The 140,072-nt window shown below is 41.8% G+C and overlaps 2 protein-coding genes across 4 annotated transcripts; both read left to right on the top strand.

The window, feature by feature from the left end:
• The first annotated feature begins 51,419 nt into the window (after positions 1 to 51,419).
• Positions 51,420 to 90,496, top strand: tfpia (tissue factor pathway inhibitor a). 2 transcript variants are annotated; one of them, XM_041950728.1, is made up of 7 exons: positions 51,420 to 51,653; positions 74,088 to 74,288; positions 84,276 to 84,452; positions 85,405 to 85,479; positions 86,432 to 86,491; positions 89,363 to 89,551; positions 89,717 to 90,496. In XM_041950728.1, exons 1-7 carry the CDS (start codon positions 51,566 to 51,568, stop codon positions 89,782 to 89,784), a joined length of 858 nt encoding a protein of 285 aa, XP_041806662.1. In that variant the 5' UTR covers positions 51,420 to 51,565; the 3' UTR covers positions 89,785 to 90,496. The 2 variants fall into 2 exon arrangements, with proteins under 2 accessions (XP_041806662.1, XP_041806661.1); XM_041950727.1 differs by having other exon boundaries at positions 51,421 to 51,653; positions 74,085 to 74,288.
• Positions 90,497 to 92,781: 2,285 nt separating this feature from the next.
• calcrla (calcitonin receptor-like a) lies at positions 92,782 to 120,451 on the top strand. Of its 2 annotated transcripts, none has more exons than XM_041950397.1 (13): positions 92,782 to 92,914; positions 108,720 to 108,828; positions 109,529 to 109,682; positions 109,838 to 109,948; positions 110,634 to 110,746; positions 111,496 to 111,587; positions 111,694 to 111,820; positions 112,070 to 112,223; positions 112,745 to 112,805; positions 113,147 to 113,213; positions 113,992 to 114,210; positions 114,824 to 114,865; positions 116,637 to 120,451. In XM_041950397.1, exons 2-13 carry the CDS (start codon positions 108,754 to 108,756, stop codon positions 116,856 to 116,858), a joined length of 1,437 nt encoding a protein of 478 aa, XP_041806331.1. In that variant the 5' UTR covers positions 92,782 to 92,914; positions 108,720 to 108,753; the 3' UTR covers positions 116,859 to 120,451. The 2 variants fall into 2 exon arrangements, with proteins under 2 accessions (XP_041806331.1, XP_041806330.1); XM_041950396.1 differs by having other exon boundaries at positions 109,529 to 109,685.
• Positions 120,452 to 140,072: the final 19,621 nt, after the last annotated feature.

Genomic DNA, 140,072 nt, shown 5'->3' with positions numbered 1-140,072 from the left:
CGAATGCAGTTGCAAACTTGTTGTGCAGTTTGTCTGTTTGTCAATAAGCTGTCCCTCCTACTCTCCGTCAACACTTACTACTTACTTACATACTGTGTTTTCATGAATACAGTCAAACTAACAATACACGTGCGCTTATTTTCTGTTGCCAGATAACGGAACAAATATATGAATACTACATGTTTAAGACACAGTCATCGCCGACTGGTGATGCAATCAGTGTCATTTTGCATAAGTTCCTCAAATGCACCAAAACGTCAACTCAGAAAATCTTTTCGTGATTGGGGAACAAAATGGAGAAAAAAAAAAAAGAAAATGTTATGTAGCCAGGTTAGGAGATTAGGCACTGATACTGCTAACAGTGGAGCAGTCAGTATCAGTAAATAGACCAGTCCCCTGCAGCTTTATAATGGTCATATACTGCTGTAGTTTCATGTTTTTGACATCATTTTAACAAATGTGTTGAAGGAGTTTTTGGAGTGCTCGAGTACCAAAACGCTGCAACTGAAGAGGGAGCAGAATCACTGCATCTCTGTGCTCGGTCCACATCTGCAAATGCCACTAAAATTAAACAGCAGTGGTATAAATAAATCTAATAATATATAATAGTTGTGAATAAATAATATTTTAAGAAATACTTGTGCTTTAGTACAAGAAAAACACATTTAGAGATAAAGAAAATAAATGAATGCAACTTAAATTGATATTTATTCTATTGCTTTAGATGTAAAGGTTATTTCATTACTTGATTAACGTCAGAATAATAGGTGGAATACTTGATAATGATTATAATCAATAGCCTCAGGCCGTGAGGAAAGTGAAAAAGACAACTTCCCACAAGTATCAGTGACACATCGCGTTGCATTAAAATATAAATCCATTTCTTAAGGACTCATCAGGATTCTCAAAGCAGAATCCAAATAGGTCAGCGGCTGCGTCCACGATGACAGAGCGATTGGCTCTGCCTTTCCGAGTGGAGGCTCGTGTTTAAAGCCTTTACAAGAAAATTAAGTTTGTTTCATGGCAGCCCAAGTCTGGCTTAGATATTTCGCAGAGGATTATGGAGCCTGATCTGAAAGCAGCTGGCAGACAGTCAGATTCAAATGACTTTCCCTCTTCAACAGCCTGCTGAAAATGCATCAGTATCACAGGAGAATCACCCCCGGTGCTGTCACAGTATTTACAGTCGCCCCCTCTCTGAACTTCAGACACTCTCTTGATGACACTGCAGATACAGCATGTGCCTTTGCTTCCAGACTTCAGGTCGTGGCCGACAGTGTTTTCCCACAGTGATGGATGGACCTGTCCACGATGATAAATAATATGACGGTCCACATTATATTTAATAGATAACCCGCCCCTTTAATTTGCATTCATATCTTCCCCTGTTAGACCTTCCTGAGAGTGCACAGACTGGGTTTAATCCTCGGTGATAACACAAACCTATCTTCAGATGCGTTCAGCATGAACATTTTGTGAGTTGGGAGATATGTTCAATAAAACATTTCCTCTTTATATTATGCTATAATAATAAAAAAAAAAAGCAATTCAGACGGGGCGTTGCTTTTGTCTTTGGTGTTGCAAATTAGCAGCATATAAAGGAAATTTCTGGGATACTGGGTTGGATAACAAGCTGTAGTCCTCCTCTGTGCCTTTGATCAGGATACAGAATATATTTTCTGTGGAGATCAAAGGGTAATCACAAAGCAACTATCAAACAACACGATTATTGTTTTTTTTTTTCTATATTAGCGACTGTTTATGACCAAGGTAAAAGTTTCTTCTATCTAATGATGCCACCCTGCAGCTGAAAAATAAAACCTTCTTTTGCCTCAAACAACATATTCCTGGAGCAAACCCCTGAGGCGGGCGGATACCCACATACCGTTCACTATATCAGGCATGTAAATTAAAGATCCAGCTTATCTATAAGTGATAAAGGCTGGTGGCACCAGTGATGCAGAAAAAAACCTGCGCTGCTGATTTGTGGGGCAAAGCTACATACAGCATCATCCACTTTCTCCAGATTTACTGTTCTTTTCGTCAGCTGGCTTCCCTGTCTCACAGCCCGCAGAACAGAAAAAGGAGCTTTTTCAGAAGAGCTCCCGACATTAAAGATGCCGTCTCAAAGCCCGCTGATTTCAACTGCAGGCTGAAACCTGCTACTTCATTGTTTCTGACATGTTTGCAGCTATTTACAGGCAAATGTTAGATATTCACACAATCTCCACGTTGCACATTAATTCCCATACAGAGGGAGATATGAAAGTGGATTTTTCCAGACGCACAGAAGGCCGTGCTTTATGCAGCGGTGGCGTCTTCGAGCTACCTCTGCTTCAAAATGTTATTTGCAATCCCATTCTCAGCCCATAACAGGAGTGTCTTTTCTGAAAATGCTCATCATCGACACCTCGGGTCTATCCGTCTCCATCTGGGGAGATGAGGCCGCACATTAAGAGCAGAGCTAAGGACAGATCTACATATCCATCATCGTTGCAACTCATCAGCACGGCTGTCAGGAGAGATCGCCACTGAAATGATTAATGCAAAAAGGTGCGCAAGCTTAGAACTGCCCTGTTTTCCTTTTTAGTGCTCCCTAAACTGAGATGATAAGAAAGCAATCAGTTTTTTTTTTTTTTTTTAGGAATCAAACTGAGAAAATGAGAGCCATAATTGCTGCACATTATCAGCTGCTGCAACTTCAATGGCAAAGCACAACAGTTTAAGTTTTATGGCTTTAATTCTATCTGGTATGCAGGTTCTGTTTCTGTCTCACATTCCTGCCTCTTCGTGGAATGAGCACGCTATGTTTGCGACAGCAGTCTTCGATATTGCTCGAATCCTTGAACTTAAGAGATTCTCCTACCTTCTTCAAAATTCTTCCATTATAATAAAGTGGAAAGTTGTCTTTCAGTACCAATGACTTACAAGAAGTCACATGCAATGTAGAAATATCATTAAAAGAGACAAAAACATACCAGTTATTGTTCGAAGGTGTTTTGTACCAAACGTACACGAAGTCAGCTCTACGTTTTCTGCACAGGGGGATTCAGATTTAGCTGTCCTGTGATCTGCTGCTGCAATAATTGGATTTGAAATCCATGCAGCAGCATTGTGTGCTAGGGGTTGTTTGAAAAGTAGAGCGTTGCACTCTGCAGATGTGATCTCATGAGGAGATGAGAGTATTGATGTCACATAAAACGTCCATCAGGGGACTTCGGTTTGGCATTCTGTACCCGCTTTGTGTGATGTTATTGGCTAAAACATTTCACCGTGGTGGCATGCATTGTCATGCCAAACTCACATCAATTACTCCTTCCCCTCCTTTCCCTCTCTGGGTGTTCAGGATCCAGACAGACGAGCGAGTCTGAGAGCAAATCTCACATTAATGTCGAAGCGAGGTCTATTCACACTATGCATTTCTAAATAGTCACAGCATGGCAGCCATTAAAACCTGTCTAAATATAAATAGATAATGCATGAATGATTGCAGTGTACATCATGCCGTCTTTCTGTGCTGTCTGGAGCAGACTGCAGGTTAGACTTCACAGTGAGTTGGAAATTTGCTGATCAGAGTTATTAAAATTAGATCTGGTAATATGAGCCTCTTTATAGACAGCGAGACAACTGCAGAGCTACATGGGCAGCCTGGTGGCAAGATCCTAATAGCTTCACTAGGCAAAGAAATGGCCTCTTGTGAATCATTAAAGAATCTAAAGTTACACCAGTGGCAGCAGCAAAATCGAAGAGTGAGGAGACTTGATGGAAGCTTGACACGGTATCGGGATTAACAGCATCTGTATTCTGCGAGCTGGCTCATCAAATTTGTGTCACAATCGGTCTCATTGCATGAACGTGTAGCTTTGTGACGCAACGCTATCACGTGGCTGAGTCACCGTCATTATCAGCTATTTTCAGTTCTGCTTCTCTCTGATGGCTTAACTGAATCTAACTGAAATGCTCGTGCTTGTCAGATCATTAAGGGCAACCAAGTTCCCCTAAAAATACAGCATGTCGAAGCTGTCTGAGGCGAGGAAAGTAAGCGAGGGCGCTAAGGGTGGAACAACTATTCAGATCTTTTATTTAAGTAAAAGTAAACAGAGTAAAAAGCATTCATTTCAAAATAGGCTTAAAGAACCAAAAGTAAAAGTATCAAAATCTAGAGCAGTATAAAATAGAAATACTCAGGTAAAGTACAAGTATCTTGTCCCGTACTTCAGTAAATTGAGGTCTATTCTAACCCTGAAACTCTGTGAACAACTAATTTGGGACAACAAAAGGGTTTTGGAGGAAAGATCAAGCCATCACTGATCATATCTTCTATCAGAAACATGAAAATGCTTTTAGCTAACAAATCTGGCAAGAGGCAAAAATGTTGATCTGTATTAGTAAAATGTTTCCTCGCAAAATATTCCATTTGTTTTCCTCCCAGATATTTGATTTTGTAATTCAACACCCACGTGTAGAGACTGCTGCATTATTAAACTTTTTCCACCCTCGTGGTTTGGCACTCACAGCAGATTGTGGTCTGGTTAAATACAGAAAAAGCCCACAGTGACCTGAGACACATCATGGGTTATTCTCATTCAACCAAAACCACGATATTTCCTGAACTTTAACCAAACCACAGACAGGAGTCTAGCTGCGAGTCCTGGCCTCTGGTACATGAATGTTTCGTTCACCCACAAAAAAACACTCCCTGCAAACATCATCCAGGCAGCAATTACGTTTGTCACCACAAACGTAATTGGGAAAACAATTTAATGCTATATAAACATAATTTCTAGGAGAGGCTGCACAAATCCTACAAATTAAACAACGGTATGTAATTTGTAATTCCTGTGGGCAGGAATACTTCGTTAGTCAGTGCCTTCCAATAAATCACTGCTGTTTTTGAAAACGACTTGGTTGAGATGTAAGAAAAATCACGGTCAGGGTTAAAATAACTGCTGGTTAAGGACGTTGGTCAAGGTCATTAAAAAGAAACCAACGCTGACTGTCAGCAGGAGGCAGGAATGAAACTGTGGTCTCACTCTGCACTTAGGTCCCGACTGACGTGAACCATCATCTCGACAGCCACTAGAGGGCTTAGTCACTTAAAGGCGATACTGACATTTCTTGGGGGGCTGCAGCACCTGCTTATAGGCATTAAAAAAACCTGCTGTCAAACCGGCACTATATGATGTGTAAAAGACTGAAGCTGCCAGAGTTTCTTCGTACCTGCACCTGCTTCTTTGTTATCAGAGTTTGCCAGTCTTTGGTTTATCATTATTTCCATTGTGAAGTTGCGCTGATTGCACAAAAACGTTTGTCTGTTGCCACAAAATTGAGGCGTTTCAGATGAGTTTTCGAGTGCGCCTCAATCAAAACAGCAACACAAGACATGACTCAGTGTCCACCAGTTATTTTCCCAACTCTGATCATCGTCAGCCGGGGCCGTTAGGACAGGTGTGGAAGCTAATCAGCAAGCGTGTAAGACAGCAGGAAAGGAAACATTAGCATGTTAGCTTTAATGACCATGCAGTCATCAGGTTTAGGCCATTTTTACCGGTGACAGACATGGTAATAGTTGTTTTGAATACAGTGATGTTTAACTACTGTTTAACTCAGTATGTACGCACAGTGGTGGAACTCAACTAAGTTCATTTACTCAAACACACTAAATACAAATCAGAGTTACTTTACTTTCTCATTTTTATGCAACTTTATACTTTTTACTCCACTGCATTTGTGTGAAAGTCCTGCGTCTCCAAATATAATGATTTTGAAGGATTCAGTGTTCCTTTATGGTAAAAAAACAAATTAAAAACCCTCTCGCATCAGCTGGACTGTCACACAGCTGAAAACATGAAACTTAGATACGTGGTTCTCACAGGACAGCCGCACTACAAACACATGATGATCTTATAGAAGATGATGCATCGCTGTAGATCAAGCTTAAACATCTACAGCAGCAAAATGCAACAGACACATGAATGCAGCAGCAGCATTAATCCACAAACTTCAGATATAACAGAAAAACACTGACAGGAAACTTTTACTGCACTGTGAGTACTTTTACTTTGAAACTTTAAGTACATTTAGTGCATAATACTTAGATACTTTTTGACACGGTGCTCAGGCACACTGAGGCTGGACTCAAATGCAGAACTCAAAGACACACTTGGAAATCAAAAAAAGGCTTGAAGCCAGTTTAATAACAAAAATGCTCAATTACAAAAATACAACAAATGGGAACTAAAGGTTTCTTGAATGCAAACAAAGAACAAAAGACTCCTGGAAAACTAGGCAAGGTATTAAGGCAAGGTAGCAAAGACAGGACTGACATGGACCAAGGACTATACAAGACAATCGAGCAACAGGTGGAGACAATCAGAGCGGGGCAGACAATCAGACAACACACACCAGGAAGTCAAGGGCCTGAAACGAGAGGAAGTTAGGTTTCAGAATAAAACAGGAAGTGCAAGACACAACATGACGCCAGTGAACAAAACCTCAAACACGACGAGACATGACACTTTTGCTTAAGTATGGTTTTGAATACAGGACTTTTCCTTGCAGTGGAATATTTCCACTGTGTGTGCAGCATGTCTATTGTTCCATAAAAAGCTCTAAATTGAGTTTATAGTATTTTTAACTGTGAGTATTTTGCACCTGCACCCTCAGCATCCCTCCCGAAGATGCCGGCGCTGAATTCTTGTTTGTGTTCACACTGCAACTAAAGTTTCTGCAGTTTTCAGTCTGACACCCGAGCGCTGATGTGACTGTCTAATCTGGCCGAGCAGTCGGAGCTGCATGCAGTTTTATATTTTCAATTCTCATCCCCGGCTCATCTCATCAAATTTGCAGCACGCAAGCTGATATTTTCAAAAAATGAAAATACTCGTATTGACACATCTCATAAATAAATAGCAATTATGTTCCCCGGCGCAGTCGTGTGTAAAACGGCTCCGTCTGTATTCCATACATGTTTTATCAAAGAATGGTAATTTACAGCCAACTGAAAACACAATAAAAGACAAAGAGAGATTTGAGGAGCCATTTGGAGTCGAGCATGAAAGCTTTGAGCGTGATTGCAGCCTCAGGCAACTCACACCCAGAGGGCAGATACAAGTAAATCAAATCTCCATTACCGAGTTGAAGAGTCCATGTGTTGCAGATGTTATTACCCTCATTACTGCGCTTCTCGGTGGAACACAAAATGGAACGAGCTGGAGCTTGTGAGCCTTATTTTCTGTCTGAGGTAATAGCCAAAGACAATGTATTAGACGTTGTAAACCTGTTTAAATGGGGCAGTGAAATCATCGTTAGAGCGTCCTGTGGCCAAAACGGGCAAAGGTCCCACCTCCACCATTCTAATTTAACATCACCTCCTTGGCTTTTGTTTGAACAGATATCAGCCGGGCAGACGGGCCTGTGCTTATCTTTGTTATTTCTCATTGCTTTCTTATAGTAAAGGCTTGTCCCGGATCATAATTTCCAGCTTTTCTTCAGTAAAGACCTGCTTTGTCACAGGTTAGAGGACAGATTAGGTCTACACAAATGTGTCATTATAACACATTCAGCAGAAACCATCAGTCAAATTACAAGCCATCTCTCCCAGAGACTAATTTAGAAGACCCATCCCTTTAGTTTTAACTGACTCTATTTAAAGACTCTGCCAATTCGTGCTCTTGTTATCAGAGGCCTGCAGGCCCGAGACTTGCCTCCGCGAAGTTGAGCCATTCTCCGTCAGTCAGCATGATAATCCTGGGAATGAAAACCTGCATGTAATGAGTAAATCTAAGATCATCCCAAACATGCGATACATTTAGAGCGGAGATTATGTCGCTGAAGGAAAACAGATTTACTCCCCACCTGTAATGGGGATGTTGTGCCGTGATGTCAAGTGGGAAAACGAGGAGAGAGACAGAGAGAAAACTGTCAAACTAGAGCTCTGGCTATGAGACTTTCATACATTATTGCCTTCACATAAGACATAAAGTACATTTTGTGATCTCTATATTATTACATAAAGCCTTTATAGTGGTGTAGTGAAGGCTGTGCACATAAACATTGGCTTCATTCACTCTCCACTACCACAGAGTTATTTCCATAGAAAGTATCAGAGGCATTATAAGCAGTTTAATGCGCTAAAAGTGGCTCACAAAGCTGTCAGTGAATACAGTGTATGTCTGCACATTCCTGGAACCAGGTTCTTTCTTTTATTATCACATTATGATAACAGGATGTTCCTCAAATTGTATTCTGGAGATTTTGGCTACTGTGCCTGCTGAATCAGGTGTTCGATGCACCTCTGCTCAAAGTGGGCAGGTTGCCTTCAGTAGAGGTGGATTAGAGCAGAGGATTAGAAGAGCTCACTGTTATTTTGCTTCGGTGCAGGTACCAGGTTCTGTTCTTGATCAAAACTGCGACTGCTTTGAGTGCTCACAGCTCTGCGCGGCTGCGTGATGCCATTCTGCCGAAGAACTAAAGCATCCAGCTGTGACTGCAACCTTTAAGAGTTTGTTTGGAGAAACCTTTTTTCTATTCTCTGGAGCAACGCGCTGAAAAAGTGAGCTAATTGCTGAATTAAAAAGACGGAAGGCAGGAAATCTGTTGATAATTGGGAAACTTGCCCCGTCAAGTCAAATCCATAAAACCCCTGTGGTGAAAAAGCACGCTTTGCTCCAATGTCTTCAAAGTCAGCCCCAAATTTGATGTTGGGTCTCTTGATCTCTCTGTGTATGACACGCTTTTGCTAATGTCAGATAAAATTAATTCAGCGTGACTAATAGCTTAACATGACCCCATCAGTTTAAGCCTGTTTCCATGGCAAACTTGAACAATGGGTCGATATAAGATGCTGCAAAATGAGTCGGGGCTTTGCTCAGCAAGACGTTTTTGAGGTGCCAGCTTAGGATGCATCATAACATCAGCACTAATCTGCCAAGAATTAGATGTCGGCATCAGTATCAGTGTGGAGCCTCAAACCAGGAGGTGAGCTTAGCGTAGTTTAGTAAAAACACTGGAAGCAACGGGAAACAGCTAGCGTGGCTCCGTCTAAAGTTCAAAAATACACCTACCAGCACATTCAAAGCTCACTTTTATCTCACCTGTTAAAACTTGAAACAGGCAAGAAGCAACATTTCTTGGCAAGAAGAAAATGAATAAGAGGACGAAATCATGTCAATTTCCCAAAAAGTTCCTTTAAAAATGTAGTAAAAAAAAAAAAAAAAAGTTTTGATTTATACAGTAGCCTCTTTACTGGGTTATTTACAGCTCCGGACACCTCATATCGAGGATTTCAGTGCTAATAGTAATAGCGAATAATATTACACACGATTTGAAGAGACAAATATTGTAAATGGCCTCAATATAAACATATATACGCAAAAAATAGGCACGGATACCCAGAATATGAATACATGGCCAAAAGTTTGATTTCATGAGGATAAATATAGGTATTGATGATAATGTACAGATTTTAAGGCGGCCTATTATCTCGAATGGCTTGAAAAATGGTGCATAACCCTGAATGTTTATGACATCTGGCACTGCATTGTGGAGACTTGCCTTCTTATGGGGACAAAACAAAAAAAGTCCCCACAGTGTAAATTTTAGGGTGAAGACTTGGGTTAAGTTTAGTCTAGGTCTCCAGGAAATGAGTGGAAGTCTATGTAATGTCCCCAGAAGTGATGGAAGCATGACTCTGTGTGTGTGTGGAGTGGGATATCTTGATTTTCTTATCAACAGCGGCTGGTTGCCTGCTCGTTACAGTCGGTCTCTTGTGATATTCGGCAGTGAACTGCGTTTCCTTTCACTCTCAGTGTGGCGGTAAAGCACAAGATTCACGGCTGCTGGATAATAATTGCCTTGACCACTGTCACAGGCATCAAAATCAAATCTTGCCCGGGACCTTGCAGAGGCTGAAGGGGGCTTCAGCTACAACAAAGCCCTGGCTCTAGTTATGACATTCGGACTGTAATAACTCGGAGAACACATTGTGTAAATCACAGTCTTGGTCCCTCATAAACGTCACTCTCATAGATTTGGCTGCGTGTCATGAGGGGGACTGTTGGAGCCAATTTAGCCTTTTCTTGCCTTAATGTGGAAAATGTATAGGATGAAAAACTTTGATATTACCTTCCATCCATAGCACTTTCCACCACTTTGCTCTACTCTGCTACTTTTCAGTGGTATACTGCCCATTCTACTGAAAAAAAAACTCCACTGGGATCACCCTGAAGGGCATCATGGTTCGTTGCCTTGTGACAGTCTATAAGCTACCGCTCAGCCTTTCAGTGTCCACTTAATGTCGTCCATAGCACCACGCTGAAATGTACACAGCTATTTTAACGCTGCAGTGACCGTGACTTTCTCAGTCAACTGAATTATCTCCGCTTTAATGTATCAGATCTGTTTCTGCATGGCTAAATTCCACTAACAAGGTCATATGTGGGACCTAGTATTGACTTTGAAATTAATTTACACACACATACAGTCACTCCTCCATTGGTCAAACGGTTACGTCTTCCTGCAGCTCAGCTGTCGCAGCTTGTTGCTTGCGTGACGAATCCAAGGCCTTCCTTTGAAATAGAATTACTGAATCCATGCACAGACATGTTATTCAGGAGCGTCGTCGCTGATTCATTATCCGACTCTGTGCACCAACAGGATGTAGAGAACAGGAGATCAAAGGCCACAGAGAGATGACTTTTCATCTTGGTAATGGTGAGTAGCTGCTACACATTCAGGGTCTGCATGTGTGTGTGTGTACTGTAGACTTCTGTGTGGTTTATTTTCGCCCAGGAAAGCCTTAAATAAAATATAAGAATGGACTTTATAGACGTAGGCAACCATAGAATCAATGATTTAAGACACAATATTTAGCACTCACAGAGGAAAGGTTTACACGTGTGTGTTTGGGTGTGTGTGTGTCATTATTTCATTTGCAGCTTTCACTAAATTTAGGACTTTTTAAATTAGCATCTAATAGATTTTGCAATGACGGTTTGTATTCTGAGAGAGAATAAACAAAACTCAATTGTTAGTTAGTTTTACAATAGAGGCATCTGCACAGTAAACACACAGAATCATAGTAACCTTATTTTACTTTTCATTCAGATGATCAAAACCAAACAGTAAATCTGCAGTTCATTGTAGAAATTGGCGCATTTGCGAAGGCCAAGCATTCTTCCGAGGGGAGAAAGGTTATAAAATCCTCCAGCATGATGTCTGTTTGTGGGCTTTTGTGGAGCGAATGCCAGAGAGAAGGGCATTGCATGTCAGAAGGTTAGCTAATGGTAACCGGCTGTGTTCAGACCGCGCTGAGCCCTGCATGAAAAGACGCGGCCCTCTCATCTGACAGGAGCGGGTCTGTCGGCCGGGTGCCAACGCAGGGGGCGCCGGCAAAACAACATCTGGCGAAAATCATCTGGAAAGGTGTGGGCCAATCAAATGCAAGCAAGATCACATTATTTTGTCAGTGCTGTGCACCCAGCTTGTTTTGCCGTCCCCAAGAGGTCAAAGAAAATAAATGAATGAAAACTTAAAACGATTTTCAAGTTTCTGCGAGTGACTACTTTTAATTTTTAGACTTTTTTAGGAAAATCTTGATGTAGAGTCAGCAAGGCATCGAACAAAACAAAGGTTTGCTTCAGTTTAGTATTGGTTTTATATGAAAATACATATATAATTGCAAAAATAATAATAATGCATGCAGCAAGTAGTTTAAGTTTTGACCATGAGTTAAAGGAGCATATGAGAGTATAAGGTTGACAGAATGGGGTTATAATCATGTATCGATAAACTTATTTTCATTGTGGTCCTGGCTTGACAACAGAACATACACCACCAAAACCTTTGACAATAAAGCTGCAACCAGCTCTGAGAAACACATTAAAAAAGCCGTACCACTGCAGTGGGCGGCACAGTCTTTCATTCCAATAAAAACTGACAACGCTCAGGGATGCAGCTCCTTATTTACTCTGCGATGGTGGTTTGCTGAGCTTCAAGCAGTAAATGACACTGACCGTATTCATCATTGTGACCAAACATGTTGGGATGGGATTATGGGAATTGTTGATCTAATAAAATCTTGTAAATGAAAGTCATGACATGCAAATTCTCATTACTGCAAGGATTCCTATGCACTGAAACCTTTAATGCATGCATTCATAAGAGAGGTGGTTTAGATAAGTGTGTGTGTGTGTTTACTCATTTATCTTTGGCGAACACTGACAATTTTCCACAGGCACACTTGTAAATTTGCTTATATTAGTGTCTGCTGACTCTTAAAGTGAATTAATATCTATGTCTACGTTTGTGTTTATGTTTTGGCTGGTTATACACTGTATGTACACATGCATAATGTAAATGAATATGCATGCATGCATGGGAGGCTGCCGCGAGCCTTAAATCTTTCTCTCAGTGGGCGATGACCAAATGTGTTCCCCACACAGGAGGCATCCAGAAGCACAGAACACATGGACTCGGAAATCCCATTAAAAATGGGTCAGCTGATAAGAGAGATGAGACCATAGCGCTTCAAGTGATTCCCAATTTCACACCTCAACATTTTTCTCCTTTCGGGGCAAAAACTGGGGTGCAACTGGAAAGTGAGGAGAGCCGCATAGGCAACACAGCAAATCCTATTTGGTTTGAAAACAGCCACTGAAACTCGGTAGACGACTTAAAAAATACTAAAATAAAACGCTAAGATTCGCCCTCCTACCTCCTCGCTGCCGTTTCAGGTCCGTAATCTGCTCAGTGGGAGAGGATTGCAGATGGTTTGTTCCACCGTCCTCATTGTTCACGACAAACTGTCCCAGCCACACGATCATAGCCAAGTCGCAGCGCTGGAGCCATGAATTGCTCTTTGCTGTGGGTGAAGCTGCCTGCTGGTTGGCCTGTGTCCTACGGATGAGCTGTGTGCTGCGTTATCTGTGCTTTGAATGATGGTGATTATTTACTATTTTAATTCCTTGGTTTCAAAATTTCTAGGCCATATGTGCTTCTTACCCTGGAAATTTGTGTGTTCCATTTTCCAAGCGTTGCAGCTCGCACCTGTTTATGCAAAACCAGATTGCATTCAAGCGTACGACATATTGAACCTTCAATGGTACAAGGCAACTACATTGTGTTGGGAAAGTGGGAAAATCACTTTTAGTATAATCAGTATATAATATACTTTTTAATCAGTTTTCTTCAGTCCATTAGGGGAAGAAGTCCACATTAAACCCTGAGAAACATCAGCATTTATTTATTTGGACTCTTCTTTCCACCCGGTGAGTTTAAGTCCAATATTCACCCTCCTTCTTATCTCTATTTTGGTCTCCGGTGCTGCTCAATGCTCCACTATGTCCACCAGCTAATCGTTATCTTTATCCGTCTGCCTTTGGTGCTGGGCAGGTGGAGAAAAGTGGGTTTATCAGAGCTTTCTCTGTGAAAACAGTGGCCTGATGCTGCTGGAAGAAACTGATGAGAGCTGTGAGACTGAACCTGAACAGTAAACTTGTTTAACAAATGTTATGATGCTGCCATTTTTTCTCTAAACTGAATGTTCAGAGACTAAAAATACAAAAACTTGAAGTGAAATGATTAAATTGATCGAGTAAAATGTCATGGCAAACATCATTGTAATGCACTGTGAGAACTTCATGTGTGCCAAGTGATAAAAAGAATAAAAGAGGAAATGAAACCGTCATGAAATGGAAAAAAAATGGAATAAAAAGGGTGCATGAACAGCCAAATATATCCTTTTAGTAGCAAAAAGAGGAAAATATAAGACTTTGTAAGATGAGTGATTGGCTGAATTTGATTGCTGTGTTGGATTTCGACATGGACAAAATCACAGTTGTGCACAAACCTGCTTGCATGCGTTTCGTTTTGATGCTGCAAAGTTGCTGAAACACTCAGAGGAACAAGCTTGATGCTTTAACAGCACTTTAATAATAACTCAAAATATTAGAAATGATATATATATATATAAAAAGCTGTGTTAAATGAAGCAAACAGGGCTGCAGTGAGAGAATGAATCGTAGAAATCGTCTTTTCAGTTGTGAAACTTTTCTCTTTCAACTACAAAGGAAATGATGAATTGCGCTGCAAGAAAAATTAATTTGTCCAGAACCAAATCAGGAAGTAGTAGCCGGGGGGAGCATGCTGTATTGATAAGGATGTCATGGTGAGAGTGGTCTTTAAAGGGTGAATTATGGCTCATCTGTGAGGAGTGAAATTGTTTTCCAGCACATTATTTGGAGTCTCTATTTGGAGACCCTCACTACCCAGGATGCACAGCTGGCAGTGCCAGTGCACACGCTGCTGCAGGCCAGTAGGAATTCATTACTTAGCTTAGCCATTGATTTTCCTCCTGCCTAGAAAAAAAAATATGAACAGCTTTCAAGATAGATTGCCAGCATTCAGAGGCAACTTGAAGGACATTTTATCATGACAATACTTTGTGCTCAGCGTGCAAATGGAGCTGGTTCTCTCAAACACTGCGGGTCTTAATATGCTGCAGTTTTGGTCTGAGTTCAAAGTAGCTAAAAGCACATGATGAGTGATTGCAACAAGTGTGACAAATGTCATGCTGTTCCTTCGAATATAAAAGCTCATATATCATGTGCAATTCTGCTCTTGAAGAATCTGTCCACATATAGCCATAACTGTGAAGTTCCAAAATACATCACATGTTCATCACAACCATATCGTACCAGAGCTCCTGCAGGAGCTCTTACATTCTTATTGTGGTCTCTTTCTAGGTGAAAGGCAGAGCAGTCCACATTAGGGCGCATTAACACTATCATGAGCACAATTTTGCTGCAGGATGCCAGCAGATTGGCTCATTAAGAATAATCACACCATATAAGACTTCATCAAAACAAAATTTGCACTCAGATCATTAAGATTTCCTCTGGGTGGGCAGGTGGGTGGGTGGGGGGAGTGCATAAAAACATAAAGCGATTTTCACCGAGCACTCGGATGTGTTGGTCACCGTCGATAGAATCAGCATAATAAAATCACATCATATTTCCACCTGTCACCCGGTTTATGAAGTGTGATGAAGCAGCCAAAATGTTTATTTGATGCATATTAATTCAGGTCAGTGAGCATGTGACGCATGAGCGCAGTTTGTGTGTGTGTGTGTGCGTGTGTGTGTGCAGTCATTAATTTACTTGAGCGCATTTAAAGCGCCATCAGCAGAGAGAGGAAGGCCATAGTGGAACATGGGATGTTTCCTACGCCATGTTAACATATAAGTGCTTTGAAAAATGCTGAATAATTGATTTGTTGGCTACACACAATGCTGGTCAGTCTTAGCTCCATGACAGCTCGTCAGGCTGTTGGACAACCAACCCAAGCTGTTCATTGTGTGTGGGAATGGCCTGCAGCAATATCACGCTGGCCAGCAGAAACTCCGCTTTCGGGGAAATGAAATGACAATGGAGACGAGTGCATCTAAAGATATTTTCAGCATATTTCCTCACTCAAGGCCTTCGGCTCTGACAGCCAAAGTGGAAGAAGTGATGAACAAACAAACCGAAAAAAAAGAGAAAACACTTATCACAGCTGTCATTCATTCTTTCAGAGTCCTGCAGGATTTGGCCCTCTGCTTACCCACTATTATGCCCTGAGTCCTAATGCATTTTGATTTTTTTATCAGAAGGCAGAGGCTGAGGCGAGTCAGGTGCCCAAAGGGGAACGGTCGATTCCGGCCCAGCGTAGTAAGCTGCTAAGTGGAGGCTCTGTGGCAGCTATGGAGGTATATCACCATGGATACCTGATTTCGCAGCTTCACTTAAGGGACCAACAAGGGCAATTTTCTGCTCTTTCAACACTTCCTTCGGTTTTCGACGTGCTTTGACCACATCCTTTGGCCAAGGTGTCACAAAGCACGTTCGCTGCAAAGAGAGGCCGAGAGAAAGAGCCTGAAAAGACGGAGAGAGGCAGAAGAAGGTAAAAAGAGAGGACGGAACAAATGTGCTGAGCAAAAACAAAGATGCTAATGTCCAAAAGAACATGCAAGAATGTGGAGCAGGGCTTTAATGAAGCTTGGCAATCCACCAGCCGAGCATGTCCCCGGTGGAATGACCCACTAACGCAACAAAAGAGTGGTGATTTGTCCGTTTCCTTCCTTCACTCCAAAGCCAAGTGGTCCAGTGCAGGCCCAGCGTTGAGGCCTACATGGTCCGGGTGAATGAAGCATTCAGTGTTTCAGCGTGGCCCGGCAATCGGCCCCTCTCCACGCCTCAAGTGAAAAGCACAGTGCTTATTATCAGTGTGCACGGCTGGAAACGATACACAGTGCAGGCATTCTCAGCGAGGCCACAGCGGCGAGCTGCTCATTAGGGGAACTACGCAGAGCTGAGATGCATCTCATCGCTTTGCAGGACGTGATTAATGTGATTCAAAATGCACTTTCGATAATCCTTTTATCATCACACTGCATGATTAAATCCAAGATTGCTCTTCAGCTCCTTCGAATAAGACAAATAAGACATCTGAATTTATGTTGAATTCTTTTACAATTCATGCATTTTTCTTATTATCAGCAAATCCCAAACTGACAATAAATGTATACTGCGAACAAGTATTGTGTGTGCATCCAAAGCCTGATACATCCTGATATGCCATAGAGCTCCACTGTTGTCCAGAACTATTAAAAACACATCAGTGACCTTTACCTCTACATGCACAATAATATTCCACTAATATTCCGAATTTGATATGGGTCATGAAATAGCGTATTCCGGTTTGATTTTCCGAATTGAGCATTTTCTGATGAAGACATGTGGGACATGCAGATGTTATTCAGGCTTTAGGATGAGCCTGCAACAAACGGCCTCATGCCTTTTTACAGTCAGCTCTGCGGAGGCTGCAGGAGAGATGCATCCAGCAGAGAAAAGCCCACATTTCTGTTCACAAGGAGAAACACACCCACTTTCAAACATTACGAAAGACATGGACATCAACAGGGTTTTGGATATGCCCAAGTATCGCAACGGCAAACTTTTCAAGAAGATGGCTGAACAAATAAAAGCGGGAGGATGTGTTTGTTAGCCAGAGTATGCACGACTGCATGTAAATGGGAATATTAGTGGAATGTTAATATTCATCAGCCATGTAAACAGCTTGGCAGAAATGTTGTCTTTTTTGCAAAAAACAGAATATTTTGTGCATGTAATGTAGTCCTAATGTAGTTTCTTCATTACCATGAACAAGCACACACTGTACTTTATTCTGAGTGAACCTCACATACACGGTCACGCTGCTGTAAATACTCGCCACCGCTGAAAATAGTCCCCAACAAATGCACTATGTACTCTTGTTTGAGTGACGGGTGCCGCAGACGGGACGACCAAACCGCCGTTTCATGGCATTTGTAGACTAATAAAACATAAGATATCACCAACATTATCCTTTAAAGAGAGACTCCACAACAAATTAGTGTTACTGCACAGAACTTATTACATCATTTCAATACAACAAAGAAAAAAAGCTAGAAACAAGCATTTGAAGTGTAATTTTTTTTGTACCATGCACCACTGCCATGTTCAGACACACCAACAACTAAAAACCTTTATATTCCTATTATTTGGATCACTATTTCACTAATCACATTCCCAGATTTTTGCTATTAAGTACAGTATCAAGACATATTCTGCAGTTTGTATCCTGTAATGTATTCTGCTATATTCATGGGCTATTTTTGCATTGTAACAAAATCCATCTAAACCCCTGGGTGATTGGGAACCCATGGCTAAATCTGATATCCTCATATATATAAACAATACCTCCCTGCAGCCCCAATGCAGAGCCGACTGACACTTGCACATAGTGCCGGAGCGTCTGCTAAGATTTCCATGCCAAGTCTTTACCTCCCTCTTCCCTCTTCAACGTGTGTCGTTATCTTGCCTTGGGCAGCAGGTATGTTGGCGCACTGTGCTGAACATGGCAACTGTATGCTGTGACATCTTCTATTGTTCGTCTCTTTGACAAGTGTGCATTGTATCCTGAGCTGACGCGCAGGCATTGAAACTGTTGTCGGGAGCCACTTGGGGCGCACCCTGGTTCCAAACAAATTCTCCAGAGGGAATAAGGTCTACTTTGTTGTTACTGGCAAGCCCGAAGACACTGCAGTGTTTTTACTTGATTTATGAGGAAGAAATGTGAGACTTCAAAGACGTGCGGTGACAGGGCATGATGTTAGCATGCAAAGGCAAAGACAAGTGACTGTAATTTGTCTGTTTGAAAAGGCAAATCTTATGACTCAGGTTTAGGTTCTATATTGATCCACAGTGCAGCGCAAAGTGAAGCTGAACTGGAACAAACAGCGGAGAAACTGGCCAGAATCAGGATTTAATAATTGAACTAAGTAACTCTGCTGCCTGCATCAAGTGAGTGCTGATGGCCTGTGCACACACACACACACACACACACACACACACACACACACACACACACACACACACACACCACTACTGACACAACAACATCAGCCCAAACACCACCGGAGGCTGACTGCGATGGCCCACCGTTGTGTGTTATATGGCTGATGGACTGAAAACCTGGCAGGATACGAGACTATAGCTTTATAAATAATGAACTACATAGGCAAAGGGTTGCTACGAAAGGACAGATGAAAGCTGGTGTTTTGAATTAATCTATGTTTCTAATAAATGCTGTACCTGTATAATTAAATGTGGAAAAATTCTTAAAAAAAAAACATGCTAAGCTAAACAAATGGGATCTGAATGTCCACCATGTTAATTTATCCTGCTCCTGCATGCATCACGTCATCTGCAAATAAGTTGTCTCTCGTTTATGCTGCTCTCTTTCTTAAAAACTTTGTTGCCCTGTGTTGGATTCGTAGCATTTCTAAGTGCGAGACTGTGTCCGTCTTCATGAGATGCAACAGTGCACGGACTCCACAGGTCGTTAATAATCTATGTTCTGTTCTGTCAGAGTCTCATTTGCTGCCGTTACTTTTATAGTCAGTGACTGCAGGCTGCCAGTGGGCCAGTTATTGACGAGCCAGGGTCCAGCCAAGCATCCTGCAGAAGTCAGGACAGGACAGCGCTGATAGCAATGCAGACACATAAACCACAAAAAGACGTAGTTTAAAATCACAACTATTCAAGCTATTGGAAATGTTGCTTGTACAGAAAAACAATATGGGTTCATCAGCCAGCAAGAGCAGAAAGATGAGAATATCAACACCACTGTCGTGTTTGTCGAGTGTTGGGAAAGTTAAAAATTTAATCACCTGCTCATTTGGTATTACTAAGTAATTATTCAGCAGCAAAAGTAATTAGTTACATTATTCATGAGGCTACATTACTTTCATTACTCTGTCCAGCTCCGTCAAATACCTTTAAACTCCAGTCTCCACACTCACATGTCTTCTAGTTCAGCACATGTAGAACCAGAAAAAGCAGCATGCAGCCAGCTACGGTTCAGAGCTATTTACTGTCTGACAGCTAGCTTAGCACCTGCAGGCGCCACTCCAGAAGTCCTCACACTGGCGTCACGGATGCACGCTGCCTCCAGCTCTGGACTAGATCAGCTGGTTCCTGAATGGAGATTTGGTGGCTAAGGTTCGCAGCTCAGAGCAGAACATGCAGATAAGACAACTTTGAAGTTACCAGCAAGCTCTGCACTTCTCTGATGTTGGCCGGTCTGCGCCCGGCTAACACGTTCCACACCGCTCCCTAAAATCCCACTTTGACATTTTACATCTCTGTTTGTGAACTGAATAAACAAACACGATGCAGCATGGTAATTAGTGAGCTTTAAATGTGCTGGTAGCTGTTCCCTCTGCCTCCATCTTTTCATCTAACTCACAAAGTGAATCACTTTGCTCCCCGAAATGCTGAACCATGCCTCCAACCAAACATTCTTTAGCTGTCCACCAGGACACCTTTGGAACACCTGGTCACATGCACCGTTTCATCCTGAAGCCCCGCCCCGTCAGACGTCCGCTGTCTGGGTTTGAACTATCACTCACTCTGCTCCTCCTCTGACCGCTGAGATGCTCGGCTGACATCACACATTATATTTCTCATTGAGACACATTATTGTGAGTGACGCTCGGCTCTCCAGGCCATTTTGAACATACTCGCCGTGTCTGATTGAAAACACTCCCTGTAGCACTGTGTCGTAGCAGCACATGCAAATTCGACCTTTTTTGTGAGTACTGTAATTGAGCAGAAAGACATTTCATGTCCTTTATCTTGACCTTAATCTGTTATCGCATTTGTCGTTTTTGAAGGTCAAATTGGGAGCAAAGGAGGGAGGGAAGAGAGAGGAAGAGCGCGGGGGGAGGCTTGTTTCACCAATTAAGCCTCAAATCATGCGTCGTGCCTCATGAATTAAAAGGAATGAGACTCCATCAAGGAAACGACTGGCTAAGATAATCAATCAAACAGGAGCATTGAACCTTTTCAGGGAGCCTCCACATCGTCTGATTGGTCTGAAGCATCAAGCAGTGTGTTGCTGTTCACGTGCAAAGCTACAGGGTGACACACAGCTGTGGTGACAACAGGTGTGTGTCTCATTTACATTAAACAGCAGTGTTTCTTCATATCTACTCGTCTCTTTTTAGCTTTGTTTGATCTCAAATCAATACAAAGCAGTTAATTTTTTCTCCCTAAAAATCTTGGATATCCTTCAGGATTTCTTTAATTGATCCTCACAGCTTCTTCTTCATGTCCTTTAGTTGTTTGTTCTGATAAGGTGTACTCAAAATGAGTCATACCACCTCCTTCAAAGGATACAGCTCGCGATATTTAGTCATTTCCTTTTTGTCATTAACTCTCATGAAAAGACAAAAACCAGCAATGAATTCATCCTGCTAATATCCTGTGTAGCCTGATAGAGTAGTTTATTTTAGTACCATACAAATTAACACACAATCGTTTCAGTCCACTACTGAAAATAGACCCCAACAAATGCAGCAATTCCTCCTGTTTGAGTAATGTTTGCTAGTCTTCAATTTGTTGACGTCAAGAAAAATAAGATATAGAATAACAAAAGATTTAACCTTTAAAGCCACGGAACGCACGGCAGCTGAGATTAGGAGTGTCGGTAGGAATCTATTCATTCTGTATGAGACTAATATGAAAACATGTAGAGTTGAAGAGAAAACCAGAATATAGTTTCTGGGCGTATTTGTCATGTGATTGCTAACTTTTTGACTTAAATTGGGTCTTTCAGTCAGCTGCAAAAGGAAAATAAATCCAGTTTACTGCAGTAAAGGGGGAATAGAAAATGTGTTGACTGCATTTAGAGTGTCACTTGAGGCATCAACACTGTCGGGTTGTTACTGCTGAGCTACAGCTATAGCTCCCACGTTGCTCTTAATACTGAAACAAATGAGAAAACGCAGCCTTCGAATATGACGTGGCAGCAGTGAGAAAAGTTCCCTGTGTCGGAGGAACAAGCAATGAACATGTTAGATACTCAAAAAGCTAATTAATGCCATCTGATATGCATTTGTACTCAATTTCCTCTGCATTCAGTCACCATTAGCGCTGTGACTGAAGACAAATCTCTTCTGGGTGCGAAGTGAATGTTTCCCAAGGTCAAAGCACTTGACAGCATGCATTCACACTGACGAGGGTGAGAGAAGCAATTTAGACTTAAGCAGACAGCTATCAGTTCTGTGCCGTGGTCTAAATTACCTTAGTATTTGAAATAGAATGAAGCACAATGGAGACTGAAACAGGGCTTTGGTGAGAGGAGAGCGAGCGCGAGCAGTCCCACGAGAGATTGTTAGCACCGGCGTGCAGTGAGAACTGACCTGGGGTTTAACACTCAGCAGACCTTGTAAAGCTCACTGTAGCATGGTAGCATGTGGAGTGTATAGAGTATATAATTGGAAAAAGCTTAGACATACCGAAGTAGCAGGCCGAGTGGTCAGCCTGGAAATTAAGAGTGTGCTCGGTGGAGATTGGCTGCTGCGGATTTATGTCCACATCCGTTACCGGGTAACTCAATAACAAGGAATCTGTCGCGCAGAAGGTGGATGTGTGTGGAAAATGTCGGAAGCTAATAACCAATTTTTTAAATTAAGTCTGACCAGCGCTCATCATTTTCCTTGAAGCTGAATCATTGGGTCGCCGCATGATTCATGCGAATGGACGGGAACGGTTGATAGCTACAGATCACAGAGACACATTTGGCTTGCAGATGTGCTGATGCAGCTACGATGCTGCAGCAAAACTGCATGCTCGCTTTTTTATCATCAAATCTGGACAAACTCATGGCTGCAGTCACACTATAAGAAACAATTTAATTGAATTTTAATTGAAATTCTGTTCTAGCTAAACATTGCAAACCACAGGCAATACAATTACAAATCTGTGCCAGGGTGTCATGTTTGCATTGGGAAATTCTTTTCTTCCAGGGTCTCTCACTTGCACATTCAGTCTTCAGAGCAGACGTATCAATGCTGACTGCATTCAGACTTCAAGTGGTTTCAAGGCAAACTTCTACTAGAAGCAGAGTTAGCTGAAAGCCCGGCACCTCTCATAGAGACACTGGCGGGTGTCTTTAGTGTCTTTATGAGCCGCTGAGGAGAGTGACAAAACATCAGAGGTGACCCTCTGAATGGGAAACGTCTGTTTCAGCACAATCGCATGTAAAGTGTGAATGCTTTTTATTATTTCAGCAGCGCGCTGACATCTGCACTCGCTCGGTTTCTGCTGAAGTGCACAGCTTGGCACTGTCAGCAGCAGTAATGTTGTTGTCACTGTTGGAGTGCTGAAGGGAATCTGGCTTTGTCGGCTTCCAGGTGCTCGTCAACTTACACGAGATTTCAGGGAGACTGGAGACATCAATCTAGACAAAGCAGCTTTTTTTGACTGTCGGCTGTTGGCAGTGCTCTTAATCCTGAAGTACAGAGGCAACCCTGGAAGGCATATTGTAGATCAACAATGACTTGCCTGAAAGTAATGACTACTTAGGTCTCTCTATTGTATTTCATGCAACCCTGATTCATTTCCTGGCCAATAAAAAAACATTCGGCCTCTCCCAAAACATCCAACAATACCAAAGACTCACAGGAGAACTCATATGCTGATTTATGTCCAAGTCTCAGGGGAACCTGGACGTAAGACAGCGAGGTTCTCCCCTCTTTCCTGCTCCAGAGAATGACCAATTAAATCAGAGTTCAAGCACAAAGTTCCAGTTTTTGTTTTTCCATCTTAAAATTTAGCTTCAGGCTGAACTATTTCAAGAGGAACACATTATGGTTACACCGAACAAAAATGGCTTTTCAGCCAGTATAAAACTGCCACTCTAAGAAAACAGAGATGTTAGATGGGTGTCCTTGTGGCCTGGGGTTTTTTGCCCTGACCTTATAATTGCAGGGCTTGCCAGTTTGAGCCAAGCCAAAGATGTTGCATGTCATTCCCCATCTGTCCCTCATTACATTAGATTATATTTGTGTGTGGAGTTTTGACCCTGAAAGCCCGACTGCAATCGCTCGCTTGACTAAAATGCTTTGTATTCTTAAAGCGTCTGAATTATTAGAGTGGGATTTATGCTCGGTATTCCCACATTGGTACAAAGAAAAGGAGTGTGCATGGCATGACTTACTGTCAACCAAACCACAATGCAATGCATCCCATTTCATAGACGCAGATGTTACAGTCGTGCAGGTCTACATCTGTCAGTGATGAAGCAAAAATGATGAGGATTAGAAAGTATCTAATTTTTTAAACTGAGAGTGTGTATACTATACAGAGCACTGGAACAAAGGACCTAAATGTCTGAACCACAAATTCACGTTGCACTTAGAAGCTGTCGGCCAGCTTTCGAGTGCATCCGTGATGACTGAGCTTGAAGGTTCTTGCTCAAAAAATGGCCAAATAATAAAAATGCAAGGTCCTCTCACTTTGCGTCTCTGAAGCTTTCAGCCATACTGTGGCAGGCAGGTGTCATACACTGGTTTCATATGGCTTTCATAACTTCAGTTTTTAATCATTGCAAGTGGCCGTTGAGAGTAAACTGTGGTGTGTGTGTATGTGAGGCTGGGGGTTGGGTTTTGTGTGTGCTCTCTCTGACAGTATTGGTGTGGCTTGCGGGTTGGAGGAGGAGCTGGCTGCACACACCTGGGCCTGATCTTCATCAGGAGCTTACTTAAGGCGGGCCCGCCTGTGTTCTTGCTGCCAGATTGTCACTGCTTTGTGGTAGATTGTTTGCGAGTGCCTCAGAGAATTTGCCTCTTGTGATTTTGTATACTTACCTGTGTTCTCTATCTTCAGGATCCAGCTCATTACCCTCAAGCTACCCAGCGCCTGTACCAGTCAGCTCGAGCCACCGCTGTGCCACACTGCCTACCGTCCACACTGCCTGCTTGCTTGCCTCCCCTGCCTTCCCTGGGTCTGGAGACACCACCTCAACCAACTCCTTCCCCCTTACCGCTGCCTAAATAAACTTTCACCTAGCCACCTTTCCCACGTCTTATTGTCTGCATTTTGGGCCCTGCTCCCTAGCCTCGTCACATAAACGCTGTAATGAATTTGGATATGAAGTATAACCTTAGAAAGCTGGTGTCTGTTTGCTGTTTGGTTCACCAGCTTCTACAACTCCTAACAGCTGTCCTGTAACACTAAAGATATGTTGTTTAAAATTTATGTATTTGTTGAGTTGTTTTATTATGTTCATGTTATATTATATCACATTTGTAACTATTGAAACTTATTTTTCACCATACAAAAACTACACACTTTGTTTTATCATTCAATTACCGCATCCTGTTTTTGATCTTTTTAGCTCGTAGCACTGCTTTTAATGTTCATCTTTCTGCAATCTTGTTTTATTGCCTTGTATTGTCTTGTCTACTTCAGTAAATAAGGTTTATTCTTATTAATTTTCCCATTTACAGAGTACAGAGCTTTTTCACAGCTTTTTGACTTGTCATAGGAGGAAACTCACAGGTGTGACTAATGACATTAACGATGGCTCTAGTCCATTTAGGTGTGCCTGTGAGCAGCGACAGTGAGCCAGCGCAGCAGGACACTTCAACACTTAATCTGGAGCTCACACAATACTAACGCTATTAGTTACACCTTTTTGACAAGTCAAAATCTCCAAATATGTACAAGTTCCAAAATTACAGCATTAAGCTGCCTAATGTGTATCCACAAAAACACTGTTTTTACAACTACGGCTTCAAGCTGTCAATTATCCTCACGCTAGTGAAAGACTCTCTGTCAGGCAGGATCACAGTAAAGCTGACGAGCTGCTGGCGTCGTCGCCGGCAGCTGGAATCAGAGTGAAGGCAACCTGCGGTAAGAGTTGCCAATCAACAGGTGAGACGCAGTCAAACGGCCAATCACACAGCACGGCCCGCAAGTCATCAGCCAAACACACACACTCCCAGGCAGGTGAGGAATACAGTCCTGGCAGCACAGTGCCATAAGCATACAAAATAAACAAAGATAAGCTGTAACAGCTACTAACGGTGCAAATAAGACGGTTTTATTTTCATTTAAATCTTATAAAGTAGCAATAAAATAACTACAATTTTAAAAATTTATATTTTGCCACAAAAAAAGTGCAGACTGCTCATTGTTCTGACCGGAGTCATACATATGGAACAGTAATTTCATGCATACAGATCGTGTTCTTTCCTCAGGGGAGGGAATGAGTTCGGGGTAGTGCTGTATATATAGGAAATCAATACGAGTACAGACGCTGCCTCATGCTGATGCGTGAGAAAGGTCTTCATTTACATACTGTAGAAAACTGTGCAGTTCTTCTCATGATGCCTTATTGTATTGTCCAGAACTATTTCTTTGTATGTCTGTCAGTTAGATACAGCACAGGACAGCAAATTAATATTTTAAGTCAATAAATAGCACCAATTGTGTTTTGCTTTTGAAAAAAATATCTGTCAAATGATGTAAAAATATTAGTTTAATTAAAATTAAATTGTTCCTGTTTGAAGGTCAACCAGTTGCATATCTGTGTTGCTCTTCATTTGCACAACGCTGTGATGCAACCTTCGCTCAGAGATGATTTGAAGAAACTTCACATGTAAGTGCGGCTTGGCCTCAATTTGAAAGGCCAGCGCAAGCATGCCGTGACCGGGGAGATTTACATAATGGAGAGAAAGTCCTTTCAACGGTTGCCATCAACAATGACATGTATGGCAGGAAGCGGCTGTGTACTTGTTATTCAAAGGAAGAATGCTATTGGACACAGATGTGAAACAGCCCCGCATCTGCCTGCCAAATCCAACACTCAGCATGACACTAAAAGCAACAAAGGGGTCTTATTTTATTTACACACTGTCATGTGGTGTTGCAACATATTTGTGATGTTAAGAAGCACACGGCTCTGGATTTCCCCATTACAGTAATTCAAGGCTCATATAATACTTATGACACAAAACAATGCGAAATACCTTCTTTGCCAGTGAGAAACTATTCAGAACAAACTCTGCATCAGTTTTTTTAAGATTTCCTTAAATAAGAAGAAGAAACAGAAGGAGCAAGTTCAGAATTTGAATTTCTGTCTAACTTTGATCAAATGTGCTTCTTTAAAGTGTTCTGTATGGGTTTGGACCAGGTTGTTAAATCTGAGTATAGATCAAAAAGTGGAATATATATGTAGTGTTTTGTGTCTGAGTGTTTTCAACCTAATTTCCAAGCTGAAACACTGTGCTTTGACATGCTGTTTGTTTACCGCAGCTGAAGGAATCAAAGATGCTGTGTACTTTAACATACTGTGTTGAGAAAAAGCAAGAAATCCTTTTTAATTAAACATCTTTGCACTGGAAACACATGCATATATTTACTGATATATTAACAGAGAAAGACTTCAGGAGTTAGATTCTATTAATGTGTTGCATCCTCATTAAGTACAGGTCCAGGATAAGAGAAGATTCCATGGGGTCCGTGTACACGTGGTGGCAGAGAAAAACCTGAACACTTCAGCTGAAACTTCTGGAATGATCTGAGGAACACAGTAGTCAGGTTTCCATCCAAATATAGTGTACATTTTGACATAATGTGCAGAAAAAGAGCAAAATATGTATCCACTATTGTTAGATAAACAGCTAATGGTGTAAGTCGGTGCCATTAAACCATTGCAGAAGAAGAGGGTGCAATTGAAGATGTAATTAAGATAGCAGCAATCAAATCTCAAACAGTTGAAAACAATAGAAAATATGATGGAAATATGGTGTTGGTGCAACTTTTTCCACCTCAGCCAAACATAAAACTTTTCTGCAGATTTCAAGCGTGTCCACTCTGGTTTTCTGTGCTCAAGCTGTGAATGTACATAAAACAGGTGGATGGAAATGCACTTAATGAAAAAAAAAATGCACTTCTCAACAAAGAAGTATGAGAGACAGACAGAGTACTGTATTGATCCACTGAGGGAAATTGCAGTTTTGCTGCAGCAGTTCACCTGTCACAAAACACACATAGCTTACACAGAGTTAAATAATATTGCATTTGACTTATGTTTTATTAGGATGTTACAGTGATATTGTTGTGTTAATTGGGTATTATTTCTGTATGTTGTCTAAATGTATTGATCACACAAGCCCAGTTTAGTGTGGACGTCAGGATGATTATGATAACATTTTAAAGACGTCCTCTAATACCTCAATGCAGGCCAGTTTAATTAAATACATGCGACACATCCCATAATTCTTATCTAATGAGAGCCTTCGGCCTATCATGTTGCCACTCATTTGGAATCAGATAGGTGGCTGTACTATAGCTCAGGTCTTTGTGTTCATGTGTTAATCACATGCTCTATCTCAGACGTTCCTGATCAGACTGTGATGGAAGCCATTACACCCGTTAAAAGGAGCTACTTTGCTCATTAGTCGGCTCATTGGTCATTTGAATTCAGTGCGACACATTTCATTGAATTTTAACAGGAATAAAAAGTATGAGTCATCCCATCATCATACTCCAGCAGTTTCAAAAGTACAGTGGCTATTGACGAGGGAAGCTCCAATCAGGTTTTTTTTCACTGCCGCTATCGATCGTCACCCGTCTGTGAGCCGCATCGACTGATGCAGCGCCGATACCAATCTGTTTTTTTTCCGTTAGAGCAGCTGGTACAGCAGAATAGGTCAGTTTGACTGATCTGTAGTGTGGTGGGATCTCGACCAGGTGGCAGCGTGATCTAGGCCATAAATGCTGTGTGACTGTACAGTCCGAAATAAAGAACCACAGAAAGTCGATGTTGTTCAGAGGTGTAGTGCTATTCATAGTGCCGCTGTTCCCATGGTTACAAGTTTATATGCATTAATAAGCTATAACTGACCAGACGATCAAATGTTAGACTGACTTCCTGAGTATTCTCATCATGTTGAGAATATAACAGCCGTTGGGAATACCGTGGATGTAATTATTGTGGCATTAAGCAAAACAAGCAAATGAACACATGAGTTTATGTAGTTTTTTCTTCTCTGTGTGTCTTAAATGTGCGTATTTTGTGCCTTTTCACAAAAATCAACAAGATTAGACTTTATTAGATTAGATTTTAACTTATTCTTCATCCTTGCCCACTTAACTGTGATTCATAATACTGCAGGATAATTCTGGATTTATTTTGCTGCTTTGGCCATCAGTTCTGTCTCTTAAGCTCAGTATCCGTAGAAATGAAGTCCATATTGGATCCTGTGATTTATGTCCCATGCTGATGGAGGAAGTTGAGTGTGTTTATATGCAGTGAAGCAGAAAGTACACTCTGTAAATGTTTGCCTTTTTGTAAATGTTTGCCTTTCTACTGCAACCACAATATTTTCCTAACCTTAAACAAGTGTTTTAGTCACCTAACCATAACATATCTTAACCATAGTTTATTTCCCATAACTATGATCTTTCCCTTACCTCCAACATACCAACGCTGACAAATGCAGATATTGTACAAAGTGGGTTTTTAAAAAGCTGAGCTAAGAGATGAAAATAATTCAGTGAACATAAAGGGAAGCATCTCCTTTTTGCTTTTGCAATTTGCAGTGACAATGGGCGCATTACTGGCTAATGAGATGAAGCTCTCATTCTTTCTTGGATGTTTTTAGCATCTGGCTAAGGTGCAACTTTGCTGGGGACACATTCATGTGGAAATCAAAAGCAAATGCCTTACAAACAAAAGACAATGCCTGAAAATAAGCTGCAGCTGTTGAGAACACAGCACTTGCATGCTGAAACCAGCGTGACAGTCCTTGGCAAGGTGACGTAGCATTGTGCTACACAGAGCAGCATGTGCATGTATTCCTCAGAGAGCTATTAGACTCTTTAAGTGGTCTGGGTTTAATGTGCTGTCAAACACATTAATTACACACTGCCCGCAAAATGTCCCACTCCCTCTCGCCTCAGCATCTGGGTAGTAATGTCAGGATGTGTGAGAGGTGTTGGGAGGTTAACACAGAGGCACTGGCCCTGCATTAATCACTGAAAGGTCAGGCTGGGAAAGGCCACACAAAGCAACGTATTCTGGCTGGACTTCAGGTGATCTCAATACCCGTGAACCATGGACGCTCATCAATATCAAAATGCAATCAGTGCACAAACGGTTTAATTAATGCATACCATCACATTGTTCATCCATCTGGTTTAATGATCTGCAGGTGTGCTTCATTATGTGAGGGGTATTTATGTCTAAAGAGTCTTCTCACCAGGCAGCATCAGCCGCTCACAGGCGACTTTTTATGCCTCCTCATCAAGCGACCTCTTGCGTTCTGACCGCCTGCTCTCATTAAATAGGTGTGACTTGCAAGGTGCTTTTAAATTACAGCGAAGCCTCTTAGTGGCAACACACCGCCATCATATGACACGCGTCAAAACACCCAAACCTACTGTTTTCTATCTAATTCTAAGCCCTCACATTGCAGCATCTTGTCATGCATAAAGCAAACAACTGTCAACACTATATTCGTCTATTTTTCACTGTCAATGCACATCAACTCTCCACAGACAACCCCGTCTCTTGTAAATTAAATATTTACAACTTATTTGGAAGAGCAAATACATTTAGCAAGTATGGATGTTCAGGTTATGCTAATTTCATTGAAACATTTTTAATGTATGATTATGCTAAGTTGCACAATATTTATATGTTACTTATCTGTGAAACATGACTTCCTCACAGCAACACAGTATCCATTCATGCCATCTGAAGAATGGTTAATATTTTTCTGGAAGCTAAGAGACAAACAGAGGTCTTGGTTAAATATTAATGACGTCAGGAGTAACTTGAGGCATTTCAGGTATTTTTGTTGGCTGAACCCAACCACAAGCAGCACATTACGCATGAACCTCGGCCTCCAGTACAATGCTTTGCACATTCACTCCGACAGCCTGCCAACGCAGCACGCTCCAGGATGAAAGAAACGTAGCCACATAACACAACAAATGAAAAACTTTTATTAATAATAATAACCAATAATAATAATAATAATTGTAGCTCTGTTCAGGGTTGTAACAGATAGTCAAGTCATTTTTTAGAGACACTTGCAAAATGGCAGTAGCTAACTAGCTAATTGAGCTGCGGTTAGCTCTATTGAAGTTGCTTCAGCAGCCCCGTTGATAACGTGCTAAAAGACTGAGGCTAAAGCTATATGTCCCGGGTTAAAAAAAAATCTACATCCTCACCAGTTTATGATCTATGTTTCTTTTTCATTTTTCTGCAAAAAAACATGCAGTTAGCTAGTGACATGCTAACACTTGGCCATGGAAATAATGGTAGCTTAGAATGCTACTAGTATGCCAGTTAGCCAGACATGCTAACATTTGCAGCTCATGTTAGAGCATCTAAAAGATAGTTTAATCAGTTCCACATACTTGTGTTCTTGAGTTTTTGTTTTTGGAGAGGAAGACGCTGCCATTTAAACTCTTTTATACAAAGGCTACCGCTCTCACTACAGCAGCGTGCACACCGCTTCAACATGCAGAAAAATCTAAAGCGTGACTGGCCGTGCCTCATTCGGGTGGCTTCTGTGACTGGAAAATCTCTGTTCATGGTTGGGGTTTGAAAACACTGATGCACATCAAGTGATACAACACTATGCGACACAGCGTGTGTGTGTGTGTGTGTGTATGTGTGTGTTGCGCTTTCAGGAAGCAGTTGGGTTTGATGGTCAGGCACACAAAGCTGATTACTTCACAATGAGAAACTCACTATCACTAACGCTTAGTTCTGGGCCTCATTATGGAAAAAAAACTGCTTGTCCTATCTTAATTCAAACTTCAGGGATAGGAAAAATCTGATCGTGCTATTACAGAAGCAATTCCTACATTCTATATACATCCTATACAATACATCCTAACTACAACTAGAAACTGGATTCTTCCTCAGCACTCACCCCCTAGTGACTGTATCTGTGTAAATGTAATGTATACTAGGCTGTCTCACTTCACAAGGTACTTTTAATTATTTCAATTTAACCAATTTGCCACTAATAACAACAATCAAACAGCTTTATGAAAATAGAGGATGCAGAGAGGAAAAAAAGTTCAGATTACGGAAAAAAAAATATAGAAGAAATGCTGGAAAAGCCTTAGTGTTTGGTTTTCAATATCATGCAGTCAGGCCGATTCTGAGATCAGTATTTCAGTTTGGGGAGGAAGTCTCTGTTTAAAGTTTAACCTAAAAGTGAAAGTACAAAAGAACAAAAAACAAAACAAAACAGAAAAAACTGCTGTTAATTAGAAAAGCAAGATCTCACTGACAAAGGAAATGATTCCTCTGGGAAACAGCAGATTCACTGTGTGATTAAGTCTCTAAATAAGAAAACTGGAACTACTTCTACCCCCGAAAATGAACTTCGCTAAAAGTGCAGCAAACCTGAGGTACAGCAACATGTAGGCTACTTCTAAAACGCACCACAACCTTAGTATTACACTATTATTTCTACAACCTATTGGTACTCATGCAGGCATATGCACACACACACACACACACACACAAACACATTTCATAGGAATAAACACACAGATACAAATATCAAGAATCAATATCTCACATAAGAAATGTCTGTATTTAAGATTTTGTTGTAAACTGTTAACTGGATTTTTTTCATTCCAATAGAATAACAGAAGTCAGTCTGTGCCAACCAAAGATCCTTTAAACATTTCTAATTACAACACAGCACATTTACTTCTCCTCATTTCCTTTTTGTCCTTGTATCTGCAGAGCTCTTCCTTCACCGGCGTGCAGGCTGCAGTGCATCCACACAGGCCTTCGCTCACCAAGGCTAAGTGCACCTTTATCTTAACATGTGTTTCAAGAAAAGAAAAAGTCCCACCTGAATTCTCTCCACGTCGCTTTCACACTAAACTGATAGAAGAGAGAGGCATCGCTAATCAGTTTGGACGGATGATGCTATCTCTCTCACTGCCTTCCTGTCTGTTCGCTGTGTTTTTTTAAAGGCTGGATTTAAAATGGCCTCTGACTCTGAGGAAGGCAGTAAACAGGAGGCTCAGATGTCAGATGAGATGTCCCTTTCAGGGAGATAAATGGATTTCTGCGGCATAGAAGTTCTTCCCGTGCGTTCACATTATGGAATCTGTGATCGGCTCATGAACAAATCTTAGAACAAAGTGTGAGCTCGGAATCTGAAAAATGACTCTTTCATCTCTCCCCGAGGTGACTCCCGTTTGTACTCGAGTCCTTTGCTTCAACTATTAGCTTTACAGCATCCAATAACCGCTGCCCTCCAGAGGAACTGTGATTTTCTTAGAGGTTATTTTTTGTTTTCTATGTGTGATGGTAGGATAGCTCAGGAAAAAGACTCTTCTCCTTTTCAAGCCATTTCCACTGCCAGCCTTGTTTGCACAGAGATCACCACAATGAATGGCGTCAGAACATGAACACTTTGGTTATTAATTCATGCCCGTAGTCTCCTATTTTTCCATCGTGCTGTTATCATAAATAAATCAAAAAGTGGGCTGCATGGTGGCTCGGTGGTTAGCAGCGTCGCCTCACAGCTAGAAGATCCCCTTTCTGTGTGGAGTTTGCATGTTCTCCCTGTGCAGCGTGGGTTTTCACCGGGTTCTCCGGCTTCCTCCCACAGACCAAAAACATGCTGAGGTTAATTGATGACTCTAAATCGTCCGTAGGTGTGAATGAGTGGTGTGCATGGTTGTCTGTCTATATGTGTAGCCCTGTGGTAGGCTGGCGACCTGCCCAGGGTGTCCCCTGCCTTCGCCCGAGAGACGGCTGGGATAGGCTCCAGCCCCCCCGTGACCCTTCAAAGGATTCAGCGGTGTATAGATAATGGATGGATGGATGGACTTGTGATAAGATGATGGGGTTCTTAGCTTCTGTAGCAAGCAGCGGTGACAGTGTTTCCTACAGGTCGGTGGTGTTGACTCCATAAAAAAAAACATTAAACTGTGTCTCCTGCAGCACCATCCACTGTGTGGAAGCAACATTCTTCTTTTTTTCCCCTTCGTCCAGGCCCACAATGTCCACATCAACAGCTTCTTTCAGGGAATCTTGTTTTAAACCCAGTATGATCTCATAAAAAGCATGTGATGGAAGTATGAGTTCATTGGTTGGTTCGTATTTGTGAACAATTTCATGAGCTGATTTGAGATTTTCTGTCAAATTCTGTCTAAATTCTGATTGATGTGTGATCTGAGCAGCATTGAGCACTGAAGACTGTAAGTGTTCAACTTGTGTTCAAATGTGTTTTTTTCACAATGAAGTGCTAAATCATCTCATGTGAGTTTTCTTCATGCTCAAAAGTCATTCATATGAATGAAATGGCAAACTCTTGTTTTTAAAATACAATTTATTGTTACAGTTGAAAGAATTATTTAACTGGCAAACTGATGAAACCCCCTGTGATAAAGGTTACACCCGTGTGCAATGACCTTTTCACCATGCTACCATCCAACAGGACACGCTGCCATCCCCAGAGCAGAATAATATATGAGCTCTTGCTGCTTTGAGCCACATTGGGTGGCAGTACCCAGTAACTACATTTTTCTATTTGATTTATTGGCAAAACTCTTAAAAAACATTAATCGTGGGCAGGTTTTTTAATGATGCAATCACAAGTAGGGAAAAAATGAAAGCTGGGAGACAGAACAAGTGCTATTTAAAGGATCCATTTTATTTCCACAGGCTGCCATGCAAAGAACATTTATAAACATAATCCCCATCTCCCTTCATGCTACTTAGTGTTGCTGATGTGTATGAGAGACAGGGCACTGAGAATCTCATTACATCCGCTGTCACTTCCCTCAGGTGTTGTGAGTAACGGCGTCTCACCCACTGACACTGCAGAATCCGCTGCTGCCGATTAAAACCGCCCGGACTTAGAAATTGATTCCTCAAGTTTGAGGCCAATCCTGCTTTAATTGAGTTACAGGGCGACGCATCAGTATCCTGCCTCATGGCGTCACTGATACATGAGCTGGCCGACTTGTTGAAACTTTCCTGTCCTTTAGCGGGGAGGAGCAGAGAGGGAACTCAGAGACACATCAAGGTGAGATGCTTAATAATGGGAAGATTCATTGTTGTGGTAGATATATTAAATCCCACAACTTCATTAGATGAAAATGATAATACTTGATGAAGTTGATGTGCTTGCACAATTCTTGCAATTGCTGTACCCACATGGTTGAATGCACCTATTATAAGTCGTTTTGGTTAAATACATGCATTAGCTGTCATTTTTATACTATTAATAAGCAGAAATAAGATATTTGTTGCTGCTTGTAATTTGTGTGGGAAGGTAATTACTTCTTAGATATAATAAATGTACCTTGACAAATTGAATTCCCTAGAAACACTTGAAACTATGATTTTTGATTCAAGGGTTCTGCTGTGTGTTTCAACTGACTCTGTGTTGCCAGTTCAACTTCCCTTTTGCTACAATATTTATACAAAATATGGAGATTGTAGTGTAGTATAATTTGCCTTTTGCTAAGCCTCAACAAATGTCAGCAACCTTTTCATATCCAGAAGCCATGGAAATGAACGAGCAGCATTGCCCTTGCATTGCATGATAGCTGCACGCTGGGTGTGGCTAAATGCTAAAATGCTCAAAGTGGAGCCTCCAGTGGTGACTTCTGCATTCGCTGCAACGCTGAAGAACTTCTCCTTTCAGTGAGGTGTGTGTGAGGACTTTCTGCTGTTTCTGACAATTTCTGTCACAGCTGGGACTTCAGAGCCTGATTCAGCCCATAATTTTAGAAAACTTTCAGAAGCACAGCGAGGCTGGGAGGACTGCTTATAATGGGACAGAGAGGCTGAGAGGCAGAAAGGATGGCAAAAACACCACCATCCAAACTCCAAATTAGCTCTCTTACAGCCCCGTGCACACTGCTTCAGCATGCTGAGACATTTAAAGTTCCATGTTGCTTGCTGTGGTGGCTAAGCTATGATTTGGTAAATGTGACTGGTCAGTTACAGCGATGATAGCCGCAACGCTCTGCGTCCACATCGATGGCCCATTTGTGAAAAAAAGATCAACTGAAGTGACACTAGATGTCAGGCTGTTCCAGAGCACACGGTGCCTCAATGACAAAAACAACACAGAACTCCACAAAGAAAGTAGCAAAGTGCATCTCAGTCCAGAAAATGAAATGCTACAACAAATCAAACCCTCTGAAAGTTTTTAACAGAGAGTAAAATGGCAAATCTTCACACTTTATGCATAAATATTTGAGTGATATTTGGAAGCTCAACCAGGTGTTGGCCTTGTTTTGTTTGACCGCTTGCGGGAGAGCAGCTTGGCTGAGGGGGAAGCGATGGCAGAGCAGGGGGGCTCGGGCTAATCCCCTGTGCCACCGGGAGAGGGTGAAGCGGGCGCGAGCCAGCAAGCTGCAGGCCTGCTGCAGCTCGGACCGGATGCCAACCACTGGCCCCATGAGCAGCATTTCAACTCTGTGCTCCGGCTCGCGCACACAGCCACCGACCTCGGGCGCCGGTCCCACCTGCGCTGCCGTGCGTGAGCAATGAGGCAGAGATTGAGAGAATCAAAAGTATGCTGTGTTAGGTGTGCTCCCCTTGGGGATATCACTGTTGGAAAGATGAAAGGGATTCCTTTGCAAATGGGCAATTGCTTTTCATTTAAATGTGTTTGCACAAGCTGACTGATGGAGAAAACGTTTAAAAAAAAACTGAAATGGTGTGTTGCATGATATTCTGAAGTTGCTGGGAAATGTGAATACATGTGATAATACAGGGAAACCCAGGCAGCTAATTAGCAGGAACAAAAAAAAAGCTTTGGCAAATGCAACAATTCAATCAACTGCACATTAGCAACGGCTCTTTGATGTTAATACTTGACGGGGCTGGCGTGCCTCTCACGTCATCCTCCCGACAAGAACAAACCTAACTGGAATGAAAATGTGCCTCTTTCATTTTCAACGTAAATTGCTTTAAAGTCTAAATCTGTATGCAAATACAAACAAAGGGATCAGCCACATCCCGAGTGCATAGGAGGTGAAGCCAAAAGTCAAATATTGTACAACTAGAGTGGATATTTTGTTGTCCCTCCTCTGTTCCTGTACTTCACCCAACTGATGTCACTGTTTGAGTTTTAAATAAATAAAGAGTTGAAGAGGATCGTGGCGTTTTGACCAAGTAGACAAAATGAAAATGAGCAGCAAAACACTACTTTTAATATGTCTGTAAATGATTTTATAGTGAGTAAATACATAAAGCAACTGACTGTGATTATATGAAAGAATCATAAACATCCTCAGGAGATGGACTGTAATGTCATTTCACATCGCACCCCCTTGCTCTCAGTCTTCATAAAGTTTTATACCATCTATAAACAGGAGCCAAAGAGATGCCTCCACCAGCCTCCATCCTTCATCACAAGGTAAACAGCAGTGACGCTCCCATTACACTCTCATACCAGATACATTCATCTAGTGTCTTAAAAGTTTTCGTCTACCTCTTTATTTTTTCCCACAGTTTGGTGTGCATGAAAATAAAATTCACTTATAAATGATTTCTCTATATAGTGTTTTACCTGTTATACTAAAGTAATCAAAAGAATACAACTATAAGAATGTAGTTCATTTATATGAATGGATTCTAATAGGATGCCAAGTACTGAGGTTTTATCCAGAGGGATTTTAATCCATTTTTAAATGGCATAGAAATACAAAATAATAATACATGTTAATGTGCTTATTTTTAAATACATATCTGTAATGTATTATATCTGATAATCAAATAATCTGTGGCTCTGTCGCATTATTTTCTGATGAAAATTGTTGTTGTAGAATTGTGCAGCCATTGTCAGAGTCGCTGACCAATACAATGTTCACCTTCAGGGCACACAGACATCATCTACTTTTCTAAATTGGTCAAAGTTGTACCATATTTGCACCTTAGCTGGTGCACTGTGCAGGTCAGCAGGTATTGGAGCAGAAAGGAAGAGGACAGACAATACAGACAATTGAGCAGACAGGCTCAGTTCAGGGATTTAATGACAACATGAAGGTATTGAATCAAGACGGGCAAGGCTCAAAACCAGGAAGGCAGTTTGAGCAAACAAACTTCAAGGTGTTAGCCAAGGGATCATCAGTCTGGATCAGCCAGAAGGTCAGGCAGATAAAGGTTTCAGGTAGCAGGGTTACAGGTAACAAGGTGCAGGACATCAGATGCTCCAAAGAAATGGGACGAAGGACCGATCTGGCTTCTGACTGGGAAAAGCACCTGGCATGTGTCTGGACAGGCTAATGAGTGGAATGCAGAGCAGTTGAGCAGGTGACTGGAACTGGTGGAAAAGTCTGAGGGCATCTGGTGGATGGACTGGGAATGGCGAGTCCAGAGAGTTCCAGAGAAATGCGTGGGCATGGGGGAGGTGAGAAGTGTAAACTGAAAACAGCTGAAGCAGACATTCTGACAAACGTGATTACTTCACAATAAATGCAACGTGTCAGTGTGCAGCTGATCGTAGAAGCTGTACCATTATTCTTCCAACAGCAACAGCATTGATGACAATTTCTGAGCTGTCTGTCAAATGTGAGCAAAAACCAAATTTACATGTTTGCTTCCAGGAATTTTGTGTTTTTTAACCATTTTTGAAAAATGGTTGGGGGTGAGGCGAGGCGACGACTGGGGCCGATATGCAACTTAGCTGAACTGGTGGCTGTAGATTGTGGCGTTGCCTGAGAATGATCAGAGATTTCCAATCAATCAATAAGTCTAATATCATTGCCCCCAGCGTAAAATCCTTAAAAAATATGTATCCGACAGGCGAGGTGCACCGCGTACACTGTGTTGATTATGAGAGATATTTTTTTTTATATTCTCTCGAGCGCTGCTATCCCTGGCTAATGCTTCTTGATGAGGCTTGGCACACGCATTAAGGAAGTGCAACCTCAAAATAGATCTCACAGCAGCTGAACAGCTTTTCATCTAGTTGAAAGGGCAGAGGAGGGGGGGGACAGAGGCAGCTTAAAAGAAGAGGGGAGAGATTTATTTATTTACTTCATTAGTCATGTTGTTGAAGCCTGTGACAGGTAGCGAAGGAGGGATCGAGCAGAGTATTGACAGCGTGCGTGGATGTATCCCACCAGGATACTTTCAGAGCAAATACAAGGCTGAGGATTGCAGCTCCGGCCAGATATTCATTATTCATGTTGATAACTTAAGCATTTAATGTCATATACTGCAAGTGTTGCAAGTACTTTGCAACTATAAGTAAGAAGTAAGAATTCATGCATCAAAAATGATGCACTAATACATAATTTACTGAGTATTTTTGTCATCCTGTCTCTGCTTACATCATGTCTGTTATTGTCATTTCCCTGAAGCGTCTCATCTCTTGGAAATGTTTGCTCCCCACACTTTGTGTGTTTATTTGTTTGGTGCCTCCCACTGGTATGAACTGTGCCCTGATTCAGTCAGCAGGGAGCGGCAGTTATTATTTGTAGCTCACCAGGAGATTACTCTGTCTAGCTGCGTCACATCAGACTATTGGATGTCATGTTTGATTTAATAAAAGATGGCCCCTCACAGGCGAAGTCCACACTACTGGACCAAGTCATGCTTCTTCCTGACCACATGCACCCTCTTGAGAAAGGCATTGTTTATATAGGGCGAGCCCTGCATGTGAGTGCTCTCCATGCAATATGAGATTTTCTTTTTTCAGCAAGGTCGCCCACGAGGCTTGAGAAAGAAATACGTTTGATTGATTTGCTTTGTCTGCCGCACCTTCGTCATAAAGTAACACAAGAGAGAAGTATTGATCAAATAGGGCAAACAGACAGGTTCCAGATGCATTGAAATATCAGCTGTCTCTCTTGCTATCTGGATATTGTGAAAAACACATTGAAGTTCATCATTCAATGTCTTGAAATTGACAACTAAAGACTAAAAAATACCGGCTACCGTTTATAAAATACGATGCATTTCAATCAAGGTTTTAGGTCCTGTAGGTCTAGTTTACAGCTGCACTTATCAAACCTTTTAAATTAATTAGTTGTTAAATGTTTATTTGCGAAGGGACAGGTATACAGTATGAACCAATGCCACATACCACAACATTTATACTCGAAGGCAGTTGCCCATCCCATCCCAGATGGGCTTTTAAAATACACAAATGGAACAAACATGCATACAAAATAACATGAAACACAAACATGCATAGACTGATGCATGCCATCCCATCATCCCATGTTTCAACTTGAGTTTAAAATGATCCCAGTCATGATCCATTTTTGAGTTCTGCAGGTAAGGAGTTCTACATTCTGCATTCCCCGAACAGAAGAAGCTTTGAAGCATTTTAGCATCTTTTATCTCATCATCACATTGTTTCCAGCTGCAGCAGACAGCTGTTTTTAGCTAATAAACTGATAAACACTACCCACCCAGCTCCAAATGGCAGACAGACAGTTAGCAGCTAGCTAACATAGTGGAGCATTTAGCAGCTAAAGAGACAGATATTAACCCCAAAAGTTGATGGAGACCAAAGCAGAGCAAAAAGCAAGGTGATTTTGATGTTGAATGTGTGAGATAGACAAAAACACAATGAATGCTGATGTATGTGTCATTAGGCAATGGTTTGCAGACATACTGCATTAGCCATAACAACTTAGCTAAGTAGATTTAGATTGTTCTGCTGCCAACAATATCAGTTAATTCAGCTTTAAAGTAGGTCTTACTTTGGTCAAGTACTCAAGCAATTTGGGCTCGTCAATCTGTTCAATCCCTTGAATATGAGCCATTTTTCATGCCAAATGAAAAGACCTCTATAGCTCCTCTATAAAATAAATACATTCATTTACAAAGAACTCTATTGAAAATTTTGATTAATTCATAAAAAGTGCAAAAGAGAATCAACCACTGACACACAGATACATATATTCATATAACCCCTGTGCAGTAGGTCTGCGTCACTGTAATTTTAGACCAGGAAAAGTTATTAATGCTGACACATAAATACCTTTGTATGGGCACAGAGTTATATTCTGAACAAAAGCACAACACGCCATCCACAGCTGCAGTCAGATCAAGTACATTTATACTCTGAAATACATCCCACCACAGTCACACTACAGAAAGGGGAAATAATTCATCTTTCATTGCATTATGTATCATTTGCTGAACACATGTTATCCAAATAAAAGATTATTCAAAATGTACAGGAGTTCCCTTAAAACTTTTACTGTTTCTGCTGCAAACATTTTAGCATTCTGTACACCACCTTTTCTGAAAGGTAAAACATTTTTCCAGGAGCACAGAATGACAATAGCATCTGTCTTGGTGGGGGGTTGTTTCTTTGAGCACAGTGGCTCTTCAGCAGTTAGAGATACTTCGTGCTTCCTCAATTACTTTGCAGCCCATACAGTAAGTGGGTAGTTCTGTCTGCACAGAATGTCCGATGGGAATATTTCAGCTGACATTTCGGCACACCTCTGGGTTTGGTGAGCTCTGAGTATGTGATGACTGTACTGTTTGTGACTTACTGGTCCTAATTGGCAAGGTATGGTGCACACTTTCCCAGAATTAGAGTTGAGGCTGTCACTGAAACCATCAATAGTACAAATCTATGCTGTAAGGGTTTCACCTAAAAGACTGCCACCAAAGGACACGGTATGCATAATGATATTGAACTTATCATTTACAGTGTAAATCTGTCCAGCAGATGGGTCAGAGCCCATTTCATGTCCTAACTTGACCTAATGGATCCATGCAGACAAAGCTTTCATGGTCAGGGAGGAAATAATTAAAACAGGTTTCGAGTTGGCTTTGCATTGCATAATGTGATTACATCACCTCAGAAGAAGCCTATTATTTGTGCAGCGGAGCAGACTAGCCTGCAATGGGAAATCACTGGCATTTGACAAAATATGTTGAGAGGTCGGCGTGTAATTTCAGCCAGTAATGTGATTATTTCAGCACAGACTTCTCATAATGTCCCTTCTGACTGAAAGACAGACTGGTTAATGTTCCCTCTCAAGCATTCACGTGTGAACCAACCTCATTCATCAAGTTTGTCATTCCTGAGATGGTGCAAGATTGATTTTGCACTTAAGGAGGCGTTAACAGGGAACTAAGTTCAGCCATCAAAAAAGGTTTTCGTTTCACTGCATATTCACTTGAAGGAAATATAAGAGTTCTTTTCAAAGAAGCATATGTGAATGCATTCCCCAATACATCCTTTAATGAGCTGTGAATTGAATTGCCAAGAAAGGATAATGGTGTCGTACACACAACAGCTGTTGCAGATGCCACTTCAGGGAGACAACACAACCAAATCCACTACAACAGCACAACCTTTTTTAAACATTTGGCTTCCGGATCAAGTTAAACAACAATGGTGATAAGTGGCGACACTATTAGGCCACAAATCAAACAAACAACAACAACAAACTATCGACTGAATTGAATTTTAAGTGTCATCATTAAAGTACACAGTAAATAAACTTATCATTTCATGGTATTTTTTTAACATACAAAGCTACATCATATTGAAATACTTAGTATGAATGTGTTGTAGCATTAAAAAGTCATTTACTCTGGCGCCAGGATGGACCACTTGCATTCCTGTAAGCTTAAATCTTACAAACAACTAGCAAATAGAACCTCAATCAGATCCCTTGGGGTTGATTTGTGTACCAACCCAGTAGATGTTAATAAAACTTTCACACATTCATCTCTGCTCTGTATACTGTACCTCAGACATAAGTTAAAATGCTCAATGGTATAAAGCTTTTCTGTAACTGTCGAAGCTAACACCTGGACGCCCACCTTGAATTTGATGCTCCTGTAACTCTGTGAACTCCATAAAGCAGCTGATCATATGAACTAAAGGAAGTCACCAGGTCTAGACGGTTCATTGCCTGAGCTCTACTTGTCTTTTTGGTCCCAGTTGGTCCCTGTTATTCTTTAAATGATTCATTCTGCTCTGAAAAAACACAATTTCAGTAACATAACTCTCACCTTGCAGCAACTGTCTGTTCAAACTACAGCCCCTTATCAGTTTTGAACACCGTTGTAAGGCTTTATGCTGACGTACAAGCTTCTCAACTGGAACTATTTATGAGCTCTCTGATACATGAGGCTTCACCAAAAATCGTGTCAATGTCAAGGAGACTTCGGATACTGCTGAAACATCAAATTCTGATCTTTCGCTAGATGCAGAGAAGGTATTTGAGCACCTCAAGTGGCACTTCATTCGGACATGACCCTATTATTACCAAACATCACATATCTCTGTATGCAGATGATGTTGCTCTGTAAACAGAACCTCTATTAGCGTCTTCCTCACCTACATATCTTTAACAACTTCCAGCCAGATCTCTGAATAGAAAATTAATAGCACTGTGTCAATTAATTACAAGTGCTTGAGGGGGTAAAGGTGGAGTACCTCTCTACTCTTATTTTGTTCTCATATTTCAGTTATTCAAATGAAAGTTCTCTCTATGCTCCCTCTGGCACCTCCCAATGGTTATTGGAAGTTATTACATTCTGCACTCTTCAAATATATGCAGGGGAGAAGAAACATAGACTTAAAGTTTCAACCCACAGAGACCACAATGTGAAGGTCGTCTGGGACTCCTGAACTTTCTGCAGTACTATTGATCATTCATGCCGCATCCTCTGTCCAGATACTTGGATTCCATTCCCTCTGCATGCTGGTGATCTACCGATCAAAACATTGTTCTTCCTCGTAGACTTCAAAAGCTACTATATCCCAATGTTTTCCATTTCCAAACATTACAAAACAAAATCTGGTTGCATCGATTTCTATTTGGCAACTTGCAGAAAAAACTTTGCAAAATTATACCCAATTGGTACCTTCTTTCCTGCATATTATATGGGCACTCATTCATTTCACAGTGCATTAACTAAGACCTGCAGTCCAGTCTCTACAACTAACACCAGCTTGGTGGCGGCTTCTTTTAAATCTCTTTGCATCTACAGTCTATGAAAGCGGGACCTGTCATCTGACACCGTTTTCAATTGGCAACTAATTTGGCACAACACTCTTCTATATATTATGTGTGTATTGCGTTATAGTCTAGTCTAGATCATTTTCACAAAGAAAACCTACTACAGTGAGACAAAAATAATTTGCAACTGTTACTAGAACATAATTTGTCTCGTTCTAGGGTCTTTTTTTTTTTTGTGCTGTTCAGAACCTGTGGACAGCTTCTCAGACTCCAATATACCATGATCCACTCAAAGTTTATGGGGCTTATGTTCATCCCTGGACAGCTCAGTGTGGGAAAGCTCTGTTTGTCTGACCCTCTCAGACTAAGTGACAAGCACATGTTTTGAATGGGCAACAACCTGGTTTCTTCTCGTAACTCACCAAACTTGTGTCCTTTGTGGTTGCAGAAAATTACCAATAAAGCTCCCAACCAGTGTTTTGTTTTTTCCTATGGGTAAACACAAACTTTATGCGTACAAGTAATCAGAACTCTAGAGGATCGTATTAGTCACATTAGCTGAGGGATTTCTTTCTCTGTACTGCGGTGTCATGCTGCAGACCCATAATGATTTGTCGGCCCCTTAACAGACCTGGAGTCAAAAGAAAATTCATTTTCTTTGTAGTCCATCGTAATGCACTTGTGGTTAATTATCAGTGTTATGAACAGAGTGCAAGGGGAGTCTAATTCAATTGAAATAAATTTCATGTTCCTGAAATGAAGCTTGATGTTTGATTTGGAGACAGTGTGTCGACGAGGTTTCTCAATAGCTCAGGATAAAACCAACAACCAACAAATGCCTTTTTCTATCATAAGTAAATAACTGCACGCACAAAACAAACAGTGACTGCGTGTGTGTGTTTGTGTCCACTCTTTTTCGTCTGTGATCCAACTGAGTGGCTTATAACTGACTATGCTGTCGAATTAATAGTTTCTTTAAAAGTGAGACCGCTGCGCCATCTGAAAACTCAGAATAAGCGTAAAATATTTCGACTTTATGAGTCAGTAATCAAGCAAGCCTTATGTCAGATTTTCAATTTTCTACTTTTAGTTTTGCCTGTAACCACAATCAGATACGCATAACTTGGGACAGAACAAGGACCTTAATTGCAGAGCAAAGCCTTTGTACTCCTATTTCTGGATGAAGTAATTGTCTGAGCCGGAAATCCCCTCAGGCTCCTTTGTTTGACATTAGCCTAGTGCTTAAATCCATTTTAATCAACTTCCAGTGGACTGTTCCTTTATGAAATCTAACCTATTCATGCTGACAGAGATATATTATATATAGATATTAGCAACAAAGAGGAATTATCCCTCCTTGAACTATAGATGCAACAACAGACACGTTTGCAAACTGGCACACAGACAAATGATTCAGAGAAACACTGACAATTCAACTGTATGAAAACCCACTCTTGTGTGTTAGTATTGGGACCCAAAGAGGCAGCTTTTTGTCTTCGTAGACAGATTTATAAGGAACTTGATCTGACCACTTTATCTTTTGTTGTGGGTGAATTATGTTAAAGCCCAATAAGCCTTTGCAACCTACTTCAACAGGGCTGTTTAACAAGAGGGTGGCTGCATTAATATGACTGCGAAACTTGACGGCAGAGAGGATGTTGTTCTTAATGATGTTTGATTTTCTTTGTTTTTTACTTGCATAACTTAATGCTAATTGCACAGAGGAAAGAAAACCCAATTAAAATGCACTTATCCATAAATGCACTTTAATCCATTACTGTCCTAGCCCGTGTCATTTAGCTCAGCAGGCAGCAACAGCTTTTTTCTGTATTCAGAACTATGAAATATAATATTAGCTGCCTCCTGATGCAGAATTACTCATTATCTTATTTAGATGTAAATAAAGCATCTCATATATTTAACTGGGGTTAATAAAAACCTGGGTTCAGATGGTGCTCAGGGAACAGCTGTATGAGGCTATAAACAGTAATGTACGGCATGATGTTGTGTAATTTCCTCTTGATGTCCTAGCAACAGCTGCTCAGGTGAGAAAGCGTTCTTGCATCCCTCTGTGTCACTGCTGACACCTGATTCAAGTGTCAAACATGTCAGTGGGCTGCCCGCTGTGAAAGAATGAACTGTTCGGACATTTTCTAATGCTGTGGTAGGTGACATAAATTGTTTGGACCGTAACCGTGGCAGCATTTTACATCAAAGAGGGCTGCTTATTCGCTGACCCCGGAGCCCCCGAGAAGTTACAAAGATTATATTGAGACAAATAATGAAGTGCACCAGGTGGTTACAGAAACCAGTGGGGTAGTTTCACATTAAAGCCAGCAGGTGTTGTAGCTGTGACTTATCCTCTGTACCATGATTTATAAGTGGCCACGTATTTCGACCCACACTGCAAGCCTGTGCTCGATTACCTGCTCTCTGATCCACCACCAGCAGGACCATCCTTTATCAAACTATGACTTCTACTGACTCATTAAATTAGCTACTGATCTGAATGCTAATTCGCTGTGGAGCATTATGTAAATTGTTGGCTGCTTTGTTTAGAAGGAGCACCAATTTGAGGTTGAACTTTTATGAATGGTGTGTGTTATTTGAAAAATATTAACACAATAAAGGGCATGTAACACCCTTGGCTCAAAACAATGAGCTTCATTACTCCCCTTGCTAAATCATTCATACTGAGTTGTCCCAAAAATGTCATTTGCCTATTTTTAAGCTTCTTTTCATTATAACTTGAGACATGTTTGGGTGAAGCAGAGGATTTCTAATGGAGCTAAAAGACTGCAAGTGTTATCTGAGCCAAACAGGGTATGACAGAGTGAAGTAGTCTTGCACAGGGCTTAACCAATTCTTTTGGGGAGAGCTGCAATAAGACACAGAATGATGGCTTTGAAGACCGAGACTTCAACCTACAAAAAACTACAGACATTCAGCAACTGGGGACACTTCTGTTAGGAGTTACATGTATGAATGTAATTGGGACTTTTTTGTTTGTTTGTTTGTTTATCCTGTTGCCTCCAACTCCGAACTTGCTTCCAACTGGCCTTTAACCTTTTCCACTAATTCACAAGCCAACGTTAAACATTTAGTAGCCTGCTGATTCTCCACAAGGGGGAGCTGTTTGGTCATTGTCAGAGCATTTTACATACTAATCTGCACCACCTGATGGAAATGAAAGTAGTTACAGCAACAGTTCAGCCCTCCAGATGTAGTTGTGGCTTGCAACCTTTTCTGGCCACGCCATGTCAACCACCTCACAGGTTGCTTATTACTTGAAAGCAGCCACACAACCAAAGAGGGATATTTCCTTTTTTACCCGTTTCCTAATTTTAAGCAGCCTGGCAGAGGTAGAAACTCTCCAGCGCTCCACAAAAAGAAATAACATACTTTTATGTGGGAAATATATCTTTTTTGCCCTTTCCTAGTTTGATAATCATCTCAGGGCCCCTCAGATTTATCCGTGTCCCCTTTGGGGGTTCCCAACCCTGGGAACCACTGCCCTAAAAGGCATGAAAGCACTAGCTGCTGCAGTTGTAATCGTTGAAACACCTGCAGGCAATGACTGTTACAGCTGCAGTGCTCTCTCAACAGCTGCTTTTTTCTGCATATGTTTGGGGTCTTACATTTACATGTGACTGTTAGCTAAATTATAATACCAAGAAACGAGGTTGTTGCTGTAAAACAAGTATAAGCTTCTGTAAGATATAAATGTATTATTTATTTCCCTGTTCAAACATACTGTAGCCCTAAATGAACTCAACGTCTCTACCAGTGATCAATAGATACGTAAAAAATGAATCATTTCCTTTCAGTCTCTGCATTTCTAATATTTCTTTTCGTTGTAAAATCAAGGACCCTTCCTCCATCTCTGAAGTTATGGGGTGTACAGTCCTGGAGACCAGAGGACAGACAGTGACATCATTCCGTCTGCCGCAAGCCACAAACTGTCAGGACTCTTCCCCTCCAACACATTGTTTCAAGTGGGAAATATTGAGGTCAGTATATCGTGGGAAAATTAGCACACAGGAAATTCCATCAGAGCTTTGCTGCAGATTCGACCATGTGACTTTTACTTTCTCTTGCTCTAAGACTTTCCATGCAGAAGGTGGGGGACCACAGAGGCACAGTTTCCCTGAACAGCGTGAGTAATAGCACTGCACTGATTAGTTTCAGAGACAGGCACATTCTTGTCCACTGACATCCCACACATGTGCATAAACGTACAACCAAGCATGCACACACTGACAAAGTGCCAAGGCTGTGGACAAGTAGTGCAGTGTCATTCACAGCCTTCAAGGCTCTTTTTTTCTCAAAATAAGAACAAATCTGTCAACGGGCTGCAATGATTCAGGTTGCAGTGCAGCTTCTTTTCCCATACGAATCTAGAAGACAGAATTTCATTTGTATGTAAATTTACTTCATTTTAAAATGCATTTAATGTTAATCCTTGTATGTTCATGCACCTCTAAAATTACATCAGTTTACCATACATCTTCTACTATATCACATATTACTTAAGTACAAATAATAAAGAAAATAACATGTTGTACCTTCTTAGTCGGGATATAAAGTGCATTCAAAAGAAGCCATTAGTCGAGCTTTGCTGAATACATCAAAGGGATTCTATAACAAAGTAAAATGCATTTTAGGGGAAACATAATGGTTGCTGGATTTGTATCTGACAGGATGTTTTTAATATGGGTTCATGTTGCATCTGCAAAATAACCACTGTCAACATTCTCTGAGAGGTTACCCGACAACACAACACTGACATATTATCAATTTGCAAAGTTGTTAGGTGCTAACATGTTAGCATACATTTACATTTACACATCCAGCAGCCAGGGACCAACATTAGCATTCATTTTGAACCACGCTTCTGTCCACTGATGTAAATGTAAGCACAATGTTCACTCCCGTCTTATCTCTGTTTTGGTCCCCACCGACTCCTGAAAGAAATATCTGGCTGCTAAATGCTCCAGCTCATTGCTAACTTCGTCTAGTCTGCTGTTTGGTGCTGAGCAGGTAGTTTACAGATGGATTGCTGGAACTCTTTTGCCAAAAAATGTTGCCTGTTGCCACTGGAAACAAGGATGGATCAGTGATAGTGAGCTAAACAGTAAAATCATACAACCAAAACTATGAGCTGAAACATACTGAAAAACTGCAGAGTCTTCATGTGTTGGTCGATGAGCACCACCTTCAACATTACACATAGACATTACACATATTGAGTGTATATCAATATAAAAACATGGATTAGTGCAGCTTTAATGTAAGTAAAATAAGATGTAGTAACATTTTTTAAACCATGAATTCAGAACTGGGTTTCCAGTGTGGAAAGCAAATATTTATATTATCTTTTTGAACACTATATGAATTCACACTACCTCCTGCACTAGCAATGAATGTTGCCGTTAAACCTAAATTGCTATTTGGGAATAGCTGCAAATGAATGTAATTAAAAAGAGATAGCTGCTATTAGGAACTGCTTGTGCACTGTGCTTTAAACCTATTTGAATATATCAGGCTGGTCTGACAATAAAGTTGCTCTTTTGACTACAAGTGCTACTCGTTCCCTTCTCCATGCATCTCGGACGTGGGTGAAGTTTAGCCAGAAATCCCTACTCTGCCTCTACGACACAGCAGGCTGCGCCTCCGAACATGAAACCATTATTATCGATGACACACTCTTTCTCAATAAAGGCAATGCTCGTTGGGCCATAAGAAATGGAGTCATAGTTTACTCAGGGTGGGTTGATGCGATTTAGCTGACTCATACAGATAATAATGTCTTGATAGGAGAATCACAGTTGGTTATATCAATGACATTAGTAGATCTTTATATTTCCAGACCTTTGGTTGCTAAAAGACTCTTTTGCTACTCTGCATCACACTCCTGGGAGCTGACCAGTATGACCACTGTCTTCTGCTGCTGGCTGTTTATGAGGTTCACAAGAGCAGTTGGGGTCTAGGAGGCACCTCAGCAACCCTTCAGGGAGCGGAAACAAATATTAACTTTCCCTGCACAGATTTTCCCAGCTGTTCTGGGGAATTGGACCAGGACCTCTTGTCTCGGTCTTGTCCAGAAAAAGACAGCTTGTCTTGGCGGCTGTGGCACCACCTGGGGACAGCAGGAAAAGTCTGAATGTGGCCCTCAATTCTGGAACAATGTCAAGTTGCAACATCTTTTGCTTTCTTTTAATATCTTTATGAACACTGAATCCTCAAATTCTAGTCACTACACCGAGTCTGGCTTCGTGCTTTGCAGCTTCCCGTCCCTACAGTACGTGGATAATACAATCGCGATGCATTCACCTTGATGCATTCACCAGTATTTGAGCTCTGAATACTAGTAAAAGCATTGGCCTAGCTTTTGTTGAAGTGAACAAATAAGGCTGAAACCAGCTGAAAACTGTCACAAACAGTATGAACAGTGGTACGATTTATGCAGGTATGATGTTAGGAAAAATGAACACATAACTTTGAACTGACAGAATAGACTTAATTAGCCAAGATATTTGCAACTTTCATCTCTAATTAAAACTGCATTATGGAAGGTTATATGCTATATGGCAAAAGTACATGAACACTACAACAACACCCTCACTGTGGTTGTTGAACTTCTCATTCCACAAACCAGCCAACAAGCCTGCTGCAGGGATTGGCTCCCACTCAGCCACAAAAACGTCTGGCAGTTTTGAGGTTTCAAGGCTAAACGTTGGACACAATTATCCAAAATATGGCTGTATAGTTTAAGGAATACTTTTGGGAAATACACCCATTTACTTTTGTTCCAAGAGTTTGATGAGAAGATGCATACCATGTCTGAGACTGTAGGCTGGATATGAAGCTAACACCAGCTAACTTAGCCTAGCACAAAGACTGGAAACAGCTGGCCAAAGTGAACAACATACATCTACGAGCATCTGTTAAGCTCACTAATTAGCGTGCTATCTCGTGTTTGTTTAATCCACAAAAAAGGGTTAAAAAACCAACAATTTGTTTTTTTGCAGGGGTTATGTGTTCGACTATTTCTCAGCCAGGACCAGTAACTTCCTGTGTTTTCTGCTGGTCGCCTATGAACTGGCTAAGAGGTGTGAGCTGCTGCATTGTTTGTGTGCAGTTTATCTTTCTATTATTAAGATGCATGTATTTAAATATAATGAATAACCACTGTTACAGCTCGTGGCCATGTGGAGTCTCCAGCGAGTGGAGTGGCCCAATTCACTGTAGCTTTGCACCGTTGTTTTTGCTTTCTTCTGAATACCTGTCGAGTTAATTTTAATTACATATTCCAAAATCTCACATTTGTCTCAGAGGAATTTACAACAACCATTTTGAGTCAGTGAAAGCCAGAAATTTTGTATCTGTGTATCGAATCTAGTGCAGCCATCCTTATTCAATGTTGTGCCTTATTGTACATAAATCCAGTGTGGTATTTAACACAGCATATTATGATTTCATTCAAATTATGAAAATATGGGGTACAAAGTGGCTGGCAGGCTATAATTTGAGCCTATATGTGCAGGGCCGAAGCTCAATTACAGTGTCTGTCACTAGCTGAGGCCTGGAGGAGCTGGAAGGAGTTTCAAAATCTCTATAAAGGCCACAACTCAGGGACCGGTTTCTTAAATGAAACGGGCAGCTGGCGTCTGGGTAATGGGCTTCAGATGAAAATTTCTCACCACTGTGAGATGAACTGCTGTGGACTGGAGTGTTGGAGGGTTGAAAAGATGCAACCTGGAGCTCCTCTTGCTACAGTCCATCAGCTCCAAGCAGAGAGAGAGAGAGAGAGAGAGAGAGAGAGAGAGAGAGAGCTTTCTAAACAGCAGGATCAATTTCTGCTGAAATGCCAGTCATGATGCCTTACTCCATATATGGCAAAAATGATAAGAAACGAATACGAGTAATATGATAACAGAAAATAATGATAACAATAGTGATAAAAACCCTCATTCATTCCGCGGAAAGCGCTGTGAGTTAATGGGAGTATTTTATTTCATTGACGTATCCCTCCAGGAAATTACTGGGAATCTCGTTTTTATAGAGCCTGCAGACTGGCACAGTGTTATCAAACGGAAGTACGCACCCATACACACACACACGCACAGACGCACACACACACACACACACTCACAACTTCAGCTCCTCAACTTGATGAAGTTTTCCTCGAAACTTTACATTCAGCTCGGATCAGCCCCCCGCTCAGCAGCATGGCTGTGTGCAACAAGTGGTGGATTTTGTGCGCCGTCTCGCTCTCCTGCGTCGCCCGCCTCGGCTCATGTAGAAGACACAGAGAAGGTAAGATGACTGGGAAAAGAAATGGATGTGAAGAGCACTATTTTAAGCGTGTTCGCCGCTCGTCTGGGCTGCTCTGCGGGCAGCACAAGGGGAAGTTTTTGTCCCGAAACTCGTGCGTAAATTGGAGCCGAACGCAAAGTCAGGGTTAACACTTTCATATGCCCTGGCTTCAGTTTGTGATTGTTTGAACTCTGCATGTAATGTGTTACCTTGTAGAAGGCTGCGTGTTACTATCGCTGTAATATTCCTGTAACGTGTGTTGTTTTTGTTGTGATATTTACGTCTCAAATTTAACGCGTAAACAGAAAAGCGCGCTGACGCGTGACTCGTTTAACTGGCTTACACTTATGAAAATAACAAATTGACATAATGTCATGCCAGTTTTGCTCAATTAGTGATCGATCACCTTACACTAATAATGCACGATCCACATTGGAACCAGTGCTTTCACTGAAATCCTGCTTCGTTACACCAGTTGACGCACGACTGGAGTGTGTTTTGTTGTGTTGGAGGCATTGTTAAGACCGTATTAGCGAGGGGGAGAGATGTGGCGTCAGGCAGGGCCAAAGTCCACACCGTCAGCAGCTCTCATACCGGCCACGACCCACACCTGAGCCGCCTGGCACCTCCTCCTGTCCGGTCATGTCGCAACAGCAGCCTCGCAGGCGGTAATGAGGCTGCAGGGATTGGATGTCAGACACTCAGCCGGCTGAGACAGGAGTGGAGGCAGGTGTGGTCCAAAGTGGAGGAGAAACTGTAAGACTCCTCTTGTACTGCTCCATCCCTCGGAGGAGAACGCTGAGCTGGCCACACTTCACTTTCGAAAGTTACGCAGTTAAGAGGATAGTCCCGAAAGGTCACTCCAAGTGTGTAGGTCAGATACTGAAAGTCTGCGCTCTGTTATCTCCCAGCGACATGCAGCCGGCTCTGTGCATCATTTCCCAGCGTGGAGGAAACATTTACACAGTCTATGAGCAGAATTTAAGCATGAAGGCTAAACTTTGTTCTTAAAATACTCACACTTTGTCAGAGCCTTTTCGTATATTTATCTAAAACAAGTAATTTTCTAGGAGATCACATGAAGTGAGCATTTACAATTTATTTTTAATGGTTAAGACCTAACAGCATTTGGATTGACCCTCAGACTTGGTTACATTGTGGTCACTTGGGCAGAGCTCACTTAACCGTCTTGGGAAGGGATCATTGAGCTCCCCCTTTTGTTGCTGGTGTTGTGTTTAAGTACCCGTCAGGCACAGTGCAGACATATAGGCTGCCAGCCTTGTAATATTTGGTCAAGAGGCCTAGAAACCAACCACTACTCATGGAATACAATGTGTCTATTATACTATTAATCAATGTACTACTGAGTAATTGGCACAATGCAAGGTCAAAGGTATAATAATGATAATAGCAGTGTATTTATAGAACACTTTTCAAGGAAGAAGCACAAAGTTAGAGATGTGCAGGGTTAGAAGGTCAGTGATGTACTCCAGCACCAAACCATGTGAAGCCTTACTTGTGATTAATAGTACATTAAAATGAAACTAAAAGAGATTGGGAGCCAGTGCAGCGAAGGTAAGGTTGGTGTGGTGCATGAGAAACACTTTGTTCTGGTCGGTGGTTTGTGTTTGGAACAATGAGCCGTTCCATAGCTCAACTGTCTTTATATTTTGCTTCAGGCTCAAGCGACAGTCCAAACTAACGCCCGCATTTTGGGGGGCTGATGTTATGTTTGAACTCCGCCGGCCAAGAAGTGGCTTTATTTTGTTGAACTTATGTTCAGGGCCAATGACCAGGACCTCTGTTTTGTAAAGTGACATTTTAAAACGTTATGGGAAGTCTAGTCTTTTATTATCATCATTTACGCAGCTGTGCAGTGAAGCCAGGTTGCCTATGTCAGCAGGTTTGAATGGGATGCAAGTGCTATAAAAAGAAATGTGGTACATCAGTGTGTGATCTTTCTGTTGAATATATGCAGGAGTTTAAAATGGAACAGTGTATACTGCATGGAAACAGAAATGTTAGACTGGCTAGATCACTTTTGGGTTAGAATCACCACAATCACCAAAGTCACTGTAAAATATAAAGGATATAAAGGCTTGAAGTGGAAGCAGAGTGTCTGTGATCTTTTTAATGACAACCATCTGGTAGACAAGTATTACATTTTTTTTATAATGTTGCAGGACAATTACATAATAGGAAAAAAGTGCTATGGAAGTCATTTCATCCACATTAAAAGCAAGCGTGTGGAACTTTTGCTGAACGGCGCCTCCCGTGGCCCCAACTGGCAATTACAGATTAATGCTCATTACAGAAACACAGTGAAACAGTAGTACAAGTGAAAAAGACTCATGAAGACAGGGAACTAACTCAGTAATGTCACTAAAGGAGAAATTTCCAGCTATCCTTTGGCTACCAGACCAAGTATTTGACCAGAATTGACCATGAATGCATTTTTTTGCCTATATATTTTTTATTTCTAAGATAATTGATGCACTATTTCCTATTTAGCTACATAGTCTTGCTTTATCTTAAATTTGTAATTGTAGCACTATAAACCAAAAGTCACATCTAACTAAGCTGCCTTAAAGAACCCTAACCTTGCCTGATGGTGACAAATGATGCATGATGTTGTAAATTCAGTAAAAACAACTAGATTATGGAAATTATAGCTTTATATGATATGAGTTTTAAATATCTGATGTTGATATTATGTTTTTTCTGTACTGCAGTTTCTTGTTACTTATCAGCCAGCATAGCATACACAGATACAGGATAAGCAAGTATTTGCTGATATAACAGCCTGGCTGATTTGTTGGTCTAGCTCTGCTAAAAAGTAGTCATTCCTTATTCCTTGCTGAAAATCAGATTTTGATTTGATCTCTCCTGTATCTTAAAGAAATGCATTGAATCTTTGATCTGATCTTGACGAGATTCGTTAAGTTTGCATCAGAAAAGTGCACACAGTGTTCTTCTCCTTAGACGAAACAGGAAAATGAGTGGTTTTGTCGATAGATACATGTTTACTGCACCTTGACGTAATGCTAATGGTGCTACGGTGTAATGTTAGCATGTTGTCAGAGTGAGCATCACATGGTTTGCTTAACATATTGTGTCCCATCTGAATATATTAGAATTGGAGCGTATTTGAGCCAGGATGTAATATTTCCATACCCTTTCCTCAATCAAGCATTTATTGTACTTTGCTTTTAAAGAGTTATGAGCCATCAGCCGACATTTATTGATGGTCAACATTTGCAAACAGCGCACGTTTATCACTCTAACCTTAAAGCTCATAAGGGCAAATACGCTGAGTGTTTAAATATTCTAAAACAAAAACAGAGCCTCCAGGCACTATTAAAAAAACGCATTACCATATGGCAATTATACTTTGCATCCATCAGAGAAATGAGAATACAACTCACAGGTAAATGCAGAGAGGCAGTTCGGGCTACTTACATTACAGTGGCCTCCAATAAGGGATTGTTCATAGAGGAACATTAGCTTTTACTATTTGCATATCATTTAGGTGCTCTTGTGAGGTTAAACAATAAGGGAGTCAGTGAGCCCTTTTGCAGCTAAACATCAGTATCACTGGCACACGCTTTTGGTAGCTTCACTAATCTTCTCACGGAGGCGTAAACATTGTGTCTCATTAATTTGTGGAGAAATTTAATTAGATGCTCACTTGCCGTTTGAAGTGGTCCTTTTATTAGGGAGCCTCAGGCCATAGACAGAGAGGAAGCCGTGCAGCATGTGCCGTCTTAATTAGCGGTAGCAATAAGAAGTAGACTTCAGAAAAGTACTCACCTAAACTGTCAGTGAAGACCGTGCGAGTCTGGCAGATGAATATACCTTTAACTGGAAAGTGCTTTGCCAATTAGGTGTTATCTAATGTTTTCTGCCCTTACCAGCATGCAGGCCTTTATTTTTTTAGTGAGAAAATGTTTTGTCTCGACATGAATCTCACATTTCCCTGCGGCGAAGCAGCAGTTGCTTCTGGGGGCGACTCCAGTATCAGAATACAGACTAATAATGAATCAAATTGCAATTTTCTCCAAATTATGCTCTTCACTGCTGTCTGCTCTCTGTTTGTACACACACACAAGCAGCCATGACCTCTTTCTGTTTGAGCTCAGTCTCTTTCCAGTTTTCATTCATAGTTGTACAAATTAGAGTTTTTGTTTGTCGCGCCAACTCATTTAATTATTCCTTAGTTTGTTTTTTAACGACAGACCACCGCAGTTTTGGTGTCCTCAAGTAATCCGTCCCAGTGTTTACATTTAATCAGAGCTGCAGACTTGAGATGTGGACACGAGCCGGAGCGGAGTTGCGAAGACGAAGGCTTGCAGCTCACCCTGGACTCGTCTGCTGGGAGGCTGGACTTGCTTGAGACTTGACTGCCTGAGGACTCCATTGAGACTTGAAGGCAAAAAGCGGAGGAGCCTGGATTTGATGACCCATAAATATTGAAAAATGCTGTTGTTAGTTTTGCCTTCTGGAAATCTGCCAAACCTTCATCAATAATTGATGAAGGAGGGCACACCATCATTGTAACCGAATACAAACTTGCAGTTGTAGCAGGTTGTACAAAAATAAAGCTCTAAATTCAGATTTGAGAATGGAAAGCACTCTGACGTACACTGTAAAAAATATTGACGAATGAAACTGCTTGGACTTTCCTTAAAAGGCTTGAGACTCGATGTGGACTTGCCTTCTAAAGACTTGTGGTATGCCTTGGACTTGCCTCTGAATACATGCAGTTGGACTCAGATTTGCCGTTGAAAGACCTGAGACTGGGACTTTCTCTCTAAAGACTCGACCTGGATCAGCCTTCTAAATAACTGTGACTTGACTTGGTTGTATCCTATAAATACTCAAGACTTGGACTCGAGGGCCCGGATGGAGCATGCAGACTCATGTCGTACACTAAATGATCGAGCGCGGCTGTTTTTGTCAGAAGGATTTTAAAGAAGCCTTTTTGTTGTGGTGCTACTGCGTTGATTAAATAATACTGGACAGGAGTGGAAATGAGTTGTGTGAGTCACAACAACAGCAAGAAATACGCAGTCTGTGCTGTAATAAAGCAGCTGTTGTACCTTTTATTAACAGCCCTGAAAATGGCTGCCCAGTCTCTCTTAGGTAAATATCATTACTGCATTACTTGTTACCAAGAATCTCAATATATGACCTCGTTTGAAATGAAAAACAGACTTGATTGAGTCCCACTGGTGCATGTGTCCTAGTACTGACATTCCCAACTCGCTCCCAATGCAGCATCACTGTAGGATACTGTAGGCAAAGGGTTCAATTACGCTCGAGGTGACGCCTCCAGCAAGTACAGTGTTAGTGTAGTTATCATGTGTTTGTTATCTCTGTCTTCGCCTCTCACTGTTTCGATATATTACACCGAGCATGCAGTGTATAATCCCACGTAGTTGGTATATAGTACTCGCGCTTTTACTGTATATGAATGCATAAACTCAGTGGGAGTCTTGAACTCATGAAGGCACCATTATGTAACCTAATTGACTGGGAATAACTTCTGGTTTTGTTCATCCTATACAGATATTGAGTGCGACAGAGTAGAATTTAAAAATCCTCGCTGATTCATCTGCTGCAGAAGATAAAGAACACCTTTGTGTAAAACCTGACGGCAGGAATGCCAGTTGACTGTGTTTTCTGGGCATGAGTGGGCGTAATGAGACAAATACAAGAACACAAAGGAGAGACAATGTCTCCTGAGTTAGTCATTGAACTCCAAGCGATTTTCAGAACAATGCACAGTAAACAATAGACTGCAACACAACATTTCCACATGTGATTTATCATATGTAGAACCCAGACTTTGCTCCAGGGAAATTGGTTCTGAGCATCAAACCTTTGAGTCACTGTTATTCTGTCTCCTGATAAATAGCAGACTACATTGCAGTGTGGTGAAGATATGTTTCCCTTGTGAGAAAATACCTGTCAGCTCGCGGTTGACACAGCAGTGGAGATGACAAATGCACTCTGAGGAGCATGAGCCACAGGTTAATCTGTGTGTCCGGTGCACTGTCGCCTGCAGAAATTGGCAAAGGACGCTTGCTTGGCTCCACATTCAGAGAGAAGACCGTATCTCCTCGGCCATTCCTCCACTAACTTGAGAGAACGGTTAAGTTAGCCTTTTCTCTGGCATTAACAGCAGCGTAGCTTCGGTCTGATGGCAGTTCAAGAGAAGACTCGTTTCCAGAAGTGACAGCCGAGAAATCTCTTTGCCATCTTATTTAGTCACTAGCAGAGATATCAGAGCTTCCAGGCGGTGAGCTGTTAGTGATGCACCAGTCCAAATGGATAAAAATGAGTTTTATCATGCAATTTTACTGTTGGAATGATGTGGTTGAAAGAAACTTTCAGCCATTAGTAGTAGTTTTCATTAGTAGTATGTTTAAGTGAAGCTACCACTGAACACGTCATGGACATGGACATGAAATTTGGCTGTTTGGGGTTAAACAGTACATTTAAAGACCACCATTGATTCTGGATGGACACTTGTCACTATTTTCCCCGCATTTTGTAGACTTAAGTATTCATTTATTAATAAAAGAAATCAAAGCTTGTAATAGACAGAAAAGTTTAAGAGACAGTGGTCAGTATTTGTCCTTTTCCTTTATCTCATTTCATTCTGGTTTCTCTTTGACTTGGAAGCACTTTGGCGTGACATCCCAGTGTTAATCCAAACTCTTATAATTAAAGGTTGAATTGTTTGAGCTCAGGTTTAATCTTTCAGAAAGGACTTGTTCAGTTTGGATGATGCATCTTGATACTGTGTCAGACGTCTAATGTTTTGAACTACACTGACTGACCTGATGGGGGCGCTGCAGTTTAAGGCCGATAACGGATGCTGCTATTCCACTGCTCCTACTTTCATAAAGTCGAACCCCTGCTGTCGTGGTGGTTGGTTAACTGGCTCGTGTGGTGCCTGCATAACGTGGATACTTTCTGGTTTTGGTGATTTTGCTTAGTTACTTGAGGAGGAACAACAGACAAACAGGTCCCTTCATCTGTTTGTATGCACAGTGTGTTGTATCTTGAAGGGCAGTGTGAACAACAATGCTGCAGCTGGGGATGCATGATTAGTGTCTCTCTAGCTTACAGGAAGCTTTAATTTCTTGCATGTTGACACATTATTGGATGCATATTTTAAATTTTGCACAGGGGGTGAATGATACCAAGGATACCAAGCAGGATGCTAATTAGGGATGTAGTGCTGTCCGACTCTTGCCTTCATGACTCGCTCACTTTGGTTTGTTTCAAAAGATAATGCTGTCTTTTCTGAGCCTGGAAAAGTTTTGCAATAGAGTTCCAGCGGCCATCTGCAGACGGATAAGGCTGTGCTAGCATTTCCTGTGTGGGTCGCCCTGACAGTAACTGTAAGGTTTATTTAAGAGACCTACGCTCAGGAAACAATGTGTCTTACAGGATACTGAACTTGTGGGAGATAACAATTATATAAGTCACTTGGAAAAGTACATGTGCAGATGCCAAAATATACATGGAAACCTTGCATACTGTTCATATTCCATATCCTCAGAGTATCGTGCAGCTCAGCTTTGACCCAGCCCAACAATCCTATCATAACAAGCGTCTGACATTAACAAATGGGCAATTAAAGCTGCTGCTGCTGCTTTCAGAAAGCAGGGGGAGTGTATTTTTTAGGTTTTACACACATTTTTGGAGGGAAAAAAACATCTAGTATCACACAATATTATGTCCAACCTATTTAATCTTAGACAGGAAAAGCATAACAGCCACAATGATTTGGATATATTTTATAAAACGTGAAAAGAGGAAGAACATTTTGGGAACTGTCTGGCTTATTATATAATCATTTATAACATTACAAGCATCAAACACTGTCCTCACTGCTATATATCCTCATAGACTAATTATAGCTATTAACTATTACTTCAACATTAGTTAACATTTCCCAAACAAAAGTTGCAGGGTGGTGGTGGGAAAATGTGCAAATGTGGTGGGAACGCAGGCGGTTCTTGAGACGGTGTCAAGGTCCCCCATAAAGAATATACTCAGACACGGCCTGTCCAGTTTCACAGTTTCAAGATTCCCTGAGACCACCATTTTTCCTTGCTGGTGGATCTAAAATCTATTTCAGTGGATACAGCAGCTTCAATGTACAAAAAATTGTGTCACCTAAAAAAAGTATAATATTTCAAAATATTTAGATTTTTGTGGTCACATTTTGGGTCACGTAAGGAAAATTCATCAAATTTCAGGCCAAAAGAATAACGTTTAGGGTGTTTTTTACTGCTGTCAAATGTGAGAAGGGCTCAAATTTAACCTGAACAGTATGTAAGGGGTAAACATGGCTTCAGATATTTTAAGGTGTTTGATTGCTTTTTTAAATGTGACTGTAAGAAATTACAAACCAAATTTCAAGGTCAGCAGAAAGCAACTTGTAGTCGTGCTGACACAAAAATCCAGCCCAGTGTGTCATGACAGCAGAAAAAAGCTACCTGCTGTGCGGACTAATTCTAAGCTTTGTACTCAACCACTGCAACTCATGTCAGCAAAGTGTACAAAAGGTTTAGGGAATAAAAGAAGGAGGCGAACTAAGTCTGAACTTGTTGGAGGAGCGCTCAAAGAAAATGCGATGAAAGAGTGATCGCCTCATCTTCCCTCTGTGCCAGTTCAGACAAGGTGGGAGTGGACGGCGGGCTCCTTGTTTTGGGCTGCTTGATGTTGATTTGCAGTGAAGTTGAGATTTCTTCACTGTTACACTTCGTTCATTTTCAGCTGTACATTTTCTAACTTTGAGATCGCACACACACCGCAGCTGTGTCAGGTTCAGTGCAGGTCCATCTCCTCTCCATTACACCACGCTTTATCAAGCGTTCATCCGAGTGAGACTATCAGCATACAAGACCTTTAAACAGATGAACGTGACCAAGTCTCAACAAAGCAAAAGATAAGAGGAAAAATGCAACCATGTCAACAAGCTCTTTAACAGCTTGCAGCTTTCTCACATGAAAATAATGCCACCAGCTGATGTTGGTTGAATATGCAAAATTGTTAGACTCAACACAATTTTATAGTATAGAAAGAAAATCAACATTTTATTATTAGAAATTTGGACATACTGAGATTTGTGAATATGTATTCAAATAAGAATAAATTGAAAGAATAATGGTAATAATAGTAGGATGTGGATTTTCAAGTGGAATATTTAAATATACCAACAGAATAAAATGCAGATTTGTGTCTGTTAGATCTCCCAGCGTCAATCCAAATGCTAAATACATTATACAAAAACCCTAGCATATTCTACATAATTAGCCTCTGCTGTACTTTGTGTTTATCACAGATTAGTAAATATTAGCATGCTAACATGCTAAACAAAAGATAGTGAACATAGTAAACATTTGCAGAAAATCAATGTTCTGTCATGGTGCCGTGATCTTTTCCTGAACCGAACCAAGTACTTTTGGTTCCTAAACTGAACCAAACTGGGCCGTCTGAACAATGGGCAGTCTCCACTGTCACTGTGAGCAAGCCAGCATGCTGTTTAACTCATAGCAAGCATAGACCCTTAAGGTGTGTTCAGACAGACAGTGAAGCAAATTTTCACCTCACATATTCACATAACATCCAATTTATCAACTGTCCAGATGTTAGCTGGAGGATGGCGAGCAACTGCTACACTGGATGTTTCTTTCTGAAGTCAGAAGTCAGCAGAAACTCCAGTTATTTTAATGGTTGTGTTTATTTATATGAAGAAGATGAATTATAAGAAAGGGTGCAGCATCTTCTAATCAATTTGCGGTGGCGATTTTGTGTCTACGTGTTGCGTCTTTTCATTGATTTTGTACGCTAAAATTCACACACGGCAAGTCTTTTTTGCACGGTAAATCACAAAATGATACCCTTTCCAGGCTTAAGGTAACTGGTGATAAATGGTTGAGTATGATTTTCTTCTTTGTCAGACTGGTGACGTTTGAGAGGAGTGTGCAGACACGCTACACTGAATTCTGCTGCTTGTTTCTGTTGAGACGTCTCTGCAGTAATGACAGGGAGACAGGCCAAACAAAGTGGAGTCTCAGCTGTACTGTAAGTGTGTTTTCATGTGTAATAATTTGCTCCTTAGCTGTGATCCCAAGCAGCAGGATCAATCCCTTCTCAGAAAACCGGGCCTTCAAACCAAACTCTCTGTCTCACTGAAGCTCCCCGATTGCCAATAGACAATTGTTTGAATGACAACCTGCAATGCAGAAAAGGACCGCCGTATCGATCCTCTCTTCCAATCAAGAGTGCATCTACAGTACGACCAGTCGAGGATGACATTTGCACGAGGGGGGGATGAGCCACTTGCTCTCGCTTTGTGTCCGCCCCATTGATTCAGCTGTGTAATCACACCCACATCAAAGGAGAGGAGGCACAAACACTCACGGCTGCAGCCTGTAGCGTCCTTGAGGGTCTGTTCGATGTTTGACAAATGACGGCTTCATTGTGTGTCGAGTATTGAAGATGCCTGTATAATATATAATGGCGTTTTAGATTTTCTAGCTTTAACAGGTCATTATATTCATGTTGTAGAAACTCTCAGTGGTTGTTCAGACTCCTGCCGTGTGGTCTGACCCTGTGGGACTTGCTGAAGTGTTGTCTTTTTCTGATTTTCTGACAGCAAATGTTGCTTCCTCGTGGCAAACGAAGCCCACTCTGAAAACACTGCTCACAGACATCAGGATGGTGTGATACAGTCGTATAGACAGAGCAGGCTTATATTTAATTTGTATTGAAGTTTTGGTCTTGCCGTGAGGTAACACAGTATCACAGTATTGCAAAGGCTGCAATATGGCTATTTTAAAATTCATGTTTTTCAGTGAATTTGCTGATGAAAGCAATGAGATATTCTGCCTCACTCACACAGCAATAAAACTAATACCACACCTTCCTGAGGACATCATGTCTGTTGAGGGTCAAACCTACTTTTGCGATATGAATGTTGGCTGAAGGTGGATTGTGTAGGAATGTGAATAACTGAGAATTTTAACCCCAACCCACGCAGACTTTTGGTCATTGATGTTTGGCAGAAATGTATGCAACTTTGTCTGGTTGTCGTTGTTGTAGTGCAAAGTAGGTTTTTAGAGCTTTTTGGCTGGAAAAAGCTTCTATTATGGCCCAAATGACGCTAGAGAGTGAGCCAAACGTGGAAGGTTATGGATCTCACAGCTAAACAATGAGTTAAACCTTGCTGCAAAGCTCCATACCAGCTGTTGAAGCTATTATTGCATAATATTGTCTGCGATCTAAAATCTCTAATCGCTCATCTGATGCTGCGTTGAATATTATAAGAGTCAATAATGATCCACCTCTTTAAGTACGGCCAGTGTATATTTAGCTTTTATCTTCTAGTAGAACATTAAGTCTTCAGTTTAAATGAAGCCGCTATAAACATTCATATGCACCTGTGATAGTCAAGCTACATTAGACCTAAAGATAATGTGCTGTTGGCCTCAGGGCTGTGCAATTATGTCTTTAATGCCACTTGAGAGTGTACTTGTGTTCGGGATCAGTGGATAGAGATAAGACTGCATAGAGTGTGAATGTATGCATGTCTTTATAGGCTCATACTCGTACTTTATTGTGTTTGTAATTTGTTAATGCACGTTTACTTATATGGCTTTTTCTAATTAGAGCTCATCCACAGTTACACGAGGCTCAATACATGTTTTCCCCAAGTGGGAAGTAAACAATGTTTGCATCAGAATGATGAAGTGCCACTTTGTGAGTGTCGAAGTAACAAGGCTTCGCTGTCTAACAGGCTCTTATGCTGCAGCAGCTGGATTAAAAATAAGCAGCGACTCACATTTATTTACATTGAACACACAGGAGACGTGAGATGTGACTCGCCGCCACGGAGCAAATTACTTTGTTTGAACTGTGTCCTCTTTGCTGCCTGGTTCACACATCTTGGACGAGAAACTGTGTGTTCACACCTCTGCATCTGATCTCTTGGAGTGAATCAGAGGGCACGATCATCCTGGTAGCTCCTGATGGCACCGTGATGCATGGAGGCGGCTGGTCCGCCGCCATGCAGGGCCGCGTGTGAGATAAATGGCACGACAGGCCGCGTGCCAGTTCATATTTTCCTCCACTTCATGTCGCAATTACATGCAGAAAATCGACAAGCGAGATTTTCTTCGCATCTCCGGTTCAGATGATCTAAACTCAGCTCTTTAAATCTACAAGGAGCTTAGAGTGGATTAAGTCTTACATGTAAAAGATCTGAGGCGAGGAAATCATTTGGTTCGTGAGCTGGGCGAAGAAACCGGAGCTGCAGCCAGAATATAATTAAATGTCCCAATATATTTTCAAGCAGATCATTCTGGGAAGCTTCATAAACCTCGTATGAAAATATAAGTAAAACATTTTAGAAGCTGTCATAGATTTTATTACCTGTATGTTTAAAGTAGTTGTTAAGAACTTGGTCTCTCTTTACGACATAGCCTTGGCGGCCAGGGACTGTATCCGACTGTGGCCTTTCACTTCACTGCTTCTCCTGCTCCTCGTCGACCTCTTTAGTGACATTTAAAATCGCTCCTGCCTTTGTGGGAACAGCCATATGATGGTACATTCCACTGGCTCGCAAATAAGCAGCTGCTCACAAATTGCTACTTTCTATTTGTGCGAGATTAAAATTACGTAGTTAGGTTTTATGCAACATTAGAATTCTCTTAATGAAAATCACAGTTGTTCAGAGCCCCTCTTTCACTTCAGCCAATGACAGAAATTATAATCTAATCTCATTTTAAAAGGTCGGCGCTCTTTGTATTGAAAGCCTTTGATTTTTTTTCCACCCATGAACATTTTCTGTCTCTGGTTTGAACACCTCTATTCTTCTCACTTGGCTGTTATTGCAAGTGATGTGATGAATAATTCACTGAGTGTTTTGTAATTGGGTCCTTCTCAATTTGGCAGATGGTGTCTTGGTACTTTCTCCCCTACAGGCTTGTGCAACTTATGGCGAACTTATGCCTCCATCATTGTTTGCCATATGCTCCTTCTGGACTGAGAAGTTGCCACCTTCTGTCAAATGAAAGGACTAGACACCGTTTCTGCTGCTCCTACAGATGCTTGTTTGATTTCCTGCAAAGGCATGACTGGTCGAAGGATATGTGTCACCAACCTGCAGTTCAGCTAATCACGTACACCCCCATTAGAGTACAGCCCAGGAAACGCACTTTGTCCAGTTGATTGGCTGAGAAGCAGCCGAGACAAACTCTAATTGGCATTGAGTGGGATTATTCGGTTTGGCAGCGCTCAGACTTTGCAAATGTCAGAGCCGCGGATTTGGCCGAATCGCTGAAGCGAGAGGGATTTCTGGTTCCCACTGTTGTTTTGTTATCCAGACCAAGTGGGAAACAGGTAGGGGCTCAACTTAGATATTGCAAGGAAAAGATAATGCCATTGCAGAGGCAGAGGGCAGAGATTTCCACCACTGAGCTGACACTGGAGAAAAGTCGATTGATAAAAACAGCTACTCATGTTTGCAGCTGATAGAGAGAGAGAAGAGAGTCATGAAAAGGCAGAAAGAAAGTTAGATTTTTTTTTTTATCTGTCCAGGGTCTTCTGTTTGAAAGAGAAAGACAAAAAAGTTGTTGGTGGAAAAGAAAAGCTGAGATGAATGTTAAAGCTGGACAAACAGGTCCACAAAAGCTGCCGAGTTGTGAAGCTTCAATTAATTCACTCAGTGCGTCCCTCCACCCTCTCCACCTGCCGTACCAACACGCAGGCGCTGATTAAAAATGCACAAGCCTTTTAGATAATTAAGGTTTCCCTGCAGTGCTGCTAGTTAGAGCCAATGAGAGAGCAAAATCAGATAAAACACATGCAGTCAGGGCCTGCGCAGAGATCTGAAGGCTAACTCTCTTTCTTATGAGTGAACCATGAGGGCAAAGTTTTTCCACTTGGGCGTCTCCAGCAACAATCCAACTACCGATCTTGGCAGAGTTCGTGTCACGCTCTGTGTGCTGAGCTGCACAGGACCAGGCCTGTTGCTGCCCAAACACATGGAGGAGGCTCACCACTCACTCAGTCTTCGGGGCAGCCCCCGGTCCGTTTCCCGACCACACAACGTGAGCTTTAATTGTTCGGAGAAATGGCAGCAGATTTCTCCCGGAGGCACAAACGCGTCCATGTTTCCAGGGGATCCCTTTGATCTGCTGGAGATTTGGCTTTGGAAGGTGCTTGAAGCCCACTTTGATCTCCCTACGTGAAGCGCCATAGGAGGCGTTCTCCCTGTTTGCAAGATTGCTGCAGGAATGAGGTCATCTCTCGACAGCTGCTTAAAATCCATTATCTTAATGAGCTGAATTTAAAATGATCTGCTGGATCATTGGCATTGTTTCTTTCTAGTTTCTCAGGTTCACTATAATTGAGCTGATCCACCCTTATTTTGCTGCTCGTCGCCTGGGAGTCTTGCACGTTCAGTACCTATCGTCACACTCCACTTGAGTGTTCTGAACGGAGCTCTGCTCTTCTTGTATTTCACACAATGTGACAAAAGATCTTATCATCAAATCACAAGTGAAACCAGTGTGTTTCACAATAACGAAATAATAAAAATGTAAAAGCCTTCCAACGCTGATTTCTCTCAACAGTCTCAGTTTGTGGTGCTTAACCAGTAACCAGTTTGTTAGTATGATGTCATTTGACATTCTCTGTGAATAAATCCTAATGACGTATGTTTCTGTTTGTGCATGATGTCCACCATGTCCACTGTATGACTACAACCCAACATTAGTAATGCTGTTTCTTAACTGCCTGACGAGCAGATGGAGTTATATACAGAGAACAATGAAAGAATACAATTTTCAAACAAAACAATAGCACACAATAGAAGAATTACAGGCCCAAAAAAGATAAGAAACAAAAGGTGTGCAGATATTCCATTTTTGATCTTCACATTTTGAAAAAAAAAACCTAATTTCACCAACTCAAAGAAAATCTGCATTAGTAGGGCTGAATATTGTATAATAATATAATTATATCAAATAACAATTTGAAAGAGTCTAATTTTCAAACATTTCAAGAGCCATAATTTTGATTATATCTAATGGACATAATTCACTGTTTTAAAGCTGTAAGAAATCAAAGTTAAAACAAACAGCTGTTGATTTCAGTGGCTTTATTTATTTGATTTGATTTCACCAACGAAATTCTCAGCTGGCTCTTTTCTCGTTATGATGCTGTCTGCATGCTGTCTGGTGTCTGTACTATTTACACTTATCAAAGATAATTTGTTGATGAAGAAACATCACGTCTCTCACTTGGGTGTTTGAAAACATGAGCAGTGCGTCTTTCTGCTGTTCAGAAAAGACCAGCAGAGTGGTGGTGAGTTGATTCAAACTCCCAGTGAAACTCCTAAGCACAGTATACTTGTTTGAACCTCATCATCTTAAAAGATCGAAATTGCGACTTCAGGATTCAGACAGCTCGTCCTGAAGATAACTTTAGCTTTAACAAGTTCAGTGCACAGCTATCGAACTGCAGCTAAGTGGCCATACATGTAGCCACAGCTAAACATCATGAATATGTTTGAATATTATTCAGCAATCGCAAGTATACAAACCTGCGACACCTTTTTTGCCACTTGGGGGCAGCAGACACAAGTTGAGAACACAGCATTGACATATCACATTTTTTTAAATGGCAAACTTGTTTGCTATGTTGCTGATTTACACTTTCAGCAATCAAAGAGCAACATTTTCTTTCATTCGGAGTCGTGCTTCTGTCCACTTGGCAAATGTAAGTCCAATATTTGCTGAACCAAATGAGGAAAATGACGGGCTGGACAGCTAAACAATGAGTAAAATCTCGCTACAAAGCCACTTTAATAAATGCAAAAAGAAACGGTGCACATTTGATCTGATTCTCTTCATGTAGAAGCAAGACATGTTTGTGATAATGCTCATTACTATCATATATTTTAAATGTTAATGCAGACCACAAACACAGCCCACAGTTTGATTTATATGAAATAATCACAATTAAAATCGCAGTTTCAAGAAGAATAAGCCCTGAGTATTGTTGGGTTCAGCTGCTTGGTGATTTCCAAGTGAAAAATAAACCTTGCTCTTACCTTTGTGTAGCAGTAAGCATTCACTGGCATCATTCAGTTTTTTATTCACATTTTTCACATACTCCACACACTCTCCTGTCACATTCTTGAAGCAAGGAAATATTTTCTCTGACAGTTAACATTTCTCAGGCTTCCTTTGTGGCCTCGCCATTCTTCTAACATGAAATGCCGTGACACTGTACTACTTGGACAGTTGACACTTGGCTGAATCCAGCAGATATCTGCAGTAAATAGATGTTGGGAGACACTTTCCACTTGTTTGGAAGTTACTTATTTCCTACACTGTAACATGAAGCAGTAGAAAGCTGGACTCACGAGTCAATTTGTGGACTTACTAATTGTAGTAAACATGCAGTTGTAAATAAACAGATAAAAACTAGCTAGCCTAGCATCATCAAGGCTATAATTAACCAGTAATACAGCACTCTTTTAAAGTAGGTTCACTCTGTAGCACAAGAGCTTTGTACTTTCTCCACTGAAAGAAAAGAAAATCTCCTGTTTTGAACCCATAAATGTCCAGTCCATGAATTTAATTATTTCAAACTTTCAGTGAAAACAACAAACAAAATTTTTGTGTTCTTAGGGCCTGAACAGCAAATTCATTTGGAGGTTTTTCTGACACATGAAACATGACACATGAAAAGACGAATAAAATACACACAGAAGCACAAATACATATAATGAGGGTCAGGTCACTTCGTTTGTTCTAAGTTGAGCTGTAAAACCTGGGATAGACTGTGACTCACCCTCAGCCCTTTGACCCCTCGCCTCAGGGCACGGCTCTGATAAACTCTGACATCATTTCTTACGTTTCAGACCTATATGCTCTGACACTGTTGATGCACTAATTTGGTTTCTTCACCAAAGCATACACACATATGCTCTGACCACATGTTGCAATCCACTTTACTTTTATTTGATGGACTTTGTATTCTTCGCTTCATGAACCACTTAACAAGTGAGTCACTAAAGAAATGATTGTTCCAAAAGTGGTGACTAACTTGAGCACTGATATACTGTATTTCCTCAAGTAAAAACCGGTAGTCAAGTATAATGGCCGAGGGCGTGGTCGGCACAAACAAATAAAGGCTGGCTCTCAAGTACAGGTCAGGGGAAAGTGGATTAACTCCTGGTGGCTGTGATATTAAGTGCATGCCAACTAGGCATAATGCATATTTCAATAACTTTAATTTGATAAATAAAATAAAATTTTGATAAATTCAGCAATATAATCATGCCAGTTACAACACCTTGTTCAGGATTACTCATCTAAAGTGTTATTGTCCTGTTTCAATCACTGCGGGTATTTGAGTGTGTTAGTGTGATGATGTTTTTCTTAACAAATTCCTGCAAATATTTCAAAATAAAAGCCTTGTTAAGAAGTGAAAGGTTTCTGTCCACTAAAATGCTGAAGGCCTTTTAACTTGAAAGGGATATAAGTGTTGAGTTTGTTTTAAAAGCAGAGTGCAGTAACTTTAAATGGTAGTGGATCAAAATGAGGCTTTGTACTAAAATATTACAAATTATACCTATCAGCAGAGGGAAATAGAAATAATGACCAGCTTCTAATACAGGCCTGGTGCCTTGTGAGGTAGATAAAGACTCCGATCACTATTTGAGGAAAAGTTGTTGCAAAATAACTTCTGTTTTTGTAATAGTTTGGAATTGAAGCAAAAATCTTTTCTCATCAGTCATCATCAAATTTGGAGAATAAGATATGCTATATACAAATTTTTCAGATTCCTTACCCTGGTGACATAGCTTATTGCTAAATTATTGGTGTCAAGTCAAATCAGTTTTATTTACTGTATATAGATGGTTATTTTTTACACTTATTCAACTTAGAAACTGATTTTATGTATACACTTTACCTTTTTCTCAATCACACAGCATGTGAAAATGTTGAGGATACTCTTCAGAAAGCATAGAAACGATTTTCTCCCATGCAGTGTAAAGTCATATACAGTAGTTAGGTCTGCAGATGACAAAGCCACTGAGACTTTGGCATTACTCTGCTGTTTTTCTCAGTTGCTGTCTATATTTCTCTCTCTGTTTTACACTGTTATATTATCCTGATAGCGGTGTGTGCTCTTTGGTGCTGGTGTTGACTCATCAATAATGGGCTGTTTGTTCCATGGCTTCTGTACAGTTAGTGCTTAAGCCCCCTTTGCTAAAAGACCTAGAAATGGAGATACCGGATAATCTTCTGGTATACTAAACAAGCTGGGACGGGGCCTCAAAACGACTCAACCTGCCCATATGTGGAATTACAGAGAGGCGCTTGGCACAGTGCACGTGTTGAGCAACTCAGATCTTTATCCAAATGGGTGAGTGTGTGTGCAGTTCTTGGCCAAGCTGAGCCTGTCAGCAATACTCAGGAGACCAGCTGCCAATGGAAATTTGACGCATCTAAAATCTGTTTCCCTATTCAGCATGATCCATATTTTAAGGAGCTGGCTGATTTGTTGGTTGGCTTCCATGGGTTTTGCTGTTGCATTGTGTGAGTAGGACTATATTTATTTACCTTCTGTTCAATAACATGGAGGATTCCTGATGACATTTCAAGCTTTGGATGGATGGCCCTGAAATGTTGTTTACATTCAGTCAGTGCAAGGGGTGTGCAAATCTGCTTTTTTAATGAGTCAGTCTACTTAATTTCTAGTCTTATTTTGTTCATTAAATATATATATATATATATATATATATATATAAGTGGTTCCGAAAGTCATCGATAATGTGACCAGTAATTAGTTGTATATAGTAAATTCTCATATTAAGGCCATTATTCAAATAATGGCTGAGCCTCAAATAATAGCTGGGGTGTGGCCTGCAAACACATAAAGGTCATTGCTAATAAATGCTGAGTAAAAAACATTGAAATCACCTGTAGACTACTACAACAGCTCATATTGTAAATTTACTCTAATGTACATCTGCACAGCAGCAGCATACAGTCAGTACAACGGCCATGTTATACTCGCCACTCGCTTCTTTCAGTTTCTCACTTTCAATATGAAATTAATGTAATTAATCCCCGACTATTTGTTTCACTCCTGATCGATGCTAAGCTACTGTCAACAAAGCTAATCACTTCTCAATGTTTTTTAACATTAAAAGTGTTTATCTATGCTTTAGATTCCACAACAGTTTCCTTCACAGTAGCTTACACCATGACATGAAGGTACTGCAAGTCCTCACAGCCTCTTTTTCTGTCTCCATATCACATTGAATTAAAACTCAATCAATTTTTTAAAAGGTTTGGTGGTTAAACTGCCTCAGTTTGACCACTTTGTGCACTTCTAACAATATGATACAAAATAATACATCATGTAAATGAGTGAATACTTTATATCACTGCATGAAACTCCTGAGTGGTAAAAACCTACAGAGGGGCCGTTGGGTTAAGGTTAAGCTCTGACTTAAAACAACATTAATGTTCATAGTGTGCTTCTCTCCACTGGTACTCACGAATGCCCAGGGATGCCTGAGCTCTGATCGCCCTTGGACTCAGTGCCATCATGATTCATGTGGAATAAAATGTTTTGGGCCTACTGTTAAACATCTGCCAAGAGTTGCAGTCTTTACTCCACTTTAAAAATTGGCTTTAAAAGATTAACTATGCAAGCATGCGTCTGTGTGTGTTCTCCAAAGACCATTTCTTGTTGCATAGAAGGTGGTTGTGTTTCTCTGTTACCTCTGTCTGGCTATCGGACACAAATGTTTGATGAACACGCTGCTTATTGTACTTCAGATCTGTCTCAGACAAGATGAGCAGAAATCAAATTGGAGGAGCATGTCTTCTTACCCGTCCTAGGGAGTCCAAAATGTAGCTTACTGAACAGTCTTGTTAACAAAATTTGAGAAAGACCAGTCTGAACCACATTTGTGCTTTTTATCCCCAAAGGGAATGATTCTGTTGCAGCCATGGTAGCTTGAGGCATCCATTAAGAGCAAACAATCTCATTATTTCTCTGTAAAGTTTGTTCAGAGAGGTTCAGCACAGAGGTGTGTTTGTATAGCCAAAATGGAGTTGGGTACTAGACATAGAGCCTGATTTCCTGTGTTGCTGTGTAATTTTCCCCCTGCTAGACCACCCAATCTTGTACTGCTTATCAGACATGACAAGCAGAATGTAAATAAAAAATACCACAAGTCTCTGCAGGGAAGCCCCGCTGTCCTCACCCCACCTCCCACATGCAATAGCAATACCACAGGTCAGATAAAAGCAGGGAGATAGGGGGTATTTGATTGGTGTCCCCGATTCCTGGTTATAAGCTAGAGCTGGAAGGGTGAAGACGGATTGCAGGTCGGATTGGTGAGCTGTTGCCCTCATTACCTCGCCTGGCAGAGGCACTGTGTGTTGACTGCTGTGCTGATGGAGCAGAGCAGAGTGGTTTCCATTTGCTTTGATGGAACTTTGTACCTTACTGGAAAGAGAATCTTATGTTTGCTTTCCAAGCTTTCCAGCCACAGCAGGAAAAAAAGAGTGTTTGATGATTATTAAAAAACATGTGAACTACGTGATTAAAAAAGCAACATATTTTAGCACTTTAGCGTTTATCAAAAGTACAAAAGCTCCATCCAAAAACAGACAGTCTACAGCCGTGCTCGCAGCAGAGGTGCTTTGATATATCTAACATGCTAACAATGACAATGATTAGCAGGTATTATTTTTACCAGGTTCACCACCTAAGTTTAGCATGTCGACATTTGCTAATTAGCACTTAACACAAAAAGCGAGACCTACACTGATAAATTGGCCTGGCAGATAGCGTCTCCATTCAAGAGTTAGTCCACTAGAGAGCACTGACAGGCTCATCTTTTAACTGTGTGCTCCACTCAGTATGCGTCTTGGTCACGGTTAAATCATTACCAGATTTGATATCAGCATCAGTTTAAAAAGTCATGGTTGGGTCAAACAAAGTACAGCTGAGGCTCATGGGAATGTCATTAATTTTGTGGTATTTTCTCAAAACCAAAGGATTGGAAAAATTTATGTTTTGTCGGTTACATGAACGCTTGTATCAGATTTCTTGGCAATCCATTCAACAGTTGTTGAGATATGTCAGTCTGAACTAAAGTGAAGGACCAGTTGATCGGCAGACCATCGGCTGAGTCACATTCCAGCTCATAACCTAAGTTGTTTTTTCAGCCTTCAGCCATTGTCCTCCTTTTCTGTCACTCTCCACTCTGTGCTGACATTGTGAAAAATGCAGTGAAAGCAGAACTTTAAGACGTTCCATGGAAGATCACATAACATCAAGGTTATTGAATATTAACATCTGCCATGCAGAAAGGCATCTTTAAACACTGTCACTCAAGCCTCGGCCATCTGAAAATCCCTTTGGGCAGAGATCTGTCTCTTCTCAATGCGTTCTGAAGTAGCTGCACAGCTACAGGCGGGAATAACAGAGACCTGACCTAAAAACAGCAGGGACGAGGGCAGAGAAAGCCATTTCCCAGCAACTCACTGAGATAGTGATTTAACATTCGCAGCAGAGGTGAGAAGAGCTCAAAGTGCTTTATGTCACCTCTTTCCTGGATCTGACAAAGCCAGCTTTTATGAGTGATAATGACAGCAAAGAAGTGTGTCCGTGCAGAGCTAATTCACTGTCCACAACCCCGATCTTGACAACTATGAGTAACGTGACCACATTGGCCATACATACATTGATCAAACACGTTCTCCACAGCAGGGCAGATCATTTAAAAGGCACTCTGTTCATCCAGTCTTTCAATCTGTGCAGTATACTGCCTGGTCTGCTGCAGTGCAAACTACTGCTGCAGCCTTCACTCACCCCTCTGCTGCTTGCTGCCACCAGCCTGGATCTGCTTTTATTTACCGGGAGATTTAGGTGCTCCCTGATGGTTTCTTATTCTCCCTGCAAGTACAGAAAGTGCACCGCAAAAAACACCTTTAGGCATGTGCCTAAAACAGATGTTGTACTTTAAAAAAAAAAGAATTATATGCGAGTGGCTTTCCTAACTTTGCATATTTGTAATTATTTCGTCTAAATGTTCAGTCAGGTCACACAGGTCACTATGCTTTACTAGCAAGAAATCCTTCACGCAGCCTTAGCAGCACGGTATCTAAAAACAGTTGGCTGTCACACTGAAGTCTTTTAGAAATTATAGTAGCATGCAACTTTGCCTTATCTCAAAGCCCAGGGTTAGAGTTTGATGCTGTGACCTAATTTCCTCCACCCCATACACACACACACACAAAAACCCTTTTCACAGAGTGCCATAAGAAGCAGAATCCTAAAAGTTGTCTTTCTATCCCACCTCAGCAGACGGAGCACAGCCCGAGCTCTTCATCTTCAACGAGCTGTGCGCCCTGAAGGACGAGAAAGGGCCTTGCAAAGCCATTAAGGACCGATTCTTCTTCAATGTCGACACAGGCCGCTGCGAGCTGTTTGAATATGGAGGCTGCGGTGGAAATGCCAACAATTTTGAGACCTTGGAAGCTTGTGAGGAAACGTGTGTCGTCTCAGGTGAGTCTGACATTTAGAACCACATTAAAAACCAGTTTTTGACAAGTTTCCAAAGATTCACCTTGATATAAACACATTTTACTCTCTCCACTGAAAGTCAACAGTAACTGACACGGACCCCAACATCACTGATACAGAGGAATTATTTTTCATGAAAGGATGTATTTTAGTTTTGCATTGTTATGTTGTTAGCAAATGATCAGTTCTGTTTTCAAGGACTGTTGTTCCTCATTAGACTTTATTGCCACCTTGGGCATAAAATCCTATTACAAAGTCATTTTGTTGGTATGCAGTTAAAATGGAGCACTGCCAGCACATTAATTCTCAGCTGTTTTCCTGGAGGCATCTGATTAATGAGAAATATGGACACTTTTAAGAGAGATGGCCAGCATTGTATTATTCGCGGGTTACACAAACTACGTTGATGACAAATTGAAGTTGAAACTGACATTCTTAATGAAACAAAACGCCTCATAACAAATGCTGACTGTGTGCGGCCTTGATGAAACTTTGATCTGATAATCATCAACAATTCCATAGAGGGAAGAGCTGCTCTGACGGCCTGACAACAAGGCTCACCCTTTGGGTTGAAGATGGAAAATTTCCTATACTGAGGACAACCACTTTGTTTCCATCAACAGCCATTTGTCCAGTCACATGTCAATAACATGCCTGCTCGTTCTAAATGAAGAATTTCTTACACTGGCGGTTGGTGACTCAAAAAAATGGGGACTACAGGAGCAGAACCAACCCGTGGCATTGTGTTATTTTACACTAGTTGGCTACTTGCCTTAGCTTTCCAATGTTCAATAAAAAACAAAGCAGTAAAACAATTAGATTTCTTAAAAACAGCAAAATTTTATTTAATTCTACTAGTTCCATATTAACCATACAGGCCTAGTGCAGGACACTGTTTATGAAGGCTGTAGATATACATTACAGCACATCAATTTACGAGCTAATGCAGTCTAATTAATAAAGCCTGCTTTCAGGAAGTTCAGAATTTTTAAATAAAGTTTCGAGAGGTGTTGTTTCAACTTTTTGTCCATTTTGGAGGTTTTTGAGTTGCTGTTGAATTGTATCGTGGTCGTATTTTTCTGTTTAATAAGGAAAATAGGTGTAAGAATATTAAATTTCTTGACATTTTAGTTTATTTATTGAATTTAAAAAGAGAGCTCTTGAAATAAAGCAAAGTCGCCACTCGCACGCATGACTGGCTGCAGCTAGCTGGTTAGCATGCTAGCATCAGTGGATCTGCAACTTTTCTATCTCTTAACTCTCTTCTCTTTAGCTTATTAATGCTAATTCCATGAGTTGGATGGAGTCTTTTCTCACATTTCCAGCTAACTAATGGGAATTGTGCAAAAGGTTCTTTAGTATGTACCACATCCACACACATGGAGCCATGCTGAGCCAACTGTTGATCTCAAACATACTGAAGCCATAGTGTTTAAAGTCAGCATTGGAAATAAAATCGCAGCATTGTTTTCGTACTGCAGCGTATGGCTAGTCGGTGGCTAGTAGACCCAGTCTACTGCTGCTGCAGCAAAACACACATGGACACACTGCATGAATGTTGGGTTTATGTTTTATTATCAACATATTTAAAAAACTTGTTATTTTAGATGAGAAAAAGTTCCCCCTCAGTTCCAGTGAGGTGCAGGGCAAAGCCATCAGACAAAATTCTGCTATAGCAAAAACCCAGAGCTAGCTTTAATGCTGTGGGTGTGTGCTAATGCTAATGTTGTTTGGTGACAGGATACTGCCCACACTGAGACACAGACACCCTGCACAAACAGGTTTTAATCCCTTCATCACTGGCAATATATTTTATTATGCAACAAGATTAGATAAAAATTGTCATTGTAAAATAATTGCATCAATCAAGTACATAAAGAAAGCAATAAATGTCACCTCAGGAGGACATTTACATTATAATTACCATAATGCATCTATAGTGAGTAGGTGTAATTTCTGTGTTTTTCAGTGTTTATCTGTATCCATGAGTCTGTTTGTGCTGTCCATATGTAGAGAAGTGTGTTAATTCAACTAAGACCCCAAATGATCCTGATTTTTGGGTTGCTTTGTAAAATGTGGCTAAAAATACTGCTGGATTGTGAATAGATGGGGAGAAGAGCTGTGGCAGTGTTCTCAGGTAAAGGCTGAGTTCAAAATAATACAGATGAAAACATTCCGATATTTATATCAGGGATTCAGTGTATTTTCTCCCAAACTATCCTGAAACACTGTGGGAGATGTGCCTGCCACGCATGGATTGGATGTAATTGGAAGATGCACCTGTCAGGTACAGTTCTGCTGGCGATATTTATGTTGTTTTAGGACAACATTATCATAAAGAGCTGATGTTGGTTACTTAGAGTTAAAGTCAGGAGCCTCTTCTGCATCATCAGTTTTGCTCCTGTCAGAGGCCAATAGCTTCTAAAGAGGCAGATATATGATAGTACATTATAAATAAGGCCCTCCATGCAGGACGCAGCTGAATGCCACAGTTAAGTTCAAGCATGTTATGTGGTAGCTGTTGGACATTTTTCTGTGGTGTTGCATCGATGTTTGCACCGATCTTTGCTGGATCTTCTTTCACCAGATGTTGGTAAGAGCCAATGATACCTGCTATGTGTCACCTGCTATGAGATATCAGTAACATAGCACTGCTGCTCTTGACAAGCAATCAAAGCTACAACAATTAGACATTTCTTTCATTTCATTGCTGTTCTGCGGTGGTTGGTTCAAAGCACGTCAGGTGAGTTGAACAGTGCTGAGATATGCGTGTGAAAAACATTTTACATCCGCAAAAGGAAACTGGAGAACGGCAGAACACCTTTCTCAGCTAACAGCTGCACACAGTATGTAATTGTATCTGTCATCTACAGCATGAAAAACAATACATTTTAATAGCCAAAGCTTGTCTGATCAACATGAAATATGCCATCGCATGCATAGCAATAACTCATCTATTGAAGTATTCACATGATGTGTTGCTCTGTGGCGTGACAAAGTGCCTTCTCCCACTGGCAAAGAATAACCTTCAAATCCTTATTGCATGCTATGGGATGCATTATGCAGAGGATCATGAATTAATTTGCATCCTGAGGTTCGTACATATGTAGTAGATGCTCCATTTTTATGCCCTCGTCGGTCTCCGCACAAACAAATCTGCGCAATAAAGACGAATCTGATGCAAAGCTGACTTTAAATAAAACAGCTCGGACAGAAATGTGAAGGTAGCGTGTCAGCACAGTGTCAGATGTTAAAGCCGGTTTGTGTTTATGGTCTTACTCACGAGTAAGAGTCATTATGAGTAAGCTATAAAACTTACACATTTGTACCATGGCATTTAAAGGGCAGTTTCACAACGTTTTTATTGGTTAAAAAAAAAACGGCTTGATGTGTAATACGTAGTTGTGGTTCCTTTTATCTGCATTGAACCACACTTCCATGTGTGTTTCCGTACTGGGTGGTGACTTGGACTTCGTGGCCAATGTCAAAACTAGAATGGAAAGGAATAAACCCAGTTTTGTCCCAAGTCTGAGCAGGTTTTGAATTTGTTTTCTATTCTAGTCGTGTTCACACTAAAGGTACCCTGTGGAGTTTTTGGCCTGCAAATTTCAGGATCATCAGGGACACGCAATAGCCCGAAAAAAGCATTCTTCACATGCACAATCATTGGAAAAGGAGTGGCTGCAAAACACTAATCCGTTTTCTGAGAGTTACAAACACCTCAAAATGACTCTCTATTATACAACCCCAACCATCACAAGTGGCCAGGTGAGAAGAGGACTGCAAAGACTCCACCCAGGAAAGGCTGCAGGCCAGATGGCATGAGGTGCTCAAGCTTGAGCTGTGCAGCAGCGTGGAGTCCTGCAGGACATGCGGAAGACATCATGCCTGGTCCTAAGGAGGGCCACACTAAAGTCTTTAATGACCACAGACCTGTGGCTGTAACATCCCACGTGATGAAGACCCTGTCTGACCAGCACTGGAGCTTCTGCTGTTTGCCTACCAGGGGAACATTGTAGTAGATGATGGCATCATCCAGCTGCTACAGCAGGCATATTCCCACCAGGACAAGGCTGGGAGCACGGCGAGGGTCATGTTCTTTGATTTCTCCAGCGTGTTTAACAAAATACAGCCTCTATTGTTTGGAGACGAGCTCCGGGCCACGCAGGTGGACAGTCCACTCGTTCCCTGGATAATGGATTTCCTGTCCTGCGGGGCACAGTTTGTAAGACTGAGGAGCTGCATGTCAGGAACTGTAGTGAGCAACACGGGCGCCCCCCCAGGAGACTGTCCTCTCCCCCTTCCTGTTTACTCTCTACAACTCTTACTACAGCTGGGAGTCGTCCCACTTCTAGCTTTATGGACAAATTGCAAAGAGGCTGTTTTTTATCATCAAATGCTCTCAGAGAGCAACTTTCATAAGAATGAACTTCTCCTTAATGCATCCACGGCTGATAGAACCACCGAAAGAGTCTGAGGAATAACAAAAACAAACAAACAAAAGTCTTATCATGGGCTGTTAGTGTTCAGTATAAAGTATGTTCATTTCATGGAGATTTACTGAAAGCACCGGACACAGTACAAAGATTAGTTTGAAGTATTTAGTGTAAGCAATCATAATGGAATTGGAGCACAATGATATTTATGAATTTATGAACAATTGACATGAGTGTAAACAAATGAAGCCATTAGTGAGAAAATCAGGTCGTCTTGAGCTCCCTACTAAACTTATGATCTTGTCGGGCTTAATAAGTCTGATGCACTTGTAAATTAATTTAAAATGAAACCAAATTAACAGCAGTCTCTTAATTTTCATTGATCAATACCACCCGTTAATATGAACCAGCGTATTTCCCAGTACGATGTGATGTTGAATCAAATTCTTAACTCTGCACGAACACAGAGGTGCAGCCAGATTTTATTGAACAGCTAGACATTTGGAAAATGTCATCTGGTTGGTAAAAGCAGATCTCAAGGGCGAACGTCTTGTGCAGCAGGGCTGTTATCATCACATCGGTGACATTTTAATTCCCACACACTACAAGAACAGCTCGTTGACACACTTAAAAGCGATCGGTTAGTTAGACCTTGTGCTGCAGCCGTGTTTCGTACACGTGAAGACACAGTCGCAGACGTCTTAGCAAGAATCTTCATGTAAAGGTCACAAACCAATGTGAGGAACATTGCTGTGTGGGAAACATGTTTCTTTTATCTCTGAGCCTGGCGAAGGCTTTTTCTCTCCAGGCCTGATGCTTTGCTGAAACCCCAATGAGTCATACCCATTGTGTCCCAAACTCTTCCTCTTGGTCTGTTGTCCCTTTTACAGCTCTGCTTGAAGAGGTCAGAGACACAAACACAGTGTTTCTGTGTGACAGCTGCACTTTTTTCTTCCTGGCTTAGGGCCTCTGCTCAGTCTGTGAGCACAGAAATTGTTAAAAAAATAAAAAAAAAACAAACAAAGTAAGTAAAGGAAAAAGGGGCAAAAAAGGCAGCAGCACACAATGTTGGTGGAGGTGGGTTGATTGTTAAGGAAAACTGGGGTTTCGTTTATTCAACTGTGTGCAGGATCCATACTTTGTACACATGAACTAAAGCTGAAAATGGCATGCACCAAAATAATCATAATAATTAAAAAAAAAACTGTGTGTGTGTGCACACCTGCAGGCAATCTTCCCTTTACAAATCACAGTCCACCTGGAAGTGTGCACACATGGATCGATGCCAAGCACCACACGAATGGAGAAAAATGAATATCAATGAGCGGGCTGGTCAGCGGTCCTTTACGGTGAAACGTGGCAACAAACCTGGAGGAAGAAGAAGAAAAGGGATTTTCCTGGAACAGAAATCAAGGTGCTTGCGGGTGAGGTGGATGTCAGGAAGCAGGTGTTGTTTGGAGGATACGGCAGCTGGGTTACAAACAAACAAACAAACAAATGGCGCTGAGCTGGTGGCAACATGTTGCTGCTGCTATTAATGCAGCGAGTGTGGGTGACGGCACACTCGCTGAATAACAGCTAAAACCCTGCTTGGTGAATTGCACAGTGTTAGAGTTCTTTGTTAAAAACTTCTGACGTTCTGTTCTGCAGTTCTCTAGCACTATTTGAGCTAATCGTGGATTTCTACAACCCTTGATTTCATCAGTTCGTTACCACCCCGTCAGGCCTCTCCGCTGCACTCTGGAGGTTTGGGAATGTGATGGTGAATAAACGCTGGTGAAATACTGAGCGCACGTTGATTCAAGATTTGAGTCGGTTCATATCTTTTTAAATTGAAAGGTGCTTCTCGTCTCACTACAAGTGCAAGTACAAATAATACCACTGGTTCGAATGTTTCTGATCGCCTGGATCTATAATCAACATCTGATATTAAATGAAATCAAATGTGTGAAAGGCCTTAAATTCTTAAATTCAACACCTCACTACCTGTGACGCCAATATCCCTCATCTCTAAAGTATTCGTATGCATGGGTTAGGATTTGTGCGCAGGTGGGCACATTCTCCCATCAAGTTTTTATAGATCATCATTTGTGCGTGGGGATTGCTGTAAACACAACGGATATAAACAAGATCCCTGGACTGGAAAATTGTGTGCTGACTTTGCAGAGCTGAAACAATTAACTGATTAAAGTATATTTTTCAAGCACAAATATCAAACAGTCTCTATAGCTCCTGCTTCTCAGTTGTGTTTTCGCCTAATGTTTAGTAATCTGACATGATGGCGGTTTGGGGCTGTTAATCGGACAAAAGGCTTTTTTTAAAGAGGTAACATTCGTGTTTCTCTCCGACTGCAAACATTGAGCTCTTCCACAGTTGGCCCTCAATCCCACCAGATTTATGTTGCACTTTACAAGATGCAATCAGTAACATCATTACAAGGTTATCAAAAATAGACTTTTTTTTGGATGTTGGATAGACTGACACAGCTACAGTGTATTTCTGAGTCATTGGATTACATCTGACTCCATCCAGCGGTGCGTTTGAGTTCATTTGTTTTGCCAAATTTATATTCTGTTAGAGATCAGTTGTCTGTTTTTCTCCAGAGGAGACCAGACCAAGATGTTGTCAGCTGGAGGCAGAACAACAGTAACCTTTTAGAATATGTTGAAATATATTGAAGAAAACTGAAGGAAGGGAAAGTAAGAAGTGAGAAATGAATTGAGCAAGATGAGGGAGGGATGATGCAGAGTTTCTGGAAGAAAGAAGATGAAAAAACATGAAAATATGTGTCAAGCAAACGAGGCTTCCCCTCACAACCACTGCAGACGCTCTCGAACGTTGAAGACCGCTCCCCTGAAATATTGAGGTTCTCTTTGGAGGGAAGCCAAAACTCTCTGGAACGACGAGGCGTATGATTCACAGCCGGCACTTGGAAAAAAGAGCTGACCGATAATTCTCCTCCAAACACAAATCACCTCTTCCACCTTCACAGCTTTAATAGAGAATTGTGTTTCTGAATTATTCATCGCTGCGTGGCTCCAGAGAGCGTGCTACACGACCCTTTGACACATGCATTTAAGTCAAAGTCACCTCATAAAATGCATTTAGATGTTACAGTGATAGCCTCTTAATCATGGTCTCCCCTCAGTGAACTGTGGTTATTCAAAAACTTAACATATAGAGCAAACAGATGATTAGCTGGTGCGAATAGCTGGCGTCAGACCGCCTCTGGCAGCAGCGTTAGAAGTCCTCATCTGCTGGGACGCGACAGGTGAGAAGTCAGACGCCGCTGAATTCTTAATTAGCTTCTAATAAGTGTGACAGGTTTTCTTTTTGTTTTGTGCTTGTCAGCCAGTGAACCACTCAGTCTGCTCAGCTGATGTCGCGTCTCGTTATAAAACCATGATGGCTGCCAGTTTTTGCAAATTTCACATTCTTGTCCAGAGTTGCATGAGAGGATTGATACCACCCTCACATCTGTCCATTAAATATAAGGCTACACCTAGCAGCTGGTTAGCTTAGCTTAGCACAAAGACTGGAAACAGGGGGAGACAGCTAGCTTAAGAATATCTCCCTGCTAGCACCTCCGAAGCTCACTAACATGTTATGTCTTGTTTGTTTTGTCCGAACAAAAATAAAGTGTTGATCCGTCCATCCGTGGGTGCTCCAGACTAATTCTTGGCAAGGAGCTGTAACTTCCTGGAGTGTCCTCTCAGTATGTATCCTCAGGGGCTGGAAGGCTTTTTTTTTTAACCTTCAAACAGAACCAGGCTTTCCCCATTTCCAGTCTTTGTGTGAAGCTAAACTGGCTCAAGCTACATGTTGCGCTGTTCCTTAGACATTATTTTCATTTTAAATTGGGCTGTGGGCTAATTAATAAAGCCAGAAATCAGCTGTTTGATTAGGTTTACTGAGCTGATGTGTGACATCTTATGAATGCAGAACAGAAATTAGCAGTACTCAAATTGATGTGTTTTAATGATTAGCATTGCGTATTTTAATGTAGTGCAGTCTATTCATATTTTGACTCCTTAAAATCCATGTTTCCCCTTCATTTCCTGTTTAAGGTTAGTTAAAATGTTAATATTACACTGCATCACTGCACCGGTCCATGAAATGAAAGCATTCTGTATGCAGCGGGAATCATTTCAGACACATCCTCCCAAAATACAGCCTGCATGATTTGGAAACTTAAGGATCTCCGCTGTAATTTAAAATAAAGTTTTGTGGGTGTGATCAAAGTTCACAGCGAGTTTGCACTGACTAATTTACTGGTGGGTCACTGAGGTTTAATCGGCTTGCTTATTTATTTCGCTCCCTCGACAATCTTTGGAATATGCAATGAAAGAGTGAGATGCATCATCTTTGTCATTTTAAAGGTGAAGACAACCTGTGACCCTCCAGTATTACATGATCAAACTTTCCACATCTGCAGTTAGTTTCTGATAAATCAGTCACGATCCATCTGTGTGGTGGCTCAACCCAGCAAACTTACCATGACTGGATGTTGGTCAACTCGTCACGGCTTGTCAGGCTGCACCTGTCTTGGTTGACGATGCCAATAAAGAAACCGAGCCCGTCCCATACAGCTGATGCCTCTCACACCGTGGCACACTCGAATGAAGCGTGAGCCTGTCACCAGCTTGTAAATGTTTCAGGTTTTGTGACAGCTCATTCAAACAGACAACAGGGTTCCTGACAACCCCCCACAACACCTCTGCTGTCTCTGCTGTTGAGTGCTGCGTGCTGCCGACAACATTTAAAGTTACAGATTTCAGATTAAAGAGAATCTGGGTGCTGTCTGTACGACGGATCTGAAGTACAAATAATCTCTAACTTTTTAAAAGCATAAAGGGTGGATTAGCACATGAAGAGCTGCCGTCAAGGAAAGGCAGAGAAACAGGAAACGAAGCTGTACAATTACAACAACCTTACATCAACCTTGCGCAATGAAAGGTGCAGAATGCAGATGAACATCAAACTTTAGCTTCGAGCCGTAATACCCTGATCCCAACGCTCCAGAACAGCGAGTGCTAAGAAATTAAACATGGGAACCGAGGTAAGAGACATGACAGAAGAGGAAGCAGGGGAGGTTCACTGGGGACGGGGGAAGGTACGAATGTTCTTCCTGGAAGTGCTGACTTTTCAGCTTGCAGAGAAAGAATCTGAAACCTGACTGGAGTGGAAATGTCGCTGAGGAGACAGGAAGTGCTCCAGCTGTGGCCTGCGCTTCATTCATTGGCCCTTACACTCTGCACAGGCTTTGAATACCTCTGTCTTCCCTGTCTTTATTATTGTGTGTCTACCTTGGTTTTCCCTTGCTCTGATTCTCTCTTCGAGATTTATTTGACTGACCTGAACTCAGTGTTCTCTCTCTTGCACGATACCTTCAACTGTATGAGCAAAATCTGATCTGCAGAACTATAATGAGAAACAACAACAACATTTACTATTAATATTTATAGTGACAGAGTCGATAATAAAGCGCTGTGATGGAGTCTCTGTTTAATTCTTCTTCCTGTCCTTTTCCTAGATGACAAGAACCCGTGCCATTTAGCCGAGGCTCCTGGTCCCTGTCGAGGGCTGGTGACGCGCTACTTCTTTGACGGCAAGAGTCAGCAGTGCAAGCATTTCTTTTACGGCGGCTGCTTCGGCAATGCCAACAATTTCAGGAGCATGGCGGAGTGCCAAGCGAGATGTCAGAACCCAGGTGGGTCAGGCTGACCTTTTCTCCTTATACAGTAAAGACTGACGGCCAGGCTGTAAGAACAGCAGCATCGTAAGGTCCAATTCCAAACCGCAAATTAAGTCTGGTTGGGTATTCTGCAGCAGTGAGTGCTCCAAAGATGCTGTCATCTGATGGAAAATGGACTGTCTTAAAAAAAAAAAGGCTGTGTAAGACTGTTAAGGCCATATAAGAGCCGATGCATCTACTCCACAGCCTGACAAATAACCAAGATTTGTAATGGTGGTCTTTGCCTTTTTTGCCCTGTCATTGTCAGCGTTTTAATTTGGCCAAACAGAGTTAATTACTTCTCCTGCCTTCACCTCAAAGAAGCACGCCAAGTGTAATTTACATCCGACAGCCAAGGCACAGCTGATCACAGCGGCCGCACGACAAACGAAAACACATTTCAGAGCGGCAACGCGGTCAAAATAGTTCTGCTGCAGAAAAATTAACTTTCTTGCGAATTTTCGCTGACCATGAAATCACATTCCACCTTGATTTAGCATTTAAATCGCTTTTAAGTGACCAAAGCACACTCAATTACGCTAGACTTAGGCGCGACTTAGAAGTCATTTAGATATTGAAAATGTCAAAGAAAGCAACGAGGAAGTCGCTCAGCTGTGACCAATTCCACCGACAGCCCGTGTTGTGCTGGAAATCAATTTAAAAACCTCTTTTTTTTCATGGATAACAATTTCAGATAGATGGCCCTGTCTGCTTTCATTAGGTGATTCTATCTGTTTGCAGACCAACACCCTTTATAGTCTGATACTAATGAAATAAAATTGAAATTAATTATGATTGATCGCAGGGATTTAATGGGATCTGTTCTAAATATAGAGAATCCTGGTTCAGAGTCGGTGATTCCTGGGATTCATGTTCTGTGGAAAGCTATGGAGATTCTCATGTTACTATTTTTATTTTGTCAATATAGCAAAACCCTCAAAGGCACCAGAAGTCCAAACACAGCCGGCTAGAAAGTCCAATGTGCAGCCCACCGTAGCAACTGGTAAGACTGCGTGCACACCACACTCTGCTGCAGCTATAGTGTGTTATTGTCCTGTGGCGTGTCATTTGTGTTTAACAAAAATCTGCTAATACATCAGTCTAATCGTTACTCATTACATCAAACACAATAAAATATGCATTCAGTTGAATTTTGTGCTTACATGCAGAATGTAACAACGTGAAATAACTCTTTGGTTCAACATTTTGGGAAATATCTTATAGATTTAGTTTATTTTATTCTGAGGGGAGATGACAAGATTGGCACCATTTTCATGTTTGGGTGTTAGGGAGGGAGCAAGAGCCAGGAGGCTTAGTCTATCTTAGCATAAACACTGGCAGGGGGAACACATACCCCGACTCTGTCCAACAAAGAAGTTCCCAGAATGTAGCTGTCACAGTGAGGTTGCCAGGAAAGCCGGTGGAGACGGTGCAGAGGAGTACTGGGGAGAGAGATAAACTGGAGTTCATCAGCAAATAGTTCAAGTCAAGTCAAATTTTATTTATGTAGCCCAAAATCATAAATCACAGTTTCCCTCAGGGGGCTTTACACCAACACCCTCTGTCCTTAGACCCCAGACAAGGACAAAAAAGGAAGAAAGCCACAGAGGAGGATCGTCCTCCCAGGACGGGCAGACATGCAACAGATGTCTCATGTCGAGCAAAATCTCAGCAGATACATCACAACACTAAAACCACAGAGTGTCACTGTTTGCATGTGGCTCAAATAAATGAGACACATCCAGCTGATTAGTGAGCATTACAGGCTGATTCTCGAACTTAAAGAGACAAGCTTCTCCCTGCTTCAAGCTAAGCTAAGCTAAGCTACTCACCCCCTGGTTCTACTCAGAAATGAGAGTGGTATTGATCTTCTTGTTTCAAAGATGCATATTTCCCAGAACGCTGAACTGTTCTTTAAAATGATTAATCCCTTCATGTGCGTGTTTGCTTCTCAGGAGAACTGACTGCACCTGAGCCTCAGGTGCAAACGAACAACACCAATCAAGAGCCAGGAGGTAAGAAAGGATGACTGGAGGTGTGTTCAGACAGAGCCGTGGCGCAATTGCATCAGCAGCAATGTTTTCCTGACGGAAAATGAGGTGAAGCTGCTTCTGCGTGAGTTAGAAAGTGTTTCAACTCGAGCACAACATTTTTTTTTAATTATTCCAGTTTTTTATGAATGTACAAGAGGAAAATAGAGAGAGAGGGGAGATAAATAGCAAAAAGAACTGAAGTTCTTGCTGAGTTTTGAGATCAGTCGGAGTCTGAGCTGCAGCACGACCACACACACACACACACACACACGCACAGCTGGTTCGTACGTTGCTTGCTATCTCCCAGCTAACACCTGCACAACTGGAACATCAGCTGCACGGGGCAATAAGACACGGGCTGCACAAACGGCCCTGCGTCTTGATGCAAGGTAAAAATTAGCTTTGCTTTCCATCTGACCGCAACATAAGAAGGAACTTTTTCAGTCTGAATAACAGCAGATTAGCCTCCTTTTGTTCAGTATCAGTGAGGAACTCACTTTTTTTTTATTATTAAGATGAGAAAAACCAGGCATCAACAGGGCACAAAGCCAGAAGACGTGAATCCACTGCAAACATGACAGAGCAGCAGACATTTGGGATAGATTAACTGTTGTAAGGCATCATTAAATCAATCACCCCCTCCTCAGAGTAGCAACCGGTCCGTGCTGAATGCTGAATCCTGAACACTGAACTCGCCAATAATGTGAGCAAACGGCAAGGTGCAGTCATGCATTGATGGTACGCAGCCTGTAAAATGTCTTCTGTTGTGCGAAGCAAAGGGCAGACGCTGAGTGTATCAGTGTCTCCTTCCTGGAGCCCATTTGTCACATATTCCCACTAACTAATTTTCAGTGTGTTCGGAGCGAGGGGGCATATATCACGGTCGTCGTGTTCCAAGGCTCCTTTGTGCCGCAGCAGGAGACCCTGGCGTGCTTCCCTCAACTCATTCGAGGAGTTATAATTTTAAGAATTCAATTTCACTCTTGTCAGAAAATACAGAGAGGGAAAGACTCGGGATGACTTAGCCTCAGCGGTGCTGCCTCCTAATCAGTCTGTTTTTTTACTTTTATTCCTGCGATTAAATCTCCATGTGACAAAAATGTCTCTCAGGAAGAGCGCCGGCATGAAAGTAAAAAACTCCTCAGAGTATGGATGAATTATTCAGATCTTAAATTAGACAGATCCAGGGGGTAATATATGCTAATGATTCATGATTCAAATATCAGGTGACGCCTGGTTTTCACAACTGAACTGAAGTGGAGCGTTGGAAAAAGTCACAAAAGCTGAAAAATGAGGATTAATGAACTGGCGAACGTCCTGAGCGTGGTGCTGCAATGTTTAAGCCAAACACTGACATCTTGTGGTTATTCAGTGACGTGCACTGGTAGTGTCAGAGGGAGAAACTGGAATCTAAAACATTTTGTCAAATCATAGGAAAATAAAGTAACTCATATATTAAAGCAGCTTTGAATTCAGGCTTCTACACCAAAAATGTTTCTTCTACTGTTCCAACTATTCATTGCCATCCAGCACTGTTATGGAGTAATTTTGCTCTTATAGGTTTCTTTGTGTTTGCTGATGTGAATTCTAAAATTATTTAGCAGTGAAATAAAAATCACATTTTTTTTTTATACAACCCTGATGCCAAAACAGTTGGGACTCTGTGTAAAACATGAATAAAAACAGAATTCAATCTTTAGCAAACAAACTGTGTTTCCTGACAGCAGTTTTCTGAAGAGTTCCTGAGCCTGTGTGCTAACATCCTGTATCCAATCATGTGTTCACAAAGTGGTGAACCTCGCTCCATCCTCGCTGTGAACCACTGAGCCTTTCCAGGATGCCCCTTTCATACCCAATCATGATACTATCACCTGTTACCAATCAACCTGTTTACCTGTGGAACGATCCAAACAGGTGTTTTTGGAGCGTTCCACATCTTTCCCAGTCTCTTGTTGCTCCTGTCCCAACTTGTTTGAAACATGTTGCTGCATCAAATTCAGAATAAGCAGATATTTACAAAAATCAGTGAAGCTGATGAGGTCAAACATTAAATTTATTGTCTTTGTACTGTTTTCAGTTGAGTTTATGTCAAAAAGGGTCAGCAAGTTATCGCATTCTGTTTTATTAATGTTTTACACAGGGTACTACTTTTTGGAGTGTGTGTGTGTGAAGAATGAACAGACTGAATGAAAGGTAGCTAGTTAGTTAGTTAGTTGTATTTAATAATTCTTAATCTGAAGAAACATTTTTGAAGGGATTTCTTCTCGTATCACATCTGTAACATCATGATTTCTAATGGTTTGTTATTATTGATATCAGTAATATTAACACCATCTGTATTTATTGACAACTTGTTCCCAATTAATCCACCGCTCTGTTCCCATTGAGCCCAACAAACAAAGTAATAATGAAGTAAATACTGGCACTTTGAAGTCACAGCGTTTACCTGTAAAAATCCATGCAGGACAGACGGCTCATGATTGCTAACAAGCTTCCCTAAAACTCAACTACAGCTGCTTCCCACCATGAAGAAACCTAGAGGATAAATGAAAGAGGAGAGCTTACAGAGCCCTCTGGGAGGCGGGGAGAACAAATCTCACATCTTCAAATCTGTCAGTTTAAGTCTGAGAGCCTGCAGACGCTGGACAAAATCTATTCTCAAAGTCAGACTGGAGCATGACGTGTGAGGATATGAGGCCATGTGGAGGAGGATGGGAGCAGGCTTTAGGATCATGCGTCCTCCACCCTCTGTCGGGCCCAGACTAATTGTTGCTTACTGATAATGGAAATGAATGTTAGTTTGCCCGCTGATTTAAAGCTTTGATATTTCCTGGCTCTTGCCGTGTTTCACAGAGCTGAGGCCTTCGGAGCTGTGCTTCAGTCCTGTGGACCGAGGGACGTGTAACGGTTCAGAGAGGAGGTTTGCGTACAACCCCAGGACCAAGAGATGCCAGATGTTTAACTACAGTGGCTGCGGGGGGAACGAGAACAACTTCACATACCGGAAAGGCTGCATTATCAAGTGCATTAGAAGCAGAAAGGGTATGTGAAGAGGTCGTTTCCAAAAAATTCATGCTTCCATTTTAAAAATAAAAACTAGTTTGGAATTCATCACATAGGTACTTCAGTTATAGAAAGTACAGTCTGTCAAGTGAAATCATTCTGTAGGTGTGTAGGTTTCTAAAATAATGCTCTGTTGTGCTGCAGCTCACGGGATGAAGATGATCCGAATAAGGAAGAAGAACATCGAGAATATCCTTCATCGCACCGTCTGAAAACTCTGCACTAGATCTGTGGAGCCCCGTGTATTTATGTCCATATTTTATTTTGAGCTTTACTCATATCTGTTGTCTGGCAGTGCTGCAGTCTTTGTAGAGAAATCATCTTAGCACACCTGAATTAGCTTTGTGTGTCAATGCTTTTATATGAACAATGTATTTTAAATTTTAACGTTCCTGTTATGATCACACTGATTCTGCTGTAACTTTGATGGAAAACACCAGATTTTTGCTCAGTAAGCTCGTGCTTCTGTTGCATATTGACCGCGTCTGTGCAGCGAGTGATGCCTTTCTCTGGTGCAGCTCCTCTGTTGTTAATCAATGTGAGCAACAGCATTAGCAAATTAAACTGGTGGACGATCTTTATTCTCGGATCAACGACAACAATATATAGAATCTTCTGGAGGAGACACATTAATCATGATGACCATGTCCTCACAGCTTTAAATCAATGAGAACAAGGTGATGACTGCTTTATTTTTTCACATTTTTCCCCCTTTTTAATCAATGTTATGCTGTTTGGTAAATCATTATTGCAGTCCCGGCGGAGAACCAGAAGGTGGCAGTGTTGTGTAACGTAAGCCTTCACAGAGGTTGTGGGCACTGGTCCCTCTTGGCTGCACAGTGTTTGTTTCACTGTCATGTTTTATAACCATGGCTGTAATGTATTGGACTGTAAGACTTCTTGTAATAAAGTTCAACAATCATCCTTTCTTTCCTTCAGTTTATCTGTTTTATTTCCCATTAGTCTTGTTGAATGTAGCAAGTTCAATGTTTTTCACAGTAAAAATCCAGTACACATCCAACAGTAAAACACATTAAAATAATATGATAGCAGAGATATCATAGTTTCCATAGGCCTTACAAATTATTTAAAGCTTTTTCATTACTTATTCAGCACAAAAGAACTAGTCATCAGCACCTCCATTCACGGCAAGACAGCTGAGCAGGTGAGCAATTCAAAGCCCTTGAACACATCATAAAGACAATAAACTCAATGTCGTCTGTAACCTCAGACCATTTCCTGTCTCAGTTCTCGCTTCTTTTTCACCATGTTAACCAACTCCAACAGAAACAAACATACTAAGGCATTATTGTACTTTTAAAAAGTGTAAATTTCAAATATTTTAATAGTATTAAGTGTACCTTTTTTCAAGTCTTTTTATAAAACAATTAACATCCTTAATTAAAGTGTACTTTTAATTCACTTCATTTTCTGTAGTTTTCCAACTTGACTCATGAATCCGGATTTTCTTCACTTTACTACCCTCAAGCATACTCAAGTATTACTCGAGTACACACAAGCATACTTGAAGGTGACAAAAATAGCACAAAGTGTCCTCAGTAGATTCTTCAAAAAGTATAATTTAAGTATAATATTTTCTTCACACAAGACTGCTGTGTAAAAAGAACTTATGAACGTGAACAAGAAGATTTTCTGGATTGTCTGTATCTCGTTCTGTGTTGTTCTGGCTGTGGAAATAAATCTCCCTCTGGGACAATAAATGTAATCCTCACAGGAGAACAACAGTGTACGAGCAACCCTGAAGCTAACCTTTAGAGCTACACTGAGGGCACGTTTTAGCACATTCTACAGCAAACACTTGGTTTATACTTTATAGGCTGACTCCAGCATTTTTTATGAGCATACTGACATTTGAATTTCTTTAGTTGAATAAACAAATGAAGTAAATGATTCAGTATCGTGAATTCCTGGTGGTATGGAGAAAGCTTCTGAGCAGCATTCAGGTCTACATGTTGGGAAATGATACAACAGAAACAGTTAACTTACAGCTGCACTGGTCTGTATTTTTCTATTAATTTCAAATGACCGTGTGCGGTGTGAAAGGTGTCCCTCATAGTGACAAACCCACAGAGAATTATCACCCGACTCTGCAGCCCCCTCAGCTCGACTGAGCAGGCTCTTCAAGTGTCTCTCAGCTCTCGGTTTTGGTTTTATGGCCCACAGCTTTACTCTTTAATGTGGTCGAACTGTTCTAATCAGCAGGGTTTCCAGCAGCCGCAGGAAGTTTCTGTCAGTGAATCAGCTCTGATAAACCCACTGTGCACTAAAATACCAGCCCAGGAGCTGGAGGAGACCAAAGCAGAGCTGAAAGGAGAGTAAGGAGTATTGGACTTACATTCATCAGGCAGCCAGAACTACCACCACAAATCAATGCTCTGTATCTGCAGCTGCCATGCAGTGGTGTCCCCCTGGACACCATCGGTGGACGTGGTCAGCAGCTCCTTCAGAGACAGACTGCGGCGTCCACTGCGTAAGAAGGAACGCCACCGCAGGTCCTTCATTACAACAACATCCAACAGTCAGACTGTTTAACTCCAGCATCATTCAACATAGCACTGTGTTGATGCTGTTTCACATCACAACATCACAAACCTCCATTATTCATGGAATCATACGCTAATATCACTGCATCTCTGCAACTTATCCTGTCCAACTTATACAGCTTTCATTCCAAACAAACAAAAAAGATAACAACCACTAATAGTGTTATCTATGTTGTCTTATAGCTATTTCTATTGTAAGGGGGGGGGGGGGGCTTCTGAAAAGTCTGACTTCTTCATCACCCATTCCAGGACTCCAGATGTGGGCCAGCGGCTGGAATTTTATTGCTGGATAAATGACAGGATGGTAACAGAATGTACCCTCTGACTTGCCCATGACTAAGACTCTGCATCCCTTCCAGCTGCATGGGGACTGTGCAGGTTGTGCTGCTGCTGCTACTGCTGCTGCTGCTGGTGGTGGTGGTGGTGGTGGAGGGGTGACAAAGAGAATCTGACTGCATGAACCACATTTGAACACAAAATGTTCTTACAAGCGTGTTTTAAAGTGTGGGAGTAGAGTGGCACACCACCGTGCGCTGTGAATAACTCGCCACAGCTCCCAGGTCCTCAGCTGTGGGCTTCACTGTGATGATGTAACAGGAAGTAGTGGGTTGCCTTCCAACGTCAACCTGACAGCCGCCTCGGCTGCGCTCATTGAGAGCCGGAGGTCCGCCGCGTTTGGAGCCGCGCGCCGCAAGCCGCAGACGGGAGAGCCTTCAGGGATTGCCTCGACAGCGTGTTCCAGCCCGGAGCCCCGCGCCGCTGCTGGATTTATTCTGCGGTAGGACGCGCCGACACGCTGTGTGAACCGTGTGCGCCGCGCTGTGTTGCTTCCATGTTTTCTGAGCAGTGCGAGCCGCAGTAATGTCGAGCAGAATGAATGTGGAGTTGACAATGCGTTTGGTTCACCGCTTTGTGTTTATCGAGGTCATTTCAGATGTGTTTGCGTGGATTACAGAGTCGGGGCATGTGCGTTAACAAACGGTCCTCAATTCATCATAAAACGTCGGGACACCGGCGAGGGCATCCGTGAGAGGGTCCCGTTAATCTGCACTGCCCTTCTGTCAGGAGCCGCATGTGGAAAATATGGATGTTACCGGAGGATACGGAGAAGCAGTGGTCTTTTGTGCGGTTTGGACACCGTTAGGCCATCCAAGCGCGACGTGCTTGCACACTTATAGCGTGCTAAACATACAGCCCGTATTCACTACATAGTTTTCATGACACATTCGGACTCACCTTTCTCAGCTTTATGTGGCTTTAATTCGCGATGTGGTAGACTGCACGTAGCCTTTATACTGGTGCTTTACGGCAATGCGTAAAAGCCTTTGAAGTGAATAAAATCACGCAGCATTTGCTAAACGCGCACATCACGCGAAAAGTGTGGATAAATGAAGTCCAAGGATCAGTTTTAGCGTCGGCTCGCACGCACGGCTGCTTCAGCTGCACAGCCACGGATCGCTCGATCTCCCAGAGATCCACTCTGTGGATGAAGTGATCACCGTTAGAGAATATAAAGCGATGGATTACGCGCAGCGGCAGTAAATCAGCTCCATTCAGCGCGGAGGCTTTGATGGAAGCGCTGGTCACCGCTCGCTAAATCATCTGCATGGTTACATAAGAGGCAGATTTGGACATGCTGGAAGTTGGTGGGCCGGGCAGTGAAAACGAAAAGAATGATGATGATGAGGGATGGTGATGATGATGCGTGGGAGGAGGGTATGATAACGGTGGTCACCATTGGCAGAGGATACAGATGCGCAGAGTCATAGAGAGGGAGGTGGCGGAGCAGATTGGCTTTTCATGGCCAAGTTTGTGGACGTTTCCTGTCAACACGTCAGATTTGATATAATCCTGCTGCGAGCTGTGCTGCAGATGTGTCGGTGTGCTCAGATAGTCTATTGTGTCCATCACAGTAACTACAGTTTCATTGAGCCCTGTCTCAGTGATGAATGAAGAGCATCGCAGCTATCAGGGATCTCATTGTGTAAAAAGTCAACAGGTTTCTCTGAGCTGTTTCTAAGCTGCTGTGCCGTCTAAACTTTGTTCTCAGTGGTTTTACATGATTAAAACCCACTTTTCCCCACAATATCTGCTCCTGCAACAACAACAAATGTAAAAAAAGACCATGTTTAAGGAACTAAACTCCTTAAAGTCAGATTAGGAAAGATTGTGTTCATTGCTTATAGCCTCTGCAAACCTGATTTAAAAACGTGCATTTTTCTAGGCAATATTGAATATATGACACTAAATAAGCAACCAGCAAAGCTAAAGTTTTGTAAAAAAAAAAAAAAAAGTTATTACACATCAAAGGCCCCACAATTATCATCATTGTTCAGATTTAAATTAGTGCAAGAAATGACATCACTTGAGACGAAAACGACGTAAACACAGATACAGAAATCTCTCAGAAATGATCGATGATCAATGTTTTCAAGCTGAATTCCACGAGAAGCTGATTGATCCGTGCAACCCTCATCACTAGCTGCATTCACTGTATGTGAATGAGCTTTGAGAAGTTCTTTTTCCTTTAATTAAAGGCTTGAACAGGTCAAATTAAGCAGAAATTCACAAGAAAATAAGTCAGTTTTTTTTCTGCGTTCACAATCTGTGGATCATCGCGTGACTCTTCACACACTTACGACTAAACGTGAATCATTTCATTCGTCGTATAAGTTATTCAATTTGAGTTTGCAAGCTGTCACAAATATTCAGAAATACCAGAAAGCAGGGGGGAGTAAAAGTGGCGTTTTTACTTCTCGGTTCTTGCATGGCAGCACTCAGGACACTAGCCGCCAGTTGGCAGCGCCGCCAGACGAGTCGGTGAGGCCTTTTTTCTCCGGCATCTTCCGATGGCACTGCACTAAATGCATGAGCTGATTGTGCAGCGGAAGGTGTCATGTAAGCAATCTGCCCCCCCCCCCCCAAACTAACATGCCGAGTGTTTACTGCCGGACTCCAGAATACAGCTATTAAATGTGGGCGAGACAAAGGTCTTGGCAGCATAGCTCCCGGAGCCCTTTCCATCTCCATGGTGTGGTGGATCAGTTCCTAAAGCAGCGGCATTTAGAAGGTCATGCCAGTGGAATCTCATTCACACCGTCGCTGCCGTACAGTAGCTCTGCTGTGCATTGGAGCTTGGATTCAGGATCTTTGCAATGAAGCAGCAGGGGGGTGATTTTCTCTCTCCCCTCCATGTAGGTGCTGTTGTCGTGGTATTAAGATGGCCGTGCTGACGCTGTGTGGAAGTTCTGCAGTTGTTGCACGCGTGTTTAACCGATCCGCCGTCCTCCAAGCTCCGCTGGCAACCAACTCTGATGAGTGCAAAGGCCGCCGGATTCACAGTCACAAGAGGAATGATGATTCTCATGAAACTTCAGCCCTCATAAATCATCGAGGCACACTGGGCTTCTGCAGCCTGCTTCTTATTGATTTACCTCCTGTGTTGCCGGTCCTGTTGTGCACAGTTTCATATCCCTCCAGCATCTTTTACTGTCCTTCAAACTCATTCCAGCCGAACCTTCATTATGTTGCACGGATCAAATCAGCAACCCAAGTGTGCATCATATGTTTTTTCCTGTCTGCTTACCCGGGGCTGAAGTTATCATATTACACAAAAGCACAGTGATGCACATAAGCGCCAGTCTCAAAGCACTCCCCTCAGGTTCTGGATTCAGTTTCGGGGATGTGAGACCTTTTGAGGTAATTTTTCCGCTCATACATTATGGAGGGTCATTTTTCTTCCTCTCCAGTTTAATTTCAACCTGGCCGAAACGCGTCATGGGCGAATGTCTTCAGGAGCAGCGCCTGGGGAGCGGCGGTGCGCTGCAGATAGAGGACAGTGGAAAGAGGCTGTGCGGTTTCTAAGGGTGTTCCATGTTTGTGTGAGCTAAACAAACCGTCAGTAACACAGGCTTCCTGATTTACTGTGTGGGAGGGGGCTCCTGGCATACGCAATACAGAAGATGGTCCCTGGGAAGCTCTGTGCGTCTGCTTGTTTTCCAAAGGTGAACCTGCGCCACCTCTTTTTAATTCTTATGACACAAATACATTGAACCATTCACATGCCAGATCCCCGCTGAAAGACTCCCTCTCCAGCCGGTATAGACTGCCTTGTGCCATTCCTCCACCCTGCATTATCTGCTGCTGTGAGCAAACGTCTGCAGGAGCCGTTTCTGCTCAGTCTCCAATTAGCTAATTTACTCTACTGTGAAATTGTGACTGTTATTATTATCAAACTCAGGCTTCGGGGCTCAGGCCAAAAACTTCTCCAGATTAGTGCGGTTCATTGGCTTCCAAGGTTAATGACAAATAACAGTATTTTATCATCCGTACTCTTTATACTGGTCATGATCTCAGCTCACTCTGACTGGCTGGACGGTCTCTTTGCTATGTAAGTTTGACCAAGAACCTCTAGCAGCAGGTTATTTTTGCAAACTCATAAGCTTGCAGCACATGATATCTTGTTTAATTAGTCTTTGCCGTCATTGTACCCATTGCAATGCAGCATTATGTAAGAAGGAAGAAAAGGGCCTGAAAAGTTCAGGGTTGAAATTGCATGTTTTATTTCTGCTGCTGTGTAGATATCTGCTCTATAAATCAGATGACTTGCTTTCTCCTCAGAAAAACGCTGTTTACCATAAAGTTAGAAATGTATAATTTATATTTCAGGCTTTCATGATTCCATCCTTTGTCTTTGCATTAAAGATAGGGCTCTTATTCTCCAGTGTGGCATTTATTTGAGTGTAAATAAAGGTTATACAATGGAAAGCCGTCACTGTTGTGCAGATGGACGATACAGCCAGTTAAACTGTTTCATTTTAAACCGTTTTTGCATCTGCTTTTCGGCTTGTGTTTCACTCCAGTTTCACACTACATGTGCGATAGATGCAACCTGAAGCATATTTTTGACCTTTATTTTTTTGCTTTTTATGTGCACAGTTACAGTGATTGTTCGTTGGGCTCTGAGTGCAGCCAAAACACAGCTGACATGCCTCGAAGTGAATGTTAATGCAGTCAGCACTGCTAGCATGCTGCTTTTCCTACGCAGCCTGTGTGATGATGCTGTAACAGCCAGCCGGAGCCTACATTAGCTTTCATGCAACCTTACAATCAGCTTTCTGCATCAAAGAAGCCTGCTGCTGCATGTCAGCGTTGGGGATTGTTATCTTCAGATTTTTCCAGTACCTCAGTATTTCAGACTTAAGATCCGTGCACTGTATTTTCATAGTAGCTCACTCATGTAAGCAATTTCGTCACACGAGCCCGAGGCATACAGAGAAACTCGAGAGCCTGTTAGTAATGACGCGAATAGCTCCCTTGGAGGTCAAGTCTAGGGCCCACAGCGAGCACATGGAGGAAGTTCCTTGGCTTCCTGGGGGCTGTTTTAAAAGTGAATTTGACCAGGCTCCATGGTTATTTTTGTCGTGACAAGATCGGTAGGGAAGCACCCCGTGTTCACAGTTTATCTGGTCAAACTCTAATAAATGCTCAAACAGATGGAATCAGACTGATCGTTATCCCGACATGTGTTGCTGTGAATATTTTGACAGCTTTTCATTGGACGGCTCTCTAACTATCTGACTGCTCTCCTATGTTTGTTGGGTTTTTTTGTCCGTGATCAGTCTCCTAATCAAAGTGTGTCACATTGGGAATCTGAGAATTCCCCAGAATGTGAGTGCGGTATGGAGCTTTGGAAATGTCCGGATGGATAGAATGACAGTGAACATAAGGAGGATTAGTGTGTGGTGCTTGACTAGCTTTCAGAGAGATCCCAAAGGGCATATGTCCGGGTTTATAATGTTTCCACACCCAGAAGTGAAATAGCTGATAATTGAGCTGAAGCATCATTAATGGAACCCGCTGATATGAAGAAGCGTTACCCCCTCCCCAAATAAAATCTGAAAGAACATGTCAGCACCCGTTTAAACTGTCCGGGCAGTTTTTGCCGTGATAATCGCCTTCCGGCTGTATGCCAGGTTAACGACGGCTAATCTGTGCAACAAAAGCAGCCGTGAAAGTAAAATCTGTGAAAAGCGGCAGCCAGTCAGGAAGCATAACTATGCACAGGGAAAGGAACAAAAACCCTGCTGGGAAAGCTCAAGCTATTGTGTGAAGCTGTCAGCGTGTCAGTGCACTTGATGCGCTTGACGAGGAAATTCAAGTGACCTGTGAAAACGTGCTTCCACGTAGCGGAAAGAATCGGCGGGATTGGCCGCACTTTCCCACCAGCCTGCACCGTGGGCCTCAGGTTAAGCAGTGAGCACATACCCAGCAGGTTAGGCTATTTAAAACGCAGCCTCGAAGCTATAGCTACATCAAAACATTTACATTCACACCAAGGAGAATTACCAGCAGCTATGCAGGTGCAATGGACGGAGGAGGCTGGTGTATTTTTACCCGGTGTATTTTTATCGAGGTATTTGTGCTATTCTTTCCTTTACGTAGACCAGAGGCCTCTGCAATGGGCTCCTTTTTCAATAGTGAGACCTCTAGTACTCTTAACCTCCTTTAAGAGTAACTGAAGACAGCCATGGTGTTTGTGGTGTTTGAGTCATGACGCCGTGGTATTGAAGCGGATGGCGTCTCACATCCAGAGGGGAAATGATGACACGTCGTTGTCAAACAGCAGCATGATCAAATCTGTTTGGTATCTTCTTGTACAAATGGTTTGACATGTTGGGAAACAGGCTTTGTTGCCCAGAGTTTGATGAAACGGTCGGTACCGGTGTCATGTCTGTACGGTGAATGTGGCCCTGCAGCCAGGAGACTGTTAGCTTAGCATTGTATTAAGGCTGGAAACAGCCAGCCTGGTTCTGCCCAAAGGTACAGCAACACACTCCACCAACCAGCGCCTCTGAAGGTCTCTAATTAACACGTTAAATGCTGTTAATCTGTACAAAAACCAAAGCGTAAAAACAGCAAGTTGTGGCTTTCTGGAGGGATACTTGCTGGACTTTCTGGTTGTTTTTGCACTTTGGTTTTGAATGGATTTAGCATTGTGTTGTTGTGTTAATTAGTGCGCTTTAAAGGTGCTGGGAGGGAGATTGTGTGACCTTTGATCAGAGCTGGGCAGTGCTGACAGAAGTACTCAGATCCTCTTGTACAAGTACCACAATGTAAAAACACTTCATTCATTGCACGGCAATGTTTTGCATTTTAAATTTCCCGCTTAAGTCGAAGAACGAACGCATTATCAGCAAAGTGGAAAGCAGAAGTATGTAAAAAATTTGATTGATTTATTCATTTACAGATTTAATGCTGTAGCTCGTCCAAGTAAGGCTGCTTCCAGTAGTTTAGTGCAAAGTCTCATGTATGTCACATCCTTATACCACATACAGTATGTTCAAAACATATGATGCAACTGTGCTTTCAAGCATCCATAAAAAGGCAGAACACAGGTGAGTCACTCTGTGCTGAATGTCAAGTATGTGTTAGCTTTAAAAAAAAAGGTCTGTCAGTTTTAATGCGAGTTTTGGAAACATTATGAAGCCGCTAACAAATTCCCAATGATGCCAGATATTCAGTGGCTGAACTCTACAGTCGCTACGTGAGTCACAAAGCAATTTCATGTACCGAGGGGAGAAGTCTGAAAAACAGCCAAACACAGCAGCGCTATCAAAGAGCAGCAGTGGGCAGCAGCCGCAGCTCCCTGGTGGAGATGTTGTAGATGCACTGTTGTTGTATCAGGACTGCTTAACATCACAAAACTGCGTCCTCAAAACTGGACACAGAATTAAATTAACACCTGCTGTGAGTGCAGTTGCCTCATGATCGTTCCAGCATCCAAAATGCTAAAAAAAAAAGAGCCTCTGTAAAGTGGAATTATGAGCTCATTCTGTCTGCTTTTCTTCAACCAAAGAATGCAGCCATTTGTAAATGAACTGTGTTTACGAAGTGTTCCTGAGTCCATGTAGTAACATCCTTTCTCCAATCATGTGTTCACAAAGTGGTGAACCTCGCTCCATCCTCGCTTTTGAGGGACTGAGCCTTTCCAGGATGCTCCTTTCATACCCAATCATGACACTATCACCTGTTACCAATCAACCTGTTCACCTGTGGAATGATCCAAATAGGTGTTTTTGGAGCGTTCCACATCTTTCCCAGTCTTTTGTTGTCCCAACTTGTTTGAAACGTGTTGCTGCATCAAATTCAGAACAAGCAGATATTTACAAAAATCAATGAAGCTGATGAGTAAAAGCATTAAGTATATTGTAGATGTCAAAAAGGATCAGCAAGTTTACACTGCGTCCCACCTTTTTTGGAATCAGGATTGTAATTATCAACCAACTCCGCAGTTCCCCTCAATGTAGCCCAATGTTTTGAGTTTCTGGCTCACAAATTCTGCAAACAAAATCAGAAACTAGCCGGCGAAAGGGAATTTGATTTATAAAACAGACAAAAATAAGACCCCAAATAAATGCTTACCGTATGTCGCTCCAGGTCTGCTGGATGTGGAAGCTGCTTGCTAATGCATTCGCTTTAACACCAAATAAACGTGAGAACATGTCAGTTTCATGTTTTCAACTTGTTTCACTGTCCCAAAGTAGCCAAACAACATATTAACGCAGCTTTAAAGTCAAAAACCAATGTAGCCACGCTGATCCAAAGTCTGTGCCACACAAAAAATGCTGCAGTATTTATTTAGAGTATTATCTCTACAATATTGAACCCTCACATAGCGACCGCAGTATGATTAGGTGAGCGTTACTGTGGGTACGGTTATAATGATAATAATGCTCACATTAATGATTGGTTTCTAATGGCACGAGAACTCCATCGCTCCGCCCGGCCCCCACATGCTCAGGCTCTGCATGGCCATAAAGAGGGCACACCATGTTCTGAACTGTCGCTGAACGTTGGCATTGGAAGATGATGGTGTGCGACAGAATCTTTCAATATTCATAAGTCCTCGGGATACTGCGCTGCGTCATCTGCCTCGAAGGCTTGAATGACCACCGTGCATGGTTGTATATCTAACATCTGACATCATCTTACTGTATTTAGAACCAGTATGAGCCTCCCCTTTCTAATTTCCCCATGAGCTCCATCAGTATCAGAATGAAGTCTTTTCCCCATTTTGGCACCGGGGTTGTAAGTAGATCCATGTGCTTGCCCTGAGAACGCTGGCATGCTGGCAATGAGGGCGTGAATGCAGTGACATGAATACTTCGGCATCTGGGTCGTTGTCTGCGCTGCGACCTCTGGAGCGCAGCCTCCCTCCTGCCATGCTAATGCAAAGAATATTGCGTGCATCAGCGAGGGCGGGTGGATTGAGAGTTGAGGAGGTCTGTTCATGCAACAAAGAGGACTCCTCCCTCACATCTGTGTGGGATTGTTATTGTTTTCCCTGACATCTGGTGGTGCCCTTGGCAACTTAGAGGCTCGCATGAGGTCTGCTCTCATGTCCTGGGCTTGGTAACATCAATGGCTGAGATGCTAAAGTGTAATTCAGACATTTTTCCAGTCACATGGGAGAGATTATCTAAATGTACAGCTGAGCCCATGGGAAATATCCACTAGCTATATTTGGTGTTTGAGAGAGGAAGCTGCACGGTGCTTCGTTTCTGTTTCTTTAGCATCTCTTGCAGATAGCTATAGGTCTTTTTTAGAATTTCCTGTTTCATAGACCCCCTCCCGTCCACTCTCTTCAATCATCAGCCCTCATTGTGCTCACAAAATGACAGAAAACAGTGGGAGACCAAGCTGGCTGGAAACTGAACCCGTTCCTTCCTCCCCGTCCACATCAAGGCTTCCTTGTCAGAATCACACATTTTTTTGGGAAATGAGAGACAAATTTGGCAATACATGCAAGAAAATACAGAAAACAAGAAGACAAGCTTCACAAGGAACATTTTGACAGAATCAAAGAGAGGTTATAAATAGTTTTCTATCGTCTGCATCGATGTGATTTTAACAGCAAACATATGCAAGCACAGACAGTTCAGCTGGATGCAGGATGCCGCCGTGCTCATTAGTTTGGGCTGAGGTGCCGCACCAACACCTGCACTCCTCAGGCTGTTTCCCGACAGACGTCGTTGTTAAGGTAACGCGAGCCCGGCTGATAAAGCCACGGCCCTGTGACACGTGTTGCACGTGCTGCATGTAAATCGAAACTGTGCTCGTCGGTGTCGAGTAAACACGTCATGACGCCGAGTGTGGCGAGAAAGAGCGGACCGCTGTCAGTATGGACACATTTAATCATTTACTCGTCACAGCCCGAGTGTCTCAGAAGTGAGGAGGCAGTCTTTCAGTTTCCAGCTAGAGGCCGGAGATGACTTTTAAAGTCTAACACAAAGAAAGCCACATGATGGGACGCAGCACACATATGCGGAGAATGTTGAAATATCTCAGTGGGAGCAGATCGCACTGCCAAAGGGGTGGTGTACATTCTTACATCAGCGCATTTATCCAGTTGTTCATAGCTTCTTTCTGACATACAAATACTTGTAGCTGAAACCAAGATATTATTAACCCCCCCTACACCACCCCTCCCCCACTTCATTCACCAGCTGTAGACCTTAGGTGCTGGACAGTTTCCCGGCTACTGAACAATTGAGTGTGAGGCCTGTCGCTGTTTTTTTACAGCCCAACCAGCGCTGTAGGTTTAGGCCAATACTGACATTACTGACAGCGTAGTTCAGGTTCAGGCCACGTGGTCAAATTAAACCCAAAGTTACAAAAATATGATCTTTCCATATTAAACCTTTTGACATTAATACAGCTGATTTTTATAATATGGTTTTATAAATTAATAAAAGATCTAGAGTTCGTGTGGAGATGCAGTCTGCTCTGGAAATATGCTGTAAATTATATGTTTAAATGCCTCTACAAGTCTAAGTGTGCTTGGAACATGACCCTGAACCAAAGGCTTTCTGACAGTTTATCGACATGATACACTGTAAGACTGCACGTCATTTCAAATCAGATCCACAACTGTGTCATTTCCCATGCAGCAGGTTTTCTTGTCTCATGTTTGTACATTAAGTGGGCAGATACTCGCCCCAGTGTCCTGTTTTGTGTTTGGCTTTAAAAGACCGACAGCAGAATAATGCAAACAGTGCAGCGCAGCAGTGAGGTGCTTATTTTTGCTGCTGGATGCAGCAGAAAGCATCAGTTGAGACTATCCAAGTTTCTGGTGAAAAGGAGTACTTTCTAACTGTAAAGGCTTTTTCTTTTTTCTGGTTGCATTCCTAGAGTGTTCTGTCATTATACATGATTGTGCATCATGCATACTAAAAAATGTCCAATCCCACCTTAAGAGAAGAATGACTGTAGAATCTAGAATCAGGGTCACTGTATTTGCAGCATTTCCATATGCAGTAAATGAGGAATGTGTCTTGACAACATTTTCAATAATAAAAGACAAAAACAGCACACCGTTTCCATATTGACGGTTAAACGCCACTCAACTTTGAGTAAGGGGCGCCAAACACCCTGTGAGGACAGAAGGATGTTTACAGCTCGGAGCAGCGTCTCTGCAGGGACGGTGGGAGTTAAGTTCAGGCTGAGCTCTGGCACTAACAGCTGTTCTGCATAGGCTGTTTTTCCAGGTATCTTTCTCCACGCTGGCGGATGTAATGAGTGATGTCAGCTCTTGTGCAAAGTGTACATGACTAACCACTTCTGTGAAACCCTCTGAGGCACTACAGATAACAGCGGACCACCCACAGATCGCACTAATTTGAGGTTGGATGACGTTGACCCAAACAGACCAATAATCAAGTGTTGCGCCTCTGTAGATGTTACTCTTTTGCCACCATGTATTATTTGGACTCGATCACATTGCTGCTGATGTCTGCTTACATCTGTGTAGAGGTAGGTAGAAAAAGTTATGGTGACATTTTTAAAGCTTGTGTTTGTCCGTGACTGCTTGACGTGATACAGAATCTGAGACGTTCAAATAGTCATTGATTCAGACAGCTGTAGAAACAACTGTCAATCATAGAAGAGAAAACAAGTGTCATTCTCAAAGATCTGATAGAACAGATAGCTTCTTATTGGTTGTGTATGTCACATCTCATAACTTTGTTTTTTCTTATGAAAGACAAGTGCTAAGATTTAGCTACTGCTCTGGATAAGAAGAAATCCTGTGGTGTCATTGAATTCAGGATGACCACAGACTCAGAAAAGAAGATAAAAATCTTGCACCGGTCTGAATCTGCAGCCTCTGAAGTCAGCTTAATTTCATTCTTGCAGGTTATAAAGCAGTGAAATAAGCCTTTGCAACAGACCCTTAAATGACAAGACCAATGCTTTTTGCAAGAAGTGGTATTTTTCTGTAAAATAGTCATCACTTACCCTTCTTAAAGGTACATCATGTACAGCGTCTCTAAGACCGAGATATTTGTCCCACCCCTAAATTCCAGCATGCGCGTAACATCCCTGTTCTGTCCGAGGACCTGATCGCTACTGTTCAAGTCACTGCGTGCAATTCTACCGGGCGCATCCCAGAAGCGTATCTCCGTTCTGCTCCGCGGAGAATACGCACAAGTCCATTTTTAACGGACGACGTGTCAATCTGCACAGAGCACATCGAGCCAGACAGGAAGTCAGATGCCAGAGCGATTTAGTGTAGGTGAATTTTCAAAATAAAGGAAACCATTTAACTACTAATCCCACTTACGCATGATAGAAGCACAAATATTAAGGAAAAATGACCAAATCAGCTAAATCTGAGCAAGTTCATAAAATCAGGAAGGCAAAATGCTCTACGCCTCTGAAACGCGCCCGGTGGCATTTGCAAAAACACGTTGGTCTGAAGTTCACGGAGACCAAACCAGAGCTAAAAGTCCAGTTAATACTGAGCTTAGATTGGTCTGCTTACCAGCAGAGCTTCAGATAATGTTATTACAGGGAATTAATTGCAATAACAATTTTATGGTTGTTAGGTGATAATATGTCAGGACTGTTTGTCTGTCTGCTGGGTTTAGCGATGTGCTGCCCCCTAAAGGCCAATTAGTTCAATGCAGCTTCGAGGCCAGGGACATGTTCATGTTGGATTTCATAAGAACAGTATGTGTAAGGTTGAGCTGGGACAGAAACAGCGAGTATAAATGGTTATTATAAATGAGTTGCATACTGTGGGACAGCAGGGGACGGGGTTGCTTTGGGACACACTGAAACTGAATTGAAACCACACTCTCTCTGTGTTATACTCAGTGTCATTTGGTTTGAATGAGGAGCAGCTATTCGCAACAAGGTTTCTAAGAGGACTGAAAAAGACGAATGTGTCTTTGTTTGGGAAGAAGTTTTTTAAGATCAAAAACTCTTTATTCTTTGATCACATTCATTACCCAAAGTCATCATTTTTAAGGAGCTGGCCTGATCACTATGAAGGTATAATGCGTTATGGTGTCATTAACATGTCTGATGACTGTTTCCATCATATTTATGGCAGACGTGAACAAAATGTCATACTGGAAGGTCGAAGGGGAGGCTTTTTTCTTCACTACCACCTTTAGGATTAGTTAAATGGTTGTCAAAAAAGAAGCAATAAACAAAGAAAACGGGTTAAGAAACAGATCATGACTAGCTATAAGCATTCAAGCAGCTATTGTGAAAGCACTCTGTGGCGTCTGTTCTGTGTTGCCATCAGACGAGATTTATCCTCTGCAACGTTCTGCGCAGAAAAAGCTCGGGAACTTGGCAAAGTAGAGCGCCGTGCTTGCGTCTGTCTGTGTGTGCGTCTGTCTGCGTGCGCGTCTGTCTGCGTGTGCTTTTTTGTGCGTTTGCATGTGTGACAGAGCAGCTGATCTTTTCTTGGCTGTTTCTAATTTGCACATCACCATAATGTTTTACAACCCCACTTTCAGTAAGCCCCTCCTCTCCCCAGTGTAATCCACATTTAACTGTGAGCAGGCTGGAGGAGGCACGGGGCCAGTCCCCCCCAGTGATGCAGCTCCAAGCAGACTTTCACTGGGTCACATCTCTCCGTGATCCACTGACTGATGCCCCCCCCTCCAGTGTGTTGTAAGAAGTGTTTGTCCATGAAAATGGTTTGCTTTGGCAACAAAACAACGATAATGGAGCTTTTAGCTGCAGCTGCATTATTATTGCATAAGCAATAAAAGAATACGTGTATATATATAAAAACTATTCATACAACATTTTTATTTTGGTATTTATTTTGAATGTCAAAAAAGCTCCAAAGCAGATGAAACAAATACCCGTTTGAAAGTCCAATGATAAACATTTAATGGACATGAGGTTTCCAAGTTTCCAACAGTCAAAGATAGGCACATATCAGGTGGGCGGACAGCACGTTGACACCGTGTCAGAGAGCTTATGTGGTCATTTTCAAGCCTATTAAGGGGGAAAAGAAAACAAAAAGCAAATGACTTTTTAGACGAAAGCACATATGTGGCAATCATCCTCATGTTTTCACATATTTTCTACAAGTCATAAGATAATAGCCGTCTGTTGGATCTGGATGATGTAGACTCGTGTTTGTGACTTTTTCCTCTGAAAATTGGCGTAACAACATGATGCACTTTCCATCCAAAGCCATCACTCTGCACCTCTATCAGCTGCCTCTGAAGTCCCACACAGCAGCTGGGTTGTCTTATCTTAAAACATGAAAAAAGGGCTTTTTCCTCACCAGCAAAACTTTCCACCACTTTATTAAAACTCAGAGCTCCGATCTCGAGATGTTCCGCACCCTGAGCTGAAGGGGAGGTTTATTTTCTTGGGATACTGAACATTTTCCACCTGCAGTCTCGATACTTTTCATGCCTTCATGCCACTTATGGCACAAAAACAGTTCATCATGTTGATCCCCTCATAAATTTCTGTGTTTTTCTGTTTTTTTTTTCTTCTAAGCCTTGTGCAGGCACATCTCATTATGACGATTTCTTCTAAGCTACAATAAATAGTGTGCACCTGTAGCTAAAGAAATAACGACCTTGTGATCTTAAAACGATTAGCCAGTTTATGAGTGATAGAAAATAGGCCCTGTATCTGAATTAAAGGCCCTGTATCTTATGGTTGCTCGCCTCTTGAGTGCATTTTACTGTTTTCCTGTTGCCGTGTCGGTTTAGCTGCTCCATTCCACCAAATTTAATTAGACGTGAGATACAAGTGATGGCCTAGTTCCTTTGGGTATGAAAGGCGTTATTAAGTTCCGCTTCTGTATGAGATGTAATCCACTCCTGAATGCCATGCACCTCCATGTATGTCACTGGGTTCAGGTTCTCCCCCCCCCCAGTCCCCCCGGCTCTCTCCCATCCTTCCCATCTCTTTTTGTTCCTCAGCTGCGGGGAGTAAAAATGCTTGTAACATAGTTTCACACTGAAAGCGGTGCTGCTAAAAGAACCCAGCCTTGTGATTTGTAGCAGGTATGCTAAAAACGCTAACAACCTGTTTCTGGTTACCTTGGGTGCCAGGACGGATCTCTCTGCTCATGTTGTGGTACATTTAATAAGAAATAAAAAAAGCAGGAAATGCATTTTAAGACATTACAGAGCACCAAGACACCAAGGAAGCCACGACTCTGGGCTTCAAATACAAACCAACAGGTGACTATACGTTGTACACAAGACCTCCAGAGTCTAAAGAAGAAGAGCCGGAGCAGTTGTAGACATGCAGCTCTTTGATAGTTGAACACCAGCTGTAGCAGGCATTAGTAGCATTAGTTCACCCACCGCTTTGCACAGCAGATTTGTACAACCTGGGGGATATGTTTCCATTTGAATTTTGTCTCATCTGCTATGCAGCAGCAGCGACATGAAGTCCCAGCAGCCTGCAGCTTTGCTGCAAACAACTCCGCTTTGAGACACCAGCATCACCTTTAAAAATGAAACGTGTAACACCCCCACTAACTGATTTAAAGCTGCTGTCACGTTTCAGAATTTACGACGGAGTGCGAAGTAGATGGGCCTCACGACACCCACAGCAGCGGTGCGAGCATGAGGCTTTAAGTCTCAGCTGTGCTTACATGACTTTCTGTCAGGGAACCGGAACTTCGTTAGATCGATGGGTTTTTGCAGAGCTGATTCCAGCTGCTTATTTTGTCAGCTGTGCTGCACTTTGATCAGCAAGCCAAAACACAAGCATTGTGGGTACATTAAACTCAAACACACACAGCCAATGACAGCACGCTGGGGTAGACGGCCTTATTACGTGTATTGTTGAGCTGGGATGACGACAGATCGGATGGCGTCACTGCTCTGGAGCAGTCGGGAGATAAACTCATGCAGTTTGTTGTGTTTGAGGATTCTAATTGTTCACTTCCTGCTTGTTGACCTCATTAAGATTATTTTGAACATGTTTGACTTTTAGAGTCAGGTAAAAAAAAGTCACTGCATGCTTAAACAGTTGACTGAATGGTAAATAATTTCATTTTCAGAGCAGATGGAACCAGAAAATCACTTTAATTCATTAGTGTTATTACATGCGTAGAAATGAGGAAGAGATTTTCTGAAGCCTCTTCAGTCAAAGGTTTTTGATCTTACGTGCCTCGACTGCTGTGAATGTTGTTGTAAATACGTCTGTATGGGTGGGCTGTGTAGTCTATGTAGTCATTTATCAACAGGGGGAGAGATGAGCGCCGCTGTGAAGTAGGCTTAATTGTTCACTCTCCATTCCAGATCTGCAGCTGGTAAATCATCAACCGGCTCTGACATGGCCAAAAGGAAGATGGACGGCATCGGGCGGAGCGGGATGGTGGCACTCATGCTGCTGTGTAATCTAACACAGGTGGGACAGCCTGCATGCAATCAAACAAGCAAATACTGAAAACACACACATTAAATATGAGTTTACATGTGCATGAAAATGAGCCTCATCTGTATTTTCGTGTAGAAACCACAGATTATGTAATTTATGTTAATTATGTGTGAGTATAGATTTATGCTATATGACTCTGCAGCCTGTAGAGGCTTTTGTTTTGTTCGGAGGCCCCAGGATTTGCACATGCACCTAAACTCTAGAAACACTCTTGTTCACAATTCAGCCGTGACTTCATCCGTCTTGTTTAGACTGATGTCAGTTTCAGTTTATGTTGGAGAGTTTCTAAAGGAGCGAAAAGCTCCTTCAGGTTGGGATCTGCTGTGTGAGAAATAAGCTGGACATATCTTGTTGGCAGTATTTCTGCATACATTTCATGTTTTCCATGGGGCACAAATGGATTTAATGGACGCTTGTGTACGTTAGACCCCCGTTTCCTGGCGTTCTGAGTAGGCTATAATGTCTTACTTGAATACATCCGCATAGAGTCAGAACACTCACATGAAATTGGGTCCAGACACATGCTTGCACGCAGATGCTCTTTCTGAAGTGAAGCTCAGCGTTTGCTCCAGAGAAGCTGCTTTTTGTCCTTTTCAACGTGCGAATAAATGAGTTCGACTTCTAACACCAACTTTAAAGATTGACTCGCCCTTTCTCTCCTACCTGGCAGATTTTTGTGAAGGCGAGCCTGGAGGTCAATGAAACCCAGCAGCAGCATCCAAACAACGTCTACCATGACATAGGACTGACCCGGAACAAGATAGTTACAGCACAGTTTGAGTGCTATCAAAAGATAATGAAGGACAGTCCGCAGAGCAAAGAAGGTAGCTCGTAGTGTTTCTGAATTCTGAAACTGTCTTATACCCTCATACCCTCAGCAGTTAGACTGGATCGTCTGATTGTTGGGATAACCATTATTAAAGATTTGAAAATCCTCACTGACATGTCACAGCTCCTGACACCTTTTCTGTGGTTTTAGAGCCCATGTGTAATCGCACGTGGGATGGCTGGCTGTGCTGGGACGACACCAGGTCAGGCGTCATCTCAGAGCAGCACTGCCCGGACTACTTCCAGGATTTTGATCCTTCAGGTAAGATCTCAGGGTAGCTCTAAAGGTGCATTCGCAACAATAGATGGTTTTATTTTAAAGTGGCAACCCATTTAGTAGTGCTGTTCCGTGGTGTTGGGGGGGCTTTATAGAGACATATTAGGAAAGAGTGGTCACAATGAAAGCAGCAGAGGCAGAGATATCCTGACTTTTACTGTGGGTCAAGCTCCAAAAATTCTGGATCCTGCACGTCCCATAATGAAGCATGATAGCATTTTTCATTGAACTCTACCAGCCTACTAAACCTGTCAAAATCTGCACCCAAGTTTGTAATGCAGGCTTCTAGTAGTGCATTACTACAACTCTGCATGACGAGTAAACTGATCTTTATGTGTGAAATTGGTGGAGTGTCCCTTTAAATTCAAATGCATGAAAGTTCATTGTGTTCACGATGCAAGCTTTGTATGGACATGTATTCATCTTGTTTCCCTGTTTGCAGTGGTGTGCATGCATGGATATGTTTATGGCAGCACAGTTTTAATTGCTGGAAGAATCTGAGCAAAAACTTCAGTATAGCACATCCGTCAACAGGATATGCAGATGTATGATTAGATTCAGTCCCTCTAATTGCTGTTCCCAGTAGTTTTAGGAGTTCTTTTAGAATATGATTCAAGATTCAGTCTGCAGGATGAAAATAATCTTAAAAAAAGCACATCTGTACCTGCAGAGATGGTGACAAAGATCTGCACCGACAGCGGCCATTGGTTCCTGCACCCGGAGAGCAACCGGACCTGGACCAACTACACCCGCTGCAATGAACACACCAATGAAGGCAGAGTGGTAGGTCACTTCAGGAAATGGCATCTGGAATAGAAAGAAATGAGTCACGGTTAGCACTGACCTTTTAATAGACGTCTGGGCAGTTATGATGAGGTGATGGGAGAAGAGTAAGCGTCACTGATGTGCGTATCACATGCGTCATGTTGTGGCAGCAGTAGACAGATATTTCTTGTACATATATGTAAGTAAATACAACACAAACACAATTACAGACAGATGTCGTGCTCCTGTGGCCTGAAGTGTCCGGAAATGGTTCTGCAGTGGGGATGAAAATGTGCAATTTGTACTAAAATAATGGGATCAAAGCAATGGAGCAAAATTAAAATGGTTGGCCTGAAAAACCGAACAGATCTGGTGTGTAGGAGGGGATTTTGGTGCTAGCAGAAAGGTCAGGAGATTAAAACATTACAAGTCATCGTCTCCACATTCTAATTACCCACAGCAAATGGAAATATGGCCATTGCTTCATAATGGACCAAAGTGTTGATCAGTGACAAACCAGAATCTTTACATTACATCGTTCACCAGGGACCATGAATGAAATCTGCCAATTCCCCTTAACTACAGATTTACTCCCCAGAGTAACTATTTAACATTAACATTTGATACACTTAAATGCATTTTTACATGATTTCAATGTAATTCTTCCATAAATTCACTTACTCCAGGAGTGAAATATGAGTGTTTTTAGACTGTCTGGTCATTAAGAGATCCAGATAATCTCATTTGTGTCTTTTTTTTCCTTCCAGACTGCCATGAATCTTTTCTATTTAGCTCTCATTGGACATGGACTCTCACTGACCTCCCTCTTCATCTCCCTCGGAATCTTCTTCCATTTCAAGTGAGTCAGCCCAGCCTCATCTTCACATCCTTTACAGACAGGTGGTTCCTGTCATTTGCGTGGATTAATATCACCTCTTTGTAACGTCGCCTTTCTCTTCTTGCAGGAGTTTAAGTTGCCAAAGGATCACCCTCCACAAAAACCTCTTCTTTTCTTTTGTTCTGAACTCTGTGATCACCATCATTTGGTTGACCGCAGTTGCAAACAACCAGGAGCTGGTGCAGAGAAATCCAGTGAGTTTAAGTATTTATTTACAGGTTTTTACTAGTAGTAATTTGATTTTTTAAACTAATTTTGTGATGCAAATTTTGGTATATAAAAGTAAATTAATGTAAGAGCTGCCCTAAAGGCTGCACTCTGGGGATAGGAGCTTTAATACATTTTTTTAGTTCTATAGTAGCTACTTTAATTAACTTATTTCGCACCTAAAACATCTAACAGTCACCACCCACATTTAATATGTGTGTGTTTTTCTCCCTCAGACGAGCTGCAAAGTGTCCCAGTTCATTCATCTGTACCTGTTTGGCTGCAATTACTTCTGGATGCTGTGTGAGGGGATATACCTGCACACTCTCATCGTGGTGGCCGTGTTTGCCGAGAAGCAGCACCTGATGTGGTACTACCTGTTAGGCTGGGGTAAGCCCGGAGACTGTCAGTCAGTCGCTCTCCCTGCTGTCAATCGTTTTTTAGTAGCCAATGCTGGACTGTTAATTTGAGTCTGTGAAAGTTTATTGAGACAGTGAAACAGAAAACAAGGCTTTGCATACCTACTCACTGCTGAGCTGTTGTGGCCAAAAAATTTAGTTTATACAATTTGGGACTGCTTTTGCTATTTTGGCCATTGTTCCTATCAGAAATGCTAAAATTGTACTCGCCAAGTTAATTTCTGAGGGCACAGATGCAGCAATCAAGTGGCAACTTCTGAGGCTGAAATATGAAGCCAATACAGAAGTGCCAAAAACTGCAGTTCCTCAAATGGCCACTTGAAGCGGCTGAAAAATTAGTCAATCCCCATAGACCTCCATATTAAAAGGGTCTCAATCATGTTAACTCATTTAGCGATAGACTGTGACTTAATAAACATTAATTGATTAAAAATGTGTTTCATTACAGCTTTAAACTCAACTGTAATTATTATTGTATTTTTTTGCTTGCAGGCTTTCCTCTCATTCCGGCTTCCATACATGCCATTGCTCGCAGTTACTACTACAATGACAAGTAAGGCATTCAAGTGCATGCTCTGTTACAGTGAATTATGCAGATAAAAGTACAATTGAAATAGATTAAAAATAGCCTAAACATGCATTTAAAATGTAAGATACAGCTGGTTTGGCCAAAATGAAAAACAGCAGTAAAAACTTCTGTTGCCGTTTGTTTGTCTGCGTCTTGCAAAGTTCAACAAACCATCCGACGCTCACTGATAGCTTCTTTCATCAATCCCCCACTAAGCTGTTCATATTAATTATTTCCTCAGAAGAGCCATTGGCGTGCATCGTGGCTCAGCTGTCATGTGATGCCGTGATACTGTTGAGTAAACTGTCTTCTCTTCTCTGCTGTAGCTGTTGGATTAGCTCCAAAACATCGTTGCTCTACATCATCCACGGTCCCATCTGTGCTGCTCTCTTGGTGAGAAATTTCAGTCTTTTTGCTGACACCAGTCAGTTACAGCAAAGTAAATCACCATAATGTCTATTTACTGAACTGATTTCTTCCATATTTCTCTTGGCTGACTGTTTTTATTGTGCAACGAGCGAAAAAAAAAAAAAAAAAAGTCTCCTTTTGCCGTCTTCCGAGTGGACGCTGTTGGGGGCCTGAAAGCAGGAAACAGTTTCGTAGCATGCATAATTACGTTTATCTTGTGAAATCGATGCATCTGCCCCTCTGAGGATCCACCCACTGGTCCCCAGGCCCATGCTGCATTCTAGGAATTCACCTAATCAGCACAGCCGGGCACGTTTCAGAGAAAACTGGTCCCTTAAGAACGCAGGACTAAATGTTCAGCACTCAGACAACCCTTTACAATGATTTGTTCAGGTTTCAGGCCCTAAAAAGGTCTCGGTGTCTCTTGCTTGTAATGGATTTTTTGGTTAAACCTTCTTTATTCTGGACAGTTTAAGAATTAAATTATGTGACAAGTGAGTTTTTGTTTAATCTGAGTAAATACTGAAGATATAGTTTTGAGCATAAAACATTTATATTGTTTATATAGAGCATCATAGATATGATTTCCAACCTGTAACCATCATAAAATACCACCCTGCTCTTTATGCCTTCATACCTGTGGCTTTATCTCAAGGCATATTTCTTATTATTCACTGGAACATATTTTTAAGGTATTAAAAGGGTGAAATAGCCACAACATTATGCTGACTTATTGATATCATCTCTGCTGCCAACCCCCCAGGTCAATTTGTTCTTTCTCCTGAACATCGTGCGAGTGCTCATCACCAAGCTGAAGGTGACCCATCAAGCCGAGTCCAGTCTCTACATGAAAGCGGTGCGAGCCACCCTCATCCTGGTGCCTCTTCTGGGAATTCAGTACGTCCTGCTTCCCTACAAGCCACAGGGACGCGTCTCCTCCGAAATATACGACTACATCATGCACATACTCATGCACTACCAGGTGAGACGATGGCCAGCGTGAGGGTTTGGGTCGTGTGGTATTTTGTCAGCATGTGATTTAACACGTGTTTTAGCTGTGGCTCAGCAACGCCCTCGAACATTTCCCTTTAAAACAGAATACATAAATAGCTGTACATTATGTCATGTCCTGGGTATATTTTTAGACTGCTGTTCAAAGTTTATGGTCTGTTGCATGCACTGCACACACAGTCCTATTGTTCCTGTACCATTTCTTACTATAGATCTTGATTATATGTTACTGGACAGAGACATTTCAGTTACCAGTAAGGCCAGTCCCATCGGCCTCTGGCTTTGTTTATGGCGCAGGAAAGAACAGCAGGAAGGAAGGCGTGAATTATCTGAGATGAAAAGGGGCTGAAATCAGTTGGACGTTAGCGAGGCGTTATCTGATCATCCTGAGCTGCCCCAGCTTGAGCAGAGAACATCCTGAGAAACAGACCGAATCAGATCACAAAATGTGTACAGCTTCTCTGCTTCGCGGCACCTTAGACGTTAAAGTATCACCTGCAAACAGGCGATTGTTGATGCTTAAGACCAGTTACTTCAACGTGTATCACCTCTCATTTTCATGTGTTTCGTTTTGTGAATTTCAGGGTCTGCTGGTGGCCACCATCTTCTGCTTTTTCAATGGAGAAGTAAGACGGGGTTATGCCCTTTCGCTGTGTTTTTTCAGACCTGCATGCACACACTCATCCACACTTCCCCTTTGTGATCAGGGATAGAGAAAGCAATTTCCTCTGCATGACCCTCTGAGCAGGATGGTGAACCAAGGGAATGTCTTGACAGGCTCAACCCTCCAGGGTTTTGCTAAGGATTAAAGATTATTTACTTTTGGCAAGCTGCCATGGCCTGCACACTGATTGCTATCAATTATGCAGGTGATTGATCGGCATACAAAATAATGTGTTTTTGCCTGAAGTGAGTGTCTTACAGCCACTTGTAAGTATTTGATCAAAACGTGGTCGCCAGACAAGAGACGTATTCAAGACGTGCTCAGACCTGCAAGACGTCCAGGGTCCAAAAGCTTCAAATGTATCTACAGTATATGCAAATCATTTTAAAAAGCACACAGGTTTCTCTTCCCAAAAATGGTCTGCGTTGCAAAATGCTTCATCAAGAGCAGACAGTTTAAAAAGAGAACAAACACGCCAGCATTTCTGAAGGATTAGAAAACATTTTGGGAAATAGCTTCTTTGCTTTGTTTATGAGAGTAAGATGCGAAGATCAATATGTCTCATACCTTTGAAATAAGTACAGGGCTGGTATTTAGCCTAGCTTAGCATGAGGACTGGCAAACAACAACTGCTTACCAGCACCTCTAAGGCTCACCAATTAACATGTTGCGCCTTAAAAGTTTAATCTGTGCAAAAAACTTAATTGTAAAACCAGACAGCAGTTTGTTTTTCAGAGGGAGTTGGAACTACTTTTTGGTCAAACAAATGCATCCATACATTTGCATTTCTGTGAAGTGTCTCCAGTTATAGTGCGGGTTGCCAGATATGCTCGGTACAAGTATGGTGGTTAACAAGCTTGGCAAGTTTACTGTGACAACAGGATGCTCTAAACAAAGGAAATACAGCTCATTAAATCTTCAGCTTGGTTGGCTTTTTTCACTCTGGACAGAGCCGGGCCAGTTGTTCCCCCCTGCATCCAGTCTTTATGCTCAGCTAGTCTCAGCCCTAACTACATACTTAAGCACGAGTATAATTGAGATTGTTATTGCATCCAGTGGCAACCGAGATTTATTTAAACTCGGGCCTTCTGAATATCTGTGTCTGCAGAAAGAAAATTGTTGAAATTGAAAAGTTTAACATTTTGGAAACTACTAAACTACTATTTGCAGATTGAGACACACTCTCATGACTGTGTAGGCCGTACAGAACTGCAGCCCGGAATCTATTAGCTTAGCTTAGCATAAAGATTGGAAGCAGGGGTAAACAGCTAGCCTGACTCTGTCCAAGGTTCAAAAACCCAGCTGTTGTTTGCCAGAAACTTCCTGCCTTGTAGATGCTGCAGATACATTAAGAGATAATGTTTGTCAAGGATTGGGCCTAGTTTACTATGTAACTGCTTCTCTTTGGGTACAGACTAAATGAACAGAATGCAGCTTGTTAACAAGTGTTTGTTAGGCATTTTCATTTCAGACAGAGCCAAGCTGCAGAAGTTGTTTCACCTGCTGTTAGCCTTTATGCTAAGCTAGGCTAATCATACCCTGGGTGTAGCTCCATAACACACAGACATTAAACTGATGCTGATCTTCTCATGGAAAATAAGTTTATATCCCCAAATGTTGAACTTTCATTTAAAATGATGCGTAGTTGTGTGCTTATGATTCATGAGCTTTCCCATTAAAGACAGAAACCTGAACTTGAACCCTAAAATGTGAAATGTGGTTTGTGCGGTTAGGTCCAAGCGGTTCTGAGGAGGCACTGGAACCAGTATCAAATCCAGTTTGGCAGCAGCGTAGGAAACCACTCCGATGCCCTGCGTTCAGCCTCGTACACGGCTTCCTCCATCACCGAGGTGCAGGGCTGCTACACCATCGACAGCCACACAGAACACATGAACGGCAAAGGCTGCCACGATGCGGACGCCTCCATCTTAAAGTCGGACAGCCCCTTCGCCTGACAGCAACACCCCCCCCCGCCTCACCACCACCTTAAAAAGTGCAGCATGTTTGGAGCTCCGTGGCAACCGGGGAAATTGCCTCTTCCTATAGATACAATGTTGGAAGCAATGAGTTTGGAAAAGGATTTTCTCCCCAGACACTCACCCACCTGAAGGAAACTGTCACCTGTCTGTCACAGGGACACCGGCCCTTTAACAGTGCTGTACGGTGAGCATACAACTATTCCTGCGCTGGGCTTTGTCCACTATTTGCAACCGAACTGCTTCTCCTGGACAAAGATGCATTCTGATAATCACAGTCTTGTTGCGATCTTTCCGCCTGACAAAATTGTTTCAAAATGGATAAATTTGAACTGCTTGACTGTCCTTTTTGGGGTCATGTTGTGCACAAAAGCCTTTGATTACACTGTAAATTCTTTTGACATGGTTAGTGCCAAAACCAAGAACTCCTTGCCTGCCTCATTTATTTTTTTATATTCAGTACAGAACCAGAACGAAGATAGGATGTGTAACAGGTGCATAATAATATATTAAAGCTATATTATATCTTTCACATGTTAAACTTAATTTATCTGAACATATTCTCTTGTTTATTAAATGAATTTTAAATAAATACCATACAGTATTTATTAAAGTTGACATGCTACATTTTTTAATCATAATGACTTGTTGCCAGCTTCACCTAAATTTTCAATGTATTTCTCGTGTGTTTCAGTGTTTGATTCAATGTGTACAGTTAATATGTGCAGATAATTTGCAGAGTCATAGCGTTAGCTTGCAGATTTAACCATGCTAATGTTTGAGCGTGTCTAAGTGATCCTTACTGACATCCTGTAAACCACACGGTTGGTCGTAACGTAACATTTTGATACAAAGTCATCACCGAGAAGCCATCATGAAATGACATGTACTCCAGTCTCTACTCATTATAGTCGAATGTACAGTGAAGACTGAAGACCCGGCTCTGAACATACGTGCATCACATTCCCATTCACTGCTGTCTGTAGCCTTACTCTTCTCAAATTACTCAGCTATAACCAATATTTAAGCATTTCCAGGTGTTCAGACTGAAAACAGCACTGTGTTAAAAATGCAGGCGGCTCCTTTGGTGTTGGTAATGGTGAGAAAGTGAAATACAATCCAGGAAAGCTACTTTGAGTGATGCATCCATGCCTTTGGGAGCTCTGTTTGGATATCCCAAGCCCATGTTAATACAATGTGAGCTGGTGGCTGCAATAATTCCTTGTGCTCGTCAGTCCCTTTGTTGTGCAACGGCATTGTTGGAAATGGGGCACAAAATCCAAAGTCAAAGTCTAAACTTCAACTGAATCTAATATATTTAGCCAAATCAAGTGAATATCTCTGTGTTGGCTGGTTGTGGGAAGGTTTAGTACTGGTAAACGACCAAAAACTCTTTCAACATGTATATCACAAGTATTACATGAAAGGTCCAGTATGTGCAATTTAGGGCGATCTATGGCAGAAGTGGAATATTCATATAAGTATGTTTTAGTTAGTATATTTTAACCTGGAAATAAGAATTGTTGTGAATTCATTACCTTAAAATGAGCTCCTTATATGTACAAAGGGAGCAGGTCCTTTTTCACCATGTCCACCATATTGCACCGCCATGTTTCTACACTACTAACAGACAAACCAAACACTGGCTCTAAAGAACCCTTTTTACAAGTTCCCCTGCTGCTGTCAGAAGGAAGGAAGGGGGAGGGGAGGGGTGTTCTGCAAAGATAGATGCCGCTAAATCCTGCACACTGGTCCTTTAAGATAGATCTGAAAAAATGCAAATTAATGCTAGAGGAAAGTGATCATGGCGGAAATCATTTTATTGTCTTTCTCAATGTTGGTTGGAACGTCAATGTTGTTACAAAAGGAATGCACATCGAGTTCCAGATGATACTGGGCTGCTTTGCAGACCTGGAAAAACAGGGTTCTCAAAAGCTCATTGAAATGAATGATTGGGCCGCCTTTTTTCACGCCGTGCTAGTGTCAGTCTGGACACAGCCTTATTCAGAACTGTGATGATATTGTCATGTCTCACAAGAAGCTGTGCAAAAAAAAAAAAAAAATAGTGCAAAAACATTGCGAAGCATTTAGCTGCAGCAGGCTGGTCAGAAATCATTGCACTTATTTACAGTCATGCTGTCATTTCATCCACCCAAACCCAGACCCTTTATTTACTCCTCCTGTTTTTTAACACATCGTCCACAATGCTGGGAACATAAGTCACTATTAGCTGATGTAAATATTTTTGTAAATTTAGTGTTTCTGAAAAGAGGATACGTTGAATGTGTGCGTGTGTGTGCGCGCATGATTTATATTTACAGTATTTATGAGTACATTATACTCACAATCATTCAACCATGAAGCAGCCGTCTTATGTGACAGTGTGTGGGGCGTGTTGTTTGTTCTACTTCCATGTTTTACAAAGGGAGGGGTGGGAAATGGGCCGGGGCTATTAACTGGGAGCTTGCAACAAGTGCAGTCACTTTTCTGTGTTGAAGAAAGAAAAGTACCACTTCCTTTGTAAGTTATCCATCCCATATCAGCACAACCGACATAAACACGTGTCCGGTTGATAGAAGCCTCATGTGAAGACTCACATTCGACCTTCCAAAGGGCGTTTCTTTACTTTTTCAGTGAAGTGAAGTGACAACAAAAACATACATCTTCTGTCACAAGTGTGCCTGTCGATTGTTTTTTTTTTTTGTTGTCATTTTTCTTTTCGGTATCTGAGTATGAGATGGACAACCTGTTCAGATACACAGTCCAGAAATACCACCTTCAACAAAATGTCAGTACATTTGTGGTGGATGAGTCATCCCTCACATTGCTTGCTATCCGTTTGTTATAATGATTACGGAATATGTCCGTCTCCTCATCAGTCTCTGATACAACTGTGATGACTTACATCGCTCGATTCTGCACAAGAAAAGGAAACGTGACGTGTTTTGAAGAAACATATACATTTATTTTGTTGTGTTTGAGGTGAAGGTTGGATTTCAGACACAGGAACATGTTCACAGTGTTGTAAGCAGCAGGTATCATGCATGCAGCTTTTTTAATGTCAGATCTGCAGGACAGTTTCTCCATTCAGTCATAAAGTATACAGCCTACATTTATGGCTGTCGCAGTACTGATTTACAGCACATAATTCATGTACAGTGACAGCATAAACCGAGTCACCCGCTGTGTGGTGATGCATCAGAATCGTTTATGCAGTCATTTCATGACGGCGGTGGGAAAGCCTCTTGGCAGATGTCGTAACTCCTCTGTACCATTTCAGTTTTGTATTTATGAGTGAAATGTTTTCATATGACTCCAAAAAGTTTGTGAAGTCCCCGGTGACAAAAGCATTATGGACAATGTCTGTAGTTTTTGTTAATACTGTACTGTATTTAACTTTGGTAGTTCTGACACGTTGACTCCACACTACTGTTTGAATGTAACTGGTTGTGTTTTATTCTCTGGATGTGAAAAACATATATATGTATGTTTTTTTATTATTATTATTTTACTGAATTAGACAATGTTGCTTTCTTGTGTGTATCTGCATACTAATACAGTATAGCACAGCACCAGCCATCAACTCTCGTACTTTAATTTTTTTGTCTTAATTGTGAAACTACTGCACAATATTGCTGCACGCATACTGTCATACTGTAGTAAATGTGCCAGTCGGTGAAGACCACTGCTCCATGTAGATGAATTAGCAATCTTTGGCCACACAGGCAAACTATAGCAGAATGTTCAAGACAGTACAAATGTTTGATACCATTCATGTTCGTCTTATTGACTGTGTACGATATGTGTTCAGTCGAGTCGGCCAAAGCGTTAAGAACACGATGTAGCTGATTTATGTAGCTGATGTGACACCTCTGTAGCTCTGAGGTCGGGCGTTGTGATGAGAAACATCTGCTGCACTGGTGGAGTTCCCACAGTAACTGTCGAACGGCACAAACACACTTTCTCTGTGTGTCATTCAGGTCCCCGATCCCTGTCGTAGTGACTCGTTGTGGAAAAATTCTAGTGATAACGGGGTGTCATCACCTGAATTATCCAGTTTACTGGAGAGTTAAGTGTGTATACAGGTGTTAATGTATGGCATCATGGCACATGATGGAGTTTGCAGAACGTTCAAATAGATGATTGCATTGGAGTTACGAGTGTGCAGCTGTGCCGTCAATACATATTTATATTTACGGACCTTACAGAGTTTCAAAAAGGTCACCACACAAGTTGTGGATCGTACTTCAAAAGAACCAATCAAGGCTCAAGTTAGTTGCAGGATTTTTATACAATCCCATGTGTTAGAATAACAGAGACTAACAGAGGGAGAGGATTTCTTAATCACACAAGAGTATGCGCTGTAAGTGGACTATCGTGTGATATTTGTTTGGTGGTAATGTGTCTCTGATGCTCATTTATTATCCTGTTTGACAAACTCTTCTCCTCTCAAATCAAAGCAGCATATTAGTGGCCAAACCGACGATGATATTATCATTTATTGTGAATCCATCCATATATTTGTATCACCAAAAACTTCTCATATGGCTCATATGTTTTACTGCTCACGTGTCTAAATGAATAAATGAAAGTTAAACTAGACTGATATCTGTCACAGCATGAGATTAATAACAACTAAATTTTTGTTTTCAAGTAAAACAAGCACAAAAACATTTTATACATGAATGTTTTAACATTCTTCATGTGATTCCTGAATACTTTGCCTAATATTGCAATATGCTATGAAATATGTGTTGATCTTCACAATTTTGTCCACGTCAGCCACCCTTATAATATACTTTCAACACTCGTAAGCACCTTTGAGTGCTACACCCCATTCAATTTCCTCTTACTATATGTTAATTTGTGAATAATCTTATAGAATAATAATAAATCATACATTTCAAAGCGTGACAGTGTAGATCTTAATATTTAAAATGCAAATACTGTTACTGTAGTGAATCAAATGCTGTTCCGAATGAGTCTGGTCCTCATGGAATATTTAAAGATGAAATATTATTTATGAAAATGATTGATGCATGACCACTAGATTATGCACCGATATCATATTTTGTTATTGAAGATATTAGCAACACACTCCATCCGCAAGCTCCAGAAACTCCGCTTTGGCACATGTGCACATTCACAAAGAGATCCTAATGATTTGTTGTGATTGTCTTTTTTTCCAGTATCTGCTTTAAAACAAAGAGGTCCACCAGCGCAGGGACAGCAGAGCTCCTATTTAATGTTGAGTCTCCACAAGGAAGCGTTCACACTGTCTTTTCACAAGCTACGCTCAGAGGAGTTCAAAAGTTCATTCTCTTACTGTATTCTGCAGAATAACATAAGGCCAAAGACACGTTTCCACCACCACCACCCCCCGTAACCCATTTTGTCCAATTATAACTCTCTGTAGCAGTCACTTACTGCCGCTCCGCTGCCTCCAACCTGCCTGAGCTGACATGCGGAATTTCTTCTGACCCTTGTCTAGCTTTTCAGCAGAGTGTTTCAGATCTAAGTCACAACATTCAACAGTCACTTCAGCAAAAATCGTAAAAAGATTTTTACTCAGTGATGAAAATGTTTGGGGCACACGTTTCCTGCAGCGAACAGACATTTTATGCTGGTGGCTCGTCTCCCTCTTGCATGACCCGAATACGTGAGAGTGCACACCACTGACGAGGGGAGGCTGCTGTAGGGCGCTGTCGCCTGCACTTAGCCTCAAACGCAGTAATATAGCACATTTGTAATCTGCACAGAGTGTGTCCAATTCCAAAGAAGGTGGGACGCTGTGTAAATGAAACAGACTGTGATAAAATAATAATCCTTTCACTTCAACAGGTAGCCAGAAACACGGCATAGAAACTCAATCGCAAAGGTGCTAATCTGTCAGTTTTGCAATCCCAAAAATTCTTTATCTCAGGTTTAAAGAAACATGCAAGGGCTGGTATTTTCTGCGACTTGGTGCCCTCGTAGTTTTGGAGTGCAAGTCACTTTTACACCACTCATCCCCATGGACGGCAATGCACTTCTGTTGCTGACAAGCTGAAGGATTTGGAACCTGCAAAGACGACATCAGAAGCCAAAACACTTCTCCTGCAGACGCTGTAAAGCTATAACAAAATATCAGATATTAAAGAAGATCCTTTATCAGCCATTATTTAAAATGCAAAGTGGATTTTGCATTCCAGGCAAGGAAAAAAAAAAGAAGCAATTTTCATCTGCCAGCACCTCATTAGACCAAAATGCACTGCAGCCACAGGAGAGGCTGCATTCCTCACAGTGTTACACTATTAGGACATGAGCTTCCCATTGAGGAAAAAAGGTTCCCCTGTTACTCAGGAGCACAATGGTAAGAGAACTTTGATTCATTTCCAAACAACAATGGCTATGGTTGGTGCCTTCACTGCACCACGCCGAAAAAGCTCCACAGGATGATAAGGCGCCAATGAGCGTGCTTGTTGCTATCTAATCACCCCCATCCGGCACCCCTCCATAGCAGCAGAGGAAATGGGGAAGAAGGGAGGCCTTTAGCTTAGTGAAAACATTTACCCTGCCTCGTACTGATAGCTGCTGTTGTGTTTATGTAGGAAAGAGCCAGCTTCACTGAGACACCGAGCGAGACAGTTTACCTTTGGGGAATCTCGGAAATTACTATCAACAGGTCAGACAAGTGGGATTTAAAAGAATGTAAGCCGAGCTTAGGGCAGATCTAAATCAGGGAACCGAGACTAACTTTGACTTCATGGGTTTTTTTAATCATCTTGTCCACACGTGATGCAGCTTCTTACTTTTAAGAGTATTAATTTCATATTGGCCTCATTTGTGAAACGTCGGCACACTCAGATTTGATCTTGGCTTGCGTTCATACACAAATTAAGAGCATTTGCTTTAAACGTTTCCTTTATTATAAAAAGGCAGAAAGTTTAAGGATAAGAGCTTGCTCGAGCAGGCTGGTGAACTGATCTTAAGTGCACTTTTTTAGAAGTCGTACAACATAAAGCAGGGATGGATCCAGATGTTGTAAAGGGTCCGGGGGAGATATTTCTCAAGCCATTTTAGAGCGCCTAAGAGTCTGTACATCATAGTGAATATCTATATTTAGATTCGTGAAATCAAAATTTTGGTCATCATATTTATATTTAAGGTATTTGTGCCTATATTTTGGCTATGTGTCTTTACATTGAGGCTATTTACTGTACTTAGCACTTCAAATTGTGTGTCATATCCCTGTTAGCACTGAAAGTCTTGATTTAAATTGACTGGAGCTTTAAATAATCCACTGAAGTGGGGTATTGGTGTGTTCAGAGTTTCATTGGCTATTCGAAGCGTCAGTCATCTGCAAAGTTGTTTGCGATTGGCTCGATCTTCACACTGAAGAACAGAAAAAGGCCTCACCTCAGACTTTTATTGGCTTCTCTGGTTGCTAGGCTACCAATGGCACATGGTGATTGGTAAAGTGAGGTGTCATTTGAAACCATTGTAATGAGGAAAACACAGAAGACAAACAGGAGACGAGCATGTCACCTGCTAAATGAACAGGTTTTGGACTTAATGTTTTTTCTTATCTTTGACATTGTTACCAGACCGGTTTTGTCGTGGTGTGATCGATCTGTGGATCTTGAGAGACATGGTCAGTGAGTTGCCTCAATGTTGCATCAATCGTAAAAATGATTGTCTGTCTGCTGTTGCCGTTGATTGTGCTTCCTGTTGTGATTCTATCTTGAAATGGCTTGCTCCAGTCAATGCATGAGAATCTTTCTAATGGTGTGTAATATGAGTTTAAACAGGAACGTTGTGTTTGTGTCAAGAGACAGCAATAAAAGTTACCAACAATAAACCGTCTGACAGCCGGCGGGCGGGTCAGCTAGCCAGCAATCCGATCACCAGCTGCTGCTGCTGCTGCTGATCCTGAACCACTTCCTGTCCGCCACTGTCCGTAACTGTCAGTCCGTAAACTGGTTAGGTAGCCGGCTCACGGCCTCGCTCGCCAGGCCTGAGAGGAAATAAAGAGTTTGAGAAAACATTTTGGGCTGAGGCCCAAGAAGCAATCCTCCCGCTCGGCCGCTGTCATAAAGTGGCTGATAAATCAAAACCGATGTTGTCCAAATGCAACATGAAAAATATTTTGATGATGATGAATAGAATGTAGATTATGGTATCATTGCTGGAAACTTCAGCATTAATTATTGCCTGCCTGATATCTGCAGCGGGATGTATTTCAGTGCTGTCAGCGCTCTGTCCAATCAGACACCAGGGAGCGACATCTCCATGAGGTTTGGATGCGTCCACTCTGATTCTTCACCCACACCAAACCAGTGTAGATTCAGCCTTTTAATCCACACTCTGACACTGCAGCGACATCTTCCCAGGCATCCCCCTCTTGCCTCCGTCTCCATCTGCCCGCATCACTCAGCTGCCTCCTAAAATTATTATCATCGTCCATCCTTCTATCTTTCCACCCATCTCTCCATCCATTCATTCACTTGTGCTGGCCAGGTTCATGCTGGAAACAGACCAGCAAAGCAACCCGAGCATCTTTTCCCCCAGCATTTTCCTCCAGCTCCAGCTCTAGCTTGTTTTAGCCAGATTAGCTAGACTTAAGTGCTGGCTGGTGGTCAGTTTGTTGGTCCACCATTTTAGTCCAGAGTCTAATATCTGGACAGCTGTTGCATGCAGGTTCCATCATGTCCCCCAGAAAATGAGTCCTAATGACTTTGGTGACCCCCTGACATTTCATCCAGCGTCACCAGCTGAACCGATCTGTCTGGACAACGACTGCTGACCGGACTGCCATGAAATCTGGTAAAGTCAGACGTTAATATTCTCCACAGAATGGATTGTAATCATTTGAACGATCCCCTCTCTTTAGTGCCATCATCAGTCCAGTGCTGGGGTCTGTAGCTGAAAACCTGCAAAACTCAAAAAAACTAAACTAAATTCTCATCAGCCTCAGCTGTACAAAGATATTCATCTTGTTTTATCCCTGCTTTTATGTTCATTCCACTATTTTTGACTTTATTTTATTACTACTGTTCAGTGGGTTTAATTTTCTATCTTATGTTATTCATTTGCTTCATAAACGACTGTGGTGTGTGGTTATTTAACGCTCACAGCACCACAAAAGGCTGGTTATTTCCAGGACAGCTCCAGGCTCTGCCAACAGAGATGGCCACAGTGAGGTTGAACCCATGGGAAGATGTTCTGGGGTAGACTGAAACAGACTTGTTTTTGGTTTATCAGAACCAGTAAACTGGGAGACTCCGCTATGCTTGTTTGCTTCAGAGGTGCTGATTGGTAGAGTGTGCACACACGGCACTATTAAGACTCAAATTAGCACTTGAAAAGCACTTTGAGCTGCAGTTTTTGTATGAAAGGTGCTGTTTTCGTTCAGTTTAGATGGTGAACAAGGTAAATATCATACCTGCTAAATATCAGAATGTTAGCACTGTCTTTGTGATCATGCTAGCTTGCTGATGCCAGCATTTAGCCCAAAGCATGGCTGTGCAGCCTCACAGAGTGGCTAGCATGGCTGCAGTCTCTGCTAGCCATTCACAGCCTGTGAGATCTCCAGTTTATAGGATTCAAACTCTCTCCTGTCCACATATCAGCATCACTACAGCTGATTAGTGTCCAAGTTCTTATGTCCAAAAATCCTGTTTTGTGTGATTTGCTGGTTGGTTTCCGCTGGTAAGGGTTTGAGTAAGACTTTGCTCATGGCAGCATCTGCTCTGAGTGGTGTGTCTGTGTTTTTGTTCATTTAAGTTGACGTTTCCTGTTGTGACATACCGAATGTTTATCCCACTGCATTCAATAAACAGGTTGCATCCACCGCGGTTCGCGTACGCCACAGTTAGATTCATTTAAAGGCTATTTGGGTAATTTGAGTTATTACTTGAGCAACATAATGTACCAGGAAATTGAGGCCGACTCTGTCTGAGCTCTGCCCAGCAGTCTGTCTCTGCTCCTGCTCTCTCTCCCCCTCTGTCTATGTCTCTGGCCTCCCACTAACTTCTCTTTAAACCCCATAGCTTCCCAGCGGGGGCCTCCTTAGGAGCACAGCATGGACAGGTGCAGATATGTGAGATTGCTGTTGCTTCTCCTTCTCTGACTGTGTGTGGGGTGAGGGGTTCACCGGGCCCTCTCATTCCTTGGGAAACACCCGGGAGGTTTGGTTTACAGGATGTGAGGCGGCGAGGCAGTGTTTTCTGTTCCAGGGAACTTAATTGAGTCAGTGATGATATTCTTGGTTAAAGACGGAGTCTCATAAATCGGGGCACAGAGCTTCAGAGGTATTGAGATGGAGTGCTCCTACATGTTCAGTGCCTGGTGCTGGCAGGAGGTTAGGGTCAGCTGATGTGATCCTGTTGATGCAGGAGACCAGTAAGGGAAGAGGAGAACGTGTTAGTGAGAGGTGAGAAGTAACGTGAACTGAATTCTTTTGTCAGAGGATGGCGGGAGAGGGAGTAGGTGATCAAACAGGAAGCAGAGATATTGTTATTTTGGAGGATTTTGGAGGAGAAAGAAGTTATTGTGATGAGTGATAACAGTACCCAAATGCAAAAGGGGGGAAGACAGTAGAGTACTTGTTAGATTTGGACTCGCTGCTAGTTGATCCTAATCAAGCTGCTGATGAACTTACTGATCTGCCAGCACAGCAAACGAAGCCATTGGCATTGAATTTTACATTAAGTGAATGCAAAGCACCGTATTGCACAGCTGGGGCGATGTTAGAGTTTGTCTTTTAATTTGGGATTTCCATTTTTATTTGTCTCAGATGCAGATTATGTTAAAGAGCTACAGACGTGTGGGCTCATCTCAACATATCTACTCCGCTCAGGGGAACTTTTTCTTTAAAGAAGTGTTTCTGCCAGCAGCTGGCAGCTTTATCGGTCCGTCTGTGAAACCGCGCCATGTCCGTGGGTCTATATCCAGCTTGAAGAGCTTCCAGGAAGTAGCTAATGCACATCAGCCAGAAAGCTGTTTGGCAGCTGACGTCGGGGAGCGTGATGACAGGTGTATCGTAGCAGTGGCACTGCAGAAAGTGAGAATAGAAAGATAAGATGTGACAGAGCTTTTTTTGCGCGTGTGTGTAATCAGAGCTTTGTGTGTCTTTGTATGTGCATGTGCATGTGTGTGTCCCGGCATGTTTCTGTCTTTTGTATGAATGTAGCTTTGTACCTGCAAGTTGTGAATAGCGTGTATGTTGTAAGTCTGTGCAATGCAATTAAACATCCCTACTGAGATGGAATTGTGCCACGTATTCCGAAAGAATTTCATATTGCGAATTTTGCAATCCATGCATGCTGTGTATTTGTGTCCATGGCAACGAAACATACACTCGCTGTTTGCTGTACCGGTCAAGCTTCCTGTGGCCTTGGATTTGACACCAGAGGTTTAGAGGTTTAACTCCTGGCTAAATCCGTCGCCTGGAACCCGGAAGAGATCAGCGCTTCAGCTGACACCACCAACATCGGGACTGGTTCCAAACCTGCTTTGTTTGTGCCGAATTATGAGTCATTTCAAGTTCGTACTGTTAAGTAGTTCTATTTACCGGTGTATTTAATGTATTTGTATTCTGCTTTGTTGATATGGACTCAATCATCGGTATCTGAACTGTAGTTTTGCATTGAGCACTAACTGCCTCACGGCGGCCGTCTGAGAGTGTCTAGTTGTCATTATGGATTTTCCGGGTTTTTTAGGAGTCTGTTCAAACTGTACCAAACTGATACAGGCTCGTAAAAATAACGTTATCTATCTCTAAATACATTTCCTATCAACCAGTAAATTGTTAGTGTGTTGAATATACACTGTAGCTGCAGATTTCCCAACGGTTGACATTGTTGCCATGGCGATGTTAACTGCTGACTGTTGTGTGCCATTGCTGCTGAGCTCACACATTAATGTTACACCAGAGAATTAGCTGTCAGCTCCTACATCACACGTACATAATGTGTCTGGCTTCAACACAGTTTCTCCGACTAGTGTAAATGTGGTCGTCAGAATTTGTCTGAGTCAGAAGTAAACGTGGACTAACCGTCCAAGCCTTGTCTTCTTCAGGTTCATGCTGGCCCAACAGCAAGAGATGTGACGTTAATTCTTGATTAAATGTTATTTAGTTATCACAATCCCACTGCAACACTGACCTCGTTTGAGGATTAAATTTGAGAACCCCTGCTGAAGACTCGTTGTGTTGCTTAATCTTCAATCCAAACCAATAAGACTTCAGAGCTGCTTGGATTGCAGTCATCTGCACTGAAACACTGAAATACTCAGATTCAGCTTTTCTGTCTCTTTGTCCGACTTTATGTAGGCATGATCGGCAACCTTCCCAGCACAGATACTTTATTATTGATTATTTATCGCTTATTTTATAGTTTGTGCACATGTGTGACCTTGCCTTAATTGGTTGCTCAACAATTTTGTCGCCGTTGCTTCATGGAGACAAAACAAGGTTTGCTCAAGTAAAGGCTGTCACTCAGCAAGCGACGTACTGGAATGTTCAACAATTTGCACAAATTGCGAAAAGCGGAGAAAAGGGGAAGACGCGGTTTGTTTGTGGAGCCGACTGCTCAGGACGTCTGCTAACGAGACAAACTGCAGAGTGTAGCTCCGCTATCACACGAGGAAATGACTCTCCAGGTTGCTCAGTCCTGACAGGGCCGCGAGCACTAAAGAGCCTTCCTGCGATTGTGAGAAAGCGCTGCCGTGAAGTGTGTATTCTCTCTTTGCTTGTTGTCACAAAGATGGTGATGGTTCTCCACCCAAAATGTACCCCATACCAGTGTGTAGTTGCGTGGTAACTGGAGGGTAAAAAAATACATTAAGAACGCAAATCATACAACTAAAATACAATTATGTTTAATAATTTGGGTTCCTGTCGGGCATTTTCTGGGGAGAAAGGAAGGAAGACATGGTAATATTTGTTAAATTCTGTAATATTCCAATTTGATAAAATGTATTCAAACTTAGTTAATTTAATTGCAGGACATGAATGCTGGGAGGAGGGGTGCAGCACCCCTTAAAACCAGGCGCAACCCCCTAACCCAAACCCACATCCACCTTCCACTGCGATCTAGAGTCATATGTAGTTCTGAGGCTCTTTTTTTTTGGTGAAAAATTGGAGAGTTTTGAGCTGTTAAATAAAACCATCTGGGATGTTTAGAGCAGAAATCACTGTGTGGAACTGCTAACATCTCACAGACATCTGAAACCAGAGGCAAGAGCCCCAAATATAAATATGTACTTGTGTAAATGTAATTAGATGCATGGTACCACTGAGGAGTAATGGTAGCATAGCTTGAAGTACTCATGTGAAGTATTTCATGTGAGACTTATGGAAAACAGAATAACAAAATTAACAAATGAATTACTATTTAAACTGCTGTACAGAGGCTGCACATAAGGCAAAATAAACAAAGACTAAAGGGATGTGAGTGGATTTCAGGAGCTTAGACAGAAAGGGATGGCAGCGACTTCATTATCTGAGCACCAGAGATTCTGCAGCATGCTGCAGGTGGACATAAGCAGCGTACCAGTCTGAGCTAGTGGCATTAGTGATCAGCCTACCAGGCAGTGTAAGAGCAGGTCATATAAATACACTGCCGTGCCAGGGTAATGAACTGTGATGGATGTGTGCAGCAATTAGCTGAAATAGCATTGCACCTTGAAACACGTATTGCACATGCATGCATACACAAGGCTGTATAGAGGTGCTTAATAAATAACACAACGTGCCATAGGTTTTCCTTATAATGCAACACATACATGGCGATGTGCAACAAACGTCGGCTGCAATGAGCAGTTCACCAAATAATTCAACATTAACGGGTTGTCCATAAACGTATTGAAACATCTGAGAATGGACCATTGGACTAAAAAGATATTTTGCAGGTGTGTTTATGTCATCTCTTCTGAGTGTCAGTTTATTCATCATAATTCACTGGCTTGACACTGTGCCAATGCCTGCTTCACCCCAGGTGCTCTATGAGCCAGATATTGATGTTTTCTTCTCTGATTGTTTCAGTTTTTAGGGTTTACAGTCCTGTTGAAGTAGAAGTCTCCAGAATTTGATTAGAAAATAAAGCAAAGGACGAGAATGGCCAGAAAAGTTCAAACGGTCTTCTTCTTTTCTATCTAGTTAATCATCTTGCTACTCCTTCAGACTTATCCTGCAACCACGCGACCCCCAGCGTTACAGCCACTGTCATAATGTGAGAAGTTTCAGGCCAGCAGCAGATATGAAATGCATTAGAACTGAAAATACTTTTAGAGTGAAATAATAATAAAACATGGAAAATACATTAGAGTGCACAAAACCAATGTAAACATGAATAAAACTATAGAAGTGTGTTTACCCCCGCAGAAGCGATGTCATGGTTTAATTGTTTTAAAAACCATGGTTTGAATGTCATGTTTATGATTGTACCTAGTCACAATCCCCCTTCCTCTTCCAGTCCCAAACAAAACAAATTAGATTTAATTTTAATCTCCTGCACATCACAAGATAAGGAATTTCTCTAAACAGAGGATGGAGTGTTTATAAAATCTCTGCTCCCTCTTTTGCCCTTTGCCCGCAATTAAGGAAATGATATTGAATGAATGTTGACTTCAGTGTGGGAGTGCTGCCAGGCTTTGCATCAGAGGCCCGACTGAAAAAACTGAAGTTTATCATTGTTTCAAACCTCAGACAGGAAGCAGTTTTGGCTTGACTCACTGCGGGTCTGGTAGGCTGAAGAATGTAGATGGTGTCAGGTAGCAGACATACACAGAGAAGTGGCCTCCACCTGCCTTCAGATGCTTCACTTTACAGCTTTTGGTGTGCTGCACTGTGCATGGAAAACCTTATCTAACCCCAACCCTCACCCTTTGTCATTTCAGTCAGTTTAACATTCGCTCTAAGCACTCCTACAAGCACTTAACGGCTAACAAAGGTTTTATTGGCAAATTCAGTTTTACTGAAGTACATCACAACAGAACGGAAAACAGAAACGAGAAACTATCAGCAGCCAAGACAACCAAACGTAATAAATGTCCCTGCTTTGATTTCTCAAGGACTTTATGGAGCTTTTTTACTTTATGAAACACCATGTTAATACTTGCTGCCAAAGCTGCTTTTCATCCCAAGTGAGTTTCCCTTCAAGGGACACCACTTTAAAACATCTTATTTACATCAGGAAGACACATGATTATATAACACGTTCTTTCACATGAGTCTGGGGTTTAAAATTCCAGGTCTGTGCCTGGAAGTAATAAATACAGACATTTCTGATTATGAGATAGAAGCTTATTCCGTTCTAAAAACTGAATTGTTGATGTAACAAGTGTGCAACGTCCTGCGAAATGAGTGCGCTTGACTTTTTTTTTTTCCATTCGTGTGTTTGGAAATGAAAAGATTGATTCCAAAATGAGACTTGTCGTCCGTGAAGGTTCATTCTCGGTGCTGGAAATGGTCGTGTGACGAGACAAGCCCGACTGAAGTCCAGCTTGCCGGCTTTTCCTGGAGCTTTCAGTTGTATCGGAAACGCGGCTAGTGTCATTGAGATCTGTTAAAAACTCCCAGGTAAGTCCTAATAACAGCTACTGAGTTCATGTGTCAACCAACCCATCTCCTCATCAAACTCTACTGATCACCAGAAAAAACTAGCAAGTGAAGTTTCGGATTGGATTTTCTTATGTGGAGGTTTGTCACACGTCGTGAAAATCAAACAACTGGCTGCTTTACATTTGAGGGCTCCTGAATGTTCGATTTAAAAGCAATCTACTGCAGTGGTTGTAGGAAATAAACTCTGCATCTGACGCAGTGTTCTTGTCCCGTTAGTTCCAGCACTGCAGTGTGAATGACTCATCACAACAATGACTAACATGACCCGTGAGCCCACTTGAAGTGACAGTCAACTCACGGAAAGTAGAATTTGCTCTCACACGGTTGCATTATGGAAAAAAGGCAACACGGCCCACCCACGATTTCAAGCACTCAACACGCAGGTATTGATGGGTTTCAGGAATAGTGCAGCCGCCCCCACTCAATGCCCATGCACGAAATATGAAATCGTGTCCTTAATTGATTTTTGTGTTTTGTGTCAGTGAATGTGCTTTATCAATTCTGCATTTTGAGTTGAGGCATGTTGGTATTGGTATCCTGGTCAGGGGTTCCTGACACGACACACAGTGGCACAATAATGTTTATTAGCTCACCAATATCTTAGTGTTTTTTGAACTGTACTGTATTTGCAGACATTTTCCAGTCTAATCATTAGACTTTCTTTCTTTAGAAAGAATAGAAAATACAAAGTAGTGAAACAAATATAAAAGTAAGGATAAAACGAATGTACAGTCTATGAAAGTTAAATTTAATTAATTGAAAGATTAGCCTGAGAGAGTTCCTCATGCAAGTTGTTTTAAAGTTGACAGCCCTAATGGCAAAAACAACAGATCATTTGTCTTGAATATAAAGCCAGTAAAACAAGTGAAAACTGCTGGAGGACCTGAAGCGACAGGCTCATCTGGATTTTCATCAGATTACACTGCTGTTTCACTTTAAAAGCCGTGCTTTCTTTGCAGACCAGCCCGAGACATTAGCTAATGCATCGTCTGCTTTGGCCACTCAACCACCAGCAGGCCCCAAAACACACAAGAAACATTGAACTGAATTTTTTCATCGAGTTTTATCATGTTTTATATTTTAACAACACTGAGTCTTCAGCCATGCTAGCGGGTTTGTGAGGATATATTTGTGCCAAGGGGTGCTTGAGCTAACATGCTCACAGTGATGATGCTTTCAGAAATCGGTATGACAGTTGTTTGATGTAAAAGCAGAACAACTTTACATACAGCCGAGTCGAGTGATATCTTCTGTGGGTTCATCACCGCCAAACACAGTCATTCAATCCATTGTTAATATAAAAATATCGATAAAAGCAGCTTTGGCTGTACTGTATAAATGGCAGATAGAACGGGTCAAATGGGTCACTTTGGTGGACAAAAGACCCACTTTGTTGTTCACGTCTGTGGACTTGTTGAGGTTATTGTAACCTCTGTCAGATGGCACCGCAGAGCATTTGGTGTGTCAGCGTCACTGACCAGCGAAGATTGACCGGGCGGTACATTTTACCTCATCCCATTCTGATTACATCAATTGTGTTCTTGGCAGCAGAACAGGGCACGTTCATCCAAACTCAGTCCCACACAAAAGACAATGAGCCTATTCAGTCCGTTTTCTGTCACAAATAATTGCTACGTTGAGATTTACAATAAGCTTCATTGTGTTTGTCGCAGCCTGTTTCCTGCCTCTACGATTTGTTGATATTGTGACAGTTGTGTAAGTGCGCTGCGTTCGAGAAATAATGGGCTCTGTGAGAGCCTGATACGTGGAGGTTCAGCTCAGTGCAATGATTGCTTGACTGCTGGAGATATTTGATTTTAGTGACTATAAATGGTCCTGCATATGAACATCATCTAAATGCTAAAATTTAAAATTAAATTTTGATTTATCCAAGCTTTATATGATCCGTGTGTCGCCTAAATCACAAAGCAAAACTGTATCATATTTTGATATATTCCTTTCAGTCTCATTTGGTATATTTAAACGAGTGTAGCCTCTCTAAAGCATTTCACATACCTCCTTTAAACACCACCTGCCACACTGAGTATTTTAATCACACTATGTAGCCCTGCAGCCGAAATTTATAGAGCGCTTCAACAAAATAAAAGCCATTAATGACAACTGTAGCAGATAAGATCACCTCGCGCTCTTCCAGCTCTCCTTTTACAGACTATTGTCCGTCTGTATTTGCACGAGAGGATTTTCAGTTTCTTTAAAATAAATCCTGAATCACAGCCTTTCTGCTAGTGTCCTTTTCAAGGGCACAAAAGAGGAAATCGAGGTCTCACGGACTGGATGATGTGGGTGAGCCTGAAATGGAAAATATTACCAGAGCTGCAGCACGGAGGCTCTTGAAAGATGAATGCACTTTGGCTGTGAGCGGTAGGTGTGGTGAGAGAAGATGAGAACGTTTTTGTGTCCTCAAGGCGCTTGGTAGGATGGGCAGGAAGGATAAGGTGGAGCTAAGACAAACCAAGAGACACTGACAGAAGTGAACATCAGGCTGAGGTCAAACCTGAGCTAGAACCAAAACCCTTTTCAACCTGATTGTTGCGCCACACGTATGCACGAGCTGCGTATTGCATGTTGCTCAGAGCATCAGTGACCGTGATGCAAAACACTGTCGAAATTCCTCTTTAAACTTCACAGCACACAAAAAAATGTGTGCCAGTACGATAGTCTCCCCTCTCACACTCAGCACTAAAACAAAATGTTCTGATATCTTCCATTCAGCCAGACTCCAGGACTTTGCGCAACATCTATCCCAGAGATTAACTGCATCCCAAAGTGCTCATCGAGTGGTGGTGGAGTGTCATGTGAAACAAGATCCAGCAAGCCAACCCAGCCTCTTAAACAAACTCACAGCAACTGTTGAAAGGAAATGGGAGTTGGTGGTGGTATTAAATGGAATTAACGGCCTGAGTGGTGTGCCTGCACCGGGGATAGCCGGTGGAAACTTCCTGCATGTGTTGAAAACGTTTCTGTGCCCTTGATTCGGACCTGGGGTGCACTGGACCACCCCTGCTTTCTCCTTTTCATAGAGCAGTGGCTTCCCCTTCGTGCCCCTGAACTCCTGTTTTGAAAGCCTGCAGCCTTTTAAATGAGAGTGGAAACTAGTTTTTCAGATGTAAGAGAGATGTCTTTCGTCGCTTTCTGCACTTCATGGCAGCTACTGTACAGTTAAGGTTAGGAGTGATTGTGGGTATACGGCAAATGGGATACTTGACTGCTTGTTGGGGCAATTATACCTCTGTATTCTGAACTATACCTCCGAGACAAAGATGTATTTATGCCAGCACTGTTCCCTGACAGTGAGGCTGCTTCTTAGTTGACTAGCAGGTAAATTAGGCTCCTAGAACTATAGAAGGGTGTAGTATTAACAGCACTGAGGCGGTGAGGGCATAAGGGCTTTGGGACGGCCCTGTCCATCAACAATCTGAAAACGCTGCTTTATGACAGCATGAGTACTTTTACTTGATGTACTTTAAGTGCGTTTTGTTCAGAATACTTCTATACTTCTATTATTCTTCGAAAATGATGAGTTTGCTGTTGCAGTGTGTGAACCTGACGCCTTTTGTTGTTAGAAAAAATTACACATTTCTTTACGCTAGAGGGAGGATTGTGTCTGCATATGTGAATGCTTCCATGTGTGTAGATACGTATGCATTTGTGTGTGTCCAGTCACGCAGTCACACAGCTCATGTGCAGTAAACAGCTCGGGCTTTGTGTTGTGGAAAATTTAACCAGACAGGAAGAAGGTCATCCAAGCAGAGCAGGAAAGTGAATACGCTGAGAGTAATACCTGCACAGAGCGATGAGGGCTGAAGAGGAGTTCTTCAGTAGAAGAACTTTCAGACTTATATGATATGATATAGCAGACTTAAGCACAAGGATATTGCAGTATATGATTGAAATAGTGCCAACACGACCAGAAACACACACCAGCACACACTGATGCAGGATAGACTTTCAAGCTCTGTGAAATCAGAATATTTGTAATGGATTGCTTTTGGGTAAAATTAGGTGATACAGTAATAAAAGTAAGGCTCAAACAACCTGGACATTAATTTCCTTAAAGGGGAGGTGCAGTTTCCGGAAAAAAAGTCACTATTTTTCCTACTTTCCTCCTGCTTTGATGTGCTTTTCTTTTGTCTACAGTTTGATGGTGTTTTGAAGAGCTTTGCCAACATCCCTTAAAGCCTTTGAGATCCTGTGACTTCTCCTAAAAGAAGGGAAATACACCATTAACCTTCTCTGAAGAGGAATGACTTCACCAACTAAACTACATGCTGTTTGAATACTGTCACTGGTTTGTTTAACAAATAAATTAGACTGTGGGAAACTGATACCGCGCTGATGCTACACACACACACACACACACACACACACACACACACACGGATTGCCAAAATGGATGGAAAATCATGCAGAAGACGTTGGTCTGTGTGCGATAATGTATATGTTTGGATATGAGTTGTTCTGACCCTGTGGACAGGGTCTCTCTGGGAGCTCTCTCTTTTTCTTTCCCAGACTTTGCTTCATGGAGTGTTGTGTAGATTAAGTATGGACATTAAGGAAGCATATTGGCTGCTCAGAGTGTATTTAAATTCCTCTGTATTGTTTAATTTGAGGCAAAGTGGGTCAGTTTTAATCCACTTCATGAACACGGATGTGAGGGACAGGGCACAGATGTGGGAAATCCATTTGCACCACATGTGCAAATACAACTTTCTGTTCATGTGAAAACAAGAGAAGACGTGGAAAACCGTTTTGACAGTGATATCAGGCCGTTCGCTGAGACCCTCTTTCTTGTGCAGGAATCCCGACTTCACAAGACGTGAAGCGACTTCCTGTGAGAGAGGTATTGCATAACACGCAGTCAGTGTTTCCAGGCCAGCTTTGACCTGCTCTGAGCTGAGCACTGTCTGTCTGCGCTCGCCGGCCAACTCCGTGCACCTCTCTTTTTCTCTTGAAGCCATGAGACCAAAATTCATGAGTCCACAAAAATGAGTCACTAATTAAAAGTGTTTTATCACAGTTAATGGCTCATCACTTTTCTCATTTCATGCGTCAAAGGATTTTGGCAAATAATAAAAATATCCTGGGAGACGCACAGAATTTGGAAGGGGGTCGTCTGCTCTAACCAAAGGAAAATTAAATGCATTGTGGGTTAAGGCGGACCAAACACATGGTAATGGTTCAAATAATAATATCTGTATCGACAGAATGAATCTCTTCATCTAATTGCACTACTCATCTCCCTCTGTGTCTGTCTGAACAATGGCTGTCAGGGGACTCTGTGTAATTAGCATTTGGATTCCTCTTTCCTCTGCTGCCATCACGGCCCATTTAGTGTCAGTATTGCCTGAATGAAAACTGATGCCTTTAGTATTAGCTTCAAATTTGTGTTTGTCTCCTGGGTAATAAAGACCGGTTCTGACACTGGTTGTGCAACATGCTGGATTTTCTACAGCTGAGCCACATTGTGTGTCTGTCTCTCGTCTGCAGCTTGTGCAAAAGTACTTACTGAACTTGATCATGCTACAACAATCCTGTTTTAATGCGCCGCGTGGTTAAAGTCCACCAATGTCACAAACCAAGTTTCCAACCACATTTAGTGCAAATGTTAAAATGGGTATTCAAAAAAGCTGCAAAAAATGCACACTGGAGTGCGACCCGGGTCTCATATTTCAGTCCGATCCAAACATCATCCCGACAGGCACTGTTTTTACATCTGAACCTGACCGACCCCGATGCAATTAATGTAAGCTGAAGCACTGGGTTTGTGTCATCCTGTTACACTGATTACACATGTGGGCGCATTGTAAATGACCGTCAAAAGGCATTGTTTTATATAGGATACAGGTAGATTGTTTGGCAGATTGCTAGCTCACTCAACATGACCGAACCTGATAGTGTTTGCTGTAGTAGATCAGTCCCCTCAGTTACGACCATAGAAAGATATCTTGATAACTACTGACAAGATGTTCATGAAATTCCACGTGGATCGTGGTTTACACCCTGGTCTTTAATCTAGCATCACAGTCAGGCCAAAGTTGCTACTTTGAGGCGAGACATATGAAGGACCAGTGTCTAGCATTTAGTGGCATCCAGCTGTGAGGTTGCAGACTGCACCTCAGCCCAACCTTTCCAAGTGTGTAGGAGAATCTACGGTGGCTCTCTCTCTCTCGTCAGAGCCAGTGATTGTCTGTTATGGGCTACTGTAGAAACATGGCGGTGCAACATGGCACACTTTGGGGTAGAGGACCCGCTCCCTTATATAAAGAGCTCATTCTAAGTTGACAAAGTCAGGTGATTACACAATAATGAAAAGATATTCCACTTCTGCCACATTCACACATTCAGCTCTTCAGTAGAATAACTTTAAGACTTATATGATGTGATATAGCAGACTTAAGCACAAGCATTAAATATATGCAATATATAATTGAAATGGTGCCAACACGACCAGAAACACACACCAGCACACACTGATGCAGGGCAGACCTTCAAGCTCTGTGAAATCAGAATATTTGTAATGGATTGCTTTTGGGTAAAATTAGGTGATACAGTAATAAAAGTAAGGCTCAAACAACCTCGACATTAATTTCTTTAAAGGGGAGGTGACCGGAAAAAAAGTCACTTTTTTCGTCTTTTTTCCTACTTTCCTCCTGCTTTGCCAACATCCCTTAAAGCCTTTGAGATCCTGTGACTTCTCCTAAAAGAAGGGAAATACACCATTAACCTTCTCAGAAGAGGAATGACTTCACCAACTAAACTACATGCTGTTTGAATACTGTCAATGGTTTGTTTAACAAATAAATTAGACTGTGGGAAACTGATACCGCGCTGATGCTACACACACACACACACACACAGATTGCCAAAATGGATGGAAAATCATGCAGAAGACATTGGTCTGTATGCTATAATGTATATGTTTGGATGAAAAGATATTCCACTTCTGCCACATTCAACCAATACATCCCCCTAAATCCTACGCAGTGGTCCTTTAAAATGTGAATGTAGATTAAGTTACCATGTGACGAAACCTTTTCCATTGTGGAAAAACTCAAAAAAAACTTCCAATCTCATGTAGCAGTAGTCGTTCGCCGTATTTTATATTCCCTGCATTTCATTTTCTCTGTGTACATAAGAAAGCCTTATTCCCCGAGCTCTGAGCCGGGCACTCTGTGACCTCTGACCTCAGAGCTGAGGATCCCCCAGATGTCTGCTCTTGGCTCATCTCAGCTCTCGTGCGGCGGTGACCTCTCGCTGCCCTTCCAACTGTTCTTACAGCTGTTGAGCCATCATTGCTCGTTTCACGTGGCCGTCTGAAATAATGAATGGATGCAAGTTTTCTAGATTATAACCGACATTGCAGACAGAAATACACAAACTGTGCTTTGACAAATCACAGCATATTAAATGTGCCTTAAAAGAAAAGCAGTAATTGGAATTTGAATGAAGTTGTGCGGCATACAAATTAAAATGTGGTGCTGCAAGTGCACGCATAATTCTGACTTATTAAGGAGAAGTTATTTGTATGCTGAAAAGGAACTGGCATGAGTCAGTAATTGTTGGTTGGC

The sequence above is a fragment of the Chelmon rostratus genome, chromosome 13 (assembly GCF_017976325.1).
Source record: "Chelmon rostratus isolate fCheRos1 chromosome 13, fCheRos1.pri, whole genome shotgun sequence".
Classification (NCBI taxonomy): Eukaryota; Metazoa; Chordata; class Actinopteri; order Chaetodontiformes; family Chaetodontidae; genus Chelmon; species Chelmon rostratus.
Note: the sequence above shows the minus strand (reverse complement) of the source record. Positions and strands in the feature narration are given on the sequence as shown.

Bases quoted from the DNA above. Each gene is read 5' to 3' on its own strand.
- tfpia (XM_041950727.1), top strand. From the start codon at position 51,566: ATGGCTGTGTGCAACAAGTGGTGGATTTTGTGCGCCGTCTCGCTCTCC. The intron at 51,654-74,084 runs GTAAGATGACTG...ATCCCACCTCAG, and splicing joins ATGTAGAAGACACAGAGAAG to CAGACGGAGCACAGCCCGAG. The intron at 85,480-86,431 runs GTAAGACTGCGT...TTTGCTTCTCAG, and splicing joins GCAGCCCACCGTAGCAACTG to GAGAACTGACTGCACCTGAG.
- calcrla (XM_041950396.1), top strand. From the start codon at position 108,754: ATGGCCAAAAGGAAGATGGACGGCATCGGGCGGAGCGGGATGGTGGCA. The intron at 108,829-109,528 runs GTGGGACAGCCT...CCTACCTGGCAG, and splicing joins TGCTGTGTAATCTAACACAG to ATTTTTGTGAAGGCGAGCCT. The intron at 109,949-110,633 runs GTAAGATCTCAG...CTGTACCTGCAG, and splicing joins CCAGGATTTTGATCCTTCAG to AGATGGTGACAAAGATCTGC.